This window comes from Aotus nancymaae, unplaced genomic scaffold (assembly GCF_030222135.1).
Source record: "Aotus nancymaae isolate 86718 unplaced genomic scaffold, 86718_ANA_hifiasm-v0.15.2.pri h1tg000036l, whole genome shotgun sequence".
NCBI classification, from domain to species: domain Eukaryota; kingdom Metazoa; phylum Chordata; class Mammalia; order Primates; family Aotidae; genus Aotus; species Aotus nancymaae.
Window position 1 is genome coordinate 41,983,645 of NW_026988450.1, and position 113,970 is coordinate 42,097,614.

At 40.4% G+C, this 113,970-nt stretch overlaps 1 long non-coding RNA gene and 1 pseudogene across 1 annotated transcript; one reads left to right on the forward strand and one right to left on the reverse strand.

The window, feature by feature from the left end:
- Positions 1-13,357: 13,357 nt before the first annotated feature.
- LOC105733849 (uncharacterized) lies at positions 13,358-107,481 on the reverse strand. Its single transcript, XR_001111351.2, has 3 exons — positions 107,392-107,481; positions 40,995-41,101; positions 13,358-14,083 (listed from the first exon to the last, which is right to left on the reverse strand). It is a non-coding gene; the product is annotated as an uncharacterized LOC105733849 (long non-coding RNA).
- On the forward strand, positions 84,833-86,066 carry LOC135277971 (26S proteasome regulatory subunit 4-like; annotated as a pseudogene).
- Positions 107,482-113,970: the final 6,489 nt, after the last annotated feature.

Genomic DNA, 113,970 nt, shown 5'->3' on the forward strand with positions numbered 1-113,970 from the left:
AGATAGGTATACACAATAAAGTTAGACAGCAAAGAATGTGGATGTGGGGAGGGGGTAAAAGATGGGACAATTTTTGCAATTTACTGCACCAGGTTACCCAAGTTTTATTTTAGTACCATGCTAAACATTACAGGAGGTTCAAAATTCATATGCGCCCTGAACTGTAAATATCTTAAAGAAATGTTTTTTCAAAAGGTGGACCATGATCCATTAGTGGGTTATTAAATCGATTTAGTGAATTGCGATAAACATTTAATGGGACAGAGGTGGAATGGAATGGGAGAATAGAATAGAATAGCACAGATCAGAGTTCATCATTGATGGTAAGGTAGGTATTGATTCATGAAACCTTTGACTGGAGTGTATGTAGGCACACATATGCAGAGCCCAGTGAAAAATACATCTGTAGATTTTAGACAGAAATTTGAAAGCCATTTTTAAAGCATATTATCTAAAGTAAAATTCTGATTTTTGCTATCAGTGATTCTCACTGATGAATGAATGAGCACTTCAGCTAAAGAATGAAACCTAGGTCTTCACTAAGCAAGTACAATAAGCAAGGAGGCAAACAGTGGAGCAGTGAAAGTTTACCTTTCAAGTGTAAGTCATAGGCTCAGATCTCCAAAAAGCTTACAAATTTTCATAGCAGCATAAACTAATGTGTAATTTTAAAACTCTAAACCATCACTAAGATGAATGTATTATAATCAGGTGACAATTGGATGATACTGCTTGAAAGCAGCATTAAGATAAAATAACTCCCAAATACATACTGATAATCCACATGGAAGCAAATTTTTTTTAGCTTCCACTTTGCACCAAGGACTTAACAACAACCCTGTGAAGTGGATCATATGGTTATCACCTACTGGTTGTGTGACTTGGAGCATACTACTTACCATCCCCAAACCCCCATTTCCTTATGTGTAGAAATGGCAACTGTAAGGCTTATTTCACAGATGCTTACAAGGGCTTCACACAAAGTAGAAACACACAAAAAAGTTAATTTTCGCTTTATTTATCTTTGTAACCCTCACAGCTCCTTGCAGGACACCCAGCATATAGTAGGTGCTCAGCTAGTAAGCTTGTAGAAAGTGGATTACGCTCCCCAGAGCCAAGCAGATTTCTCTGGGACTACCTGGTCCTCTCTGTTAAGAAAGCCCCCTTGAAAGGCAGCATTTCTGGATAGAGGACTTACCTCCCCCATCTCAAGACAGAGAGCAGCTGATGACTAAGTCATCTTGAGAAGTGTCTTATCTTCTTTCCCACCACCAACACTGACTGAGATTGTCTCCCTTTTCCTTCTTCTTGACTCCACAGAAAATGAGGCTTTGTAACTTTTCTTTGCATTAGGGCCCTGTGGCTCCTCATTGGCATTTGACATTAATCCTTAAGTAGATCGTTTTCTATATTCCATAGTTAGTTCTGGAATAGTTATCAATGGACAAGAGTCCTACTTTACCCCAATAGTCAGTTCCACCAAGACAAATTCTGTGTCTTCTTGTGCATGTTTTCTATCTTTGGTGGAATCACATTTATGGAATTGTTTGTTTCACTGACTCCTCTTTTGCAGAGGAATAGTACAATTGGAAATTTTTAAACTCTTTTAAGAGCCCAATGCAAATATTTAGCATTGAATAATAACAAATAAAATATATCATGGTTGTTTAACAGAACTTTTCTAAAAAGGTAAGAGGTAAAGTAAGCTATTTTGATGCTAATCTAGCAAGCTAATGTCATTTTCCTTACGTTGTTTTAATATCTCTTTGCAGCATCACACTCTTCCAGATTTCTTTAAGAATATAATCATTCTCTTTAAAAACCATCTGATATTGATTCTATCTATTTCCAACAAAATAACCACATATGTAAAGGTAAGTGTTTCCTTCTGGGTTTGGGATTAATAATAACTTACACACAGCTGGGTTCAAAACAAGGCAATCATTTTGGAAGAATGCATTTCTAAGAATCTTAGGATTCAAATGAATACTGGAGATGGGACTTATTATCACACAATAAATGGATCTGCTTCCAAACAAGATGGACCAAGCATACGGTAGACATATGTGTGGCACCATCAAATTACATTTATATGTATGAAATACATTGTCCCAACTTGCTGTTATTTGCATCACATATATTTATTTTGTCCTCTAAAAGACATCATATTACAAGAGACATGAATGCAAAGATAGGAAATGATTCTTCCAAATGGAATGCATGGGAGACCTGAGCTGGAAGATTGCTATGACTCTAGAGAAACCTATGCAATTGAAAAGTCCAGCATTTAATCAAAAGAATTTGCAATCACAATTCAGTAGGGCCTTAACTTCAGCAAATATAACATTTATGGTTTTGAACAATTCTGAGTGATCCTAAAGTTCCAAAACACATCATCATTTGTAATGTTGTTTGTATGTTAATTTTAACTGTGTGTATTGTAGCATGGTCTCACCTAGAGCAATTATAGGAGAGAAGCGTTTGTAGAATCAGGTGGCAGGGAGGAGCACTCTGATGAAGCATGAAGGCACTGACATTGGTATCTCAGTTTAGCTTTGCTGTTCTTTTATCACTGAATAGGAGGTCACTGAATTTTAAGGTATACTTTATGACACTGTATAAGGAAGCCATATTCCAGAGGCATGATAATGAAGTCATAGCCCTGAGAATGCCAACAATCTAGTCTACAGTTAGATAGCAACCTGACTCTTACCTTATGTTCCTAATCAAGGAATCCCACACTTACAGAGTATTGTCCCCAAAGTGCCACTTTAGCTGCATCTTCAATAGGCTATTTCAGTGCTCAATTAGGGTGGCAGCTTCTGGATGGTATAGTATGTAATACAACCAGTAGGTCCCATGATAACAATTGCATTCTCCCATTTCCTTCATTGCATGAATGCTATGAATCAGGCCAGGTGGAGTGGCATATGCCTGTAGTCCCAGAAACTCAGGAGGCTAAGCCAGCAGGATCACTTAAGCCCACTCAAGTCTAGCCTGAGCAACAAAGCAAGACCCAATCTCTAAGAAAGAAGAAAATAATAATAATAAAATGCTATGGATCAGAAAGCCTCCAGATATTAGTGCTGGCTGAGGCTCTGTAGTCAAGAAAGGCAAACTCATATCTAAAATAAATATTTATTCCCATTAGAGCAAATCACTAGTGCTTCTAGAACCAAAAGACCCCAGTAAAGTAGACTTGCCACCATGTAGCTGGTCTTGGCTACCCGTTTACATGTACGTGGGTAGCCTTCATCTCTGCCTCTGTGGCCTCTTCATTCATGGACCCAGCATGCAGTTCTGAAGTGGCCAATGACAAAAGCTGGCTAATGTCAACTGTCTGAGCCACTCTACTTGTTTGTTTCAATGTCACTTCAATGGTATATGCATACAGGTAAACATTAATTAACATGTGATACAAAAATCACATTTCATACCAACTTCCATCTGTCCCTACACATACTTCCACCCCAGATCTTACCCCTGATCTTCCAATCTTTTTCATTCCAGGCCCTTGACCAGTTGATCAACCCATTCATCATTGCCCAGAAGTTTGTGTATATTCTCACTTCAGGCCACTTTTATTCCTTGCAAAGTAGATAACCAGGTACACTGCTCAAAATTCTACTATGGGAAGATTTTTTTCTCTCAGAATTATTTTTCAAGGCCTCCCCTGCCTGTGGCTGTATCGCTGCTGCCATCCATTTTCAGTTTGGGCCCAAATTCCAAGCCAATGCATCCATAAACCAGCCTCAGGGATTTTCTTTCTCCTTCAGCTGGTTGTATGTACCCCTCTTCCCACCTTGTCCTCCCACCATATAGCCATGTTTGAGTTAAGGCATGGGTTGGGCGAAACTATGATGGTGGCATGGGGTCCGGGTTACTCATGCCCTCTGGCCATGATCTTGGCTATACCATTTCTACCTTATGATGGATTGCTGTTGTGTTCACTTAATTGTATGGCATGATGGGTCCAATAGAACCCAATTCACAAAAGCAGTTCCAGATATGTGATCATTTATGTCTGTAGATTACATGCCCATATGACAGAGCTGCTTATGCCACCATCTGAACCTGCTGCAGAACCCTTTCTTTTCCACACCTCTCTCAGAACTGACAGCCTCTTGGGTCTTGTGATTTATGGGCTGGAGCAGTAATCCTAGATGTGGAATGTGATAATCCAGTACCTGAGAAGATTAACAGACATGTGCTTCCTTCTTTGTGACAGTGCATGGAAGATGATGCAAGTTGCCTTATACTTTGGAGATGTCCCAGCCTGCCCCTGCGACCACTGGACCCCTAACAATTTTCCCAAGGTTTCATGTTCTTAAGTCTTTGTAGAATTTATCTAACACCTTCTAGACTGAGCACCAAGGGCCTCCAGTGTGCTAACTAACCTCTTGTACATACTACCTGACCAGCATGATGTCAGTGGTATAATGAGTCAGTGGATATTCTGCAGGATATCCCAGCAGTCTGTATCTTTTCAGACTACATTAATGCACAGGGCAGACAACTAAAGTACCCCTGAGGCAACACTACAAGTGTATATTGCTTTTCATCCTTGTTTATGGATGTAAACTGTTTCCAGCCTCTTCCCTTATAGGGAAAGAAAAGAGACTCATCACCAAAGCAATAGCTACATATTGAGTAACAAAGGCATATTAATCTGCTCTAGCAAACTAGATTCACTTTGCCACAGTCACCACAATCAATGTTGTGACTTGGTTGGGTCTGTGTTAGTCTCTGGTCATTTTCCAGGATCTATCCAGTTTCTGCAGAAACCAGACTGGTTAATTAAATAAAGATATGGTGGGAAGCATCACTACTACATTCTTGAGATTCTTAAGTGGACGAATTTTCACCTTTCTTCCCACGATGTACTATTGCTTTTTATTTATTATCTCAGCTAGAGATGTGAGCAGGCAGTTTCAAAGTCTTCTTCTCGGTCCTTCCCACAATCATAGCTTTACTCTACAGGCTAAAAAATCCAATTTCCAAGTTTGTCAATTCGAATTATATAATTAGGAGGTGGGAAAAAGACCACCCAGTGAGGCTGTGGTAAAATTCAGTGAGTTCAGTGAGTCCATTATATAACCACTCAAGTAAATAGCCATGGGTCCTGTTGTGGAAGGGATGGAAGAATTATTACCGTATGTATTTGCCATGATGATGCAGAATCCTTCTCACTGGAAGCCAGACACCCCTTGAAGCACTGAAGTCTGAGGCTGAAAACTACCTCAGGTTCAATAACTACAAAAATGACTGCCCTCAGTTTTCTACTCTTCCATGATTGCTTTTCATTTTTTTTATTATTTCAATAGTTTGGGGGGTACAAGTGGTTTAGGGTTACCTGATAAGTTCTTCAATGGTGATACCTGAGATTTTAGTGTACCCATCACCCAAGCAGTGTACACTGTACCCAATATGTAGACTTTTATTCCTCAGCCCCTCCCAACTTTCCCCCTCTTCAATCTCCCAAAGTTCATTACCTCATTCTTATGCTTCTGCACCCTCATAGCTTAGCTCCCTCTTATAAGTGAAAAGATAAAATAATTGGTTTTCTATTCCTGAGTTACTTCATTTATAATAATGGCCTCCAGTTCCATTTAAGTTGCTGCAAAAAAAAATTATTTCATTCCTTTTTATGGCTGAGTAGTATTCCATGGTGTATATATACCACATTTTCTTTATCTACTCATTGGTTGATGGACACTTAGGTTGGTTTCATATCTTTCCAATTGTGAACTGTGCTGCTATAAACATGTGTGTACATGTGTCTTTTTCATATAATGACTTCTTTTCCATTGGGTAGATGCCCAGTAGTGGGATTGCTGGGTTGAATGGTAATTCTACTTTTAGTTCTTTAAGAAATTTCCTATCGAGCATGGTGGCTCATGCCTGTAATCCCAGCACTTTGGGAGGCTGAGGCAGGTGGCTCACCTGAGGTCAGGAATTCAATTATCAGCCGGCCAACATGGCAAAACCCAGTATCTACTAAAAATACAAAACATTAACTGGGCATGGTGGCAGGCACCTGCAATCCCAGCTACTCAGGAGGCTGAAGCAGGAAACTCACCTGAACCCGGGAAGTGGAAATTGCCATAAGCCAAGATCGTGCCACTGCACTCCAGCCTCAGTGAAAGAGCAAGACTCCATCTCAGAAAAAAAAAAAAAAAAGAAATTTCCAAACTGTTTTCCATAGTGGTTGTACTAATTTTCATTCCCACCAGCAGTGTAAAAGTGTTCCTTTTTTTTTACTACAGCCACATTAGCATCTATTATCTTTTGACTTTTTAATTATGGCCATTCTTGCAGGAGTAAGGTGATATCTCACTGTGGTTTTAATTTGCATGTCCCTGACGATTAGTGATGCTGAACTTTTTTTTATAGGCTTATTGGCTATTTGTGTATCTTCTTTTGAGAAATGTCTATTTCCTTTGACCACTTTTTGATAAAATTATTTTTTTCTTGAGTTCCTTATGGATTCTGGATATTAGTTCTTTGTCAGATGCAGAGTTTGCATATATTTTCTCCCACTCTGTGGGTTGTCTGTTTACTCTGCTAATTATTTCTTTTGCTGTGCAGAAACCTTTTAATTTAATTAGGTCCCCTGTATTTATTTTTGTTTTTGTTGCATTTGCTTTGGGGGTCTTAGTCATGAATTATTTGCCTAAGCCAATGTCCAAAAGAGTTTTTCTGGTGTTATCTTCTAGAATTTTTTTGGTTTCAGGTTGTAGATTTGAGTCTTTGATCCATCTTTAGTTGGTCTTCGTATAAAGTAAGAGATGGGGATCCAGTTTCATTCTTTATATGTGCCTTGCTAGTTTTCCCAGCACCACTGATTGAATGGGGTATCCTTTCTCCAATTTATGTTTGTCTATGCTTTGTTGAAGATCAGTTGGCTGTATGTATTTGGTTTTATTTCTGAGTTCTCTATTTTGTTCCATTGGTCAATGTGCCTATTTTTATACCAGTACCATGCTGTTTTGGTAACTATAGCCTTGTAGTATAATTTGAAGTTGGATAATATGATGCCTCCAGATTTGTTCTTTTTCCTTAGTATTACTTTGGCTATGTGGGCTCATTTTGGTTCCATATGAATTTTAGGATTGTTTTTTCTAGTTATGTGAAAAATGATAATGGTATTTTGGTGGAAATTGTATTGAATCTATAGATTGCTTTGGGCAGCGTGGTCATTTTCACAATGTTGATTCTTCCCATGCGTGAGCATTGAAATGTGTTTCCATTTGTTTGTGTCATCTATGATTTCTTTCAGTAGTGTTTTGTAGTTTTCCTTGCAGAGAACTTTCACTCTCTCATGATTGCTTTTCTTGATTAAATATATATATTGGGCAATACATTCTTTGACTCTTTTCCTATTTCATCCCCTAGCATTGTAATTTTCTTAACTATCTCTCCACAACTTTCTGTAGGTTCAGCCTTCTTAGCTGCCATTTAACCTTGGCCTCTGTAGCTTCAGACCTCCATCACCCTCATTCGTATCCATTAGGATTGTGACAACTTATCCTGCCATCAGCCTTTGCCTGCAGAAGAGAGCCAAGTAAAAATAGTTGAAGACCACCCAAATGATAATAAACAGAGCTTGCTACAAGGAATTCAGTCACCATCACTGTGTTTGGCCTAAACTCACAGGCAGACAGGGGAGCAAAAAGATTTAGAATGAAAAATAAGGGGAGGCTTCAAGTATGCTGTTTGGAGGTTGATGGCACAAGGAAGCTGGAGGCAGGCTAACTGGAAGTGAGGCATCCTATGAGATTGGTTTGATGAGCAGATTTGGCTTTTTGTGGTTGGTCCTGACTTGGAATCAAAAGCAAAAATAAGGAAGCTGGCCATTATTGGCTAAGTCCCGACCATTCTGGGACAATTGCTACAAAAATTGGGTTTTGTTTTCCCAAGCTCTTTATACTGCCCATTGTTCATTTTTTCAGCCTGTCAGCTACCACTGAACTTGGTGATGTTGGCGCCTCTCCCACCTGGGCTTGGTGTATGCCCTGGACTCCCATGGAACATACTTCTTAGATGAGTTTTCTGGCCTTGCATAATTCATCCAAATGTCCATTTCAATGGGCTTTTTAATCCCTTTTCCATTATGTGCCACAGTAATTCAGTCATTTAAACTGTTGGTCACTGTTTTCAGAAAGCTTCCAAGGTCTTTGCCAGGATATTAAATTCTGTATCTTGAAAGAAAGTTCCCATATTAATAAGCTTACTCTTATCCAGTCTCACGTTCTAGACTTCTTGGTCAATCAACCTCAAATCCAGTCCCCTAGAGTCTCTCCCCACTCCTAGCAGTTAATGCCAGCTAATTCTTGCAGCTCCTTTTCCTCCTTTATCAGACCCAGTGTGTCCCTAGCTGGGTTTTGCTGCAACTTAACCAAAATGATCAACCTTGTGAGTAGGAGAAGAGATGAGAATGGATCCTAAGGAGGAAATCTACTGTTTCATAAGAAAGATGTCTCTACAGTGTGTTCCCACCTGGGGAGAGTGCCCAGTCTTAGAAGGAATGAGTGAGCTAGCTGCAACTCTGAGGAGTCAATGGAGTCTGAGGAGCCAAAATCTTTGGGGGCATCAATCCAGATGTCACCATCTCATGTGTCAGGGTCCCATGTGTTTTCAACAAGGCCCCCGGTCCTTGCATACATGCCTTTCATGGACTAGTCAATTATCTTAGGAGCTTGGCAACTCTGTTAAATCCTGGGTTGGTCTTAGGCTTATTCTGCTCACAGACTGCAAGAAGTAAGAGTCTGAAAACGACAAAAGGTCTCTGTCAATATTCAATTGTTTGTTAGCTGCTTCCAACTTTTCTTATTCCTCTGTAAGGCATCAGTGCAACTTAGTAACAACCAGACAACTCTACCAGGTTTAGCAATTGGACGGCTACTTCTTGCCATAGTGTCTATGTCACACATCCTTGCCAGGCAGCAGTGAATGATTCAGTCCTCAAGCCCTATCATATCTCCTGCTTTTTGGGGCTACTTTTGCTACCAAAACTGTCATTTGGTCTTCTGAGAAGCAGACACTGAAATGGAGTTAAGATGCAAAAAGTGCATGGGCCTAACACCCATGAAAAATAAAAGGGGAAGGAATAAAAACTGGGTATGGAGGGTCTCCAACTATGATGGAGACCCAACCCAGTCTCAGCCAACCCACTTAGAAGCTCCAGACAGGGGAAATGTTCATTAGAGGAGTTCCACATTGAACAACAGTGGTCCATCATTGGCCAGGAGCTGCCTGGGAAGCTGAGGTAAACCTGAAGTTACTAGAAGTGGAGATCATCAACTAACCGCACTTTGTGCAGCTGAACAGAAAGCTCTCTCTTGAGATCACTCCCAGCAGCAAACTTCCATGGTGACATCATCCAAGTCCCAACATTTATACTTCCTTTCTTTTCCTCAACTTACTCTGTTGACGATAACTTCCAGACAAAAGCTTGTTAATAACAAGTATTTTTCTCTGACTTTTTTAATTTGATGGGAACATCTTAAGTGTTTCCCCTTAAACATAAGCTTGGCTATTAGTTTCAGACATTCTTTATCATGTTAAGGAAATACAGTCTACTTATAGTTTAACTAAGGGTTATTAGTACTTATTAGAAAGGAATACAGATAGCTACTTAGCATCGATCAAGATCTGTTTTGAACTACGATATGATATGAGAGTTCTTAGCTGTCTGTCTCCTGGTTCTTGCCTTTCTTTGTTTGTTTTTCAGTCTTGCACTTTCTCCTTGTGTTAGACTTAATGACTGAACTGAGTTTCCTTGATTTTACCCTAAGCATTCTTTAAGAATCGTCTCTCTCTTTCTCTCTCTCTCTCTATTTTTTCCTTCATTGTGTTGCCTTTCTGTAGCCCACAGCACACAGATCTCAATATCTGCCTACCTGACCATGCTGTTGTCATTAATTCAATAATTGGTGCTTTTTCTTTCTTATCTTTAGAACCGTTACTGTCATGTCATGCTTTCAACACCCTAGAACTTTCTCTAATTCAAACCCAGTGCCTCTACCCTTTAGATTTCATTCAAATAATGATCTGTCTACAGCAGGAAGAGTTTTTCCACCACAAACCCATTCTATATACCAACTCATGCAAAATTATTGACTTAATCACCTACACTATAATTTCTACAAAACAGAGTGTTAGTAAAGAAGGGAAGCCCTCTATCCTTTTTACCTAGTTTTCTTCAGAATATCCATTTAAAAATCCACACCAGCTTGCTCTTGCACAACTGCATATCTGGATTTCTCAATAGAATTTCCTACAGGAAGAACACAAATGCATTTGGGGTGGCTTTTCTATTGTGGATTATGACTACACTCTATTTTATCTATTAGAAAAAAATGTTTAGAAATAATTTGAGACTTGTAGCACTTATTACTCTATTGTCAGCCTTTAATTTTATAGACAGAAACCATTTATGGGCCAAGTTGCATGATCTTGATATTGATTCCTGGCTTTTAATAGTCCTCTGGAGCCTTTACTGTAATACCAAAAGTGATCAAAATAGATAGGAAATGAGCTCTTGACAGAGCAGATTGCAGTCCCAAATGATACAAACATCCTAGCTCACCTGCTCTTTAATTTCCATCCAGACCATTAGATACATCTTTTGATAACTTGGATCCATGACCTCCTGTCATAGCATCCTCCTTTATGCTAATGTCACATTTCCTATTTTCATTCTGAAAGTGGCGTAAAGAGCAACTATGCTTGTTGGGCAATTACTACCATGAGGATCAGCTCAATATCAATTAGACCAACACCAGGATTGCTGCTTTTGGCAAACACTCTTCAGCATTTAGATAACGAATGCAGAGCACCTCTCTGAAAAGATTAACTAATTTCATTATCTGATGGGGCATTTTGCAACTAACTCATCCAGACAGGCTCATTGGAATGCAGTCCAATGCAAAATGAAATAGCCTACAAGTTCTACTATGGTAGAGACAGGATACTTGTGATATGGTATGGATTTGTGTACCTGCCTAAATCTTATGTCAAATTGTAATCCCCAATGTTGGAGGTGGGCCTGGGAGAAGTGATTGGATTATGCAGGTGGATTTCTCAAAAATATTTGAGCATCATACCCTTGGTGCTGTTCTCGTGATAGTATGTGAGTTCTCATGAGATCTGGTTGTTTAAGTGTGTAGCAGCTCCCCGCTCTCGCTCTCTCTCTTGCTTCTGTCTTTTACACGTGAACTGCCTACTCCCCCTTGGCCTTTGCCATGATTGTAAGTTTCCTGAGGTGTTCCCAAAAGCTGAGCAGTTGCCAGCATCATGCTTCCTGTACAGCCTGTAGAACCATCAGCCAATTAAACCTCTTTTCTTTGTAGATTACCCAGTTTTGGGTATTTCTGAATAGCAGTGTGAGAAAGGACTAATACAACTTGTAAGGCCAGTATTCAAAAGCCTCCTATCAGAACCCACTATGAATATTGGAGCATGGCACCAAGACCAGACTGATGAGGATGATGGCAATGGACCTACTCGGCAGACAAGGTCATTTCCCCATTCAGAACCCCCTCATGCCCTTCCTGCTGTCTCTGGGTGCCCCTTCTCTAGCTTCTTTGTGCTCTGGCTCCCAACATCCAGCATGTGTATGTGTTCTTTGATGGACAACCCTCATGGCACTGGAGTGGCTTTGCCCCTCATAGGCAGAGAGCCAGAAGTGCCTGGGGGTTTACATTCCAGCTCTTCCAACAGAGAATCATCGTCCAACAATGTGACTACTGAGTGCAAGAGCATGAAAGCCCAACTCCCCTGTCTGAGGTGGGAAAATTAGAGGGTATAGTCATGTGCCACATAAAGATATTTCAGTCAATGACAGATGGCACGTATGAAGGTGGTCGCATAAGATTATAATGAAGCTGTCCCATACAGGTGCACCATTTTTTATCTTTTATATCATATTTTACTGTATCTTTTCTATGTTTAGATACATGAATATTTACCATTGTATTACAGTTATCTATAGTACTCAATACAGTAACATGCTGTACAGGTTTGCAGCCTAGGAGCAATATGCTATCCACATAGCCAAGGCATGTAGTAGACTCTGCTATCTAGGTTTTTGTAAGTTCGCTGTGACTGTCACGCAACATAATGGCCTAATAAAACATTTCTCAGTAAGCTATCTCAAATGACATATGACTACTGTACAATTGACACCTCAGAGTTCCTCTATAGATCAGGCAAAACTACCCTCCAGGGGACTCTGCCTGAGATCTTACCCTTTGGCTTCCTTTTCTTCCCTGTCTTGCTTCTCCCATTCCCTTTCTTCTGGGGACACTTCCATAATAAAGCATTTACATGCAAATCTTGGTCTTAGGGTCTGCTTAGGAGAATCTGACTTAAACTGCTGGCTGGGCGCAGTGGGTCACGCCTGTAATCCCAGCACTTTGGGAGGCCGAAGCAGGCAGATTACCTGAGGTCAGGAGTTCAAGACCAGCCTGGCCAACATGGTGAAACCCTGTCTCTATTAAAAATACAAAAACATTAGCCAGGCTTGGTGGCAAGCACTTGTAATCCCAGCTACTTGGGAGGCTGAGGCAAGAGAATCACTTGAACTTGGGAGGCCGAGGTTTCAGTCAGCCAAGATCACGCCATTACACTTCAGCCTGGGCAACAAGAGCAAAACTCCGTCTCGGAAAAAAACAAACAAAAAAAAAATTGCTAAGTGTTTTCCACTTAGAAACACATTAGGCCCTGGGCAATGGGAGGCTGAGCTCTTAAGTAAGGGTCACATAGTGCCAGCTGTGGGGAGAGGAAGGAGAGAGAGTTGGGAACCAAACAACCTGGTGTCTCTGATAAAAAGCCAAGAAGAGTGAACTGGCATTGGAGAGGAGAATTAGCTTTATTTCAATATCTTATTTTTTAAAAGTCCATGATCTCAAAGTAAGCAGTGTAAAAAGCATGAAAAATCCTTCAGGATGTATATTCTGGCACGGTGGCTCACACTTGTAATACTAGCACTTTGAGAGCCCTAGGAGGACAGATCACTTGAGGCCAGGAGTTCACGATCAGCCTGGCCAACATGGTGAAACTCCGTCTCTACTAAAAATACAAAAAAATTAGCCAGGTGTGGTGGTGCACTTCTGTAATCTCAGCTACTCAAGAGGCTGAGGCAGAAGAATTGCTTGAACCCAGGAGGCGGAGGTTGCAGTGAACTGAGATCGTGCCACTGCACTCCAATCTGGGCCACAGAGCAAGACCCTGTCTCAAAAAGGAAAAAAATAAATCTGTCAGGATGTCTACATAAGAACATGTTTTCACTTCTCCACTGTCACAGTTTGGGCTCTCCCAGAAGCAGAAGCAGGAGCAGAAGCAGACACTAAGAGGTTAACATGGAGGAGGTTTATTAGGGAGTAGTTTGGGGATCAACACCTGTGCAAGGGAAGAGCAGAAAGCAAAAATGGACAGAGGGAAAAGCTAGGCTGAATGGTTCTCAATGGAGGCCTCTCCCAACACCACAGGAAGCTGTGAGGTTGGGTGGACCCCTTTAGAATAGTACCAATTTGGGTGAGAAGGTTGAGCTCTATGTCAGTGAGTCACTGGATGAAGGCTTTCCTAGGAAGGGGGCCAACATTGGGCAGCTGAAGAAATAAGTCGTTCAGTCCTTAAAGGGATCTTAACAACAACATCACAGGATCTACTACATTCTTGTCACAAAATCCTATATAAATAACAGAAAAAAAATGCATTTTTGTAAGTGTACTTGTACTAGACTATCAGGAGAAGTGTCTCTGGCAAAAGTGAACAAGGAAGTCTTTCAAGAATAAATTGATGGGAAAGAATTTATAACAATGCCCAATAGAGATATGAAATCTGAAGTGATAGTCAGATGCCAGGGAAATATCCCAAGCAATATTCCAGGAGATATTCCAGAATATCCCAGGCAGAATTCCAAATAATCCCAGCATCAGAAGCAGCAGAGGCTGAATGATGGTGAGTGTCACAGGCTTTGAGATGGATTTTCACACAGCTGTCTTGTGGGTCTCAGTCACCAGGCCATGAGGGCTGTACCACGCTCAGCTTCATCCCTGGTAGACCGACACCATTGGACCTGCATCCACAGCAAGACATGAGTGAACTCCAGGGTGGCTGCCACTTAGGTTTTCAAGCTAAAATATCAGTGGCAAAAGGAATGGAATTAATAGAAGTAAAGCATAAAGAACAATATCTGGACCATGTACGTGCTCAATAAGTGGCTGTTCTTATTGTTAGTATTCATAAATTATGGCTTACTTAACTCTTGGATTTTCATGATTATAGCAAATGTATTTTATTTCCCCCAGGCAAGAAAGATGTTATTTATGAAATTATAAGTTAATAATTAACTACAAATCATAGTAAGTATGAAATCCATTCAGTACCATTTGACCTGCTATTTTTAAAAACTTAATAATATGAGGTTATAACTATAGACTGGTGAAGAATAAAACTGCTCAGCACCTTTTGCCTAAGCCCAGTCCCCCTCCTGAGTCCTCTGTATCCATGGTTGGCATTTCTATCCATCCAGTCACCAAGCTAGAAGTCTTGGAGGCATCCCGTACCCTCTCCATCTCTCCCATGCCCTCTCAATCAGAATCAAGTCTTCCTTCTCTTCCTTCTTGCCAGCCTACTGTGCCTGTCATGTCCAGCCCCAAACACTTTTCACCTAGACTACTTGGCATTGTAGATTCTAAAAGATCTGCCATGACCTGCCCTGTTCTCCACCTTTCCAGCCTCATCTCTCACCACTCCTTGCCTCTGATGTTTCAGAAACACCAAAGTATTTTCGATTCCTCCCACACACACTTGTTTTCACAAGTTATCCCTTCTGCCTAGAATCTCCAGTAGCAGCTCAATCTGCTATTTCAGGTCTATAGTTGAACATTAAACTCAAAAACCATTATCTCCAAAATGCCTTCTCTGACTCTCAAAGGTGGTTGGAGTCCCTCTTCTCTGATTACTCAGCGCCCAGGCATGCTTCATCATTGCATTTATCATTGTCTAGTGCAATGTTCTCCTCATGTGACGTTTTAGAGTAAGATGGTTGTGAGCCAAAAAAACAACTCAAATTATGTTATTCTCCAATCTCATACCACAGCAGCAATCAACACAGAAGACTTCTGTGTCCAAATATGTGGAGGATTTTCCCCCACAACAAGCAAGCAGTCAGTTCTGCAGTGGACACAAGCTGGGTATCCTCTAATTTAATTCAATTCTGACACTATTTCCCTAGAGATAGGGTCAGATCCCACAGGTTGAGAACTTAGTCCCACAAGACCAGCCCCCACCCCCATGAGTTGCAGGTCTGGACCTCCAGAACTTCCAACTAACTGGCGTCAAATTGGGTTTCTTATTATCCCCTCTTTGGTGTCTATTAGTTTGCTAGAGTGGCTCACAGAACTCAGGGAAACACTTACGTTTACCCTTATTATGAAGGATACTACAAACGAGACAGATGAAGTTGCATAGGGTGAGGTATGGGGAAAAGGACCCAAAGCTTCCATGCCATCCTTTGCACTCCACCCTCCAGGAGCCTCCATGTTTTCAGCTGTGTGGAAGCTCCCTTCACAGAAGGTGGGGAGAGGGGCTGAAATTCTCAACCCTCTAATCATGCCTTGATCTTTCAGGCGACTAGCCTCTATCCAGAAGCTGCTTAGGAGCTTTTAGCCTTCAGTCAACCATAAGTATACAAAAAGATATCATTTTGGAGATTCTAAGGATTTCAGGAATGTATGCCAAGAAATAGGGTTGAAGATCAAATAAATTCATTACAATATTGCTGTGATTCTGGTTCAAATGTGACTCTGTCACTTACTAGCTATGTGATCTTGAGCAAGCCCTTTAGAATCTCAGTTTCCTAATCTGTAAAATGGGGTCATAAATGATGAAAAAAATGGCACATACAAAGAACTCAGCATAGTACCTAGCAAATTGTAAACCTCAATAAATCAAAGTTCTTGTTGTTGTGTCTTCCATTGGTAGACTTATTTCATTTTACATGCCAGGCATCTGTTCCTGACACAGAAAGGCTCATCAAGTGCATATTAATTCAATTAATACATGGATGGATGGATGGATGGATGGATGGATGGAAGTACCAGTCACTATTTTGCTGATAACAATGGAGAACCCGGGCGGCATCGAGAGGATTAAAGATGATTTACTTGTTTCTCAGGCACACCACAGTCATCTTCCCATGCCTAACCAAGCCACCTTCACACCTGCCTGATGCCCAGGCTGCAGATGTGCCCCACAATCTCTCTACCCTCTGGGCAGAAGTGGGGCAGCCTGCATCACCTCACACAGCACTCAGCTACATTTGGATGCAGTTTTCCAAATGTAAGAAACTTCTTGGAGAAATAATCCTAGGGATTTGTTTCTCTTTTCTTTCTGGAACAAAGAACACAAAACGCAGATAATAGAGTTGGGGGAGGGAGAAACCATCTCTCTTCTCAGAGTTGAAAAGGGCAAGTGACTATAAAATAAGAACATTCAACCCCCAGCTGAGAGATAAAAATAGAGAAAGGGCTATTAGGCCCAGAGTTGTCACCTGTGTCCCTCTCTGGCTGCTCATGGACATGGACAGGAGGGAGCCCAGAGGGAACCAAATGGCTCTTGTCCCTGCACAGAAGGGCCCTTCTGCTGCCAGCCTGGCTCCTTTTTTCCCTCCTGACAGTGGCTCTACAATGTAAAGGAAGGACACCCACCCACGCTCTATTAGCATCATGAATTTATACAATCATTCCAAATGTCAAAAAAAAAAAAAAAAGGTAAACACTCCAAAAAATGTTCCTACCACTCTACATTCTTAGCAAACACATTTTTAAGAAAATAAAGTAAATCCTGCTATGTAGCCAATTTGTGTTTTTCTTTACCAGTCATCAACCTGGCCCATTTTATATAAGGCATCAGACTCCCTGCCCCAGTGTAATGTCGGATTCTCTTGGGGAGGTCTATGTGTAATATAAGGTATTGTCCCTAAAAATATATATACACTATGTAATGAAGATGGATGGATGTTTGTGAGTGGGTAATGTGTACCATTTCTCTCCAGTTTTTCTGACAGGCTGAAACTAAAAACAAGCACACATCTATACATACACGAGATCCATCTCAATAAAAGAACGTAACTGTTCATCCAAACATTTTCAAGATGGTCAGGAAACAGACTTTGTTCCTCTTTTCATTGTCCTTTTACTTAGAGAACATTCAAATTCTTCCTTTAAAGCACTGAACACCATTACTAAAATTTCAGGCTACTGTAGAATACATACACAGACACACACACGCACACACACATAGATGCATGCATACACTTGTGTGTATGTAAATATGTGTCTGTGTACCTGCACACACTCACAGGTTCCCAGGGGAAAAAAAGTCAGCTGTTTAACTTTGAACAAGAAGTGAATCTCAGGAAAAAGGGCAAGCTGGAGCACTTTGATCTTGCCTTACAATCTTGCCCCATGCTCGCAATGGGGCTTCAGTGAACCACAGAGAGTTGGAGCTAGAAGTCGCTTCAAGGTCAAACTCTTCCCTTCACCACTGAGGAAACCAGGGCCCAGACAAGTGAAGTGACTTCCAAAACCACACAGCCAGATGGCAGAAAAGCTGTAAACACAGTCCTATATTCTGATAGGACAGCTCCTGGGAGACATTGGCTTAGGAAATATTGGATAATGGTGGGTAGCAACGCCAGTCAGCCTATGACCTGGGAGAAAGTTTCTCAAACCCTCAAAACAGAATGTTTCAAAGTCTGTCATCTTTGGACCTGACCATGACAGCAAGTAATACCAGCAGTGAGGCAAGCAGCTAGGTCAATAATCAAGATATGCATGGTGGGGATTGTTCACAAAGAACTTGGCAAACCTGGGAGTGGGTAATTCTGCCTCATGAGTGCAGTTATGAAGGGCATGCATTGCCATGGCTTTCTTCTGTTCTTATCTTCTTTCATTCTTCCTTCTGCTGCCATTTTTCCTCTTTATTCTCTCCTTGTCTACCCTCGCATGTACCCAAATTGCTCCTTTACAGTCCCCGTCTGCACATGGTAAGTCACAATCCAGTGACTTCAGTGATACTAGCAGCTAAATCATACCAACAGCTCCGTGATAGGATTCATGATACAATGGCCTGATCTGCAAAAACAACCTCTTCAGTCCCAAAATCAAGCTGGGGGCAGGAAGAGGGCAGAACATAATGTTCTTTTAATCAGCAATAATTTTTGAGAATCCACTGTAAACGAATGTCTTCGTCAATTTTAGAAAACTGTTAGCAAGTGGCAAGAAGCCACAGCAGGCACTTGGCTGACATTTGCTCCTAGAATTCATCTCTGTAGCTCAGGGAGAGCCCTGCTGTGGTGGAGAGGGGAGGAGGGAGGAGAGGAGGTCAGCATTCAGTGAGGAGCCACCATGCCCATGCCAATGACTAAGGGCTTTATGTGACCCAGTGTCAATCTGAGGGGAGGCAGGAGCAGAACAGCACAATGCATCCCTTCCATCCCAGAAAATACCCATGCAGTTGACAAAACCATTTCAGTATTTCTGGTGTTTAAAGAATTTCAGTTGTAAAATTTCAATTTTGTGGGGAAAGGATTCCCTGTTTAATAAATGGTGTTGGGAAAACTGGCTAGCCATGTACAGAGAGCAGAAACTGGACCCATTCCCGACACCTTATACTAAAATTAACTCTAGATGGATTAAAGACTTAAAAATAAGACCTAATACCATAAAAACCCTAGAAGAAAATCTAGGCAAAACCATCCAGGACATAGGCACAGGCAAGGACTTCATATCTAAAACACCAAAAGCATTGGCAACAAAAGCCAAAATAGACAAATAGGATCTAATTAAACTCCACAGCTTCTGCACGGCAAAAGAAACAGTCATTAGAGTGAATCGGCAACAAACAAAATGGGAAAAAATTTTTGCAATCTACCCATCTGACAAACGGCTAATATCCAGAATCTACAAAGAATGAAAATAGATTTATGAGAAAAAAACAAACAAATCCATCCAAAAGTGGGAGAAGGATATGAACAGACACTTTACAAGAAGAAGACATATATGAGGCCAACAAACATGAAAAAATGCTCATCATCACTGGTCATTAGAGAATGCAAATCAAAACTACATTGAGATAACATCTCACGCCACTTAAAATGGCAATCATTAAAAAATCTGGAGACAACAGATGCTGGAGAGGATGTGGAGAAATAGGAACACTTTTACACTGTTGGTGGGAGTGTAAATTAGTTCAACCATTGTGGAAGACAGTGTGGCGATTCCTCAAGGACCTAGAAATAGAAATCCCATTTGACCCAGCAATCCCATTACTGGGTATATATCCAAAGGATTATAAATCATTCTATTATAAGGACACATGCACACGAATGTTCATTGTAGCACTGTTTGCAATAGCAAAGACTTGGAACCAATCCAAATGCCTATCGATGATAGACTGGACAGGGAAAATGTGGCACATATACACCATGGAATACTATGCAGCCATAAAAAACGATGAATTTGTGTCCTTTGTAGGGACATGGATGAACGTGGAAACCATCATTCTCAGCAAACCGACCCAAGAACAGAAAATCAAACACCACAAGTTCTCACTGATAGGCGGGTGTTGAACAATGAGAACATATGGACACAGGGATGGGAGCATCACACACTGGAGTCTGTCGGGGGGAACTAGGGGAGGGACAGTGGTGGGTGGGGAGTTGGGGAGGAATAACATGGGGAGAAATGCCAGATATAGGTGATGGGGAGGAAGGCAGCAAACCACACTGCCATGTGTGTACCTATGCAACAATATGCAACAATCTTACATGTTCTTCACATGTACCCCAAAACCTAAAATGCAATAAAATATATATTTTAAAAAATTTTTCAATTTTTTCTGTTCTTTCACAAGAACTTTAAAAGTGGATCAAACATGTCACACTTTTTAGAAAGCTCAATACTGTCACTAGATTAAAAGTTTCAAAGATAAAAAGGATGCCTCTTAAAACCACTGCATCTGTGAGTATAATATATTTAGTTTTATTTTATTTTTAATTTAAAAATAATTGAATATATTTATAGGGATCATTGTGATATCTGGAGCATATATACATTGTGAAATTATCAAATCAGACTAATTAACATATAATATTATAACTTCATATTATGGCAAATGGAATGAGAAACCAATTTCAGTGACTAAAAAAATCAGTAAAATAAAAATATTTTTTGTCCACCCATCTAGTCTTTTAATGTTGTTTATATCGCTAGAAAACACCAGAAGTTTTTAAAACTTTTGATCTACATTTGATCAAATGATAACCAATTCATTGCAACAATAAATTAATTATACCCAAACCAAAAACTGTTTTTTTTTTCTTTTGGTGGTAAAGGGGAGGCAACCGAGTTCTTTTTCTTCTCTATTAAGTAAATTATTAAAGTGATTTTTAAAAGCCTATTAATGAAAAGTGACACGTTTCAATGCTTAAAGTGCAGGCTGTGCAAAGCTTGAGGTGCTCACTATGCTAACAGCAGACCCACATTATACAGATGGAGTTGCCTTCCTTCTTCGCCTCATAAATGTTAAGAGTGGCACACACAGCTTTTTCACTGTAGATGAACACTTGGTACACACAATAATGGAGACCTTTAACTTGTGTGTTTCCCTAGGCTTGGTGTGACTGAGTCTGTAGCCTCCTTGTTACAAGGGTAGAGATTTTTCATGGAATACATATATCCCCATAATTGTGGAACATACTCAGTGGTTGTCTCAATCAGCACATGGTTGGTTGTTAGTTTTTGTTTCCTCTTCTTTTTTCTTTTTTGTTTTAATTTCAAGAAAAACTAATGAGCTTCCAGAAGCAGTGTGAGTGCTTTGGGGCTGAATGTGATTTAAAACCTGGCAGTAAAAGAAAAAGAAGACAGGGAAGGTAGCTGGTTAATTGACCTTTATTGTGCCTTCTGGTTCATTTAGAAATGGAAATTAAATTAACATGATAATTCAGTCCTACTGTGTTAAGGCTGCTATAAACCCATTAAATTTTATGGCCATTGATTTAGCATTTTTTTCTATTAACTGGGTTTAATTTTCAAAATTGTCATGCAGGTTCTGAAAAGCGGTTCATTCACTCTGGTTCCTCCAAGTTACTAATAATGCGTAGTCTTTTTTTTTTAATACTATTCACTTAACTATTCAAGCGCAGAGGGCCCAACTGCCCTCAAAAGCCTGGATTAATTTTGAAACTAACCCGACTGAAAGTCTTCAAGGAGAGTTCAGGGATGGGAGAAGTCAGTGAAATTTCCTGGTACCATATCAATTTCTTAAAGATTGGACTCCCAAAATTAACCCAGACAAAAGGAAATATTTTGGGTTTTCTTTTTGGGAGATCAAGAGAACCATGAAAAGAATTTGTGTTGTTGGTACTTCTATTTTTGAAACCATCCTAATAATATAAAATCTTTTAAAATGTGACCATTCTTTGTATTTCAGATCCCCAGACATCTTTTTTAAAAATCAACTAATTTGAAATTATAACCAGTCAAAACTTTCTAATTTTGAACTACTAAAAGACATCGATTTTTACTTGAAGCTAAAAGTTATCTTCTAGATTCTTTCTTTAGCAGACATAGGTCAGCCCTTCATACCTTCTAATGTGGCAATGAGCAGCCTTTTAGTTTACTAACTCAGGATAATGAAGTTTTATTGTGAAACCTATTGACAGTTGAGATCTCAGAGAACTTCCAAAAGATTCTGTTATTTAACTTTGTAGTATTGCTGAAAAGTAGAGACTATGGCAATTTTACCTTTTCGATTGTTTACCAGTAAAGAAGGAGAAGTTAAATGGTCCACAGACACACAACTAGAACATTAAGCTTGTCAATAGTCCTGCACTTTCAACCCCAGCATATAAATCAGACAAGTAATGACAGCCCAATATTTTAGAATTAAATAGCAAGCATTTTTTCATTATTTTGCAAGAGAGTATTCAATCAAAATATATCATATTTTTTAAACACTACATCATGGCAGATGTGTCCGTATTGTAGCCCAAGTGACTGTTTTCATGGTGCAGCATGCTTATCTTGGTGTTGCTTAACAATTGGCAATCATAATTAAAGACCTTCAAAACATCTAAAGATACTGCTATTGGAAAGTGACATATAAATAAATACCTCACTTTCTTCTGGGCAATGTAAACCAGGTTCTTCATTATCCAAGTACCATTGCGTTAGACTAGGTTTCCACTCCAAGTCTATGTTTCACAGAGTTACGTGTACTTCCTAGCTTAATAAATAGCCAGATATGCTACCTAACAGGAAAGACTGGTTTCTAAGAAGAGATAAATGCAAAAAGGGTAGATTATTTCCTTCAAGGCATAACCAAAAAATTGGATTATTGAAAAGTATTAGGTGAAGAGAAATTAGAAGTTCTTGCTGATAAAGATTGTGGTGAAACTGCCTTTGCAAAAATTATAACTGAGAAAATGATGGCAGTGAAAGGGATCTAACCTAACCGTATCTGCCTTGCTTCTAACCTCCAGGCTATTTTTGTTCATTCCTTGTAGGCTGAACTAATAGCCTACAAGGAACTTAGTTTGGGAGGAATTTAGTTTATAGTTTAACTTTGAAACAAAAATGATAACAGCCCTTTCCTGAAACAAGCCCTCTTGCCTGGGGACCAGACTGCCTTTGTAGGACTAGCAAATTAGCCATGAGATTAGAAATTATGATTTAGGAGTCATTCAGCTAGAGGCCACAAGATTCTAAACCTCCCCAGTTGCTCCTAGGGATAACATCGCTACTATAAAACCTAAGATCTGTTCTCGAGATATTTTTTAGAACCTGCACTCAATGAATCAGCTGGTGCCACCCAGACCAATACACTGGTTCATCTGATCTTATGGCTCCCACCCAGGAACTGACTCAGCGCAAGAGGACAGCTTCAGCTTCCTGTGATTTTGTCTTTGACCCAACCAATCAACACTCCTCACGACCTGGCCCCCTACCCACCAGATTATCTTTAAAATCCACAATCCCCAAATTTTCACAGAGACTGATTTGAGTAATAATAAAACTCCGGTCTACCATACAGCCAGCTCTGCTTGAATTAAACTTTCTCAATCGCAATTCCTCTGTCTTGATAAATCAGTTCTATCTGGACAGAGGGCAAGGAGACCCCATTGGGAGTTACAGTGGGAGGAACCATATCTGGAGTATCTTGTGTAGTTCCTAGTATTTAGTAGAGTATCTTGCTAAAGTAAAGTATTCAATATATAAAAATAATGATCACCAACACTTAATTATACAACACTGACTATCTATCTAGCACTGTTCTAAGGCACACATCTATATTAACTCATATAACCCTCACATAAGGTACAGTCATCCTCTCCACCTTACAAATGAAGAAACAGAGGGGTTAAGTAACTTGTGCAGGAATTTGAACTCATGCCACCCAGCTATGGCACCTGTGTTGAATGATTGCTATACTCTCGTGTCAGTCAATTTTAGTATTTTCAGCCCAGCATCATTCACTCCCATTCACTAGGCCAAGTAACTTACATCATTTTTGACTTGTCTCCTTCTGGCACACCCCACTCCCCCACACACAGCCCATCTTGGATTCTAGAATCCTGATTCATTTTTATTCCCTGGTGATGGAATCTAATGATGTCCCCTTGAAGAGAATTTATAAAATTCTCAATTATGTTAATGCTCCAAAACTTGCAGCCTCTGATCTCTGCTGGTGAGGGACAGAGCAAAGGGAGGATAAGAGAGTGAGTCTGAAGGGGAGAGAGCACTCCAGAATCTTCTGTTTCTTGTTTTTATAGATTTTATTTATAAAATTTGCTAGAGCAGCTTTTAGTTTCTTTATCAAGCACTGTGCCTGCAATGGGGGTGCTGCCAAGATGGAACTGATTAATCCTTCCCCTCTTTCCCTGCTGTTCCTCCAGCTTACCTCTATCCTAACACTTTATTCATTGCCTGTTGGTCTCCTTTAGATTCCAAAACTTGGAAGCCAGGGGTAGTGATAAGGACTGTAACTGATGCAAAACTATTTCCTCAAGGCCTCAAATCATACCTGATTTCTTTAGAGCTCAACAAATAATTGATGATTAAGTTCACAAATGACTGAAATAAACCACCTCCTCACCAAGAAGCATAAACGAGAATATACAGTATGTTCCAGTCATATTTTTTCCAGTTACATAATTCGATTATAAGATTCTCAAAACAGGGTCCAGAAAGAAAGCATCCTCTATGTATCCTACAGCATCTGAGTGTCACCCACATAGTCTGCAAGGAAAGAGCACAGTAGACGTTCCAAAAGCTAAGTCAAGCTGAACACATTTGTTCTTACATCATAATCACTGAATGAAGGAGAAAATGCAATAAAAGCATAACTGAGAACTAGAACCAAATTTGGAAGACAGGAGACAACAAAATGTGCATCAAACTGGAGGACAAGGCAAAGGCATGAATACATTATACAAGGAAAGGTCAGTAGCAAAGGACATTAAAAGGAAGTAGCGAAATGTGTTCGTATCCACACATGTATTTCCTAGCTCTGCCTGCTGAGAGGGCCTAAAGGTAATGATACCCCAGTATCAGTGGGGCACAACCAGCACCCAGATCTTGGTTTCTACTATTCTCTAATAAAAGGAACTAAGGCTCTTTGAGGAAAGGGATGATTCTAGGACCGGGACAGAGAATACACAAGATGAAAATGGACCATCTTGTAGAGCCAGAAAGTAAAGAGGTGCTCAAAAAACAGAAGTCTGAGAGCATGGCAAAGCGAAGAAGGGCCCAGTGAAAGAGCTCACAATTGCTAAAGCTTGGACAATGTGAGCAACAAAATAAACAATGCAGTGCTGAATTATAGCCCAAAGTATAAAATAAATATCCGTGGGTCCATACTGACATAAACGAGTGATTGAATAGATAAATCAATAAATGGGGAAGAGACAAATTTCCCACACAGAGAATTCCAAACAATTTTAAATAATTTATGTAGATCCTCCTCCCCTCAAGAAAGTAAAGCTTAGCTCCCTACCTCTTGTTTGAGCTGTACTTAGTGACTTGCTTCAAAGAGGAAAATATGGGAAGAGAAAGAAAAAAGGGACTTGAAAGCAGGGAGACCTGGCAAACACTACCTTATCCTGGGGTTCAAGGTCAATATCAACAGGGATAAGTCATGTTGATAATATGTATGTTTGGCATGTAGTGATGAGAAGACACCTTGCCTCTGAGGGCTTCTTCCCCCAAACTAATAACCCCATCTCATCATGAGAAAAACGTCAGACAAACCCAAATTGAGGGACATTTTACAAGATATTTGACCAGAACTTCTAAAAATTATCGAGGTCATCAAAATTAAGGAAAGCCTGAGAAACTGTCAGACAGGAGGGGACAAACAAGACATGGCAACTAAATTTAACAGGGTAACTTGCATGGGATCCTAGAACAGAAAAAGGATATTAGGGGAAAATTAGTGAACATTCAAGAAACTGCAGGGATTAGTTAATTAGTAATGCACCCATGTTGGTTCCTTCATTGTGACAAATATACCACAGTAATATGTTAACAATGAAAACTAGATGATATGGTATATGTGAAGCCTTTTATTATTATTTTTTTCTTTGACACAAGGTCTCACTCTGTTGCCTAGACTGGAGTGCAGTGGTGCAAACACAGCTCACTGCATCCTTGACCTCCTGGGCTCAAGAAATTCTCCCACCTCAACTTCCTAAGTAGCTAGGACTACAAGCATGCACCACCACACCTGGATAATTTTTATTTTGTATTTTTTGTAGAGATGGGGTTTCACTATGTTTCCCAGGTTGGCCTTGAACTCCTGGGCTGAAGCAATCCTCCCACCTCAGCCTCCCAAAATGCTGAGATTTCAGGTGTGAGCCACCACACCCAGCCAAGACTCTACACCATCCATGCAACTTGTCTACACATCTAAAACTATTCCAAAATTTAAAAGATATTTTTTAAAAGCAGTAAATAAAAAGAAGGAGTAAGGAGCAACCTACAGGCATAGAATTATGCACCTCGGTTCAACATCTAAGTAACTGAAAATTAAGCATCCTCCCAACACTTGTTTATATCAGTCTTGGTGCATCTCAATGGGCCTAGAAAAGAGGCATGAAGAAGTCAAACTGGTCTGGACACATGACAGGCTCTTAAAAATTTGATCGTATTGCAAAATCAACAACACTGTATAGACACTGCTTATATTTTTGACTTCCAATATCATTTTCTTTTGCAAACTGTCCCCAGGAACAAATTTCCCTAAGGAAATTTTTAATTAAGGAACCCTGCTTTCCTTTAATGTTTGCATGTGACCTGAAATGATCAATCAGAACACCCTATCACCCTGGGAACAGTTACTCGTCCAAGGGTGAGTGTTGTGTAGAGCCCAAGTAGAGCCAAGCATAGTCATTTTGGGTGGCTTCATGTAGATACTCAGTATCCTTCTGAAATTGCCAGTTGTCCCACATTATAAAAGCCTAGAGCTACCAGGACCATCCTTTATAGTAGAAAGAGTCCTTGCTGGATTAAAATCACCCCAGAGGAAAAAAGAAATTAGATGTGCAGAAAGACAGATTTCTGATTGCATCATCTGCAACCTGGATCCAATATGTCCATAGTTCACACCCCTCCTTAGACTCTTAGTTATTTAAAGTGGTAAATTCTTGATTGTCCTAAAGTGAGTTTGAGTTGTTTCTGTTACAAATTAAAAATCTTGACTAATAAAAGCAGGTTGAGATCGAATATATGAATACTCAACTCATAAATTATTTGTTCATTAATTTTAGTTATTTGTATATTGAAATATTCAACATTAATGAGTACCTGCTATTTGCCATGAAATGCAAAGATGTAAGAATCAGTATCTCCCTCAAGGAACTTATAATCTACAAGGAAGACAGATAAGCAGCTGAGCAAATACCACAATATAATGTGATAAAGACATAGACAAATGTGTTACTGAATGCAATGGACCTCACAAGAAGGGCATTCATTGCATACTAGCATGGCATCCTGACAAAGAGACTTCGGAACTGGGTTTAGAAGAATAGAGTAGTTACCAAGCTCAGTCAGGTGTGAGGAAGCCTGACTGCTTTGAAGAACTGCAAGTAATTCAGCACTACTGATCTCTGGAGGAGAAAGAAGGAATTGCCAGCAAGTCAATTATTTCCATCACTGTGGATAAATGATACACATCTTTTAATGTTTGACATTCACACACACACACACACACACACACACACACACACACACTTATCTGGAAAAGCAGTCACATATGCTTTTCCAGATCTTGTCCTGATTGGGTTCCCAGCTCAGAATCAAGCTGATTGCCTTGATCAACTAGGAATCAGGGCAGACATGGAAGACAAGGTTCCAGTTGTAGCAGATAAACTGTTAATGAATAACTTAGAGCTGATACTCATTCTTGCACATTTGATCAGTACACACTTCAAATTCTTAATTACAATTTTTGTAAAAGTTTTCCTTTGATTCAGAGAGGTATTCATCATTGTCTTTTCTCCCTTAGACAATGCACCCTAGCCTAGGAAAAGCTCACTTACTACTTAAGGGGACAGAGAACATATTACCGTTGATTCATGGAATGCAATGAGAATTTACTAACGAGAAGTGTGGTGTCTGAGGACTAATTTTATTTTTAAATGTAGATCTGGTTCAACCAGTTCAATCCAAAAACATACTCATTAAGCTTCTACCCTGCAAGAGCCCCGGTACTGGAGGCTCTGGAGTACAAGCTGAATTCCCCATGCAAAAACAAATTCTCTCAATCATGCCACGAAGGGTTCTTTATATATCAAAGTTGGCAGGAAATAGAGGACTAAAATTGTTTCAAACTGTTGTTGGCAGTAAGCTTCTGTCTGTGTTAATTACACTCTATGTTTGATGCTCATCATTCAGTCAACAGTTAACGCGCGGTAGCCTTTCTGTGATTGACTAAATACCAAATTACTGTATGCAGCTTTTTTGGATTTCTGAGTTTATCAAATTTATATCATTCCCAGATTTGATGATCTAATAGTTCGGGGTTTTTCCAGCCCTAACTCCTCTGATAAACAACTAGTCAATGAAAATGTTGGGTACACTCATGAAGATGGCCCTAAAAGTTTAGAATCCTAAAGAAATACAGATATATAAGGAAATTCTTTAAACGTAAAATTTGAAAGGTTATATGACTTATGACAAAACAAATTTACACCATATATTAGTATAATCTACTTATACATGGTTACACAATGCATAGACATCCCCACAAAACTTCAACAAAATTTAAGTAAGTGTATGTACATATACATGCTTGTGTGTATATGTATTTGGCATGAGGTAAGAAACTTACTTAAAAATAATTCCAAGTAAAGACCATAATAAACAGAAATCAAATAAAAAACACACTTTGTGTTCTTAGTTTTACATTCAGTATGCAGTTCTCAAAATATATATTAAAATAGGTATTTTATACTAGTAAGCCAAACCAGCAGCACATTGAAAAGCTTACCCACCACAATCAACTTGGTTTCATCCCCAGGATACAAGGTTTGTTTAACATACACAAACCAATAAATGTGATTTATCACATAAATGGAACTAAAGACAAAAAAACACATGATTATCTCAATAGATGCAGAAAAGGCCTTGAATAAAATTCAACATCCCTATATGTTAAAAACTCTCAATAAACTTGGTATTGAAGGAACGTACTTCAAAATTATAAGAGCCATATATGACAAACACACAACCAATATCATTCTGAACAGGCAAACCTGGAAGCATTCCCCTTGAAAACTGGCACAAGACAAGGATGCCCTCTCTCACCACTCCTATTCAACATAATATTGGAAGTTCTGGCCAGGGCAATCAGGCGATAGAAAGAAATAAAGAGTATTCAAATAGAAAGAGAGGAAGTAAAGTTATCCTTGTCTGCAGATGACATGATGCTATATCTAGAAAACCCTACCATCTCAGCTCGAAAGCTTCTTAAGCTGAGAAGTAACTTCGGGAAAGTCTCAGGACACAAAATCAATGTGAAAAAATTGCTAACATTCCTATATGTCAAGAACAAGCAAGCAGAGAGCCAAATCATGAATAAACTCCCATTCACAATTGCTACAAAAAGAATAAGAGATCTAGGAATATAGCTAACATGGGAAGTGAAGGTCTCTTCAAGGAGAACTACAAAAAGCTGCTCAAGGAAATAAGAAAGGACACAAACAAATGGAAAAACATTCCATGCTCATGGATAGGAAGAATAAATATTGTGAAAATGGCCATACTGACCAAAGCAATTTATAGATTCAATGCTATTCCCATTAAACTACCATTGACAATCTTCACAGAATTAGAAAAACAAATATTTTAAAATGCATATGGAACCAAACAAGAGCTCGAATAGCCAAGACAATCCCAAGTAAAAAGAACAAAGCTGGAGGCATTACACTACCTGGCTTCAAACTATAGTACAAGGCTATAGTAACCAAAACGTCATGGTATTGGTACAAAAACAGACACATAGACCAATGGAACAAAACAGAGAACACAGAAATAGAACCACAACCACACACCTACAGCCATCTGATCTTCAACAAACCTGACAAAAACAAGCAATGGGGAAAGGATTTTCTTTTTAATAAATGGTGCTGGGAGAACTGGTTAACCATATGCAGAAAACGGAAACTGGACACCTTACACAAAAATCAACTCAAGATGGATTAAAGACTTAAATGTAAAACCCAAAACTATAAAAACCCTAGAAGAAAATCTAAGCAATATCATTCAGGACATAGGCACAGGCAAAGATTTCATGACAAAAATGCCACAAGCAACTGCAATAAAAGCAAAAATTGACAAATTAGAGTTAATTAAACTAAAGAGCTTCTGCACAGCAAAAGAGACTACCTTCAGAGTGAACAGACAACCTACAGAATGGGATAAAATCTATCCATCTGACAAAGGTCTAATATCCAGAATCTATAAGGAACTTAAACAAATTTACAAGAAAAAAACAAACAACTCCATTAAAAAGTGGGCAAAGGACATGAGCAGGCACTTCTCAAAAGAAGACATTTATGCAGCCAACAAACATATGAAAAAACTCAACATCACTGATCATTAGAGAAATGCAAATCAGAGCCACAATTAGATACTACCTCATGCCAGTCAGAATGGCTATTATTAAAAAGAAACAACAGATGCTGGTGAGGTTGTACCAAAAAAAGGAATTCTTTTTCACTGTTTTGGAGAGTGTAAATTAGTTCAACCATAGTGAAAGACAGTGTGGTGATTCCTCAAAGATCAAGGGGTAGAAATACCATTTGACCCAGCAATCCTATTACTGGGTATATACGCAAAAGAATATAAATCATTCTGTTATAAAGATACACGCACATGTATGTTCATTGCAGCACTATTTCCAATAGCAAAGACATGCAATTAACCCAAATGCCCATCAATGATAGACTGGATAAAGAAAACGTGGTACATATCCATCATGAAATACTATGCAGCTATAAAAAGGAATGAGATCATGTCCTTTGCAGGGACTTCGGTGGCGCTGGAAGTCATTGTCCTCAGCAAATTAAGGCAGGAACAGGAAGCCAAACATGGTACGTTCTCACTTATAAGTGGAAGCTAAATCATGAGAACACGTGGACACATGGGGTAGGGAACAACACCCTGGGGCCTATCAGGGGTAGGTGGGGAAAGGGAGAGCATCAAGAATAGCTAATAAACATTGGACTTAATACCTAGGTGATGGATGATCTGTGCAGCAAACCACAATGGCGCACATTTACCTATGAAGAAAACCCACACATCCTGCACATGTACCACTGAATTTAAAATAAAAGTTGAAGAAAAAAATAGGTATTTCAGACCAAACACTGCATGTTCTCACTTATATCTTGGAGCTGAATAATGAGAACACATGAACACAGGGAGGGGAACAATACACACTGGGCCTGTCAGGGGGTCGGGGGCATCAGGATAAATAGCTAATGCATGTGAGGCTTAATAGCTAGGTGGTGGGTTGATAGGTGCAGCAAACCGTGATGGCACACGTTTACCTATGTAACAAACCTGCACATCCAGCATATGTATCCCAGAACTTAAAATTAAATTAAATTTTTAAAAATAGGTATTTTAGCATGAGAGATAGTAGTACCCAATAGTCTATATTCAATGGTGTGTTCCAACCAAATCCTGTTGCCTTCCAATAGAGTCTAGTTTGTGCATCTTTTCTCAGCTCCGTGTCCAGTGACTCAACTTGAGTGGCTTGAAATTGGCCATGGTAAGAGTATTTACACCACAAAAATCGGCAAATGCTATAAATCAGGGCTTTTTTCTTCCAGGAGGGCTGACCGGAAAACATTTACAAAACATCACAGCATGTATGTGTGCGTGTGTGTATGTGTGTGTGTGTATATATTTTTATATGTATATAGATATATACATATAATATGTATATGTACATATATGTAGTATATATGTGCACAAACATATACACAAAACATATGTAGGGATTGTTTTATATTTGTGTCCTTACATTGAACAGTGGGCAGCTTTTCTTTTTAGTATTTATATAGGTAGACAGTATATAGGTGATAGATAATGAATAAGAGAGATATAATGAGTAATTAAAAAATTATTACTATAGAGAAAAAGATTGAAATGAATCAAGACACAGTAGATAGCAAGTGTAGAAAAATATTAATGGTTTTACTAAAAAGAAAGAAAATTTCTTAAGCACTACAAAAACTTCTGAGAGCTAGAAAGGTAACTTAGTCCAGTTACCTTTAATCTAATCCAGCTGTCTTTTTCACCGTGAAGGAGACAGAGGCACAGAACATTTAAGTGGTTTAGCTATAACTTAAAATTAGGCAAATAGCCAGGAACAGTGGTTCATGCCTGTAATCCCAGCACTTTGGGAGGCCCAGGCGGGCAGATTACTTGAGCTCAAGAGTTCAACACCAGCTTGGGCAACATGGCGAAATCATCTCTACCAAAAATACAAAAATTAGCCAGGTGTGGTGGTGCAGGCCTGTAGTCCCAGCCTACTCCAGAGGCTGAGGTGGGAAGATGGGTTGAGCCCCAGAGGTGGAGGCTGCAGTGAGCAATAGAGCCTGGGCAATAGACCCAGACCTCATTCAAAAATAAATAAGTAAACAAATAAATATAAATAAAATGAGATTAGGCAAATGAGAAGGTCAGAACTGGACTCATGTCTTCTCAGGTTTCTAACAGCCCCATTAGACCTGTCATGCTCCATTTTGAAGTATCTTAACAGACTGAAATTGCCAAAGCCAGCATCAATTTTTCCCGTAAATGTTTTCCATTATTATAACAAAAATACCAATTGCTTTAGGGCCTGTTAACAGATCAGAAACATACTGCACATTTTTTTTAAGGTACCTGCTATGGGTTCTTCCAAGTCTTGACTAGAATCACCAGTACCTTCTAGAAGGAAGACTAGAGCAAAAAATTTGAGATAGGCAAAGTGTCTTCTTGTAAAAGAGTTATCTTGTAATTGATCATGTTTGCAGTTTCCTCATCATTTAATACAACCATACAGACATACTTTGCCTCATCTCAGAGTATTAAGCTATTTTTAATCTTTAAGGAGATTAGAAACTGCCCAGTACTACTGTAAGATATTGTCTTAGTTTTATGCTGCTGTATCAGAATGCCACAGAATAAGTAATTTATAATAGACAGAAATTTTTTGGCTCATGGTTCTGGAGGGCTGGGAAGTCCAAGATCAAGTCATTTGGTGAGGGTCCTCTTGTTGTGTCATAAGGAGGCAAAAGACATCACAAGGTGAGAGAGAGAGCGAGCGAGCAAGAGTGGGGTGAACACCTCCTTTTATAAAGAACCCACTACCGAAATAATGGTATTAATCCATTCATAGGGCAGTGCCCATGTTCTAAAGATCTTTTATACATCCTATCTCCTAGCACCTCTACACTGGGGATCAAGATTCCAACACATAAACTTTGGAGGATGCATTGAAACCATAGCAGACATGAATTTGTCAAGATACAATAAAAAGATCTGCCAGATTTATGGCTAATTCATGAATCACCTAATGTTATCTAAAATACCCCCCATTCACAGGAATGCATACACAGGACAGTTGACAAAAATGGCTAGATTACTGGAAACTTCACTTCTAGGAATAGGAGGAAGCTGATTCCATTTCTCCCACTTGAAGACTTCCCTTAGCAGGCATTTCTGATGGCACTGTATCTTCTCTGTTGACTAAAACATCTATTCATTCACTAAACATAAACTAGGTAGCAGTGCAAAAAAAAAAAAAGTATAGGTTTCAGAGTGAGACACACAGGTTCAAATCCTTATTCAGCCACTTCCTAACTGTATAAACTTGGAAATGTTACTGGCCCATTCTCAGCCTCAATTTCTTTGTCTGCAAAATGGAAATGACAGTGCCTAGAATTAATTTGGTTTCTTAGGATTAAAGGGAAAACATTTCTAAAGTATCTGATGCAATATCTGGTGCATAGTAGATAGTCGATGAAAATTCATTCCTTCTTTCCCTTCCTACTCTCTTCATTGGCTAGATGCTAAAGATACATAAATTAATAAAGTATAATCTCTATACTCTAGATGCTGACAATATAGTAAGAGGAAAGGTTTCCAAATGACCAATAGTATAACTTGATTAGGATCTTATCAAGAAACAGATGGTACCTCAAACTATTAAACCTTTGAGGAAGGTTTAATAAGGTGACTATTTACAAAGGTATCATTTTGGTGAGGAAAACCACAGGAGACAGTGCAGTGTCCCAGGGCTAAAAAATAGTGTGGCACAAACAGGTCTGAAGGGCTGGGGAAAAGCAGAGACTATTTACTGGAGGGAAAGAAGGGGACAGTGGTGTGCTGGATGTGGCTCACACCAGCTGGAGGGAGCAGAGAGTGCCTTGAATGATGGCACATCAGCAGCTTGAAATTGTCCATGGTAAGAGTATTTACACCATAGAAATTGGCAAACACTACAAATCAAGGCTTCTCCAACCCCCATACCGATTAACCATGCACCAGCACATCACTACACGTAATCTTTGCGGTGGGAGGTAACCAACCCAGAGCAATCCCACAGGAAGGAAACTAAATAAACAAACATTCCAATTTTATTCTCCATATTCCCCCTTTTCTCCTGCCAATGGCCAAGCTCAATCAGAAGCCATAGATCCAGAGAGTTCACTGTTATCTATTCAAGCTGACCTGATCCATCCAGGCCAACAGCAAAGCAGAAAGGATGGGAGAGTAGATCTGGAGGTGCAAACAAAAGTACATGAGCATGGGCAACAGTGGAAGAGAGGATGAAGATCTACTGAAAACTAACCAGGTTGAGCCCCAAAAAATAAAGTGGTATTGTAGCTCAGAACTTTGTGCATTCAAAAGACATTGGCCCTGTGCAGTTACACTCTTAAGATCTATCTCTTTGGGATGACATCACACGTTTCTTAAGGAAGGAATAATATATTCCCTGGGAAAGTCAGGGAAGATAGAGAGGAGATGGGTCTCAAAAGGTGACTAAGAGTTTGCCAAATGCAGAAGACAGAAAAGGACATTGAAGACAGGGAAACTTTGGAGGAAAACCCTCCAAAGGGCTGATTTTCCTCCAAAGGGCTGGCCGGACATCCCTGTCCTTGTGCAATCTTCTGGTCCATCCATGTGGTCGCTCCTCCTGGCCTTCCTCATAACACAGTGACCTCAGGTATTGTGACTGCTTACCTGGCAGCTTAGGAATTCAGAGCAAGTACTCCAGTGATCCATGGAGAAGCCGCATCACCTTTTATGATCTAGTCTCAGAAGTCACATAAAGTCACAGTAGCCACAATCATAAGCCCACCCAGATTTGAGCAGCAGGAACATAGACATCCACATCTCAGAGTGTCACACTGTAAGAAGAGCATGTGACAGGGAATTATTGTTGTAAGTGTCTTTGGAATAGACAGTCTATCGAAGACACCCAAGACAGGGCTGCTCCAAAAATAGCTCTCCCCTAAATCAGCTGCAGTCCCCAACTTCCACCATTAATTTCCTATCACTTACTATTTGTACACAGGTAAGGTCTCATGAAAGAAGGTACAGAATATGATTCCAACTTGGCAGCAAGATGCCAACAAGAGAGGAAGAGATTTTTACCTTCTTGAGCCACACAGTAAGTTTTTTAATGAACCATCACTCTAACTATGTTGCAGAAAATGAATTGGAAAAAACAAACCAGAGGAAGGAAAATCAAATTGGATGTTGTTTGTCTTTTGCCTTTTAGTCTCTCTAAGTGTGCCTCAGTTTGCTTATTTTTAAAATGAGAAAAATAATGGTACTTACCTCAAGGGGTAACTATGAGAATTAAATATAGGTAAGCTCATATAGGTCAGGTGCGAGGTACAGGGTTAGGCACATAGTAAATGCTTGACACACACACACATGCATTTGCTATTATCATGTTCTCGTTCTCATTAATATTCATGTGAAAGATAACAATGGTCTAAACTGAGGAAATTGACACATTTTAAATATCTATTGTGTGTAGGGTGAAAAAGAGGGAAGAATCAAGGATGACTGCTATGTTTTGAGTTTGATCAAGAAGTTGGGTGATAATGGATAAGAAAAACAGAGGGAGACAGCTCTGCCAGCCCCAGCCACAAGCCTGCTCATTCCCCAGGGCTTGCTTTCAGAATGCTTAGTTGTTAAAGCTTAGAGAGACTGACAAGTTTCTCAACTACTCTAAGCTTCAATTTCTTCATCTGTGAAAAGGAGATAACAATAAAGTGTAAATGTACACTTAATTAATGTGAATTTAACTCTATGATTTCAGCCTAAGAGAGAGAATAAGAGAAGTATGAGCACAGGAGAAAAAAAAATTAAATTCTGTAACCACTATTTAAACCATTTCACTCAATGAGCAGAGCTCTAAAACGAATGTGATAAGGATGAGAAGAACCTGCTATTGCTTCACTCAACTGGGTTCCCCCAGGCCCCTCCCATACTGTTTGATTACCAAGGTTTAACATACATGTTTTTATATGATATGGCCCTAAATCGGATCCTGTACAACTAGGACCAATCTTTAGTAGGATGATCAAAATGCCATCAAAGCAAGGAATTATAAAAAATTAAACATATATATACTTTAATAATTTGTTTTAGCTTAAAACCAGTGATAAATTTATCTTATGTTTTCCTGTAGAGCCAAGACTTTAAAAGTTTTGTTTTAATGCCTTTATTCTTTCCTAGTATGTGGATGCACTGATAGTAGTTCTATACCACATTCCTAGAGTAAACTTTAACGCTTTCCAGTTTGCAGCAACAATGCAACCTTGAGAGTCAAAAGTAGCAAGATTAAGACCTAAGAAATAAATAAGGTGGTATGGTAGCGCAGACCTTTGTGAGTTCAAAACACATCGTCCATATGCAGTTACAGTCTAAGATCTACCTCTTTGGATGACATCACACATTTCTTCAAGTGTGCTTTGTGCCTGTACACCCCTTACGCTAGTTCCATTCCTGCCTGGCAGAGCCTCTCCCTGGGTTCAAACACACTGGACTGGGTGCACCACTGGACTGGCGCTGTGCTGCCATGTATTTCTCCTTCTCTGGATTTTAATCATAACTCGGACATCCAGTGAGCAACTAAACCACCTAAAATGCTTCCCAAAGAATGCACAAGAATAATATGACTCCATTTCAAATGATCAAACTAAACAGAATACTCGGGAAGCATCAGGGAGGAGGCTGACAGAGTGTCATCTAGCCACCAGCAGAATCAGAGCAACTCCCCATCACCAGCTGAAAGGAGAGCCAGAAATGAAAGCAAAACAAAATAAAACAAACAAACAAACAACAACAACAACAAAAATATATATATATATATATACACACACACATATAGGCAGGCACTAGAGACAAAGACCTCTAGGCTGGGACATTCTGGGCTGACAAGAGTGACCATTGGACCCCAGGCAGCCAATAAAGCCATTTAACCCACCTCCACTGTTGAACTGGACCCTCATATTCGTATCTTTTCCTTTCCACAAACCACTCTCCAACATGCCCATTCTCGGTCCCTCTCCCAGTCTCCCTGTCTCTCTCCCTCTCCCCCCACTTCCTCTCTCTCTCTCTGAGTTGACTCTGTTTTCCATTCTAATGCTAGGTACAAGAGGGACATTGTAAACTACCAAAGCCTTCTACAAGCTGTCTGGAGCACAGTTGCCATCCTAGTTCACACATCGATTGACTACAGCTCCCTATGTTCCCTCAACTTGGTGTCCCGTTAGTTTCCAAGCTCAGTGCATTCCTTCATTTCCTCTTCTGTATTTCCACAGCCACATCCTTAGGTCAAGCTCCATGAGCTCCTCTGTGGGCTTAGGCAACAGTTTCCTCCAGAGGCGCCCAGCCACCCACTCCCTTTCCATAGCATCACGAAAGTTGAGTTTCCATCTCATTATGTAAGTCTCTTTCTTCAAACCATGGTTCCATTGTTTGGGATAAGGCCCAGTGTTCCAACAAGACATACAATGCTTCTAACAGTGTCCCAGATGACATGTTCAGCCTCTTCTGTAGCCAGCCCTCCTCCCCATCACTCTTCTTATGGGCCTTAGTGATGTAACAATTTATCCCGGCCCTTTCTCCATATGGCTCATGCTATCGCTGTCCTTCTGAAATGCCTTTCTATCCATTCCCACAATGACCTCCTGCTGATCCACCATGATCCAGGTGAAATGGCACCTTTTCCTGAATGCAGGAAAAGCAATGCAGTCATCTGCAAAACTGGCAGGCAGAGCTCACAGTCAAGTGAGAGACACAGGCTTAAACCACACAAACACAGACTCCAATGACACAATAAGGGTAAGACTGAAACTGTGACCAGGCTGAAAAAGAAAAGAAGTGCTTCCAACTGAAGAAACAGCATGGGCAAAGGCCTCTGATGCAAGGGACCCCAGCAAGCAGGAGACAGCAAGAAAAAGCCAGCGTGGGGAGAGGGGAGAGCTGCGGGGAGTGCCTGTGAGTGCAGCTGGTACATGAGGCCTTGATGTCCACAAGAAACTTTTTATTTTTTTAGACCAGTGGGAAGATGTTGCAGAGTGTTCCCTGGAAGAGAGCCTGGCTCAGTTTTGCTCTCCAAAAAGATCTTTTTGGCTGCCATCTAGAGAATGAATGTGGAGAGGGCTGGGTGAATAGTCACTAAAGAGGAAATTAAATGTAATTCCTCTACCACATGAAAGTGTGGAAAAGAGATCCACCCTATTCTGAGTGGTACAGAACACCAACCCGAGTTCCTATACTTGCTGTGAATAATCCACAAATTATGATAAAGTCCTCATCTGCTTCTGACCAAGAGACCTTCATCCCAGCATTCCTGTGCATGTCTCATGCCAGCCTAGAATTAGAGAAGATTGTCACCTCGCTCCCAGAGTCTCTAGAAAAAAAGAAAAATCACCAAATATACCAGCCGGGCACAGTGGCTCACACCTGTAATCCCAGCACTTTGGGAGGTCAAGGCAGTTCGATCACTTGAGGTCAGGAGTTCGAGACCAGTCTGGCAAACATGGTGAAACCCCATCTCTACTAAAAAAAACTACAAAAATTAACCAGGTGTGGTGGTGCACATCTGTAATCCCAGCTTCTCAAAAGGCTGAGGCACAAGAATCGCTTAAACTCAGGAGGCAGCGGTGGCAGTGAATTAAGATGATGCCACTGTACTCTAGCCTGGGTGACAGAGCAAGACTCCGCTCAACAAAAAAAAAACAAGAGGAAAGGAAAATCACCAAATATTATATAACTTAACCGTTACATTTCTGTGTTCACATAGCCATGAATATTTCCTTCTCAGAACAAAAATGTTATGTTGATCCTTTCTTACAGATGGTTCTTAAGATGATGTCATCATTAATATTCTTTTTATTTTCCCATGGCAGTTGGAAGTTGACCTTGAAATTCTTGCTTTGAAAATTGTCTATTAGCCCTTCCTTTCTGTTTTTTTTGTAATTTTTTTTTATTATACTTTAAGTTCTGGGGTACGTGTGCAGATCATGCACGTTTGTTACACAGGTATACACATGCCATGGTGGTTTACTGCATCCATGCCCCCGTCATCTACATTAGGTATTTCTCCTAATGCTATCCCTCCCCAATCCCCCGACCCAAGTAATGCCACACATCTACAACCATCTGATCTTTGACAAACCTGTCAAAAACAAGCAAAGGGGAAAGGATTCCCGATTTAATAAATGGTATTAGGAAAACTGGCTGGACATATGCAAAAAGCTGAAACTGGATCTGTTCCTTACACCTTATACAAAAATTAACTCCAGATGGATCATTAATATTCTTAAATATCTGTATGTTTGGCATCATTTATTTTACAAAACATTTTTATATGTGAGAATTGTGTTCTTTATGTGAATACTTCAGTTATGTTAGTTGCCAAAATACACACACACACACACACACACACGTATACAGCAGGAAGAAATAAAAAGTATTTGTGGCAGATTAATAATCTGAGACATCAAGCAGCAAATAGTATTCATATTCCCTGCAGCATCCCCGTTCGGTCCATGAGACAGTGAGTTACCATTTGCTGTGGGGAAGGAGTTGCCAAGGAGGAGTAAGGAGAAATGTCTAAGTCTTGACTTTGAGACAGAAGCCTCAGATGTGAGAAAGGAGACTGGTGCAGATTTTTAAAGCAAAGGAGCTAGTCTCTACCCTACCTTCCCTCCCCACACACCACTCCTTGTCCTGCTGCCATTCCATAAGAATTTGAGCACGTAAGAAGAGGAGAGACAGAGAAATCTAGATGAAAAGAGCAATGAGGAATTTTTTTTACTCTTTTCCTCCTCTGGCCAAACTAGAAACTTGAAGAATGCTGGGGCATTCTCCTGTGATGTTTAAGAACGTGTGACAGGGGAAAAAAAAAAGATTGCAAATATATTTTCCAGATACGATTGGAGGGCAGCAGTCTTTCCAAATATATTCAGCCCCATGACATTTGAAGGAAATCAGAGTGTGGGTGGCATGTACACACAGACGTGAGAAAGGCCCTGCCCACCATCATCAGCCACAGTCTGTGAGTATCTCATGGGCCCAACACAAGGACAAGCCAACAAGCAATCCTGGGAGACCCCCTGGGGAGGAATTCCCAAAAAGAGAAAAAAGAGAAAGTAGCCACCTGTAGCATGAAAAGAGTGATAGTTGCTTCTCTGTGTGATTTCCCCAGGTGTCTACCAGCATAAGATAATAGACTATAGGAACATCAGCAGAATAGAAAAATGGATGTGGCATCTCTCCACCTTCAATATTAGGAAAGACACTCCCTCTCTCCTTGGGATAATAAAGAAATTGGATTAGGAGAAAGGAAGAGGAAGCAATATGGTTTGGATGTTTGTCCCCTTCAAATCTCATGTTGAAATGTGATTCTCAATGTTGGATGTGGGACCTGGTGAAGAGTGGTTGGATCATGAGGGCAGATTCCTCATAAATGGTGTAGCACCATCCCCTTGATGATAAGTGAGTTTTTTTTTTTTTTTTTTTTGAGACAGAGTTTCGCTCTTGTTACCCAGGCTGGAGTGCAATGGTGCGATCTCGGCTCACCGCAACCTCCGCCTCCTGGGTTCAGGCAATTCTCCTGCCTCAGCCTCCTGAGTAGCTGGGATTACAGGCACGCGTCACCATGCCCAGCTAATTTTTTGCATTAGTAGAGACGGGGTTTCACCATGTTGACCAGGATGGTCTCGATCTCTTGACCTCGTGATCCACCCGCCTCGGCCTCCCAAAGTGCTGGAATTACAGGCGTGAGCCACCGCACCTGGCCATAAGTGAGTTTTTGATCAGTTAGTTCACACGACATCTGGTTGATGAAAAGAGTCTGGGTCCTCCCTCTTTTCTCTCTCTTGTTCTTGTTCTCACCTTGTAATATGCCAGCTCCCAGTTTTTCTTCTGCCATGATTGTAGTTTTCCTGAAGCCCTCACCAGCTGCAGATGCTGACACCATGTTTCTTGTACAGTCTGCAGAACTGTAAACCAAAATAAAAAACTTTTTGACAGTGCACGATGGCTCACACCTATAATCCCAGCACTTTGGAAGGCTGAGGCAGGTGGATTGCTTGAAATCAGAAGTTTGAAACCAGCCTAGCTAACATGGTGAAACCCCGTCTCTACTAAAAACACAAAAATCACCCCAGTGTGGTGGTGTGCGCATGTAATCCCAGCTACTCAGAAGGCTGAGACACAAGAGTTGCTTAAACCCAGGAGGCGGAGGTTGCAGTGAGTCAAGATGACGCCACTGCTCCAGCCTGGGTGACAGAGTGAGACTCTGTATCCAAAAAATAAAATAAAATAAAATTTCTTTATAAATTACCCAGCCTCAGGTATTTCCTTACAGCAACACAAGAATGGACTAACACAGAAAGAAACTTGATGGGGAAAGCAGTCTTGATTCAGTTGAACAGCGAACTCATTAAGCTTTGAACTGGACTATATTTTATACATCTTGACCAAGAAATTAGGAAATTGGACTGGTTTATTTTAAAAACAGGTTGAAGATTCGGTGGCAGAAATTAAAGTTGGTCTAGAAATAAAGCTACTTTTTGGAACAAATATATACAACCATACAACTAATACCAATTTCATGTATACATCACACACTACAGGAGAATATAGGAGTTTCCTGGCATACAATTCTCGGCCTGACTACTTTGGAGGTGAGTGAATGAGATGTTAGCATGATAAAAAGAAAAGCTTAAAGGTCCGTTTATAGAAAATACAAGCACTATTTACTGCTGAAGTTTGGTTTGCCAATGAGAATCAGAAGGCGTGAGATTGAGCCAGGTAATCCAAAAGCTGAAGCTTTAGTCTGTTAAAAAGCAACATTGCTTATGCGACAGCAACCCAAAGGGGCAAATTAAATTCTTATTATAAATCTCAGAGAAAATATTGTTGATTGTAGTGTAAGGCACCCTTCTCTCAACTGAATCCTGGCCCCTCCAGAACATTCGCTTTAATTGTTGGCAAAAGTGCCACTTGAGACAATCACGGTAATCTAGCCTGGCTGCAATCAAAGCAGGCAACTTTGTTTTCAAATCTACTAAAGCCAACCAGTATCTCTTTCTTTCTATATTTTGAAGATGATAATATGTATGTTAACTACATTTCAACTATTCTTTTCAAAGGTTATGAAAGGTGTAATTTCCTCCACTCCATCCCCTCATGAGAAAGAGAGAGAACAAAACCAACATCAAAGTCTTGTTTACTAAAATCTGTGAAAGTCAGCTTTGGTTAATTGTTTTTACTGCTGAAATTCAAATGACCATCCCCTTCTACCTCTTTGCCTCCTCTATTCTGGCTCTGTCCACTGGAAATCATCTGGGATCCACACTTCAGCACCAACAGGATGTGGGGTGGGGGGGAAGGGTTTTGCACTGAGGCAGGGAGGAAAAGGAGGATGCCTCCCAGATAAAGTTGAAATCAAAACATTCATAAAAGCAAGCATCATCTGCAAGACAGAGTGCTGCTTCTCAGGAATGGCTCCTAAGGGTAGTGAAGAAACAGAAACAATAAAGAGGCAGACACCAGCCTGGCAGCAGGTAGAACAGGTGCAGAGATGGGCACCTCCAGTACCAAGGTGAAACCGGTCATGAGGATGTTCTTTACAGAAAGCTAACACGCTGCCTGAAAGAGCCCGTGCAGCCCCCCAAGTGAGAAATGCTCCTGGATTGTTATTATTTATCTAGAGCCCCAGGTGTACATTGAGCTCTATAATAGGTAGCATGTGCCAAAACAAAGAGCAGAGCCCTTGCCCCAAAGAGTTTGCTGTCTAAAGGCACATTTGGGTACAGTTATACTCCACGAATCGGCAAAGCAGAAAATAAACGCAACACAGACAGACACCAAGGAATAGATCTTTGCTGAATGTGTCAGAGTTTTTGAAAACAGGAGGGCTTTTAAAGGAGCTGTGGTTTGTATTTCATGTTGTATTGGATTTTTTCTGAAAAAAAAGAAAAAAAGAACCTGCTGTTAATAAGAATTTAAAGAGATCTTGACAGACTAGAGTAATAGGTTAAATATACCAATATGACTTTAAATACATCTGGGGACAAAATATAAAGACAGCTTAGGAGCTTGATTACAAGTTAATACCATCAATGCCACATTATACTTGAACTTTCCAAACAATAAGTTGATATCAGGATGATTTCATAAAAGGAAAGTCTCTAGGATAAGAAAGGTGAGTTGGTTCAGGGCAGTCTCTGAGCAGGGTCTGGCTCAGATAAAACATACCAGATCAAATTGCTGAGATGCCATGTAGCACAGTCATTACAAGACCAGGCTCTGGACTCAAATTAACAGTTTATAGATCAGGCCTCTATCTGCCAGTTGTGTCACCTTGGAAGAGTGCATTTACTTCTCTGTGTTACAGTTTCCTCATTTGTGACACCCAAAAAAGGAAGAGAGAAAGAGAGAAAAGAAAGAACAAAAAAGGAAAAGAAGGATGCTAAGAACATTGACTGTATGGGGAAATCCTCATAGTGTCTGCCATGCAGTGAGCTATTCTTATAGCTAAGCCTCTGAAGCCTCCCAGTCTCTCCTTTCCCTCTTCCACTGAAACCTTGTTGTGACTCAATCTCCCTCAGCCCTGTTCCTGAGCTTCAATTCTGATAACCTTCAGGTTGGGAAGCAAGCCCCGGGCAGTAGCGATATAGTACTCCATGACATGCCCTTCCCCAGGTATTATTCGTCCTTAATTTTCAGCTTGGTGAAAATTCACCCATATTTACACTTCTGCAAAATAAACAGAACCAAGACTTACGTTTCACAATTTACATCGCTGATTCCATGTGCAATCATGGTTCATGATCAATGAGCTTCTAGCGTTTCAAAATGTTTCTTTCTCTGTAATGTGTTTCTTCTAACTATGACAGAGAGGCTGAGGAGAAACAAGAAAGGAGGGGAAAGAGACACTGGGAGTGGGTGTGCTACAATATAAATGGGAAATTTATAATGTGGGAGACCTTGTGTCCCACCACTCTGGCCTTTGCCTAGGATGCTTGCCCTGTTTTGTTCTCATAACCCTTCCTTCTGGCCCAAACCACTGCCATTTGTTGACAGGACCTCCAAGATGTTGCCCTGTCTCTGTACTTCATCCACCTGTTGGCATAGTCCACTCTTCTATTGCTGTATTAGCCAGCGTTCTCCAAAGAAATGCAGCCAATAGGAGATATAGATATATATAGATATAGATACATATATAGCTATATATATAGAGAGAGAGAGAGAAAGAGAAAGACAGAGATATATATATATAGAGAGAGAGAGATACATATATATATACAGAGAGAGGAATACATATATATAGAGAGAGATACATATATATATCTCTATAGATATGTAGATATAGATATATCTATATATAGAAGATATCTATATAGATATATAGATAGAGAGAGAGAGAGAGACAGAGATTTGTCACAGAAATTAGCTCATACAATTATGTGGACCGAGAAGTCCCATCTGCAAGCTGGAGAACCTGGAAAGCCAGTAGTGCAATTCAGTCCAAATCCAAAGCATGAGAACTAACAGCACCCATGCCTGAGGGCAAGAGAGGATGGATATCCCAGCCCAAGCAGAGAACAAATTTGCCCTTTCTCAACCTTTTTGTTCTATTTGGGCCCTCAAAGCATTGGAAGATAGCCAACCACATTGGTGAAGGAGATTTTCTTTATTCAGTCTACTGATTCAAACACTAATCTCTCCCGGAAACAACCTCACAGACACACCCAGAAATAATGTTGTTTTGTTAGCTATTTGGGCATCTCTTAGCTCAGTCAAGTTGACACATAAAATTAGCCATCACAGCTGGGATCCCTTTTGCTCCATGGTCTGCCTGGACTGGGACCTGAAATCTCTGCTTTCCCTTAGGCATGGTGCTTCCCTGCAAACTAAGCTTGCAATGGGGTTGATTCTGCCAGGACCCCATGCCAACCCTGATCTGCCATAAGTAGTCTGCTCCACCAATTCCCAAGTTGCCCAACCTCAGCTAGTCAATACTTCAAAGTCCCTGCCTCTCTTAGCAGACACTTGTCTGGCTGAGGGAGAGAATATGCCCCAATAAGACATCTCAGTCTCCTCTTGAATCTTGATTCACACCATTACTTCCAACAGCCTGTTATTGCTACCACAATGAAAAGAACACTGTATCAACAGAAGACAAGCTTCAACTCCAGTTTCTCATTGGATGCCACATGTTGATTCTATTGTTATTAAAAGTCATTTGTGTTTCCTAACTTGTAATAACATTTTCTGATTGCTGTTTGCCATTTTTCCAGTGACTGCTTGTGCCATTGCAGCCTGCTCAGAGTCCTAGCCTCATTACCCATTCATGCATTCTACATGTCATCTTCCTCTTTTCTCATTATTGGGTGACTTTTCACTTGGCCTTTTCTGCAGATCAGCCCCTTAGAATATGCCATCTGGAAAAACGGAGAGTGAAACACTGTTTTACATTAAAAAGAAAAAAAAGAGAGAAAGAGAGAAACTTTTCATCACCCTGAATTAAACCCAATTTTCCCACTCTGTCACCACCCTCACAGGAGCTGGCACACTCTTCAGAAGCTGTCCGTGTTTCTTCTAACTATGACAGAGGGGGCTGAGGAGAAACGAGAAAGGAGGGGAAAAAGACAGAGAAAGAGAGGGAGAGCCATCCAATCCAATGCATTGATAGATTTGGCTAGATTGATGTCATTGCTCATTAAGAAAACAGGCAATCTGCTTCTCATTCTCATTGGAGAAAATAAATTTGCACAGAGCCCAGCCAAATAATGTGTAGCAAATGATCAATGTTATCTGAGGGAGAAGATGATTGATCCTTTATTTCTTACACCCTCTCATGCATAATGCATACAACCCAGGATGTCCTCAGCTTGCCTCAGGACCTAACAGTGATGTACCGCATTACCATGCAGAACGTTCGTGCTGAATTTCTAGGGACAGTCTCCACATCCTTGAGCAAATGAGAGCCAGGAATGCTTCAGACATCAAGAGTCCCTGATAACGGTGTGATGGATTCTTGAATCTTTTCCAGGCCTTTTTACAAACATATGCATGACTCAGGGAAAGTCTCAGAGAGACTTCAGACCTCAATATCCCTTAATGCAAAACATAATTGGTATTATTAGCTTCTTTCAGAATATCAATTAAAAGATTAGAAAAATGGAAATATTTCAAAGAACCAAAAATTCAGGAGATCGCTAGAAAGGAAAATGAACTGTGTTAAATTTTTATTATAATGATTCCATTTCAGAGAACCAAGGTAACTATTTGTGATTTTGGAGAAAGCTGGCTTTTCAAATGTTGTATGTTAAGTTTAGACTACTGTTGCTAATTCTCCATACCCATTAAATGGTGGTGGTGGTGATGATGATGATGATGATGATAATGACAGCTAACATTTTTAGACTCTTATTTAAGTTAAGGGCTGTACATATGTTATCTTATGCAGTGCAAACTAAGGTTTAGAGAACTTCATTATTTTGCCAAATGTTCGTAGCTAATAATCAATAAATTCCACAGCCAACACTACCAATTCCTACATATGAATGCTACTAGTCTGGGGTTGGGGTCAAAATAGAGGAATTAGACTACATAGTGGAACTGGCCATCCTCAATAACTACAACTGGCTGGTAGAAGATTTTGTAAACTAACAAAAACTGAAAAAACTGATGAATTTTAGTCCTTACTATGAGCCAGTCGCCACACTAGATTCTTCACACAAATTTTAATAATAATAATGAATAAAATGATAACCAATCTATAGAGTAGACTATATCTCACCGTGTTGGTTATTACGTGAGCGTTTTTCAGTTTAAAACCAGCTCACAAGATACCGGGGCTGCAACTCTGGAATTCTGCAGACTACGTTTTTGCTTTGCCCGGCGGCTCCATTAGGCTCTGCCAAGAGGGGGCACCAGAGAGACCACGACATTAAAGGAGTAAGAGGGATTTTGATCCTTCTTGTTTTTACTTCCTGTTCTTGTCCGCAGTATCTCAGGAACACTTCTTAGTCCTGGCAGCAGCAGCTCATTCCAGCTTACAGTAGCAAGTTTTCATTCCAGTAGCAGCAGTGATTCAAGTGTGCAGTTCTTCTAACACTCTCTGAACTGGCCTCATTGTGCCACTCTGGGCACCAGCCCAGCCAGACAGCACACGCTCCTCAGAGACCTGCGTCCCAGCTCTGCAAGACTCTTCTCCTCCAATCTTCTGAGTTTTAAGTCATTCCAACTTCTGTCTTTTGTTTCCTTGGCTGAGAAGTGGTAGCTACCTCCTGCACGATTGCCTCCTTTATATCTAGTTGTTTGTTTTTTATCTTTTCATTTCTCTATTACCCGGTTAACACGTTTTAATACTAAATTCTCTTTGTTACTAGAACTAGTAAGGCTTCTGTCTGCTGACTGGCACCCCAGTGATATAACCCCCAATTCAGTGATAAAGATAAATTGCTCATATTTACTACTAAGTCAACAAGGGAGTTGAAATGGAATCCAATGACAGGTCTTTCTGATTCTCAATCACATGATCTTTCCAGTACCCCAGGATCCCTCCCCAAACTAGGCAATGGTATCTCCTCTGCCTAAGAGGACACAAGTAAAAAACATACATAGTGCAAATGAAAGTCTAATAAATACCTGGATACAATGTAAAATAGTGTGATTGCATGTACTGACATTTCTTATCAATATTATTAGTGATAATAATGACTATTTTGTATACAAAGTAGGTTCCATTGCCCTGAAATGCCTTGTCCAATAGCTTAACCTGTTTCTGTGCTTGATACACTGTGAATTGTTCTCAGTGTTTCAGAATATGTCGTGGTATTCCACTACCTGGGTAGCTTCAAACTGTGCTAAAAATACTTTGTGCAAAGAATGAGAAATGACTTGTAACTAAAGCCATCATCATTCTCACAATAATAGAAGCACCCAAAACTTCATAGAGATTATGGCACATTTGTCACTTTTGAGTATCTAGCAGGGCTCCATTCTGTGACAATAGATACCACAGAGACCAGAAAAAAAGTAGCATCAATAGATAAATAATGTGTGCTGACATAGACACCTCAGGCCCACTAGACCAAAAGGGTGATTGTAAAGCACAGCTACATCTACACTGTGAGATTTAAGATGATTTTTGAATCCAAAGAACAGGAAAAGTGGGAATTCAGAATCTATACTGATCACAAGACAGGAAGTCAGAAACTATCTCTTGAAGAGAATATTAAGACCTCACCAGAAATTTCAGCACATCATATGTAATAAAGTAAGCTAAGTTTATTTGAGCTAATAAGTCTAGAAATGTTTACAACTCTCATATTAAGTTCTACAGCATACATATTAAAATGGAAGTAGAAGTTTTTATGTCACTTGTAATGCACACGCATACACAGATGGCACACATGTAATTTCTTTCTCCTTTCTCAAAAAGCTATGCTGCTTTCCAAATCACTGGTGCCAGGTACTAGTGTTTCTTGCTTTTCATTGTGCGTTAAAGTTAAAATAAAAAGGGAGGGGCTATCTGTTTCTATTTATATTTGCAAATTCATCTAGAGGCCACATTGCACTGAGCCCATCTAAAACACATGACAAATGCACTCATATTTCTAGGAAATCCTAACAGGGTCTAGGGGACAAAATGAACGATTACACCAACCTGTTCACATAAACCACAATGAAGCATAGAGCGGTGGGCTGTAGAGAAAAACAGTCACCCTTCCTGCCATCTTTGTGATGCTTCCTTCTAAATAAGAACCCCATTCAGAGCCTTTCCCAATGTCACACACCCAGCGGATGCCTAAAAAATTCTAGGTGCCTCTGACAGCACTGACGGAACACAAGGCATTATAATGAATAGTAGGCGATAAATATATAGGTAATGGCTTAGCAGTGATTGTCTTTCTACAGCAGTTTAAAACAATAAAGCCTGGCTGGGCACGGTGGCTCACACCTGTAATCCCAGTATTCTGGGAGGCCAAGATGAGCAGATCACTTGAGCCCAAGAGTTCCAGACCAGCCTGGGCAATATAGTGAGACCTTGTCTCTACAAAAAAACCTTTAAAAATTATCCAAGCATGGTGGTAGGTGCCTGTAGTCCCAGTTACATGGGAGGCTGTGGTGAGAGAATTGCTTGAGCCCAGAAGGCAGAGGTTGGACTAAGCTGAGATCACACCACTGCACCCCAACCTGGGCGACAGAGGCAGACCCTGTCTCAAAAAAAATAAAATGTAATAAAATAAAGCCTGCTATTATGATATAGATAGATAACACTATATGTGAAAAGCTGTAACTCCCTTGTCTTGTGTCACCCCCGGAAAATGGATCTAAGATGCAAGCACAAGATTCTGCTTAGAAACATAAAAGAAGTCACTATTCATTTGGGGGCTGTACTCAAATCTCCACACCCTCTGAACTTGGAGACAACAACAGGAAACAACCACCCACTGAAACTGAAGGTAGAAAAAGTCAGCATATAAGGGATTAACATATTCATATTCAGTGGTTTTAAGACCTGGTGTCTAATTGGCTCGCTGCATAGACTTAGGAATCCAACAAGTTCAACAGCTAGAATGTAGGGAATGAAAGTTATAACCTAATCAACGTATTTGAGAATAAGTATAAAGGAGAGATGTATCAACAAAAGAGAGGTCTGTACGTAGTAAAGAAAAAAGAAGGGCTAAAGAATATAAATTTGCCAATGTGTATTCAATAACAAATGAGAAACAGCTAAGGGTGGTAGCTCACTCCTGTAATTTCAAGCACTTTGGGAGGCAGAGGCAGGTGGACCACTCGAGGTCAGGAGTTCGAGACCAGTCTGGCCAACATGGTGAAACCCCGTCTCTACTAAAAATACAAAAATAATCTGGGCTTGGTGGTGGGCGCCTGTAATCCCAGCTACTGGGGAGGCTGAGGCAGGAGAATTGCTTGAACCCAGGAGGCAGAGATTGCAGTGAGCCAAGATTGTGCCACTGCACTCCAGCCTGGGCAACAGAGCAAGTGTACTTCTCAAAAAAATAAATAAATAAATAAAAATAGTGAATGATGGACAAACACTGTATTAATAAATAACTATTTCTGTTACTCAAAGAATTACTCTATTTCAGTGTTCAGACATAACTAATCCAGGATGAGAAGCTGGCATAGGAAATAGCTGAGGAAAAGAAAAGGAGTCTAATATGTATGTCACATCAAGTCATTTTAGAGTCATGTAGGGCATTGAAGGCAAGCCCTATAGTCAAAGGAAATTCATACCATAAACAATGTAAATGACCCAGATTCCATCAGGAAGAGGGTACCAGGTAAGTTACACTGCATCTGAACGCAGTATGCACCACCCATCTGATTCAGGAAACTTGGACATCATAGCGGTTGTAGATGGAAAAAATGGGAGGAGGACTTGTGCTGTGCTTATAAAAATGGCCAGCAAGTGGCACAGTGGTTCATGCCTATAGTCTCAGCTACTCAGGAGGCTGAGATGGGAGGATCACTTAAGGCCAGGAGTTTTAGGCCCCAGTGAGCTATGATTATGCTGGTGAATAGTCACTGCACTCCAGCCTGGTCCACATAGCAAGCCTCCATCTCAAAAACAAACAAACAAACAAACAAAAAAGTAACCAGCAGAAAACAGGTCTCTACACTTTCTGGACAAGGCATGTGATCTAAAAGTGAGCCCTGTTTAATTAGGGTTGTGCATCATCTCGGATTGGATAACACTCAAAACATATATTTGGTGGATGTAACTTGGTACTCCAAATCTGAACTGACTCCAGATCAACGAGACCACAAAGCTGAGAACCAGTTCTTGGACAACAGTTACTAAACCAAGGCCCAGCTGCCCGAAATACCTGGCTTGAGTAGCCGCCACCTTACCACATCTCTGTGCCTGCTACAGTGGCCCTGAGTCGGCCTCCTCCCAGAAGTAAGGGCTGGAATGTGAATAGTTACCTTACCATGTATCATCATCTCCCTTTTCACATCTATGTCCAATCTCTACAACGAAATCATAGGCAAAATCGTAAGAAGGACCATGTCCTAAATATCTTACCATTGTGAACTAACCATGCTTGTGGAGCATACTATATTCTAGGCCCTGCACTAAGAGTTTTACTTTATTTTACTTGTCACAACAACTCTGTAAGCTAAGTATTATTTTCTTCAATTTACACAGGAAGAAATAAATGCATGAGTTATTTAAGAGAGAGTTGCATGATTTGACTGTGATTTTATATTTAGTAAGCAATAGGGTTGGATTCAAGTCCAGGCAACCTTAACTCCTAAACTCATGCTCATAACTGCTATGGAAATGTTGTGTAATGTAATGGCGAAATAGACAAGAAGATATGCCCCCCCAGTTCCTCAATATATTCTGTTATAGTTTTTGAAAGAGCATGGTACTGGCACCAGAGTTGATGATTGATAAAAGAGTAAATTCAGAAATAGACCAAGAATGTATCAGTACTAATAATCTGATAGAGAAAGTACCTCAAAACAATAAAGAAATTAAGGAAAATTTAACAAATAATAACGGAGAACCTAGCTAACCATTCAAAAAGAAAAAAATTAAGTTCCTGACCTATGCTGTATACCATGAAACATTCCAATTAAAGATTCAAATAGAAACAAATAATAAAAGTATTAGAAGAAAATATAAGTGAAAATTATGTAATCTTGTACTGGGAATTATACCAAAAGTAGAACTTATGAAAGGAAGAGACAGATAAACGTGATTACATATCACTTTTAAAGTTTCTGCTTGATCCAAAACATCATTCAAAAAGTTTTAAAAAGTGATTGACGAACTGAGACTTGTAAGGTAGAATTAATGACAAAATAATTCATAAACTTAATACATAACAAACTTAAAAATCAATAAGGAAAATATAAACGACCATATAGACAAAAGTGAGCAAAAGTTCTGAAGAGGTAGATGATAAAGAATAAAAATGGCAAAAAAGCATATAAAAATATTTTCTTACAATCGTATGGTAAGAAAATAAATGAAAATCAGAACAATAAACTGGTAATATTTTTAATCTAACAGAGTACTTTAGTTTTTTAGAAAACACAAAATCTAATGTTGGCAAGGGTTTCAAGGAATGCAGGCATTCCCATATACTATTGGCAAGAAAATTTAGTTTAACATCTTTTGATGACAGTTTGGCTATAGTATTAAGTTTTTCCAGAAACTATGTTTCCTAATCTAATTTCTCAAATGTTTTTCTGAAAAGTATTGCAGTTATTCATTATAGAATTTGAGGCTGACTCCAAATAGCTGAGCAAGATGGCCAAATAGGAACAGCTCTGGAGTGCAGTTCCCAGCGAGAACAATGCAGAGGGTGAGTGATCACCACATTTCCAAACGAGTGTTGCTGCCCACAGACCAGGAGATTCCCAGGCTGAAAAGCACCACGAGTCTCCAGCATGGCTATTTCAGCTGGCCCAGCGGGTATCCACACAAAAATTCTCACAAATTTGGGTGGCCATTTAAACTGGCACCTGGAATGCCTGGGAGACAGAGCCACCCATTCAACTGAAAAAAGGGGGGCTGAAACAAGGAGTCAGGTGATCTAGCTCGGCGCCCCCACAAAGACCAGCAATCTGAAACGCTCTGGATTGAGAGTTTCACAGCAAGCACAGCTGGACCCAGGACAGTCCAGCTCTATGCGGGGAAGGGCATCCACCATTACTGAGGCAGTCCACCATTACCGAAGCAGTCCACCATTACTGAGGCAGACTGCCATTACTGAGGCAGTTCTAACTATACCTCTATGAACAAAACCACAAGGAAGTTCACAAAGCAGCTGGGCAGAGCCCACAGCAGCTCAGCAACACCACTGCTGCCAGACTATGACTAGGCTACCTCCTAGCTGGGCAGAGCATCTCTGAAAAAAGGCAGCAGCATGTCAGGAACTTAGAAAATAAATCCCCACCTTCCCAGAACTGAGCACCTGGGGAAAAAGGCGGTTATGACTTCCACTGCAGCAGACTTAAACATAGCTGCCCAGCAGCTCTGAACAAAACAACGGAGCTCACAGCTCAGCACTTGAGCTCCTATAAGGGTCAGACTGTCTCCTCAAGCAACTCCCTGACCCTCATTTATCCAAAGAGACACCTCATAAAGGAGAGCTCAGGCTGACATCTGGCAGGTAACCTTCTGGGATGAAGATAACAGAAGAAGAAACTGGCAGAAATCCTTGTTCTGCAGTCACCGCAGGTGATCCCCAGGCAAGTAGGGTCTGGAGTAGACCTCCAGCATTCCTACAGCAGAGGGGTCTGACTGTTAGAAGGAAAACTAAAACACAGAAAGAAGTAACTTCATCATCAACAAAAAGGACATCCACTCGGAGACCCCATCCAAAAGTCACCAACTACAAAGACCACAGGTAGATAAATCCACAAAGATGGGAAGAAACCAGTGCAAAAAGGATGAAAACACCCAAAACCAGAACACCTCTCCTCCTCCAAGAGATCACAACTCCTCACCAGCAAGGGAACAAAGCTGGATGGAGAATGAGTCTGATGAACTGACAGAAACAAGCTTCAGATGGTGGGTAATAACAAACTTCTCTGAGCTGAAAGAACATGTTCTAACCCAATGTGAAGAAACTAAGAACCTTGAAAAAAGGTTTAATGAAATGCTAATGAGAATAAACAGCTTAGAGAAAAATATAAATGACCTGATGGAGCTGAAAAACACAACACGAGAACTTTGTGAAGCATACACAAGTTTCAATAGCCAAATCGACCAAGCAGAAGAAAGGATATCAGAGATTGAAGATCAACTCAATAAAATAAAATGAGAAGGAAAGATTAGAGAAAAAAGAGTGAAAAGAAATGAACAAAGCCTCCAAGAAATATGTGATTATGTGAAAAGACCTACTCTACATTTGATAGGTATACCTGAATGTGATGGAGAGAATGAATCCAAGGTGGAAAACACTCTTTAGGATATTATCCAGGAGAACTTCCCCAACCTAGTAAGGCAGGCCAATATTCAGGTCCAGGAAATACAGATAACACCACAAAGATATTTCTCAAGAAGAGCAACCCCAAGGCACATGATCGTCAGATTCACCAGGGTTGAAATGAAGGAAAAAAATGCTAAGGGCATCCAGAGAGAAAGGTCGGGTTACCCACAAAGGGAAGCCCATCAGACACACAGTGGATCTCTCAGCAGAAACCCGACAAGCCAGAAGAGAGTGTGGGCCAATATTCAACATCCTTAAAGAAAAGAACTTTCAACCTAGAATTTCATATCCAGCCAAACTAAGCTTCATAAGCAAAGGAGAAACAAAATCTTTTATGAACAAGCAATTGCTGGGAGATTTCATCACCACCAGGCCTGCCTTACAAGAGCTCCTGAAAGAAGCAGTAAACAGAACAGAACAACCAGTACCAGCCACTCTAAAAATGTACCAAATGGTAAAGAGCATCAACACAATGAAGAAACTGCATCAACTAATGGGCAAAACAACCAGCTAGCATCAAAATGGCAGGATCAAATTCACACATAACAATATTAACCTTAAATGTAAATGGGCTAAATGCCCCAATCAAAAGACACAGACTGGCAAATTGGATAAAAAGTCAAAACCCATCGGTGTGCTGTATCCAGGAAACCCATCTCACATGCAAGGACACACATGGGCTCAAAATAAAGGAATCAAGGAAGATTTACCAAGCAAATGCAGAGGAAAAAAAAAAAAAACAAAACAGCAGTTGGAATCCTAGTCTCTAATAAAATAGACTTTAAAACAACAAAGATCAAAAGAGACAAAGAAGGGCATTACATAATGGTAAAAGGATCAATGCAAAAAGAAGAGCTAATGATCCTAAATATATATGCGCCCAATACAGGAGCATCCAGATACATAAAGCAAGTTCTTAATGACCTACAAAGAGACTTAGACACCCACACAATAATAGTGGGAGATGTTAACACTCCACTGTCAATATTAGACAGATCAATGAGACAGAAAATTAACAAGCATATCCAGGACTTGAACTCAGTTCTGGACTAAGCAAACCTAATAGACATCTACAGAACTCTCCAGCCCAAATCCACAGAATATACATTCTTCTCAGTACCACATCACACCTACTCTAAAATTGACCACATAATTGGAAGTAAATCACTCCTCAGCAAATGCAAAGGAACAGAAATCATAACAAACAGTCTCTCAGATCACAGTGCAATCAAATTAGAACTCAGGATTCAGAAACGAACTAAGAACCACACAACTTCATGGAAACTGAACAAATAGCTCTTGAATGTTGACTGGATAAACAATGAAATGAAGGCAGTAAAAAAGATATTCTTCAAAACCAACGAGAACAAAGACACAACATACCAGAATCTCTAGGACACATTTAAAGCAGTGTCTAGAGGGAAATTTATAGCAATAAATGCCCATATGAAAAGCAAGGAAAGATCTAAAATTGAGACCCTATCATCAAAATTGAAAGAGCTAGAGGAGCAAGATCAAAAAAAACTCAAAAGCTAGCAGAAGACAAGAAATAACTAAGATCAGAGCAGAACTGAAGGAGATAGAGACACAAAAACCCTTCAAAAAATCAATAAATCCAGGAGCGAATTTTTTGAAAAGATCAACAAAATAGACCACTAGCCAGATAATATAAAAGAGAGAAGAATCAAATAGATGCAATAAAAAACGATAAAGAGGATATCACTACCGATTCCACAGAATACAAACTACCATCAGAGATTACTACAAACAACTCTACACACATAACCAGTAAACATGGAAGAAATGGATAAATTCCTGGACACTTGAACCCTCCCAAGCCTAACCAAGGAAGAAGTCAAAACCCTGAATAGTCCAATAACAAGGGCTGAAGTTAAGGCAGCAATTAATAGCCTACCCACTAAAAAAAGCCCAGGTCCAGATGGGTTCACAGCCAAATTCTACCAGACATACAAAGAAGAGCTGGTACCACTCTTTCTGAAACTATTCCAAACAATCCAAAAAGAGGGAATCCTTTGAAAATCCTTTTATGAGACCAACATCATCTTGATACCAAAACCTAGCAGAGACTCAACAAGAAAAGAAAACTTCGGGCCAATATCCATGATGAACATAGATGCAAAAGTCTTCAATAAAATACTGGCAAACCAATTGCAACAACACATCAAAAAACTTATCCATCACGATCAAGTAGGCTTCATCCCAGGGATGCAAGGCTGATTCAGAATACGCAAGTCTATAAACGTAATCCACCACATAAACAGAACCAAAGACAAAAACTACATGATTATCTCAATAGATAGAGAGAAGGCCTTCAACAAAATTCAACAGTCCTTTATGCTAAAAACTCTCAATAAACTAGGTATCCATGGAACGTATCTCAAAATAATAAAAGCTATTTACAACAAACCCACAGCCAATATCATACTGAATGGGCAAAAACTGGAAGCATTCCCTTTAAAATCTGGCACTAGACAAGGATGCCCTCTCTCACCACTCCTATTCAATATAGTATTGGAAGTTCTAGCCAGAGCAATCAGGCAAGAAAAAGAAATGAAGTGTATCCAATTAGGAAAGGAGGAAGTCAAGTTGTCTCTATTTGCAGATGACATGATTGTATATTGAGAAGACCCCATTGTCTCAGCCCAAAATCTCCTTAAACTGATAAGCAACTTCAGCAAAGTCTCAGGATACAAAATCTATGTGCAGAAATCACAAGCATTCCTATACACCAGTAACAGACTTAAAGAGAGGCAAATCAAGAACGAACTGCCATTCACAATTCACAGAGAATAAAATACCTAGGAATACAACTAACAAATGATATAAAGGAGCTCTTCAAGGAGAACTACAAACCACTGCTCAAGGAACAAAGAGAGGACACAAACAGATGGAAAAACATTCCATGCTCATGGTTAGGAAGAATTAATATTGTGAAAATGGCCGTATTGCCCAAAGTAATTTACAGATTCAATGCTATCCCCATCAAGCTACCTATGACGCTCTTCACAGAACTGGAGAAAACTACCTTAAACTTCATATGGAACCAAAAGAGAGCCTGCATAGCCAAGACAATTCTTTTTTTTTTTTTTTTTTCAATGAAATAGCAAGAGTTTTAAATGTATTTTTTCTGTTAATTTTCACAGCAGTTTTCCAAAATAGGTTAATATTACCACCTCCCCATTTTATAAAAGGATCATTGAGTCTTATACAGGATAAGTATCCTGTCCATAGTTGCCTAGATAATAAATTGCAGCTGTGCTCAAACCCAAGCTGAAGTGGGGAGGAAAGGAGTAGAGCTACTGATGGTGAGTGGTCATCCTCTGCTCCTAGTGTGCTCCTTTCTTCCCACAAGTTCTTAGTCACCATGCCAGTGGTCAAGGATCTTATTTTTTCTCCATGTTCACTACCACTGCTTTCATTTAAGCCAACTCCATCTCTAAAGAGATGCCTGCAATATCTTTTCACAGATCTTCCTGCCACCAGCCTCTCCCTCCTCCAATCTCTACACAGTGGTCTTTCTAAACACGCCACCTCCTTGTTTGAAATACTTGGATGACCGTCCACTACTGAGACCACTGCTTCTTTTTTTAAAAATTTTTTATTGCATTTTAGGTTTGGGGGTACATGTGAAGAACATGCAAGATTGTTGCATAGGTAAATACATGGCAGTGTGATTTGCTGCCTTCCTCCCCATCACCTATATCTGGCATTTCTCCCCATGCTATCTCTCCCCAACTCCCTACCCCCCACTGTCCCTCCTCTATTTCCCCCTGACAGACCCCAGTGTGTGACGCTCCCCTCCCTGTGTCCATGTGTTCTCATTGTTCGACACTCACCTATGAGTGAGAACATGTGGTGTTTGATTTTCTGTTCTTGTGTCAGTTTGCTGAGAATCATGGTTTCCAGATTCATCCATGTCCCTACAAAGGACATGAACTCATCGTTTTTGATGATAGCCAAGACAATTCTAAGCAAAAAGAACAAAGCTGGAGGCATCATTCTACCTGACTTCAAACTATACTACAATGCTACAGTAATCAAAACAGCACATGGCACTGGTACCAAAACAGAGATATAGACCAATGGAACAGAACAGAGGCCTCGGAGGCAACACCACACATCTAGAAATGTCTGATCTTTGACAAACTTGACAAAACAAGCAATGGGGAAAGGATTCCCTGTTTAATAAATAGTATTGGGAAAACTGGCTAGCCATGTGCAGAAAGCAGAAGCTGGACGCCTTCCTGACACTTTACAATAAAATTAACTCCAGATGGATTAAAGACTTAAACATAAGACCTAATACCATAAAAGTCCTCTAAGAAAACCTAGGCAAAACCATTCAGGACATAGGCATAGGCAAGGACTTCATGACTAAGACACCAAAAGCATTGGCAACAAAAGTCAAAATAGACAAATGGCATCTAATTAAACTCCAGAACTTCTGTACAGAAAAAAAAAAGAAAAGAAAAGAAAGAAAGAAAAAAGAAAAAACAATCATTAGAGTGAACTGGCAACAGTTCTTTCTATTCTAACAGAATGGGAAAAAATTTTTTGCAATCTACCCATCTGACAAAGGGCTAATATCCAGAATCTACAAAGAACTAAAACAGATTTACAAGAAAAAAACAAACCCATTCAAAAGTGGGCAAACGATATGAACAGACACTTTTCAAAAGAAGATGTATACAATGCCAACAAACATGAAAAAATGCTCATTGTCACTGGTCATTAGAGAAATGCAAATCAAAACCACATTGAGATACCATCTCACGCCAGTTAGAATGGCAATCATTAAAAAATCTGGAGACAACAGATGCTGGAGAGGATGTGGAGAAAGAGGAACACTTTTACACTGTTGGTGGGAGTGTAAATTAGTCTTCAACCATTGTGGAAGACAGTGTGGCGATTCCTCAAGGACCTAGAAATAGAAATTCCATTTGACCCAGCAATCCCATTACTGCGTATATATCCAAAGGATTATAAATTGTTCTATTATAAAGACACACGCACACGTATGTTCATTGCGGCACTGTTTACAATAGCAAAGACCTGGAACCAACCCAAATGCCCATCGATGATAGACTGGACAAGGAAAATGTGACACATATACACCATGGAATACTATGGAGCCATAAAAAACGATGAGTTCGTGTCTTTTGTAGGGACATGGATGAATCTGGAAACCATCATTCTCAGCAAACTGACACAAGAACAAAAAATCAAACACCGCATGTTCTCACTCACAGGCAGGTGTTGAACAATGAGAACACATGGACACAGGGAGGGGAGCATCACACACTGAGGTCTGTTGGTGGGGACTAGGGGAGGGACAGCAGGGGGTAGGCAGTTGAGGAGGGATAACATGGGGAGAAATGCCAGATATAGGTGATGGGGGGATGGAGGCAGCGAACCACCTTGGCATGTAGGTACCTATTCAACAATCCTGCATGTTCTGCACATGTAGCCCAGAATCTAAAGTGCAATAAAAAAAAATATATATATATATATTTTTTTTTTTTAATAGAATTTGAGGCCAGGTGGGGTGGCTCATGCCTGTAATCCCAACAATTTGGGAGGCCAAGGCAGACAGATCACTTGAGGTGAGGAGTTCAAGACCAGCCTGGCCAAAATGGCGAAACCTCGTCTCTGCTAAAAATACAAAAATTAGGCATGGTGGTGCATGCCTGTAATCCCAGCTACTTGAGATGCTGAAGCAGGAGAATCACTTGAACCCGAGAGGTGGAGGTTGCCGTGTGGTGAGATCGTGCCACTGCACTCCAGCCTGGGCAACAAAGCGAGACTTTGTCTCAAAAAAAAAAGAATTTGTTATAATAGCAAAATAGTAAAAACAAATGAAATATCTATTGGTAGGGAAACAGCCAAGCAAGTAAGAATAGATCCATGCCATTGGGTACCACATGGCTATGAAAAATAATGACACATGCTTAATGTTTTGACATGAAATAATGACCATCATGTACTGTCAAGTGAAAGTAACAGATCAGACAATATGGATTTGATTATTCCATTATTATAAAACAATGTAAGTGTATGTGTTACGGGTGCTTTACACATGCATAAGAAACAATATTTTTTAAAAAACACCAAGATATTAACAAGAATTACCATTGGATGGCGGCATTACAATGCAAATACTTTATGTCTCTTTTATTCTCTCCGTTTTTTTCTTTCTTTTTGTAATGAGCATATTTCACTTTTACCATTAAAAAGGTAGACAAAGTTGTTAGTACTTTATGAAAAATGGTTTTTCTCTTCTCCTGAGACTCATTTTATTAGAGATATTACACTCAGATGTGATTTGTTCATCCACCAAAGTGCAGAAAGTGTTCAGTCATTGGAAGGATCAAGCCTTGCACTGGGGTGGCTAGGAAGCCTTTGTTGCCTGCTAGACTAAGAGTAGAATCAAACTTGGTGGATCAGATTATTTTCAGCAAAAGTTCTCCGATGTTGTCCAGAGAGATCATCTGAGTGAACTCTCTTGTTCTCTGCCCATGAAAACTTTATAATGAACAAGGTATTTGATTCATCCTTAACATTTCCCATTTACATCTGAGTTGTTGATTGGCAGATGGATTAGCAATGAGTATTGAATTGTTGAAGAAAAGTTAAAGACTGAACTCTCAGGATTATTCTTCTGCCATAAGTGTCTTAAATTTGTAAGACAAAGGAAAAGTTAATAAAACATTTTGTAACCCTCAAATCTACCACCTGCCACCCTCCCTGTTTGCCCATACGCACATCAGTATATACCCACAGACATCATTATTCTCGCTTCTCAGAGGTCTCAGGCAGGAAAGCCAGAGATGTCATAGAGAATCCTCCTAGGGGTACAACCTGTGTCCTCTCCTGGAGTAATTACAGCCTGTGTTCATCCCGGCTGGGCAGGCTGACCTCATCTCTTAAGTTCTTTATTAAACAACATCTGTACCTCTCTCTCCTATTGTGGTGAGGTAAGACAGATTCTCACACAGCCTGATAACAGCTGTTTTATCATTCCTTTTACAACCTCTGAGAACACCAAGGAAAAACTCCCGACTGTGAAGCTAGGATGATTGGAAACACTCTGAGCTCCAGATTAAAAGCAAGAAAATTGCAGCAAACCTCAGAGAGAATTTTTTTTTCTGTGCTTCACACAGAGGCCCCCCACCATCCCTTGACTCCTTGATTAAATTGTTAAAGTTTAATAAATTATCATGTTCCTGTGGAAAACTATAATTGAAAACTTTTTGTTTGTTTTTTAACTAAAAGATTTATGTACCAGCAGGCAATTTTTCCACTAACACTGATTTTTTTTAATTGCATTTTAGGTTTTGGGGAACATGTAAAGGACATGCAAAATTGTTGCATAGGTACACACATGGTGATTTTTTTTTTTATTTTCATATAAAAACACTCCCCCCAACATACCTATTCACTGCATTTTTCAGGCATACCTGACTCAGTTAGATTCCAGATAAGTAACATTACAGTTCATCCTCACATCAGCGATTGTTGTATCAAAAAGAAAAGACAGAGACATAACTAAGTGAATTGCACAGAGAAAGCCAACTGGATAGGGAGAGACAGCTTTCATTTGCACATTTATATAGTTCAGGAATCTACTAAAGGTGTATAAGAAATGAAATCTGAAAACTTGTTACCCGTGGGTTTTTTTTTTTTCATTTGTTAGAAAATTTCAATTTTAAAAAGGTAAGGGATAAATAGTTGACGGGAAAAGACTGTATGGTGAATTATTCATTCTAGCTGGGCCATTTCAGGTCACAAGACAAGAGACTTCTTATAATCTTACACATAATAGAAATCTGGGACCACAGAAGCTCTGTTAAATCAACCCATACTGCATACAATTCTTCAGAACACGGCACTGATAAGGCATTGATAGACCCAGGAGAAAAACATCTGACACGAGTTGTCAGGAATCACAGAAAAGCAGGTCAGAATGGAAGCCTGCTTTATATAGCAATTTGTCCAAAAGGCCAGACAAAGGGAAAATATTGTCGAAGCTTCTTTCTCTTTTCCTGACTTCATGTCCCCATTATCAAGATGACTGCAATAATAGGCTAAACAGCCTATTTTTAGGGTGAAGGGGAAAAGGAAGAAATCCAGGCCATGATTGGTTTGCAGGACATTTTGAATGATTGTAAAAATATTATGTGTGCATAGAGGAAAATTTGAAAAATATAGAAAACCAGAAGAAATAAGTAATTTCCCCTCTCACAATTCAGAAATAAAAACAATCTTTAATACTTAGTATAACAAAATAGACCAAATCCTTTTGATCTATTTTACATGGAGATATATGTATTTGATGGCGATAATAAATCTAAAATACACATCATATATGTATGTATACACACACACACACAAATTTACACACATAATTCTCCCCCAAATTGGATAAAGATAAATATATGTATATATATGTATAAAATTCTCCCAAAACTTATATTTACATTATATGTACTGTTTGTAATCTTCTTTTTTCTCTATTCAATATTTTAAATTCCTGAGTATTTTAATTAAAATATTACAATGCTTTAGATTTATCGCCACAGTCAAAATAGTTTTTAAGCACCAATATGCATATAAAGGTTAATATTTTTTAAGGTTTTAAAAAAAACTTGATATAGAATCAACCAATTTTCGGACATTTAAGGATATATATCCAATCTCAGTTTTGCAGTATCCCATAGGGTATCATGGAATTGTCTGGTGAAAAATACAAGGTATATAACTTCTCTAAGCTTCAGTTTCCTTTTTGTAAAATGCATTGGTAGTGTTGCAGGCCCCCTATTCTGCATAATTCAGTCCTAGAAGTGGTTATAATATCAGTTGAAAGAGGATTCCCAAAATATATAAATATACCTAAAACATTTTACAATAACTAAAAACACATTAGTGAACATTCACTAGCTTTTGAAATAGTACAAATGCTTTTTTTTTTTTTTTTGTCAGGGGCATACAAATCTCCTTAGTATAGTTAGAGGGTCATCTTTCTTGCATAGACCACACCCATAATGTATCTATAATTTCCAGCTCTACTTTTTTTAAGGAGGAACAAGAATATACAAACACCTGTGAAACAATCTAAGTGTAAACCACTTCCAGATTTTATTATATTTTCCCCACACTAAAGTTAAGAGCAACTTGTTTAGTGACTTTCCTTATCAAGACTTTCAAAAATTTCTACTTTGTTTTCATAAAAACAATACTACTTCCTTTCCCACTCATATATCATTATTTTATACAATATTTAATAAATTCATATAACTTCAACACCACCACACATTTGAAAAACAGATTGGGAATAAACTCAACCAGCCCTCCTGAGCAAATCTCTCAGCTGAGGGAGGCTGAGAAGCTCACACCAGAGCACAACCCATTGGCCTTGAGTATTCAGTGTGCTAGGAATACCAGGCCACATGTTTTGTTGCAGCAGCCCTCAATCTTTTTGGACCAGGGATTGGTTTTGCAGAAGACAATTTTTCCATGGACAGTGGAGGAAGGAAATGGTTTGGGGAGGAAACTGTTCCACCTCAGATCATCAGGCATTAGATTCTCATAAGGAGTGTGCAGTTGTGATCCCTCGCAAGCACAATTCACAATAGGGTTTGTGCTCCTATGAGAGTCTAATGCCCTTGCTGATCTGCCAGGAGGCAGAGCTCAGGCCAGAATGCTCGCTTGCCAGATGCTCACCTCCTGCTGTGTGGCCTGGTTCCTAACAGGCCATTGGCCAGTACCAGTCCATAGCCTGGGGATGGGGACCCTTGTTTTACAAGGATGGGAAGCTTCAGATAAGACAGCCATGGGCTAAGTGCATAAGGTTGATAAAAATGTTAAATGAGAAAATGTATGCAAAATGCTCAGCACCATCCTTGGTACTTAATTAGCTCTCTATAAACATTACTTGAAAAGAAGGAGAAAATAAGAAAATGACAAAGACCCTTTCTGCAGTTTCCTCATAATCATTGGAATCTAGCCACATTTTAGCCAAGACCAAGAAAAAAAAAAAGCCTAGATGTTGAAGACTTGCTGTCAGGCTGGAGTATTTGTGAGAATGAGGATCTGATAAAAATCAGATGCAGCAAACTGAAAGTACTATCCAGAGCATAAGTTGTCCAATTCTTCCAATTCAAATGACAAGGTATCACTGGACATTGGATCCCAGACTCAGATGGAACCATATAGACTTATGTATCATGAAGCACCCATGAAGACTTAGAAAAAATTCTAAACCTGCACCATCTTGGTTTTAACCAGTCTTTTTAAAAATATATATATTTTATTGCACTTTAGGTTCTGGGGTACATGTGAAGAACATGCAGGATTGTTGCATAGGTACATACATGGCAATGTGGTTTGCTGCCTCCATCCCCATCACCTATATCTGGCATTTCTCCCCATGTTATCCCTCCCCAAATCCCTACCCTCCGCTGTCCCTCCCTCCTCCCCAGTTTTAATCAATTTTTATAATCATCTTTCTCTATTCTAGAAAGTACATCTCATACACCAACCTAAGCGGAGCCGATTTCTTTTCAATTTTACCATGCATCAAAAAAGATAATAGTTAATATTGGGTTTCAATCAGCTGCACTAAAAGGACATGGGAATGCAATGCAGGAGAAAGTAGACAGAGCTTCACTTTCTATCAAACCCAGAATTAACAGAGAAGACACTAACAATCAGTGGTGGAATGTCTATGATGTAAGTAAATAATAATAGTTTGAAAAATTTCAGCCAAAATCCTAGAAAGCAAGAGTTGAAGCTGATTTGTTTTATAGATAATCAATGCTGAGAAGATTGGAAGATGAACAGAAGGAGTTAGGACTACAGTTGTAAGTAACAAGGAAATGTAATCAAAGAACTTGCCCAGGTTTTAGTATGACATGGCTATGAGTAGCAGAAGAAAGACTGAAAAGAGAGCAGTTTCCTTATATAACAATTTCAAGCAAATTTCTACTGGGTCCCAGGCCAAATTTGGATCATGTCAGTTTGGTTCAACCATCTTAGAGTCACAGCCCCCTTTGATAACCTGTGAGAAATCTATGGACCCCAAGATAATTTTTCAGCATCTTGTAAAGCTGCATGCACGTACCATGTGATCTAGCAATTGCACTGTTGGGCATTTATCCCAACATCCACACAAAACCCTGTAAACTAACGTTCATAGCAGCTTTTTTGTAATAGCCCAAAATTGGAAACAATTTAGATGGCCTTCAGTGGGCAAATGGCTAAACAAACTATGGTCCATCCCAATTGTGGAATACTGTTCAGCAATAAAATGAAAGGAACTATTGATACACTCAAGAACTTAGATGACTCTCAGGGACAACACTGAGTTAAAAAAAAAAAAGTGAATCTCAAGACTGCAACCATATGATTCCATTATGTAACATTCCTGAAATAAAATTATAGAGATGAAGACCGTATTAGTGGTATGTATATTAGTGGCTGCCAAGGATTAGAAATAGCAGGGAAGGAGGTGGCTGTGGTTATAAAAGAGGTTATGGAACAGTTCTGTGCCTTGGTTATGTTGGTGGTTACTGTAATCTGCATGTAATACAAATGCATAGAGCTACACACACACATGCGCAAATACATACATGCACAAACACAGGCACACACGTGAGTACATGTAAAACTGGTGAATTTCAATAAGCTCTGTGGATTGTACCAATGTCAATTTCCTTGGTTTGATATTAAACTATAGTTATGCAAGATGTTACCTTTAGAGTAAACAGAGGACCTCCTTTTGTTTTTCAATTGCCTGTGAATCTCTAATTATTGCAAAATAAAGTTTTAAGAAGATACATATACATAGTGATAGAGAAATGTGTGCTTATATTACTAAACTCAATTGCCAAATAGAATTACAGTATGATCTCCTTATAAGGAGGGCAATTGAGGATGAAAAGAGTGAAAAGCAAAGAAAAAAGTCTTCTAACTTTGTATTTGATATACTTCTCCACTCTTGTATTTTTTTATTTGATATTCTCTGTACAGTTTGAATTTTTATAGTATGAATATATTACTTTTATTATTTAAAAAGGCAAATGAGGATAAAATGAGAAATTCTCCTGAAAAAAATCTGTGAAGTCTCTTCCTGCAAAAAAATTTGCAAAAATTCTGTACACAATTATAGTAATCTCACGGACTCCAAAGCCTATCCGTGGATCTCCTGAAGGGTTCATGTCCCTGACTAGGAGCTCCTACTTTCAAAAATGGATGCCCGTACAAATGGAGAGAAGTGGGGTCAGAGGACTATTAAATATATTCTGTAATCACCCTGGGCTCTATTTGCTATGATGCTCAGCCTCCCCTCAAGTGGGAAATAAAGATTCCTTCCTTTGTTTCTTTGGAAATGGCTAGATGGAGAACTCTGTATTGGAACTTTAGGAGCCACACCAAGAGTGATCATAACAAACATGCAGGAATACATTAACATATAAATAACTTATTACTAAGAGTACTTAGAACAACATGAGGAAATAGAATAGTTCTTTGAGCATTTGTTTACCAGCCATATTCTGGGCAATATGCTAGACACTGAAAATAAGATAGTGAGAAAAACAAGCTTGTTTTCTACCCAGAAACTACTGAGTGCTAGAGGCACAGGAAGGTTCTTTGCCTGCTTAATGCAAGATATCCCATCTTGTTAAAAATCTGCAGTTAAGGAACTACTTGTGTAAAGTATATATAAGAATTACAGAACCAGAGTCAAAATATTTTATCATTTCAGTCCTTGAAGAACATATAATATGCAAATATATGAAGAAATATCCGATACATATATTTTATTATTTTACACTGTATTTTATATACATTGCATTAAATATATATGAATATATAGATATAAATAGTTCATCCAGAATGCTTTTCAGAAAAACATTGGTTTTAATCTTCTGACTCAAACATGTCAAAGAAAGCTAAATGATTCAATAATCCAGCCAAAAGATATCTTGTTGGTGTTTTCTATTTTGTTTAATGGATGGCTTGGTAGAAAGCTGTAGTAATATGTTAATAGGAACAAGACTGGTGGGAACACACATGAAATATTTAAAATTTTGAAATTAAGAAGCAGTATGGCTCAGAACACACAAGGCTAATATTACCAATTCTGCAGCAAGACTAACCGCCTGGGTTAGAATCTTGAATCTTCCACCTAACAGCTATGTGACCAAGGGAAGTACCTACTCTCTGCAGCTCAGTTTTCTCACCTATAGAATGGATGCACGAATGAGTTGTAATAAAGGTTGAATTAATTAGAGGGCTATGAAAGTGCTTGTCAAATTTTTCAACAAGTATTTTGTATTTGTCAGTGTTCTCCAGAGAAACAGAACCAATAGGATATAAAGAAAGAAAAACTTTATTATGAGGGATTGGCTCACATGATTATGGAGACTTGGGAAGTCCCCTGTACTGCCATTTGCAAGCTTCAGACCTGGGAAACCCAATGGTGTCATTTTGTCCAAGTTTAAAGGCTTAGGAACCAGGGAAGCCAATGGTATAAGTTCCCATCTGAGGGCAGGAGAAGACTGAAGTCCTAGCTCAAGAAAGTCAGGCAGACGGAATACTTCTTTGTGCTATTCAAGCCCTCAACAGATTGGACGATATCTACCCACACTGGGAAGGGAAAACTGCTTTACTCAGGCCACCAGTTTAAATAGTAACATCTTCCAGAGATACCCTCTCAGACACACCCAGAAACAATGTTTAACCAGATATCCGGGCATCCCATGGCCCAGCCAAGAGGACACATAAAATTAGCTCTCACACTTCTGTTGGACTAAAACCAAATGCTATGTGTGTGCAGAGAAAACAAATTCCTGGAGGACGAATGATTTGAACGGGTAGGAATTCACCAGGTGGGGATGTGCAGGCATGCACTCTCCCAGATGGAATCCAGGCAATGGCCAAGGCAGGAAGGTGAGAACAGGTTTGGGAAAGAGTGGACAAGCACACTTGGCCACAGCCCTGAAGCTGTGCCTCCAGAAGACAGACACTGGCCTGAAGGAGTAGACTAGAGGCTTAGCAACACCCTGCCTGCCAACTGAGGATTAGAACTTCACTTGAGTAACCCTATAACCCTGAAAGATTTTTAAGTAAAGGAGAGTTCTGATCAGTGCTATACTTGGGGAAAGTCAACCTGTCCCATGGTTTAGATGAGGACATGGGGAAGCCAGTTATGAAACCATTGTGTAACAAAAGATCAGGAGAGGTATAGTACAGGCTAAAACAGAATTATGATGGCAAAATAAATAAGAAACAGAAATGAACAGTAGCTGAGTAAAGAGAGTGATGGAAGAAATGGCATCCCAATTACATCAAACCCAAGGGTGTCATTCATTCCAAGTTGGAAGGCTTAGAACCTAGGGAGCCAGAAATAGAAAAGAAGACATAGAAAACAATGAAAAGGAAGCTGAGATGTAGAAGGGAAAGAAATAGAAAACTGTGGAAAGAAAACGAAGAACATGCTATATGTCAAGCATACTGATCACTTTTCTGTAAGTTTTTCTTTTTGATACATAAAGATAACTGTGGAAACTGGTAAAACTAACCCCTTGTTTACCCAGCAAGAAGCTGAGGCTCAGAAAAGTAAAATTATTTGCCTAGATCACATGGCCAGTTAGAAGCAAAGCCAGGATTTAAACCCAAATCTTCCTTGCTCCAGAGTTCATGCTTACGACACTGGACCATGCTAGTCAGAGGATGCAGAAGGTAGGAGATTCTGCCTCTTTTTTTGGACACATTGCTAGACTTCCAGATGAATTTGTTGAATGGGCAGCAGCTGTAAAGGCATGAAGAGGTCTGAGGGGAGAAATGAGGGTTAGAGAATGGAATCGAGAAGCTTCATGGAGGTTTTGTAAGGATTAGTGAAGCCACTGAAGTGAATAATCAATAACAGATCATTTATAATTATTAACTTGCACATTCTTGTGCTAGAATGTAATCACGTTTGTCTGAAGAGCCAACACAGCAGTTTTAAAGGGATTCACAAAAAGAAGAAAGCTGCTGTTCTCTCCAGTAAGCAATATTTTAGTGGCAAAACACCCTGTGAATGGTTTGTGAGTACAAAGCAGCAAGCATGTGAATAGCTTTTTACAATATCACGTTCTCTCCTTCCACTTGGGAAGGAAGCACAATGCTACCATAAGCAGATACTAACAGAGCACAGATGCTGGCGCTGATGTCAGCGTAAATGCTGTCCCGCACCAAGAAAAAAAAAAAAAAAACCTCCCAAAGTACTGTGCCTGCATAAATCTTATATTTTTATGAATCACTGCCATCACTGCAACCTCACACTGAAAATTTGTGTCTTAGATGTGAATGGATTTTTCCAGATAGTTTAGTTTCTCTTTGGCTTACAATTTATACCTGTCCACATATCATATCCAAAGAGAGCTTTGCTTCCCAGGATGCCCAGTGGCAGTCTGTACCCAGTGTGGCTAAAGTTCGAAAATATCGTTTAATTTTAATCCAGAGGAGCAAAATTGGTCTGATGCCTCTGTTGTAAACATTCAACCACAGATTCAACATTAATATTTCCATTTCTTATCAACAGCAGTTTTCCAGAGCCAACAAATACATTCCACTATACAATTTTATGCTTTGTAAAAGGTGACCTATACTTTCTTTTTCAAACGCAGTTTCTTTAATGAAAATATTGTAATGTCAGTCCATGCAAAGCAAATGCATATTAATATGCGTTTACATCTGTCTCATATTAATATTCATGCCTGAATCCACATCCCTACACAAAGCCAATTTTCTGACCATCTGTGTGATGGCTGGTGGATGCAATGAATAAATTTTATTTGTGAGGGGAGTGATAAATCATGTATCTTCAGTTTTTCACCCACAATCTTTCCTCTTAGGTGCAAAAATGTTTTTATCGTGGTTTGGAATATTTAAGTAAACGAAACAGATTAACCCTTTACATTCCTACAGATACTGGCAATTTTATAAAGGCCATGAAAATACAATCTCAACAACTCTAACTAAAAATCAGAAAAAGGAACTAAGGATTTACTTGCTTAGATTAGACATCCTTTGTTCCTGTGTGAGTTCCAGTCTTTTACACTAATCTTTGATATTGTTTAAAATATACTCTACCTGTTTTTGAAAATTTCACAGATGAAAACAGGACCTCTGCGGAAAGAGTATATTCCTAAAGAAACTCCTGACAGTCATCAAGTATCTTAAAAGTCCTATGAAGTGTAACCAAACATAAAGAAGAATTTCAAACTGGAAAGAAGATTATGAACAAAGAAAGTTTATTAGTATTTACACAATATCTTGATACGTTCAATTTCACCCAAGCGAATATCAAGATTTCAGTGGCAACAATGTGATTGTCAATTTGGTGATCTGTTGAGGAATACCACTTCCAAATCAAAGAAGCAATTACCTTTTAGGATATGCAACAAATATAGTTAATTAACCTGACAGACAGAGCCCAAAGAGAAGGATTAAATTGAAAAGCAATCATATCATGATAGGGAGAGCTTGAAACATATTGCACGCTGAAGAAAGAAGCATGATCTGATGGCTTAAATAATGAAAATCGTGTCAGGTGGTTTAAAATGGTTTCCTTGCCTCTTCCAGGAATGCTTTCTATGAATTCTAGATGAATGAGCCACTAGATTGAATCCAAACCCAAAGTTTCAATTTGATTTCATTTACCTTCTCTGAGTTAGACAGGGATTTTCTAAGGTCACTAAAATCGTCCACAGTCACGAATAGCACAAACCGTAACTTCCAGGTCAAAGCAGAAATAAATTGGAACTTACTGTTCTCACTTACAGGCTGCTGAAAGTTTCTACTTCTATTATAATGACACTGAACCAAGTGACAAGGTCAAATGAGAACTCTCAGAACTGTCAATCTACTGTAGATACAGCCCACATGCACCAGTGGATAGTCAAGTCATAAATGCAGTAGGGTCAGAGAATTGTTATCTCAAATAAGCAATAGTTACACCTGCTACTGGCAAGGCACTGTGCTGAGATGGAAATCAAAATGCCACGTTGGCCTCAGAAAGCTTACTACCTCTCTAATAACGCAAACAGTTTCTCCCACAAGATTCTCAACCATTAAGTTGGTATATGATAAATATGAACTAAATATTATAAAAGGAATTTAAAAGATAGTGAGATTCCCACCTTCCCAGATAATTAAGGAACTTCTTTAGGAGGAATTTAAGATCAACCTTGAAGGCTGGAAAAGTTCAGATGGATTTAGCAGAGAAGTCTCATCAGATGGAAGAAGATTTACAAAGGTTCAGGGCAGGAAGTGTTTAGTGGGAGAAGTAGAAATAATTGGGAGGAATTGTGGGTAGACCACTCTGGTTACAGCTGAGAATTAATGTCCAAAACTATGGGAGTTAAAGGAAATGATTTTAGGTAGTACACAAGTAGGCACTAAATAACACTGAATTACAAAGTCAGAAAAATAATCCTTTAGTAACTCTGTTAATTCTCTTCATTGCCTCGAGAAGACAGTCTCAGTTTGGTGCCAAAATACCTTTAACACCATTGCAGTACTTGCTAAATCCTCGTTCTTAACACAGAGCCAGCCTCAAGGCTTAAAGTCTACACACTAAAACTTGATAACATTGTTTGGTTTCATGTGTTTACTTTTAGTATTACTTCACTTTATACCAAGTAGTACTTACTGGTCTTCCATTTATGTAATATAAAATTTCCTTTCAAAAAATTTATTTAAAATGTTAAAGATTAGTTGTTTTTTAAAAAATGTAAATAGAACTGGTGACGACGAAGGCAAGTGGCTTAACATTTGGATCTAATGGGATAGAGTAACCAGCAAGATAGAAAGATGAGTTGGTCTCAGGCCAGATTTGACTCAAACCAGATTTGACTGGTTTCAAGTCTAGTCTTTGATTTTAATACAATTTGATAATTCTAAGTACCTCTGTTTTCCTCATATGTGTGGTGCTAAAGAGGCATTGCTGAGGTCGTGTTTGTAAAATCTCCTTCAGGTCTAGAATTTTAACAAAAATATACCTAAACCAATTTTATATAAATGCAAAAGGAACATTATTTATACTGGCAAGAGAGATAGAGAGAAGCATAATAGGTCTCCAAGCCTCAGAGAGTTACAATAAAAGATATGAACTAAAATACTTCACCAGAAGCAAAAGGATATTGCTTTCATTAGATCACTCAGAATTTCACATGGTATACTTAAATATGATTTAGCATAATATTGATACTTGTTTATATTTGTCACCTACCTATTTCACAGTAATATTGTAAGTATTAGTGATATGTAATGTTTCTTAAGCTTTCTCAGCTCTTAAAAGAAAATATATACCATAAAATCAAGGTAATAGTAATAATAGTCATCATCATAATAGCAATAACTGTTCATGCATTTTCAAACATGGATTCTGAGTTGATGGAAAGGGAAATTAGGCTGTAAGCTAAAAATGCAGGCTTATCAGCTGGTTAGAACAGAAAGGCTTAGGATGGGATAAGAGTGATGCTATCTACAGGTTATCAAGGTTTCAGATGGGTTCTGAAATTTGGCATTTGTAACAACTCCCAGATTGCTGATGCTGCTGGTATGAGGCCACCCTTCAAGTAGTAAGACCTTTTCCACTCTTTCAGGGTCAGGTCTAAAATATACACCACTGACTGTCAAAGGACTTAAGGGAGTGTGTCTGAATACATCTTGGCAAATCTATCACCACTGCTTAGGCTACCCCATTTGGGTCACCTTTGTACCTAGTATTCTTTCTGCATTGTCCAATCTACCACCTCCCAGAAAATTACTTCTCTCATTTTCTCCCTGTCCCACCCTCACTCCCAAACCAGATCTGAACTCTTCAAGAGCAGAACACATCATATATTTCAAAACCTGATCATGAGTAAACAGACAACCTACAGAAGGGAAGAAAATACTTGCAAAGTATGTATCTGACAAAGTTCTAATATCCAGCATCTATAAGAACTCAAACAAATGTACAAGAGAAAAACAACCCATTAAAAAGTGGGCAAAGGACATGAACAGACACTTCTGCAAAGAAGACATACATGCAGCTAATAAACATATGAAAAAAAGCTCAACATTACTGATCATTAGGGAAATGCAAATCAAAACCACAATGAGATACCATCTTACACCAGTCAGAATGGTTAATATATAAAGTTTAAAAAAAAAAAAAAACAGATGCTGGTGAGGTTGTGGAAAAACAGGAGCACTTTTACATTGTTGGTGGGACTGTAAATTAATCCAACCATTGTGAAAAGTGGTATGGTAATTCCTCAAAGAGCTAAAAGCAGAACTACCATTCACCCTGGCAATCCATTACCGGGTATATATACAGAGAAATATAAATCATTCTACCATAAGTATAATACATACAAATGTTCATTGCAGCAGTCTCCACAATAGCAAAGATGTGAAATCAACCTAAATGCCCACCAATGACAGATTGGATAAAGAAAATGTGGTACATTTATACCATGAAATACTATACAGCCATAAAAAGGAACAAGATCATGTCCCTTGCAGGGACATTAGTGGAGCTGGAAGCCATTATACTCAGCAAAGTAATGCAAGAACAGAAAACCAATACCACATATTCTCACTTATAAGTGGAAGCTAAATAATGAGAACTCACAAACACAAAGAAGGTAACAACAAACACTGAGGTCTACTTGAGGGTAGAGGGTGGGAGGAGGGAGAGGGACAGAAAAGAGATAACTATTGGGAACTGGGCTTAACACCTGGGTGATGAAATAACCTACAACCCAGCCCCATGGCATGAGTTTACCTATGTAACGAACCTTCACATATACCCCTGAACCTAAAATAAAATTTAAATAAATTAAATTAAAACTGATCATAAGGCTTAGACAAAGATTTATGTTCAAAAATGTTGATTTCAGAACTTTTTGTAACATCAAAAAGTAGGAAAAACATGTTTCTTATAAAATATTTAATAATCTGGAACTACAGGCATGCGCCACCTCGCCCAGCTAATTTTTTGTATTTTTAGTAGAGATGGAGTTTCACCATGTTGGCCATGATTTAATATTGGGTTAAAAAGCAGGATACAAAACTATATTCAGTATAGTTTAAATTTAAATATAAGTAAAAAGAAATATAGAAAGTAGCATGCATAATTAATAAACTAATAGCAACTAACTGCTCTTCATTTCTGCTGAGTAATCATTAGAAAGAGGATGGAAATATAATTTTCCCCTCTCCACCTCTCATTGAAGAACAGTGAGGCTTGTGAGATTATAAACTCTATAGCTCCAAAAAGGAGTTAATGCATGGAGGTAGAGAGTACAACGATAGATACAAAGGCTACGAAGGGTGTGTGGGTGGAAGGGGAGAGAAGAGAGGTTGGTCAATGGGTACAAACATATGGTTAGATAGAAAATATGATTTCTAATGTTCAACAGCAGATGAGGGTGACTATAGTCAACAACAATGTATTATGTATTTCAAAGTAGCTAGAAGAGAGGATGTGAACTCTTCCCAACACAAAGAAATGCTAAATACTCAAGGTGATGAATATCCCAAATGCCCTGACTTAATCATGACACATTCTATGCATGTGACAAAACATCACATGTACCCCACAAATATGTAAAATATTTACTAGTAAAAATTCTTTTAGAAAAAGGTATTAACATCTTTAATGTTTTATCTTTAATAGCAAGAGTGAGCAAGCTGAATCTTTATAGGATACGGATGATTTAAGGGTCATGGGGGGCGATGGCCCAGACTCAGGGAAAGAGTTGGATTCCTGAAGCCTGGGGATATGGAGGAGTTCAGGGATGAGCTGCTGGCTCTCTTTCATGCGTCTCACGTGAGCATGGCTCATGGAGACCTGAGGCCTGAACACCAGTCCGTGGTGAGCCATAACACCTGGGAGCCTCCATCATTGAACAGTCCTTGAGGGCTGCGGCCACAGTGGGCTAGAAATCAGAAGCCTTAGCAATTTTCTCAGATGGTATAAGCTCTTTGGGTCCTTTACAACCTCATGGGAACAACCAGCCAACCCAAAACCAAGCAGGTTAGGGGCTATGTCAGATTTATGAAATGTAGAATAAACCTACGTGTTTTTTTCTTACATGACAGCATTATAGGGTAGTACCTATACACTGGGGAAAAATATGCCAAATTGTTAGGAGTTAACACCTGAGTGTTGGTTTATAAGTGGTTTGGTTCTCTTCTTTAAACATTCTATAGTTTTCATAAAGTCCTAACAGCACCTAAGTTGCATGTAGAATTAGAAAAAGAAAATACAAGAAATGTCATTCTTTAAAATCAAGTGGCACTTTGGGAGGCTGAGGTGGGCAGATCACCTGAGGTCAGGAGTTTGAGGCCAGCCTGGCCAACATGGTGAAACTCCCTCTCTACTAAAAATACAAAAAATTAGCTGGGCGAGGTGGTGCACGCCTGTAGTTCCAGCTACTCAGGAGGCGGAGAAAGGAGAATTGCTTGAACCCAGAAGGCAGATGTTGCAGTGAGCCAAGATCGCACCATTGCACTCCAGCCTAGGCAACAAGAACGAAAGTCCATCTCAAAAAAAAAAATCAAGGTACGTAAGATCTTATTTACATTTTTTATATGCAGCACCTAACACTGTGCTGGTATATAGCAGGCAGTGAAAAATGATAACTAATTAAATAAACCATTCAAAGCCCATGCCATAATGCTAAGTTAATACAATTTTTCTGGTGTGCAAGGAACAGTTCATACATATATGAAAGAAAATAAGTTATTCTCAAAATAGCTATTCTGAGAATAACATTTTATGTAAGATTATTAAAAATTATGAGAGAGGTTTTACGTAAAGCATTAAGCAAAGGCAGCCTGGGCTCAGGGACAATTGTCCTTGATTTGGTGACAGAGGTTTTGTTTAGGTTTCTGTGTTACCTGCTACGTGTATCCTTTGGCAAGTCACTGACCTCTCCAAGCCTCTGATATCTCATCTACAAATATAAGTTCTATTGATTTAAGTGAGGCATCATTAAGATCAAATGACATATAGAAATGTGAAAGCAATTTTAAAACTATGATGTACCATGTCAGACTATTCTGATTATTGAGTCTATATTTGATAGAATGCAAAAGAAAGACTAAAAATGTAGGGGTCCTCATGGAAGATCCAAGATGGCCACTTAGGAGGAAGTCGGGATTGCAGCTCTGAGAGAGGGCGCAGAGGGTGAGTGGACGCCACATTTCCAGACGGATTTTTACTGCCCACAGACCAGGAGATTCACAGGAGGAGAAGGCCCACGGGTCGCCAGCGCCGCTGGTTTGAGCGGCATGGCCGCTCAGCCTACACCCTGGGGCGGGGGGCAGTGGATTCTTATGCAGAGCGAGAGAGACAGAGTTCCCTCTGAGCCAGCAAGGGGAGCTGAAGCAGGGAGTCAAGCCAGGAGACCCCCGGGCAAGGACGTGCCACGAATCTCAGAGCCGCTGCTTCGGCTGACGCAGCGGCACACAGGGCAGTGGATTTTAACTGCCCACAGACCAGGAGATTCACAGGCAGAGAAGCTCCACGGGTTCCCAGCGTCGCTGGTTGGACCAGAGCAGCCGCTCAGCCTGCACCGGGGGCAGGGAGCAGCGGCTCCTTGAGCAAAGTGAACGAGACTGTGTCCCCTCTGGGCCAGCAAGGGGAGCTGAGGCAAGGAGGCAAGCCAAGAGATTCCCGGGCAAAGAGGGCCCCACTGGAAACACGGCTGAACCCGGGATGGTCCAGCTCTGTGGGGGAGGGGCGTCCTCCATCGGGAAACACCCTGCAGTTCCCGGGGCAATTTGCTGTAACCAAGACAACCCACCACTACAGAGACTCCGTCACTACAGGGGTGGGCCAGCATAGCGGAAGCAGTTCTAACTACACCCATATAAACAGGACTGCAGGGAAGCTCACACAGAAGCTGGGCGGAGCCCACAGCAGCTCAGCGAAGCCTCTGCAGGCTGAGTGTGACTAGACTGCCACCTTGTGGGCAGGGAAAATGGTAGCAACACAGCTGAAAAGCATAAAGCCCTAACCCCCTGGGCCAGAACACCATGGGGGTTTATGAGTTCAGCTGCTGCAGACTTAAAATTACCAAAATCAGAAAGACAGCAACTACAAAGTCAATAGGCGGATAAATCCACAAAGATGGGAAGAAACCAGCGCAAAAAGGATGAAAACACCCAAAACCAGAACACCTCTCCTCCTACAAGGCAGCATAACTCCTCACCAGCACAGGAACAAGACTGGACGGAGAATGAGTGTGATGAAATGACAGAATCAGCTTTCAGAAAATGGATAATAAGAAACTTCTGTGAGCTAAAAGAACATGTTCTAACCCAATGCAAAGAAACTAAGAACCTTGAAAAAAGACTTGATGAAATGCTAACGAGAATGGACAACTTAGAGAGGAATATGAGTGAATTGATGGAGCTGAAAAACACAACACGAGAACTTCGCGAAGCATGCACAAGTTTCAACAGCAGAATTGACCAAGCAGAAGAAAGGATATCAGAAGCCAAAGATCAACTCAATGAAATAAAACGAGAAGGGAAGATTAGAGAAAACAAGGTAAAAAGGAATGAACAGTCAACAAGAAATATGGGACTACGTGAAAAGACCTAATCTACGTTTGATAGGTGTACCTGAATGTGACGAAGAGAATGCATCCAAGCTGGAAAATACTCTTCAGGATATTATCCAGGAAAACCTCCCCAACCTAGCAAGGCAGGCCAATATTCAAGTCCAGGAAATACAGAGAACACCACAAAGATATTCCTCTAGAAGAGCAACCCCAAGGCACATAATCGTCAGATTCACCGGGGTTGAAATGAAGGAGAAAATACTAAGGGCAGCCAGAGAGAAAGGTCGGGTTACCCACAAAGGGAAGCCCATCAGACTCACAGCAGATCTCTCAGCAGAAACCCTACAGGCCAGAAGAGAGTGGGGGCCGATATTCAACATCCTTAAAGAAAAGAACTTTCAACCCAGAATTTCATATCCAGCCAAACTAAGCTTCATAAGTGAAGGAAAAATAAAATCCTTTGTGAACAAGCAAGTACTCACAGATTTCATCACCACCAGACCAGCTTTACAAGAGCTCCTGAAGGAGACACTACACATAGAAAAAAACAACCAGCACCAGCCACTCCAAAAATGCACGAAATGGTAAAGAGCAGCAACACAATCAAGAATCTGCATCAACCAATGGGCAAAACAGTCAGCTAGCATCAAAATGACAGGACTAAACTCACACATAACAATATTAACCCTAAATGGAAATGGACTAAATGCCCCAATCAAAAGACACAGACTGGCAAATTGGATAAAAAGCCAAAACCCATCAGTGTGCTGTATCCAGGCAACCCACCTCACATGCAAGGATACACAAAGGCTCAAAATAAAGGGATGGAGGAAGATTTACCAAGCAAATGGAGAGCAAAAAAAAGCAGGAGTTGCAATTCTCATCTCTGATAAAATAGACTCTAAAGCAACAAAGATCAAAAGAGACAAAGAAGGACACTACATAATGGTAAAAGGATCAATGCAACAAGAAAAGCTAACGATCCTAAATATATATGCACCTAATACAGGAGCACCCAGATACATAAGGCAAGTTCTTAAAGACTTGAAAAGAGACTTAGACTCCCACACATTAATAGTGGGAGACTTCAACACACCATTGTCAATATTAGACAGATCAACGAGACAGAAAATTAATAAGGATATCCAGGACTTGAACTCAGACCTGGAACAAGCAAACCTAATAGACATCTACAGAACTCTCCAGCCCAAATCCACAGAATATACATTCTTCTCAGCACCACATCACACCTACTCTAAAATTGACCACATAATTGGAAGTAAATCACTCCTCAGCAAATGCAAAAGAACGGAAACCATAACAAACAGTCTCTCAGACCACAGTGCAATCAAGTTAGAACTCAGAACTCAGAAGCCAACCCAGAACCGCACAGCCTCATGGAAATTGAACAACTTTCTCCTGAATGTTGACTGGATAAACACTGAAATGAAGGCAGAAATAAAGATGTTCTTTGAAACCAACGAGAACGAAGACACCACATACCAGAATCTCTGGGACACATTTAAAGCAGTCTCTAGAGGAAAATATATAGCAATAAGTGCCCACATGAGAAGAAAGGAGAGAACTAAAATTGACACCCTATCATCAAAATTGAAAGAGCTAGAGGAGCAAGATCAAAAAACTCAAAACCTAGCGGAAGACAAGAAATAACTAAGATCAAAGCAGAATTGAAGGAGATAGAGACACGAAAAACCCTACAAAAAATCAATAAATCCAGGAGCTGGTTTTTTGAAAAGATCAACAAAACAGACAGACCACTAGCCAGACTAATAAAAAAGAAAAGAGAGAATAACCAAATAGATGCAATAAAAAATGATAAAGGGGATATCACCACAGATGCCACAGAAATTCAAACCATCATCAGAGATTATTACAAACAACTCTATGCACATAAGTTAGAAAACCTGGAAGAAATGGATAAATTCATGGACAGTAGCCTCCTCCCATGCCTAAACCAGGAAGAAGTCGAAACCCTGAATAGACCAATAACAAGGTCTGAAGTCGAGGCAGCAATTAAGAGCCTACCACCCAAAAAAAGCCCAGGCCCAGATGGTTTCACAGCCGAATTCTACCAGACATACAAAGAGGAACTGGTACCATTCCTACTGAAACTATTCCAAATAATCCAAAAAGAGGGAATCCTTCCCAAATCATTTTATGAGACCAACATCATCCTGATACCAAAACCCGGCAGAGACTCAACAAGAAAAGAAAACTACAGGCCAATATCCATGATGAACATAGATGCAAAAATCTTCAATAAAATACTGGCAAGCCGATTACAACAGCACATCAAAAAGCTTATCCACCATGATCAAGTAGGATTCATCCCGGGGATGCAAGGCTGGTTCAATATACGCAAGTCTATAAATGTAATTCACCACATAAACAGAACCAAAAACAAAAACCACATGATTATCTCAATTGATGCAGAGAAGGCCTTCGACAAAATTCAACAGTCCTTTATGCTAAACACTCTCAATAAGCTAGGTATCGACGGAACATATCTCAAAATAATAAAAGCTATTTATGACAAACTGACAGCCAATATCATACTGAATGGGCAAAAACTGGAAGCATTCCCTTTGAAATCTGGCACTAGACAAGGATGCCCTCTCTCACCACTCCTATTCAATATAGTACTGGAAGTTCTAGCCAGAGCAATCAGGCAAGAAAAAGAAATAAAGGGTATTCGACTAGGAAAGGAGGAAGTCAAATTGTCTCTATTTGCAGACGACATGATTGTATATCTAGAAGACCCTATCACCTCAGCCCAAAATCTCCTGAAACTGATAAGCAACTTCAGCAAAGTCTCAGGATACAAAATCAATGTGCAAAAATCACAAGCATTCCTATACACCAATAACAGACTTAAAGAGAGCCAAATCAAGAACGAACTGCCATTCACAATTGCTACAAAGAGAATAAAATACCTAGGAATACAACTAACAAGGAACGTAAAGGACCTCTTCAAGGAGAACTACAAATCACTGCTCAATGAAATAAGAGAGGACACAAACAGATGGAGAAACATTCCATGTTCATGGTTAGGAAGAATTAATATCGTGAAAATGGCCATACTGCCCAAAGTAATTTACAGATTCAACGCTATCCCCATCAAGCTACCAATGACCTTCCTCACAGAACTGGAAAAAACCACCTTAAACTTCATATGGAACCAAAAGAGAGCCCGCATAGCCAAGTCAATTCTAAACAAAAAGAACAAAGCAGGAGGCATCACACTACCGGACATCAAACTCTACTACAAGGCTACAGTAATCAAAACAGCATGGTACTGGTACCAAAACAGAGATATAGACCAATGGAACAGAACAGAGGCGTCGGAGGCGACACAACATATCTACAACCACCCGATCTTTGACAAACCTGAAAAAAACAAGCAATGGGGAAAGGATTCCCTGTTCAATAAGTGGTGTTGGGAAAACTGGCTAGCCATATGCAGAAAGCAGAAACTCGACCCCTTCCTGACCCCTTACACTAAAATTGACTCCAGATGGATTAAAGACTTAAACATAAGACCTAACACCATAAAAACACTAGAAGGAAACCTAGGCAAAACCATTCAGGACATAGGCGTAGGCAAGGACTTTATGACCAAAACACCAAAAGCATTGGCAACAAAAGCCAAAATAGACAAATGGGACCTAATCAAACTCCACAGCTTCTGCACGGCAAAAAGAAACAGTCAATAGAGTGAATCGGCAACCAACAGAATGGGAAAAAATTTTTGCAGCCTACCCCTCTGACAAAGGGCTGATATCCAGAATTTACAACGAGCTAAAAAAGATTTACAAGAAAAAAACAAACAAGCCCATTCAAAAATGGGCAAAGGATATGAACAGATACTTTACAAAAGAAGACATACACGAGGCCAACAAACATATGAAAAAATGCTCATCATCACTGGTCATTAGAGAAATGCAAATCAAAACTACATTGAGATACCGTCTCACACCAGTTAGAATGGCGATCATTAAAAAATCTGGAGAAAACAGATGCTGGAGAGGATGTGGAGAAATAGGAACACTTTTACACTGTTGGTGGGAGTGTAAATTAGTTCAACCACTGTGGAAAACAGTGTGGCGATTCCTCAAGGACCTAGAAATAGAAATTCCATTTGACCCAGCAATCCCATTACTGGGCATATATCCAAAGGATGATAAATCGTTCTACTATAAGGACACATGCACACGAATGTTCATTGCAGCACAGTTTACAATAGCAAAGACCTGGAACCAGCCCAAATGCCCATCGATGATAGACTGGACAGGAAAAATGTGGCACATATACACCATGGAATATTATGCAGCCATTAAAAACGAGGAGTTCACATCCTTCGTAGGGACATGGATGAACCTGGAAAACATCATTCTCAGCAAACTGACACAAGAACACAAAATGAAACACCACATGTTCTCACTCATAGGTGGGTGTTGAACAAGGAGAACACATGGACACAGGGAGGGAAGCACTATACACGGGGGTCTGTTGGGGGGAGGGGGGACAGCGGGGGGGTGGGGAGTTGGGGAGGGATAGCATGGGGAGAAATGCCAGATATAGGTGAAGGGGAAGGAGGCAGCAAATCATACTGCCACGTATGCACCTATGCAACAACCTTGCATGTTTTTCACATGTACCCCAAAACCTAAAATGCAAAAAAAAAAAAAAAAAAAATAGGTAATTCTTTTTACGTCATTTATCAAGTTAAAAAAATCAAACTAAACATGTATTTCATGTTCCTGCCTCTTTGTCTAGTGTGTGATTTTATAAGTCAACTTGCCACATAATCACAAACAAATGTGATAAAAATAAATAAATTTAGACAGAAACGGAGGTTGGTTAGTAACTTCCTATACTTTACCATTTGGTTCACTCAAGTATTTATTGTTTCAACAATACTTCTTGTGTCAGACACTCTTCTAGGAGCTGAAGATTCAGGAGTGAGCGAGATCAAGATCTCTGCACCAGTATAGCTCTCATTCTAGTGTGCAAGAGATCAATAATCAACAAGTAAACAAATAAGAGACTCCAAGATTGGGATAAGTGCTATGAAGAAAATAAGCAGGACTACGGTCACTGGCTCTCCAAGATGGCCCCAGTACTCCACCCTTGGGAAGGGCATGGATATCTGGAGGCAGGAGCACTGGGGCCATCTTGGAGAGTTGGTGACTACAGTCAGTGACCCACCTTGTAGAGTCGGTCTGACTGGCTAATAAAATATAGTGGAAGTGATGATGTGTTATGTTCAAGATTCGGTTATAGAAGATACCATGGTTTCCGTTTTGGTCACTCTCATGCTCTGTCCCACTCTGAGGGAGAAGCCAAATGTCATGTCATGAGGACATTCAGACCCTCTGGAGAGGCCAGTGTGGCCAACAACCATATGAACAGTCTGAGAAGTGGATCCACCATTCCTTCAGATGATCCAAGCCCCAGATGACCACTTGACTGCACCCTCAGTTGAACTATTAGATCCCAGATTCCTGTCCACAGAAAATGTGCTACAATAGATCTTGTTGTTTTAAGCTGCCGAATTTGGGGGCAATTTTACATAGCAATGGATAACTAAAACAAGTATAATGAAACGAACTGCCTCATGGTTCGAAAAGATCTACTTGACGAGATTATATTTGCTCTAAAACCTGAAGGACAAGAATGAGCTATGCAAAGAAAGGCCAGCTTAAGGGAACAACCAGCAGAAGAGGGAAAGGACATGGAATGTTTGAGAAGCAAAAAAACCATTTCTCCCCAGAGTGAGTCTGTGCATTAACCAGACATGTCTCCATTCTGCCCTCCCGTGGACCTATTGCTGGTGATTCCCGTTTGCAGTCACCTAACCTACTACCCTCACGCTGTTCCTTGCAGTGCTCCTCAACCATCAGCATTTGGGGCAATTCTTCACAGCACAGGAGTGCCCTCATATTGCAGAATGTTTTGCACCCTGAATCTTTCCCACTAAATGCTGACAGTATCCCAAATTCACATGACAACCCCAAACTTCCCCCCACCTTCCCTCTTTCAAAATGCCTTCCCGGCGGGGGTGGGGGGTTGGGCAGTATTTTTCCCCTGTGTAAAACCACACGGTCTGGACTACAGAGACCAGAGGGTGTAGCAACTAAAAACACTCGTGGGCACCAGAGGTTCTTAGATATGGAACGCAGCCCTACCACCCGTCAGAAAATGGACTTCTCTCTCTCAACCTCATTTTGCTTAGTTGTTAAATAAGTCTTCCAAGGATTAAATAGAATAACATGTGTAAAATAGCACAGGTCTGGCACATAGGAAATACTTAGAATGGGAGCTATACTTAAATATTTCTCCTCCTGGCCTAGCCAAATCCGTCTCATGCTCTAAAATCAAAATGAAGCCAAATCTCTTCTGAGAAGCTTCAATGACTCCTCTTACCCAGCTGCTCAGGAGGCTGAGGCAGAAGAATCACTTGAACCCAGAGGCAGAGTTTGCAGTGAGCCAAGATTGAGCCACTGCACTCCAGCCTGATGACAGAGCGAGACTCCATCTCAAAACATATATACATATATATATATATAATGCTGAAGCATGATTTAACATCATCCCATTATCTCAGGACTTTCTGAAGAATTCTGTTTCCCTGGTTCCCTTTTGCTTTGATTTTCTGCTTTCAGTAGTTCTCGCTGTCTCTGTTTTGCATCTTCCTCCTCCATTCTCTTCCCTCCAGCCCACATCCACACCAGTGTGAGATGTGGCTCCAGTTTCCTTTTTACCCTCCCACAAATTGTCACTAACATACAAAGGTGCGAGGCAGAACTTTGGAGTGACAGAGAGAAGTCCAGCACAGCCAACAGCCGAACACTTACTGTTAGAACTCCTGTTAGTAGCAAGCCACCAGCCCCAATCTCCTGAAATGTGCACCTCTCCCCAAAGCATACTAATAATCACTGAGAAGAAGAAAAATCTTAAAAAATAAAACACAGGAAGCTTAAAATATAAGAAATGTTACAATTCTTAGTATGGATCTTAGATCTATCATTCTTTCTTTCTCAAATCACATCAAAACTCAGTTAACCGGGAAGAGCTTCCGGCAGCGACAGCTACAGCAGCCAAGGCAAGATGGGTCAAAGTCAGAGTGGTGGTCATGGTCCTGGAGGTGGCAAGAAGGATGACAAGGACAAGAAAAAGAAATATGAACCTCCTGTACCAACTAGAGTGGGGAAAAAGAAGAAGAAAACAAAGGGACCAGACGCTGCCAGCAAATTGCCACTGGTGACACCTCACACTCAGTGCCGGTTAAAATTACCGAAATTAGAATTAAAGACTACCTTCTCATGGAGGAAGAGTTCATTAGAAATCAGGAACAAATGAAACCATTAGAAGAAAAGCAAGAGGAGGAAAGATCAAAAGTGGATGATCTGAGGGGCACCCCGATGTCAGTAGGAACCTTGGAAGAGATCATTGATGACAATCATGCCATCGTGTCTACATCTGTGGGCTCAGAACACTACGTCAGCATTCTGTCATTTGTAGACAAGGATCTGCTGGAACCTCGCTGCTCAGTCCTGCTCAACCACAAGGTGCATGCCGTGATAGGGGTGCTGATGGATGACACGGATCCCCTAGTCACAGTGATGAAGGTGGAAAAGGTCCCCCAGGAGACCTATGCCGATATTGGGGGCTTGGACAACCAAATTCAGGAAATTAAGGAATCTGTGGAGCTTCCTCTCACCCACCCTGAATATTATGAAGAGATAGGTATAAAGCCTCCTAAGGGGGTCATTCTCTATGGTCCACCTGGCACAGGCCGCATTGACAGGAAGATCAAGTTCCCCCTGCCTGATGAAAAGACAAAGAAGCGCATCTTTCAGATTCACACAAGCAGGATGACACTGGCCGATGATGTAACCCTGGACGACTTGATCATGGCTAAAGATGACCTCTCTGGTGCTGACATCAAGGCAATCTGTACAGAAGCTGGTCTGATGGCCTTAAGAGAACGTAGAATGAAAGTAACAAATGAAGACTTCAAAAAATCTAAAGAAAATGTTCTTTATAAGAAACAGGAAGGCACCCCTGAGGGGCTCTATCTCTAGTGAACCACAGCTGCCATCAGGAAAATGGGAGATTTCTCCATCCCTGAAAGGGATGAGGTTGGGGGAGTTGCCCAGAGGAATCCCTGTTCCCACTAGTTTTTATTAGCAAAACATCCTGTGTCTTTTGGAGTACGATATGTAAGTAAGTGCCCATTGGGTGGCCTTCGTCTGTCAGTCATTGTGCAGCAGTCTGCTTCTCAATAAAGCGTGCTCTTTCTTTCACAAACAAACAAACAAACAAAAAAAAAACTCAGTTAACCAAAGATTTACCTTCTTTTTGTTGCTGCTATTTTTTGTTTTTTAAAAGAATGAAGCCCAGGCCAGGTGCAGTGGTTCATGCCTGTAATCTCAGCACTTTGGGAGGCCAAAGTAGGTGGATCACCTGAGGTCAGGAGTTCAAGACCAGCCTGGTCAACCTCGTGAAACACCATCTCTACTAAAAATACAAAAATTAGCCGGGCGTGGTGGTGCATGCCTATAGTCCCAGCTACTAGGAAGGCTGAGGCAGGAGAATCATTTGAACCCAGGAGACAGAGGTTGCAGTGAGCCAAGAATACGCCACTGCACTGCAGCCTGGGCGACAGAGCAAGACTATATATATATAAAGAGAGAGAGACTATATATATATATATATATATATATATATATATATATATATATATATACATACACACACACACACACACACACACACACATACACACATATATATACACATACAAGACTATATATAGACACACATATATGAAGCCCAAAAGTATATATATACGTATATATACACACGTATATATGTGTATATATACGTGTGTATATATACGTATCGTATATATATACATATATCTGTGTATATATACACATGCCCCAAAGTGCCTCTTTTCACAATCACTTACCTTACATTGGATGAAACCCTTCAATATTGTTTAAGAATCCTTAACCTGAAGTTCCAAGTCACAGGTGTAAACCACTGTCACAGGTGTAAACCACTGTCTTTAGTCAGATGCAGGTATGGTGCCTCATGCCTGTAATCCCAGCACTTTGGAAGGCCAAGACAGGAGGGTCGCTCGAGGCCAGGAGTTCAACACCAGCCTGGGGAACATAGCAAGACCTCGTCTCTACTTTTTAAAAAAGGAAACAAAAACTGATTTTTTAAAAAAAATTATTTTCTTTTAGGTGCATACCTTCCTCCAGTGTGCAGGTGACCTTGCCAGGCTCCTCCACGCTGGAGGGTCTCACTCATGTCCATGGGTTCCCAAGTTCCCACCTACTCTAATGACTCCTTAGCTTAGCCTTCCTTCCCCTGCTAGCCTTTGGGGCTGGTGCCCACAGTTTTTACTTCATTTGTCCCTGTACCCCTAAAGCCTTTTTCTAGTCATAGAAGAAGGCCTTAATGTACTTAATGGCTGATTGATCCTTAAAATCGCACCCATGTATCAATCAGTTTTTGCTTACTTCATAACTGACCTCATCCACATGTACCCATGGCAAAGGCACCATATGTTAGTTCTTATGTTGGACTAAATAAAGAAAAGACATTTAGAAAGAGTTTCACACATCCTCTGGGTAATCATCCTGTATTTATAATAGAGCAGATTAATGTCCCTGCATTAATAAATGATTCAAATGCTGCTATGAGGGCTGAGCATGATTATCTGAGCTTATTACTTAACCCACTCAATTTTTAAAAAAATTCTGCAATCTGATATGGCAGAACAGACTCCAAATGTTCTTGAACTTCAGCAAAGAACAAAGCTATCTATATGCAAGAGTGGGGAATGGTCGGCTGATGAGTTCTAGACTCTACAAGCACAGTCACCAGAGCCCTAAAGAGAGGGTGGTTTTGTGGTCAGCTTGGCTTTCTGTCGGGTTTCTTTCTTCAAACCTAAATCCAGGAAAGCCTTTGCTTTGAAATCTGTCTCTGCTCCAGTCTGACACCAGGCTTCCCCTCTTGCCCTAAACTGGAGAAGCACAAGGAGCCTTAAGCCACTAGCCTGGGCATTGGCAGGACTTCATTCTGGTTTCCAGGTTCACCCTGGCATTGACCAATAAATGAGTTTCCCAGATGAATAGGTTTCTGCCTTGTAACTTGTGGCAGTATCTGCCCCAGAGGTAAGTCCCAGCCCCCAAACCCACTGGCTTGAGTAGAATTTTTACCTCCAAACTCCAGGCTCCATCTGACCTGACAGCTAGATCCCCACACAGGATCTCTTGCATTGTACAACTCCAGGGGGCACCATTCACTGTGCGCTCCATCTGGGCAACTCTGTGGCAATAAAGTTGTCTTTCTGGAATCCTGAAATTCATCTATGCTGTCCCTGCTTTGGCAGCCTTTGGATTTTGCCTTATTTGCAACCAGTTATGTCAGTGCTAGTGTCCTTTTAGCCATGGGTTTTATACTGAAATATTTGTGACAGTTAATATAACTAGAGTGGCAAAATTTGCTGTAGGTGCCAACTCTTGTTCTCCCAGTTTTAAATAAATCCTCAATTCTCCTAGTTCCCAAACAGTCCAAGGTATGTGTTCACTCTTGGCAGTAATGACACTGTCTACATGATAAGCCTTAAATACAGTTTGAGCTTTTTAATGATACTTTACCCCATCACTTTCCTCCTTTATAAACAATCCTGCCTATTATAGGCCTAAAGTGCTCAATCCTTCAGTCATAGCTTCAGAACCTTTTTCACATCATGGCACAAATGAAAAACATTTTTTGTCCTTGCTGGTCCAGGCATAGTAGCTCACTCCTATAATCCCGGCACTTTGGGAGGACAAGGCAAGAGGATCACTTAAGGCCAGGAGTTTGAGGCCAACCTGGGCAACATAGCAAGACCCTGTCTATCTATATACAATTTTTTAAAATTAGCCAGGCATGGTGATGTGAGCCTGTCATCTCAGCTACTGAGGAGTCTGAGACAGGAGGGTCACTTAAGCCCAGGAGTTGCAGGTTACAGTGAACTGTGATTGTGCCGCTGCACTCCAGCCTGCAAGGCAACAGAATGAAACTCCCATCTCTCTGAAAAAAAAAAAAATGTCCTTGATGGTACAGCTGTTCCCAGTCAGAGGCAACTGTCCCAGGGAGGAACATCCAGCTGGCTTGGGCCCTTCTTCAGCCACTTCAGCCGAGGGTGCCACTATTTTGTCACACTGTAACCCATCCACAGCCTGTCTGCACACTCAGTCTTTGGAAAGCCCTGCCGTAAGGTGCTAGCTGGCCACCAGCCTGGGTCCATTCTTCTAATTGTCTGCCTTTGGGTCAACCTGCATTTTGAGGCCTTCCTATTCTTTAGGCTCGATTTTCTATGTAAAGTAATAATGTTTCTATATCATACATCAACTCAGAGAAAAGCATAAGGGGTACTGGTGGGAAAATTTAAATTTTTTTCCAACCTAAATTGGCCAGTGGAAAAGCTTTCCAACAGGCCCCGGTGTGTAATGTTCCCCTCCCAGTGTCCATGTGTTCTCATTGTTCAACACCCACAATCTGCACATGTACCCCAGAACTTAAAGTATAATTTAAAAAAAAGAAAGAAAGAAAGAAAATGGAAGAGAAGGTTAAAAAAAAAAAAAGAGGCAAAGAAAGAAAAGCTTTCCAATTCAAAAGAATGAGAATCTCAGAGGTAAGTCAGAAGACATGAAAAACAAATCTCTTTTCCTATCTTCAATTGTCCTATTTCCCTCATACACTTATTACATTTCCCAAATACATTTATTATGCTTTTAAATAATATAAATAGTTCCCAAATATTTTGCACCTACTCTATGCCAGACAATATGCTAAGCCAGGGGTGTCCAGTCTTTCGGCTTCCCTGAGCCACATTGGAAAAAGAATTGTCTTGGGCCACACATAAAATATACTAACAATAGCGGATAAGCTAAAAAACAAACCAAAAAATGCAATAATGATCTCACCATGTTTTAAGAATGTTTACAGATTTGTGTAATCGCATTCAAAGCCGTCCTGAGTCACATGGGGCCCGTAGGCCGCAGATTGGACAAGCTTGTCCAAGCTCTTTTCATGCATCACCTCACTGATTCCTCAATCATATTTGAGGCAGAAATTATTATTACCATTTCACAGGTGAACAAACAGAAGCCGAAGGGTTAAATGACTTGTCCAGGAAGTGGTGACCATTATTTGGGCTCAGATCTGGCTGACTCCAAAGTGCATGCTCTTAAGTGAGATAAATCACATGAAGCCTGCAGTAAGTATACACTTATTCCACGGACTCTACTTTTAAGAAATGTCATATTTCTTTATTTTCTTTAAACCAACCTAAATCTGATTTCAAGTCCCTATTCCATGGCAGGATTTCAACTTCAGTCAGTGTTGAAGGTCCCTTCTGTTGGGAGATCATTCTCCACGGATCTTTTGGGTTTCCGTACATTTTGTGAGGCACTGACGGCTGCCCTTTGTCTCAGATGGTCTTTTCAAAAATACTTCCGTAGCAAACAGCCTTGAAAGGTAGCAATGGTGTCTCCTTCAGAGCAAAGGGCAAGCATACTGTCTGCCCATGATACAAGATTGGCGATCCCTAAGCTCAGAGGTCCTCTCCCGTCATGCAACCTATTACATGCGCAGGTATTTTCCAGCCCTATTCATATCACCCTATGGGCACTGAGGCCCAGGAATCAGTGCAAAAATGCTAATACTCTGGCTGCTAGTATTTCTGCAAGTAATAAACTACCCTCCATCTGTAGCCCAAGAGTCTCATATATGCCAGATTTACGAAACAGTCATAAGTTAACTTACCAGTTTGCAGGTAGGGTAAGCTCTCAGACCCTTCACAGTTCTTGACACCTAACTCTCTCTAGAATCTTACAGAAACCTGAGAGACTTACATGGTATCCAGAAAGTAGAGATAGGTTTCCAGTTTTCCATCCCTCTGATGACAGCTGGTTTTTTACAGCCCAGGCTCACTTTGTTCATAGAGGGACATTGACTCCAGTGGTCTTGTGTCAAAATAGACAATGAAATCTTTGCCCTGACTGGCAAACTCTGTGCTTAGAATCTGCTTTCCATATTTCCATTCCCCTCTGAGGCCCTGCCACCTCCTGCCACTATATGGGAACAGAGCACAGCTATCCACTCCTCCAAGATCTGGTGAGTCTTGGAGGATCCCATCTCTCTCCTGTTATTCCTTCTTTAACCTGTCCTCTTACGTCTCTCTCCTAACAGCCAGGCCACATTAATATAATCGTCTCAACAAGTTAAGGCTTTCACCAAAGACAAGAAGAGAAGTTCCTTTCTGGTCCAAACCTTCCCTGAGGCAAGTGGATCCAAAAGTGGCCCCCTGCACAGGAAAGGCAAAACGAGTCATAGCTCAATGAATTATCTGCCACAGCAGTAAGCACTCGGTGTGATTAACTGTGGCTAACTTTTGTTTACCCGTGGCATCTCTTTACCTTTTATCATGTCTTTGGCTTTAGTTATAAGTAGGAAATATTTCCCTTGGTCTCTCCCTCAATTACATTGAGCTAGTGGTTAGGAAACTATCTCAGCTCTCTTTCTTCTGGTCCATCAAATTAAGAAGAATATTAACTGAAGTACCACAAACACAAAAAATACATAAAATAATAATGATGTTGATATAACAATGAACACCTTATGTGTATTTCTGCTTCCTGCCTGGCTGCCCCCAGCAAAGAGGTGTGGAAAAAATGAAGAGAAATAAAGTGAAACCAAGTCTGCTTCAAAAGGATTTTTGGCAGCCTTTGGATTTTGCCTTATTTGCAACCAGTTATGTCAATGCTAGTGTCCTTTTAGCCATGGGTTTTATACTGAAATATTTGTGACAGTTGATATAACTAGAGTGGCAAGATTTCCTGTAGGTGCCAACTCTTGTTCTCCCAGTTTTAAATAAATCCTCAATTCCCCTAGTCCCCAGACGGTCCAATGTATGTGTTCACTCTTGGCAGTAATGACACTGTCTGCATCTACCTCTGTTGTAAGGCACGGACAATGCATACACCCATGGGGATACAAGCTTGTCTAGTTATGAAGAAATGTGGCCCTACTTATATTTTCAGAAATCTCACATAAATAATTCTGGCCTGCAAAAAAGAAGAAGCAATTAAGTCATCTGTCTCATGTTTTATATCCTTTTGGAACCTTGGGGTTGTAAACTCCCTCTTGCACGAGGACAGAATCATGGCTTATCTTGTTCACGTTATGTCTCCTAAGCCTAGAACAGTGCTTGCCCACAAAAAGTGTCCAATAAATATTTGTTAACCAAATGAATGACCATAAGAATAAATGAATAAATTCTATAAAGAACTAGAAGATTAAAATATCCCTGATTCAGACCCAAAAGTTAAAAATGCTACCATTTTAGGTTTCTGTGGAATCAACCCTTAAATAAATTATTCCCTGTAACTCTGACACTTAAAAGGGATCAAGAGAAAATATTTTTTCCCTTATTAATAAGATTTGGTAAATATATAAAACTATTCACTTCTTGGGCCCTGTAAATATTTGAAGGCTTTCCTTCAAGCTTTCAGTTAGTTAGGGGGTTTATTCAGTGTTTCTCAAGTGGGGTTCTCACGGCATATTGTGTTGAATTGTTCTATGCACTGCAGCACATTTAGCACAATTTCTTTTTATTTTATTTTATTTTATTTTTTTTAATTGCATTTTAGGTTTTGGGGTACATGTGAAAAACATGCAAGGTTGTTGCATAGGTGCATACGTGGCAGTATGATTTGCTGCCTCCCTCCCCTTCACCTGTATCTGGCATTTCTCCCCATGCTATCCCTCCCCAACTCCCCACCCCCCTCCGCTGCCCCCCTCCCCCCAACAGACCCCCGTGTATAGTGCTCCCCTCCCTGTGTCCATGTGTTCTCCTTGTTCAACACCCACCTATGAGTGAGAACATGTGGTGTTTCATTTTGTGTTCTTGTGTCAGTTTGCTGAGAATGATGTTTTCCAGGTTCATCCATGTCCCTACGAAGGATGTGAACTCCTCGTTTTTAATGGCTGCATAATATTCCATGGTGTATATGTGCCACATTTTTCCTGTCCAGTCTATCATCGATGGGCATTTGGGCTGGTTCCAGGTCTTTGCTATTGTAAACTGTGCTGCAATGAACATTCGTGTGCATGTGTCCTTATAGTAGAACGATTTATCATCCTTTGGATATATGCCCAGTAATGGGATTGCTGGGTCAAATGGAATTTCTATTTCTAGGTCCTTGAGGAATCGCCACACTGTTTTCCACAGTGGTTGAACTAATTTACACTCCCACCAACAGTGTAAAAGTGTTCCTATTTCTCCACATCCTCTCCAGCATCTGTTTTCTCCAGATTTTTTAACGATCGCCATTCTAACTGGTGTGAGACGGTATCTCAATGTAGTTTTGATTTGCATTTCTCTAATGACCAGTGATGATGAGCATTTTTTCATATGTTTGTTGGCCTCATGTGTGTCTTCTTTTGTAAAGTATCTGTTCATATCCTTTGCCCATTTTTGAATGGGCTTGTTTGTTTTTTCTTGTAAATCTTTTTTAGCTCGTTGTAAATTCTGGATATCAGCCCTTTGTCAGAGGGGTAGGCTGCAAAAATTTTTTCCCATTCTGTTGGTTGCCGATTCACTCTATTGACTGTTTCTTTTTGCCGTGCAGAAGCTGTGGAGTTTGATTAGGTCCCATTTGTCTATTTTGGCTTTTGTTGCCAATGCTTTTGGTGTTTTGGTCATAAAGTCCTTGCCTACGCCTATGTCCTGAATGGTTTTGCCTAGGTTTCCTTCTAGTGTTTTTATGGTGTTAGGTCTTATGTTTAAGTCTTTAATCCATCTGGAGTCAATTTTAGTGTAAGGGGTCAGGAAGGGGTCGAGTTTCTGCTTTCTGCATATGGCTAGCCAGTTTTCCCAACACCACTTATTGAACAGGGAATCCTTTCCCCATTGCTTGTTTTTTTCAGGTTTGTCAAAGATCGGGTGGTTGTAGATATGTTGTGTCGCCTCCGACGCCTCTGTTCTGTTCCATTGGTCTATATCTCTGTTTTGGTACCAGTACCATGCTGTTTTGATTACTGTAGGCTTGTAGTAGAGTTTGATGTCCGGTAGTGTGATGCCTCCTGCTTTGTTCTTTTTGTTTAGAATTGACTTGGCTATGCGAGCTCTCTTTTGGTTCCATATGAAGTTTAAGGTGGTTTTTTTCCAGTTCTGTGAGGAAGGTCATTGGTAGCTTGATGGGGATAGCGTTGAATCTGTAAATTACTTTGGGCAGTATGGCCATTTTCACGATATTAATTCTTCCTAACCATGAACATGGAATGTTTCTCCATCTGTTTGTGTCCTCTCTTATTTCGTTGAGCAGTGGTTTGTAGTTCTCCTTGAAGAGGTCCTTTACGTTCCTTGTTAGTTGTATTCCTAGGTATTTTATTCTCTTTGTAGCAATTGTGAATGGCAGTTCGTTCTTGATTTGGCTCTCTTTAAGTCTGTTATTGGTGTATAGGAATGCTTGTGATTTTTGCACATTGATTTTGTATCCTGAGACTTTGCTGAAGTTGCTTATCAGTTTCAGGAGATTTTGGGCTGAGGTGATAGGGTCTTCTAGATATACAATCATGTCGTCTGCAAATAGAGACAATTTGACTTCCTCCTTTCCTAGTTGAATACCCTTTATTTCTTTTTCTTGCCTGATTGCTCTGGCTAGAACTTCCAGTACTATATTGAATAGGAGTGGTGAGAGAGGGCATCCTTGTCTAGTGCCAGATTTCAAAGGGAATGCTTCCAGTTTTTGCCCATTCAGTATGATATTGGCTGTCGGTTTGTCATAAATAGCTTTTATTATTTTGAGATATGTTCCGTCGATACCTAGTTTATTGAGAGTGTTTAGCATAAAGGGCTGTTGAATTTTGTCGAAGGCCTTCTCTGCATCAATTGAGATAATCATGTGGTTTTTGTTTTTGGTTCTGTTTATGTGGTGAATTACATTTATAGACTTGCGTATATTGGACCAGCCTTGCATCCCCGGGATGAATCCTACTTGATCATGGTGGATAAGCTTTTTGATGTGCTGTTGTAATCGGCTTGCCAGTATTTTATTGAAGATTTTTGCATCTATGTTCATCATGGATATTGGCCTGTAGTTTTCTTTTCTTGTTGAGTCTCTGCCAGGTTTTGGTATCAGGATGATGTTGGTCTCATAAAATGATTTGGGAAGGATTCCCTCTTTTTGGATTATTTGGAATAGTTTCAGTAGGAATGGTACCAGTTCCTCTTTGTATGTCTGGTAGAATTCGGCTGTGAAACCATCTGGGCCTGGGCTTTTTTTGGGTGGTAGGCTCTTAATTGCTGCCTCGACTTCAGACCTTGTTATTGGTCTATTCAGGGTTTCGACTTCTTCCTGGTTTAGGCATGGGAGGAGGCTACTGTCCACGAATTTATCCATTTCTTCCAGGTTTTCTAACTTATGTGCATAGAGTTGTTTGTAATAATCTCTGATGATGGTTTGAATTTCTGTGGCATCTGTGGTGATATCCCCTTTATCATTTTTTATTGCATCTATTTGGTTATTCTCTCTTTTCTTTTTTATTAGTCTGGCTAGTGGTCTGTCTGTTTTGTTGATCTTTTCAAAAAACCAGCTCCTGGATTTATTGATTTTTTGTAGGGTTTTTCGTGTCTCTATCTCCTTCAATTCTGCTTTGATCTTAGTTATTTCTTGTCTTCCGCTAGGTTTTGAGTTTTTTGATCTTGCTCCTCTAGCTCTTTCAATTTTGATGATAGGGTGTCAATTTTAGTTCTCTCCTTTCTTCTCATGTGGGCACTTATTGCTATATATTTTCCTCTAGAGACTGCTTTAAATGTGTCCCAGAGATTCTGGTATGTGGTGTCTTCGTTCTCGTTGGTTTCGAAGAACATCTTTATTTCTGCCTTCATTTCAGTGTTTATCCAGTCAACATTCAGGAGAAAGTTGTTCAATTTCCATGAGGCTGTGCGGTTCTGGGTTGGCTTCTGAGTTCTGAGTTCTAACTTGATTGCACTGTGGTCTGAGAGACTGTTTGTTATGGTTTCCGTTCTTTTGCATTTGCTGAGGAGTGATTTACTTCCAATTATGTGGTCAATTTTAGAGTAGGTGTGATGTGGTGCTGAGAAGAATGTATATTCTGTGGATTTGGGCTGGAGAGTTCTGTAGATGTCTATTAGGTTTGCTTGTTCCAGGTCTGAGTTCAAGTCCTGGATATCCTTATTAATTTTCTGTCTCGTTGATCTGTCTAATATTGACAATGGTGTGTTGAAGTCTCCCACTATTAATGTGTGGGAGTCTAAGTCTCTTTTCAAGTCTTTAAGAACTTGCCTTATGTATCTGGGTGCTCCTGTATTAGGTGCATATATATTTAGGATCGTTAGCTCTTCTTGTTGTATTGATCCTTTTACCATTATGTAGTGTCCTCCTTTGTCTCTTTTGATCTTTGTTGCTTTAAAGTCTATTTTATCAGAGATGAGAATTGCAACTCCTGCTTTTTTTTGCTCTCCATTTGCTTGGTAAATCTTCCTCCATCCCTTTATTTTGAGCCTTTGTGTATCCTTGCATGTGAGGTGGGTTTCCTGGATACAGCACACTGATGGGTTTTGGCTTTTTATCCAATTTGCCAGTCTGTGTCTTTTGATTGGGGCATTTAGTCCATTTCCATTTAGGGTTAATATTGTTATGTGTGAATTTGATCCTGTCATTTTGATGCTAGCTGGCTGTTTTGCCCATTGGTTGATGCAGATTCTTGATTGTGTTGCTGCTCTTTACCATTTCGTGCATTTTTGGAGTGGCTGGTGCTGGTTGTTTTTTTCTATGTGTAGTGTCTCCTTCAGGAGCTCTTGTAAAGCTGGTCTGGTGGTGATGAAATCTGTGAGTACTTGCTTGTTCACAAAGGATTTTATTTTTCCTTCACTTATGAAGCTTAGTTTGGCTGGATATGAAATTCTGGGTTGAAAGTTCTTTTCTTTAAGGATGTTGAATATCGGCCCCCACTCTCTTCTGGCCTGTAGGGTTTCTGCTGAGAGATCTGCTGTGAGTCTGATGGGCTTCCCTTTGTGGGTAACCCGACCTTTCTCTCTGGCTGCCCTTAGTATTTTCTCCTTCATTTCAACCCCGGTGAATCTGACGATTATGTGCCTTGGGGTTGCTCTTCTAGAGGAATATCTTTGTGGTGTTCTCTGTATTTCCTGGACTTGAATATTGTCCTGCCTTGCTAGGTTGGGGAAGTTTTCCTGGATAATATCCTGAAGAGTATTTTCCAGCTTGGATGCATTCTCTTCGTCACATTCAGGTACACCTATCAAACGTAGATTAGGTCTTTTCACGTAGTCCCATATTTCTTGTTGACTCTCTTCATTCCTTTTTACCTTGTTTTCTCTAATCTTCCCTTCTTGTTTTATTTCATTGAGTTGATCTTCGACTTCTGATATCCTTTCTTCTGCTTGGTCAATTCTGCTGTTGAAACTTGTGCATGCTTCGCGAAGTTCTCGTGTTGTGTTTTTCAGCTCCATCAATTCACTCATATTCCTCTCTAAGTTGTCCATTCTCGTTAGCATTTCATCAAGTCTTTTTTCAAGGTTCTTAGTTTCTTTGCATTGGGTTAGAACATGTTCTTTTAGCTCACAGAAGTTTCTTATTATCCATTTTCTGAAAGCTGATTCTGTCATTTCATCACACTCATTCTCCGTCCAGTCTTGTTCCTGTGCTGGTGAGGAGTTATGCTGCCTTGTAGGAGGAGAGGTGTTCTGGTTTTGGGTGTTTTCATCCTTTTTGTGCTGGTTTCTTCCCATCTTTGTGGATTTAACCGCCTATTGACTTTGTAGTTGCTGTCTTTCTGATTTTGGTAATTTTAAGTCTGCAGCAGCTGAACTCATAACCCCCCTTTTCTTCCCCCCAGGTGTTCTGGCCCAGGGGGTTAGGGCTTTATGCTTTTCAGCTGTGTTGCTACCGTTTTCCCTGCCCACAAGGTGGCAATCTAGTCACACTCAGCCTGCAGAGGCTTCGCTGAGCTGCTGTGGGCTCCGCCCAGCTTCCGTGTGAGCTTCCCTGCAGTCCTGTTTATATGGGTGTAGTTAGAACTGCTTCCGCTATGCTGGCCCGCCCCTGTAGTGACGGAGTCTCTGTAGTGGCGGGTTGTCTTGGTTACAGCAAATTGCCCCGGAACTGCAGGGTGTTTCCCGATGGAGGACGCCCCTCCCCCACAGAGCTGGACCATCCCGGGTTCAGCCGTGTTTCCAGTGGGGCCCTCTTTGCCCGGGAATCTCTTGGCTTGCCTCCTTGCCTCAGCTCCCCTTGCTGGCCCAGAGGGGACACAGTCTCGTTCACTTTGCTCAAGGAGCCGCTGCTCCCTGCCCCCGGTGCAGGCCGAGCGGCTGCTCTGGTCCAACCAGCGGCGCTGGGAACCTGTGGAGCTTCTCCGCCTGTGAATCTCCTGGTCTGTGCGCAGTTAAAATCCGCTGCCCTGTGTGCCGCTGTGTCAGCCGAAGCAGTGGCTCTGAGATTCGTGGCACGTCCTTGCCCGGGGGTCTCCTGGCTTGACTCCCTGCTTCAGCTCCCCTTGCTGGCTCAGAGGGAACTCTGTCTCTCTCGCTCTGCATAAGAATCCACTGCCCCCCGCCCCAGGGCGTAGGCTGAGCGGCCACGCCGCTCAAACCAGCGGCGCTGGTGACCCATGGGGCTTCTCCTCCTGTGAATCTCCTGGTCTTTGGGCAGTAAAAATTCGTCTGGAAATGCGGCGTCCACTCACCCTCTGTGCCTTCTCTCAGAGCTGCAATCCAGTTAGCATAATTTCTGTCCTCCACCAAATGCTGGAGGTGCTGCCAGTCAGCGTGACCTCCCAGAGCACCCCCACATATTACTCAAGCCTCTTCTTAAGAACCTACTGTAAATGTTGGTTGAATGAGTGCTATCCAAAGACACTCCCAATTCCTTTAGGAGGGAGTTCAAATCTCATCACACCTGACCAAGTCCTTCATGGCCTGTCCCCATCGCTGCTGGCAGATTAATGTCCTGTGCTGGCCCCAGCATCACCAATCTTCATGCCATCACATGGGCATACTTTGTCCTTTCACACCCCTGAATGTCCACCCACACTGTTCCTTCTGCCTGGAGTACCCTTCCAATCCCTGCTTTCCACGCTCACCTGACTAACCAGTACTTATCCTGCAAGGGCAGCTCAAGAATCTCCTCATCTTGCCAGCATTTTCCGACAATTTCCCCACCTCAGCCTCCATTCAGAGGCTTAACATTTGTTTGTCTCCTTGTCAGTCTCCCAAACATCAAGCTCTCTGGAAATCAACAGTGTGGCTTCCTCATTTCTGTAACCCCAGTATTTAACACTGTGTGCACCAGAATATGCGACATACCACCCTGTTAGCATGTAGTATGCACTATACACATAAAGAATAGTAATCAGAAACACTCTACTGAGAGCTAGCCATGTGCTTCCCCCATGCTGAGAGCTGGGGGACCTGTGGTGAGGGGATAAGACAGACATGAGCCCTTCCCTCATGATGCTTACAGTCTAGATAGAAGGGGAGTCATGAAACCAGTAATTTCAACCTCATTGTGAGCAATGAAAGAGGAGGTAGAGAGGGAAGGGAAGGAGAGAGGACATCTCGGGCCCTGTCATTGTAGGCCCCCACATGGAAAGAGCAGTGTAAGATGAGTTGGTGTTAGCTAGGGAAGGAGGGGTAAAAGGAGTGTCCCAGGCAGAAGGAGTCGATGGAGGAGTCAAGAGTGACCGACAATGCATTCTCTTTCACAGATTCATTAATTCATTGAGTCAAGTTCTGAAATCCAACTGTCTGGGTCAGAATGCAGGGACCACTATTCAGCATCTGATGACTTTGGGCAAGCAGCCAATCAGCCTCATTCCCCATTCAATAAAATGGGAATAAAGACCTTAATGCTTGATAGATTTACTGTTACAATTAAATAGAAGAATCCATTTAAAGTGCCTAGCACATGGTCTGGTGCCCAGCAAGTGCCCCCTAAATATAATCTCTTATTATTTTCTCTTATTACTTCACAAAGATTAATACACATGCCCATCATGTGCCAGGCACCAAGCTAATCACAGAATAAAGAGGAGTAAGACATTATTTTTGCGCTAGAAAGCCAAGAGACACATGTGGGCAAAACGAGGGCAGTGCACACACAGAAAACAGTAAAAGATGGCTTAGTTTGCTGCTGTTGTTAGAGAGCACAGTAACAATACACAAGTTCAATAAAGTACCCCTAGAGCTATGATGAAAGCTGGAAACCCAGGAGAGAAGACATCTCCTGGTTTTGTCTGATGGATCCTACTGGGCATCTCTGCCCTACCACCAAGTCTCCGACCAGGCAGCCTCTCCACCCACTCTCTACTGTCCTTCTGCTGCCATCTGCCACCTGAGACATCTTCCTTCTCCCCTAAGTCAGCTCCAATGTTGTCAGTGTCAAAGGCCTTAATCCAGGGCCACTTGCTCCACAAAACTCCCGCCTATTCCAAGCCTCACTGGCCTCCCTTTCACTACTCTGATTTAGTGCTAAATGAGAGTGTGCTTGTCTTGTTTGCTGCTTTTTCACAAGTGGGACTAGAAAGATAGATTTCCCCTTAAGCGGTGTGTTGCACAATCATAAAATAAGGAAAACAATGGGCCCATGGGCCCATTCCAAGTAATCAAAGAAATATGTTTGTCATGAAAAATTCATAGATCAAAATTGGCCAACAAATCATGTGGCCTCTTAGAGTCATTTTCTTGTAGTTAATTTTCCATACTGTTTGTTAAGAACAGATTTCTCCATAGAGTGGTGCATGGAATATGAAAGAAAAAAGGAAAGGAAAGGAAAAAGGAAAGGGAAGGGAAGGGGAAGGAGAAAGGGAAGGGGAAGGGGAAGGGAAAAGGAAAGGAAAGATCATTAAAGTCAATAACTTCCATGGGTGAAATATGGGAATTTGCTTTTAACATGGTCCCCAGGTGATAATTATTAAAAAATAAGTTGAGGAACTATTGGTTTGCCCAACTCACTACTGTTACAAACCAAATACCCCAAAACTTAGCAACGTAAAATAACAACTTTATTATTCTCACCCTCCTTTTTTTTTTTTTTTTTTTTATAGAGTCTCACTCTTGTCACCCAGGCTGGAGTGCAGTGGCACCATCTCGGCTCACTGCAACCTCCACCTCCTGGGTTCAAACAATTCTCCTGCCTCAGCTTCCTGAGTAGCTGGCAGGCACCCACCACTATGTCCGGCTAATTTCTGTACTTTTAGTAGAGACAAAGTTTCGTCATGTTGGCCAGGCTGGTCTCAAATTCCTGACCTCAGGTGATCTGCCCGCCTCAGCCTCCCAAAGTGCTGGGATTACAGGTGTGAGCCACCGCTCCCGGCCTATTCTCACCCTTCTATGGGTTGAAATTTGGATAAGGAAAACAGAGTACGGCTTGTCTGTGCACCTCAATGCCTGGGTCTTTGCAAAAACACATACTGCAGCCATCTGGAGGCTCAACTGGATGTCCATGTGGGCTCACTAACAGTTGGCAGTGAATGCTGCCTGTCAAGTAGTCACCTATATGTGCCTCTCCAGCCTGGCAGTCTCATGGTGACAGGATTTCCTTACATGGCAGCTGTTTTCTTCCAGAGTGAGCATCCCAAGAGAACTGAATGGAAGCTGCATGGCCTTTTCTGACCAAGTGGCACCACTTCCACTGCATCTAAGGGGCTGAAGCAGTCACACACCCACCTAGATTCAAAGGCAAGGATCACAGACCCCTCCTCTCAATGGGTGGAGTATCAACGAATTTGGGGCCATTTAGTTATACAGTCACATGTCTTGTTTTAATCCTTAGTGAGTACCTACAAACTTTCTCTTTCTCTAGGTATTTTTCAATTCTGTAAGATTTTGCCAAATACCAGAGCAAAGCTATGGGTTACTGGTTCCTTGTGGGGCCCATCAATAGTCCCAAATTATGCCCAAATCCACTTGTGAGAATACACTTCTTTGTACAGTTGGCTTCTAATGCCTTCAATTGAGGAGCAACCCTTGTTAATCCTGTCTTTAAATACATTGTCACTAATCCATCCTCTCTTTGGACCTCTTCAGAGAGGTTTAAAAACACTAACAATGTTTTACTCATCTTTTTGGTTCACGTAAAACTAAGGATTAAAATCCTTGTAGTTCACAGGTTATAGATTATGCCTTTTTTCCCAGATATTTCCCATAAAGTATTTAGTCTTATATAAAATATTGTGATCCAAAGTCTAGAAGAGATTAAAGGATGAATTTTCATCCTAATTCATCATGCACATATACAATTATTTTGGCTGGTGTCTGCCTTGTTTATGCATTTAAACATGTTTTATTCATGTTCCCGTATATAATTGTCCACGCTTATGTCACACAATCCATTCAAATGCCTAAGTATTATAAATACACATATAATTTTTCACTACTTGGGATTACATAGAAATTAGATTTGTCAGGTTTTCGTGTATTTTAATGATATGACACTAAAATAGTTGAGTCCATAAGTTCAAATTCTGAAGCACATTAATCACTTTGTTACAGTAAAATGCACGGACAGACACAGTAGAATAATAGCAGTCTGTGTGATTACTCTAGCAAGTTCTATTAGAAATATGTGTATTTGTTCCTGAAAGCCATCTTTCTTTCTTTCCTTCCATATAAAATTGGTTCAGAAAAAAAAAAAAAAGACTCAAATCCATATTGGCATTTTCAAGGAATCACACTATCTAATGTGAGACATCTTATCACATTAGTAATCATATTCAGAGAAAATGATTTTTTGGACATGTGAAATTTTCTATTCAGCTCTAGAAGTAAATCAGTACACTGCAGCAAACATAACCACATAGGCCCAATCACACACTAATAACCCTTCCATACCACTCCACTAATTTGATACTGCTGCCCATGCTAAATTACCAAGGAGTTTTAAAGAATACCATCTATTTGTTTTTGAATACACAGTATATTTTCTTCTACATTCTGATCACATTTCACAGAGTAAAATACATCTGGCCTATCAATGGCATAAAATGGGTATTTCCTCAGGGGTGTGTAAAGTGTATATAAATCTCAGCTTCTGCCTGAGATTTGCAGAGATGCTAATACACAGGTCACTTGTGCGCTGATTTTTCTTTGTGATTTGGGAGCTAAGCTTGCAAGCTCTCTGTTGTATAATGAGATCATGGGCAGTTTGGCTTATATGCATAAAGATTTCACTCTTTTGCAAGTAGTCCCTCTGCCCCTGTACATTAGGTTTCTAGATTGCTTTAATGTACCAGCCTCCCATCTACATTTATTTGGAAAAGAATATAAGCATTATTTTCTTTAGTTTAACTCAGACTAAGAGAAATAAATTCATATATATGCACACAGTTGTGCGCTATGCCAATAATATTAAATAAATACATTATAGCAGCTCTCTTTTTTAATGGCTCAATTTTTTTTCTTTGATTGCTTTCACCAATAAAAGTGTAGTCTGTGGAAAAGCACCCTTCTGGATAATCCATTGTCTCATTTTAACTCATTTTTATCAGGGAATTCCCCCTGCAGCAATCCCCACTGCCAGCCATTAGCTGTGCACATCTGCCCGCAGTAATGACCAATCCTGTGTACATACCTGACTGCCATCTAATTTAGACTTTGCCCATAGGACACTAATGCAGCATCTCTAGGGCCAGCTAAATTCTGGATGGTTGACACATTACAGTTATCACTTCATTTGGTCTTTGGAAGTGAATTAAGAGTGTCTGAGGTCGCAAATAGGTCAAATGCCTATGCCACGGGCCTTCAGCTTACCCATGTCCAGCTTCATGTGTGTTCAGACAGAATGTGTGTCGCATCACAGGCCCCATAACTTTATTGCAATCATGACCCAAATTAAAGATATTTCGATCCAGTCCCTTCCCGTATGCAATACAAAATATTATGGGTATGTCCGTGTGATCACAAAGAAACATGTATTTCACATCCATAAATAGAAAGGCCATATATTAAAATTTGTTCTACCTGAATTTTATTCCTCTTTGATCTGTTTTCATCTTTAAACATGTTCTGGTTTAAAGAGATCATCTAATTGAAGCAATGGAAATTAGAGCAATTAAAGTTCTTATAAAGCACATTCACGACATTGTCTTTTCTGCTAGATTGTAAGGGACTAAAGGACAGGGGCAGTAGCAGGATGCCGTATCTATACTAAGGGGGCTGGACAGTCCTGACACAAGACCTAGAGGATCCCCTCAACAAGAATATTACTGCAGATGAGGAGAATGGTCAAGAAACTGCTGCAATGATCCAGACAAAAACTCACCATGCCCTGAACTAAAGCCGACGATGTCTCAAGAGATATTTTGGAAATAGACACAATAGGATTTGGATATGGAAGACATGAGACTAGGAGTTGAAGCAGACTTAGATCTCAGCTCTGGCACATAAAGATCTTGGAAACCACCACTCCTAGTCTTAAAACAAGAAAAAGCTAGACAAACTGAAAATCAACAACTTTTGTTGGACCTATCACAGAACTAAGGCAGCAGATCAAACAACAATCCCAAAACCTGGAAAAATGGTTACATCCCAAAGATACAACAACGAAGAACTGTTTACTTAAAGCAGCAGCTGCACTAGCGGGGAAACTGGTAGAAACACCTAAATGGTAACTTCGATGAATTGCTGGAGGCTGAGTGTGAACTAGTGTAAGAGTGAGAAATTCCTGGGGGCCACAGTCTTGAGGGGGGTCACACTGTCTTGAACTTTTCCTTTCTGATCCCTTTCAGGAACCCACCAGTTTTTCAGTGAGGATCTGAGCAAGATCTCCTCCTGTCCCTGGCACGGGGAAGGGAAGAGTAACTGCCATGAAGCCCACCCAGAGCCTCCTCCAAAACAAAGGCCTATTCTCCAGGGGAAAGACTTCACCTGTGTATAATTCCAAAACCTTATCTCACCTGGAGGAAAGGAATTCTCCTCACTCCAGCTCCCTCCAGCCTTTCCCTCTCACTTAAGATGGAAAAGCAATCCCATAGTTATCAAGGGCTTCAAGGAAATAGATTGGGAAAGCTGCAGCCACGGATTGACCAAGGACAAGGTAGGAAATGCTATGCCACAGGAGGAGGGATAGAAACACGTGAAGGCCACAGCCTCAAGACACGGGCCCCCAAAATACTGAAACCTAATCAGAAGACTGTAGAATGCTCCCCTTCCTTTCCCCATACCCTACCACCACACCAACAGACTCCAGTGTAATAACCACCGATTAGAGCTGAAAGAAGTGCAAGACCCAGGCTGTCTCCAACGAACTGTATAGGGAAGCCTCAAAGCCAAGAGAGAGGACAGAAACAAGGACACTAGAGAAAACAGATCCTCTGGCATCTGCAACTAAAATAAACACTAAACACAGCCCAACTCCTTGCCAGATTAACGTAAATTCTCCCACTAAAGGCTTATTTACCACACTTCCTATTACCCAATATAACGTGTCCAGCTTTTAACAAAACATTCCAGGGCATGCCAAAAGGCAAGAAAAAACACACAGTCTATAGAGAAAAGGTCATCATCAGATTCATACTCAGATATGACATAGATGTTGAAATTATCATACAAGGAATTTATTTCATACAAGAACTCTATTAAGGGATCTAAGAGAAAAAGTGGGTAGGCAATATGCAAGATGAGATGGACAATATAAGTAGAGGGATGGAAACTCTAAGAAAGAATCTAAAGGAAATGCTAGAAATCAAAAACACAGTAACAGAAGTGAAGAGTGCCTTTCACTAGCTGACTAGTGGAGAGCTGAGTCTCACTCTCAGGTAGGTGATAGGGCAGATGGTGCTGGCCTTTATCAAGATAGAGAAATATAGGGGGAGGAACTGGTTTAGATCAAAGATGACATTTTCCTTTTTTTTTTTTTTTTAACCTGAAAGACATGGTCTCCAAAGTGGATATAGGTCATGAGTGTTAACAAAGAGGTGAACTGAAAGAAGATAATAGAAAATAAAGGAATGGGCCGGGCATAGTGGCTCACACCTTTAGTCCCAGCACTTTGGGAGGCTAAGGTGGGTGGATCACCTGAGGTCGGGAGTTCAAAACCAACCTGACCAACATGGAAAAATCCCATCTCTACTATAAATACAAAATTAGCTGGGCATGGTGGTGTATGCCTATAATCCTAGCTACTCAGGAGGCTGAGGCAGGAGAATCCTTTGAACCCAGGAGGCAGAGGTTGTAGTGAGCCAAGATTGTGCCATTGCACTCCAGCCTGGGCAACAAGAGTGAAACTCCATCTCAAAAAGAAAAAAAAAAAAAAAAAAAGGAACGGCCAAGACACCAAAGAGAGGTTGACTAAAAGGAACAATAGAAAGTGTGCCCCAGATTTGGCATTAAGTGATTGTTTGTCATTAGGGCCAGAGCACTAAAGCCAGGGCAGCTTCTATGCAAATCTGAGTGTTTGGAAATCTTCTGATGGAAGAGAAAAATGATAGCTGACAGGCTGACAGCTAGGTAGGTGACAGCAAAGCTTTCACCAAAAATGCAGAGCCGCTGCCAGGACAGACTCAGTGGGGACTGCCTGCAGATGCGACAGAGGAAGGGACATTAGAGGGCAGAACTCGGATTGCAAGGGAAGAGAAGTAAAAGGAAGGGAGAAAGTGTAGACAGGGAGCTCGGGCTCCACTTGCAAAAACTTGGCAGGGTGTTGTGGGAGAAAAGGACAAGAGATTCAGGATGAGAGTTGGAGAGTGTTTCTTAAGATACAAGAGTTGTGAAACTATTCATACGTTGAGCCAAAAAGCGGTTAACATGCAAGTGAGGAAGAGAGAACAGATTTAAGAAGTAAGGCTTCAAAATTAAACTGGTGGGGCTGGGACCCTGAATGCAAGTGGAGGAACCACCCTCAGAAGGAGGGCAACAGGCCACCCCTTCCATTAAAACACATCTTTTCCACAGAAAAGGAATGAAGGGGGAAAACAAGGTTATGGATACAGATACATTTGCACATAAAGTTGGAAGAAGGAAATTGAAAGAATTCATGCAGGTTGTTGGATCAGGCTATATTATCCTGTAGGCCAGTTATTTCCAAACACTGTTTATTTAGTACTTGAGTTGAGCACACCCCCAAATATATGTATATTTATTTATAAGTTTCATGCAAATGCTACTGTCAATTTTTATTTAACTAAAGCTTAATTTTTTTCTACATTGTATAAAAAGGCACTAAACACTATACATATCACTTACCTAAGATTATCACGTGCCCTTCCTAGAGGGTACATTCTCCATGTTGAAAGTACTAGTTAGTCTATGCCAAATTTTTTTAAATAGCTATATAAAAAAAACCCTGCCATAAAAACCAAAACTCTTTTTTTTATAACTGTAGGGACAGGGTCTCTCTATGTTGCCCAGACTGGTCTTGAACTCCTGGACTCAAGTGATTCTCCTGTCTTAGCCTCCCAAAGTGCTGGGATTACAGGCATACAGGCATGAGCCACTGTGCAAGCCCCAAACCCTCCTAATTTAGTTTCTAAACAACCCAGCCACCCATAATCACCTTGATCTACTTACTAGCATTCATGCCCACCTACCTTGGAAACCATATCTTTTGGTCTTCCAGCATCCAGTTTAAGTCAAACAATATTTACTCAGTTTCCCTATCCTGGCTTCTTCCCCAGGCAGAGCTCTTTAACTTGGCAAATTCATAAACAACTTTTAGAGATTAACATTCTCCCAGTTTAAGCCACACCCTCTACCATCCCTTTCTGTGTGTCGCATCTGCAGGCAGTCCCCACGAGTCTGTCCTGGCCTTGCAGACAAATCCGACAATTCCAAGGTAGTGGCAGCAGCCCTTCATTTCTGGTGAAAGCTTTACTGTCACCTCCCTAGCTGTCAGGCTGTTAGCTGTCATTTCTCTCTTCCATCAGAGCAATTCCGACTTTCAACCTCCTCTGCCCTCTTCCAGTTTGCTGCTTCTTAGCTTCTCTGGGCTGAGAAACAAGACAACTGGAAACGCTGAAAATAGAATACTAAATGGGAATCAGTGAGGATCCTAGAAAGTGCTAAGGAGCCTGGGTTTAATGCAGGGACAATGCTTTGTGTCTCTAAGGCCTTTTTCACTTATTGTTTCCGATCAAAGCTGAAATCTTCCAGACTGACCTCTATATGTAGGAGATGCTATCATATTTACCTTGGGTTTTCTTAAAGCAAATACCTACTGGCATTCCTAATGACACCAGCATCATAATCAAGCTACAGTAAACATTTCATTGCCCCCTAAGACCTGGGTGAAGGGAACATGTCTTAACAAAATATATTCTTCATCCTGTATTAGCAGTGTATTCCTAAAACTCCTACAAGGTATAAATTGCCACAATCTATAACATATTCTCTTTTAAGGTTTTATGCTGGGAGGTGGTCCTAATCCTTTCATCTGTTTTCTCACTGTACAATATGAAACAATCCACAGAATTGATATCCATCTTCCAGGTGACCCCGACTTGGCGAAATCCGGAGAAGTGTAAGGGAAGCAAATACCCATTTTTCTGATTACCCAGGAGTGGGTCAGCCTCAAGACAGGAGGAGAGTCTAGTAACTGCTCTGTCTTCACCTGCTATCCTCAGTTCCATTATGAGCCGCAAATGGCAAAATCAATGAGGAGATGAAACTAGAATATAAAGAGGCCAAAAACTGCTACAAATCACTGCTCTACCCTGGGAGGCCTGGGCAGAAACTCCTTGGAGAGTTTCCCTGAGAAAGGCTCTGCTATTCAGCCAAAGTATTAAGTTTCTCCTAAAGGACTTTGGTTCCAAGTGACAAATAGGCTCTCAGTGCCTGCTAACCCATCCCAGGGAGGGAAATTCATCTCATGCACCAAGCTTCTGTAAGCCCTTTCTCGGTGAGACGCTTTGCAGAGCGGAACTACAAAACAGCAGCGCTGCTCTGCTCAGTGATGGCCAATCAGGTTCTTTCCCCTAAGCCTCCAACCCATAGACTAGGGGTCCCCCAGGCAGGCAATAGGTGGGTAAGACGGAACTGGGTAAGAAAGAACAAGGCGGGGAGGGCTCCCTCAACTCAGGCTTGCTTTGTTCCCTGAGGGAGGTAAATTTCCTTTTGCTATCCAGGGAAGGGACTCACTCCTAGATACCGCCTTCCAGCTCCCTTGCTTCTTTCGCCAGAAGTTTTTTTGGAAATATCAACTGCCTTCTCCCATATTCATTTTTAATTCTTAAAAAATGCCTTCAATCGGCCAGGTGTGGTGGCTTACACCTGTAATCCTAGCACTTTGGGAAGCCAAGGCAGGCGGATCACCTGAGGTCAGGAGTTTGAGACCCACCTGGCCAACATGGTGAAACTCTGTCTCTACTAAAAATACAAAAATTATCTAGGCATGGTAGCAGGTGCCTGTAATCCCAGCTACTCAGGAGGCTGAGGCAGAAGAATCTCTTGAACCCAGGAAGCAGAGGTTGCAGTGAGCTGAGATAGCACCATTGAACTCCAGCCTGGGGGACAAGAGTGAGACTTAGTCTCAAAAAAAAAATGCATTCATTCATTGATTCCAAATATTTAACAAAGCCTTAATATGTGCAGCTATTTTTTTCAGGTGCTGAATTCCTGAAGTCATGGAGCTTATAGTCTAGACAGACAACAGAAAACCAAATAAATGTATAGCAAAAAAGTCAGGTGCCTTGAAGGAAAACAAACAGGGTTAGAAGATAGCAGAGACTTGAAAAATAAGGAGGAGCAGCCATGGGCAGTTCTTGGAGAAGAGTATTCCAGGCTGCAGGAGAACTGCAGATGAAAAGGGAGTCTCTGAGGTGGGAGGTGGCTGGGAGTGAGGCTGTAGCAGGAGGGAGGAGGCCAGTGGACATGAGACAGCAGGCAGGGGAGGGATGAAGGAACGACAATTGGGAGGCAGTCATGGACCTGGCTATGAGAGGCCTTAGAGACCACAGTGAGCCACCAGGCTGTGTCCTGAAGGTGACAGAAAGCTGCTGGAGTTGAGTAAAAGCAATGGCATAATCACTCTGGCTGCCAGTGGAGAATATACTGGAAGGAGCGAGAGAGGAAGAGACCAAAAGGAGGCTCTTGCAGTGATCCAGGCAAGAAGCAGTCACGGTATGGACCTGCCTGGGATTGGAAAAGGAGAAGAGAAATTGTTTGAATCAGGGCAGGCTAGGAAGGTAGAACTGACAGGATCTGCAGAGAAGAGATGTGAATTAAGGGAGCAAGAGAGGAGTCAGGAAAAATTCCAAGCTAGTAGGCCTTAAAATAGGGGTGAGCAGTATCTTCCCAAGAGAGACAGAGTAGCCTGAATGCAAGGATGGGTGGCGGTTCTCCCAACAGAGATGGGGAAGACACCCCGGGAAGCACAGAGGAAGGGCAGGAAAATAGGCCTTTGCATTAAAATGTATCAGTTCCCACTGTTAAGGAAATTGTGGCTATAGAATTCTGCCATTCTGAAATATATTCATAACATAATACTATTCCCATTGGGAGCAAACAAGTGAAGAACAGAGAAGAATATATGCTAGACCCAGCATACTTGTACAAGGTCATGAGACACAAAGAAGACCAGAAAGAGAGAGACCAACAGGGAGCAATGAGATCAGGTCTGTAACATAGGATCTGACCTGAAAGGCAAACTAGCTGTGTGGACAAGTTATTTCACTTTCCTGTGCCTCGGTTTTCTCATCTGCAAAGTGGGGCTAATTATAATAGTAGCTACCTCACAGAGGTAGACGAGTTAAAATTTGCAAAGTTCTTAGAACAATGCCTGATACACGATAAGGCTTATAGAAACTTTTTTTAATTTAATGAATAAAGTTTTTATCTAAAGAATGGGAGGAAATGAAAAAGGGAATAATAGCTGATTGGATCCTACATATTAAATGAAAATAAATTAACATTTAAATATACTTTTGGGTGGTAAATAAAATGGTGACACAGATTATGCTCTTACATTTCAGAAGTCACAAAGATAACTATTAAGACACTTCTTTTAAATACACTATGTGATAGCTTAATAACCTAATGGATCACAGGCCTATAAATCATATATTTGGAAACCAAAGCTTATATCCATGCTATCTCCCAGTATCTTCTCAGAGACAATTTCTCCAGAGTCCCTCTGTGGATTACTGCAAATCCTCAAGGCTTTGCTTTCTTTCCTCCTGTGTACACCTTGGTGGAAGTGCTGACAAAAATGAGAAATGGTTCATTGGAAGTAATTTTTTTTTGAGATCTTGCATGTTTGAAAATGTCTTTAGTATCCTTTCATTTTTCTTTGAGAATTTTTGTGAGACACACTTGGTTTTGGAGTTGTTGTTGAGAGGTCAAATGCTATTTTGAGTTCTTATACTTTGTATGAGATATATTTTTTCACTCTGAGAGTTTTTAGATCTTTTTTTTTTTAAAACAGATTATGTGCTCTAGAAGGAGTCTCCTTACATTCATTATATTGGACACCAGCTGGAAACTCATGTCCTTTAATTATGATTTTTAAAAATATCATAACTTTTATAATTTTCTTCCCTCTATTTTTTCTTTCTGGAACTCATATTAATACCTAAACTTTATTCAGAATTTACTATGTATGGCAGACCCTCTTCTAAAGGCTACACTTGAATTAAGTTGAATTAGGTATCACTATCATATTCATTTTCCAGATGAAGAAATGGAACTCAGAGAAGTCAGTGTGTCTCAGGTTATGCAGGTGATAAATAGTGGAACTGGGATTCAAACCTTGGCAGTCCCAAGTTGGAGAAGGGATTTTAATTCCTCCTTATATAAACTTCCAAGTGCCCTGAACCCCAAACATCAGAGTTACGTGGTGTCTCTCCTGAGCCTTTCTGAAGTTGTGCAGCTGTGGCTAGCCTAGGTTGTGCTTTCTCTGATCAGCTGAGTCTGTTAGTCTTACAGCTTTCCAAGTTCATATACTTTGTAGTATTAATTTATTTTCAGCTTTAAAATATAAATATTAAATGCCATATAACTAAAAAAAAAATGGAATGTTTAAGAGGTGAAAAGTAGAAAGGAAGCAGAAATTAATGGTCCTGGGGAGTGATATTCTAGTCTCCTTCAATCTCTTGATCAGTTGTTCTGAGTAACCGCAGTGCTGGGTGCTGCCTTGCCCAGGCGTTAGTGCACCCTATCCAGCCACCACCAGCGTACTCATGTACTCCAGAGATAACACAAGATTACCGCCACCAAGTGCACATCTTGTTCCTTAGACAGAACGTAATGATGAAAAGGGTTAGGTTCCACAAGGCCTTGCTAAAAGCGGAGTAAAGGTAAAGGGAGTTTTCATTAGAAAAAATATTTCAGCTTATGTTTTGGACAGATAACCAGCAGCAGTGTGGAGGTGAGAGATATGGAGGGGAGTTAAAAGGCTGTACCTATCATCCAAGCCTGCTGATGGGGACCTGAACTAAATCCTCAGACATAAGAAAACAGAGAGCAACATGAATTCTACTGACTTGATAGAGGTAGACCCAACAGAGCTTGGCAATTGTGTGGATACAGGTGTGAGGTTTCCAAGTTAGGATGCTGGGGAAATAGCAAAGACATGAACAGAGGTTCAGAAGAGAGATATAGTTCAGAGACAGTAGTTAATGATTTAGAGGTCCATGTGGCATCTCCACATTCTCAAGGAAAGCTCAGGGAACATACATGATGCCTACCTCGAGCTCCATAAGGAAATGCAAGCCAAAGATATCAAGTGGCTTAGCCAAAGCCACCAAACCAATTATCATCACAGATAGAAAAAAAATCTGTAGTTCCAACTCCAAACACAATGGGCTTTCCACTATAGCATGCTGACCCCATGCGCTGCTGTCCTCTAGGTCACTGTGAACAGTCAGTCACCTTGATCATGACTTTGATTATGCAATCCTATTAGTAAAAAAAAAAAAAAAAAAAAAATAGAAAACATGCTATATGCAAATTATATAATATTCTACTGTGCTAACACATTAATTACATTCCAAAACTTTAAAAGAACTATAAGTTTAAAAGTTGAGATTACATATATATTTTTTATCTCAACGGATCATCTGGTGCAACCTTGGATATGATGCCCCTGCCTCCCTTAGAAGACCACAGCACAGGATGTTGTCCCAGGCAGCCAATGGTAAAAATGTGGAATCGGCCATCACCTGCATCACCACTGAACAGCTTTGTGATTACACTCTCTTTCTATTTCCACTGTTACAAATACCACTAACTTAGTGGCTTAAAACAATAAATTTATTATCTCACAATGTCCATGGATCAGGAGTCCAGGCACAACATGGCTCAGATGGTCTTCTGATAAGAGTCTTAGAGGGCTGAAATCAAGCTGTCAGCAGGGGTGGATTCCTTTCTAGAAGTTCTAGGAGAGAGTATGCTTCTAGGTTCATCTGGTGGTTGGCAGAATTCAGGGGTTGTTCTTAGCTTCTAGAAGCCATATTCCCTGACTTGTGGCCCCTTTATCTTCAAAGCTAGCGGCAGTGGGTTGAGTCCTTCCCACACCTTCAATCTTTCTGACTTATCCTTCTGCCTCATCCCACCAATGGTCACATCATTTCTCTAAGTCTCAACTTCTTCAATAGCAAAATGGAAAAAATAAACATTTACCTCAGATGACTGGTTTGAGGATTACATGGAGTAAATGATATGAAATTATTTGAATATTCTAAAGCAATAGATGTGGGGAAGGTGGGAATTGGGAGAAATTAAAAAATAAAAGGAAGGACAAGAGATTTCTCTTCACTTAAGATGACCAGTATGATTCTGATAATAGAATAGGTTGAGTGTCAACAGAACACTAAAATTAACAGAGACATTGCCTATAAAAGCACTTTGTGAATGCTACAGTGGCATATAAATGCTGAGAATTTTTATGAAATATTATATGCCATATTAAACACAAATTAACCTTAAGGCTTTTGTGTGTGTGTGTGAAACAGGGTCTTACTCTGTTGCCCAGGCTGGACTGTGGTGGCATGATCACGGCTCGCTGCAGCCTCAATCTCTCAGGCTCAAGCAAATCTTCCCACCTCAGTGTCTTGAATAGCTGAAACTACAGGCATGCACTACCACATCTGGCTGATTTTCTTTTTTAATTTTTAGTAGAGACAATGTTTCACTATGTTGCCCAGGCTGGTCTCGAACTCCTGAGCTCAAGAAAT